This window comes from Numenius arquata, chromosome 8 (genome assembly GCF_964106895.1).
Source record: "Numenius arquata chromosome 8, bNumArq3.hap1.1, whole genome shotgun sequence".
Taxonomy (NCBI): domain Eukaryota; kingdom Metazoa; phylum Chordata; class Aves; order Charadriiformes; family Scolopacidae; genus Numenius; species Numenius arquata.
In genome coordinates this window covers 25,393,963-25,528,708 of record NC_133583.1, presented here as the reverse complement: position 1 = coordinate 25,528,708, position 134,746 = coordinate 25,393,963, and the positions used below count along the sequence as shown (strand labels likewise).

General features: G+C 56.6%; 11 protein-coding genes across 14 annotated transcripts; 4 read left to right on the top strand and 7 right to left on the bottom strand.

Moving 5' to 3' along the window:
• Window positions 1–7,282: 7,282 nt before the first annotated feature.
• TPPP3 (tubulin polymerization promoting protein family member 3) lies at window positions 7,283–11,059 on the bottom strand. Its single transcript, XM_074152297.1, has 4 exons — window positions 11,043–11,059; window positions 9,686–9,877; window positions 8,432–8,585; window positions 7,283–8,199 (listed from the first exon to the last, which is right to left on the bottom strand). The coding sequence occupies exons 2-4, from the start codon at window positions 9,871–9,873 to the stop codon at window positions 8,011–8,013; spliced, it is 531 nt and encodes a 176-aa protein (XP_074008398.1). The 5' UTR covers window positions 9,874–9,877; window positions 11,043–11,059; the 3' UTR covers window positions 7,283–8,010.
• Window positions 11,060–18,839: 7,780 nt separating this feature from the next.
• ZDHHC1 (zDHHC palmitoyltransferase 1) lies at window positions 18,840–36,484 on the bottom strand. The gene is made up of 10 exons (XM_074152373.1): window positions 36,266–36,484; window positions 33,357–33,532; window positions 32,658–32,759; window positions 31,708–31,832; window positions 30,551–30,709; window positions 27,038–27,150; window positions 21,319–21,404; window positions 20,596–20,689; window positions 19,897–20,005; window positions 18,840–19,561 (listed from the first exon to the last, which is right to left on the bottom strand). Exons 1-10 carry the CDS (start codon window positions 36,482–36,484, stop codon window positions 19,032–19,034), a joined length of 1,713 nt encoding a protein of 570 aa, XP_074008474.1. The 3' UTR covers window positions 18,840–19,031.
• Window positions 36,485–41,567: 5,083 nt separating this feature from the next.
• Window positions 41,568–44,747, bottom strand: LOC141467258 (fibulin-7-like). Its single transcript, XM_074151722.1, has 8 exons — window positions 44,679–44,747; window positions 44,194–44,350; window positions 43,882–44,052; window positions 43,583–43,708; window positions 43,317–43,439; window positions 43,082–43,219; window positions 42,843–42,981; window positions 41,568–41,928 (listed from the first exon to the last, which is right to left on the bottom strand). The coding sequence occupies exons 1-8, from the start codon at window positions 44,745–44,747 to the stop codon at window positions 41,568–41,570; spliced, it is 1,284 nt and encodes a 427-aa protein (XP_074007823.1).
• A 1,939-nt stretch (window positions 44,748–46,686) lies between these two features.
• Window positions 46,687–51,003, top strand: LOC141467257 (C-type lectin domain family 18 member A-like). Its single transcript, XM_074151721.1, has 12 exons — window positions 46,687–46,786; window positions 47,446–47,537; window positions 48,471–48,695; window positions 48,773–48,870; window positions 49,362–49,483; window positions 49,573–49,680; window positions 49,877–49,969; window positions 50,095–50,201; window positions 50,332–50,461; window positions 50,539–50,635; window positions 50,737–50,828; window positions 50,978–51,003. The coding sequence occupies exons 1-12, from the start codon at window positions 46,687–46,689 to the stop codon at window positions 51,001–51,003; spliced, it is 1,290 nt and encodes a 429-aa protein (XP_074007822.1).
• Window positions 51,004–52,978: 1,975 nt separating this feature from the next.
• On the top strand, window positions 52,979–58,970 carry LOC141467896 (RNA-binding Raly-like protein). Its single transcript, XM_074152600.1, has 7 exons — window positions 52,979–53,015; window positions 55,028–55,106; window positions 56,962–57,012; window positions 57,332–57,480; window positions 58,011–58,124; window positions 58,369–58,550; window positions 58,932–58,970. The coding sequence occupies exons 1-7, from the start codon at window positions 52,979–52,981 to the stop codon at window positions 58,968–58,970; spliced, it is 651 nt and encodes a 216-aa protein (XP_074008701.1).
• Window positions 58,971–60,898: 1,928 nt separating this feature from the next.
• On the bottom strand, window positions 60,899–61,717 carry EXOSC6 (exosome component 6). Its single transcript, XM_074151748.1, has one exon. It carries the CDS (start codon window positions 61,715–61,717, stop codon window positions 60,899–60,901), a length of 819 nt encoding a protein of 272 aa, XP_074007849.1.
• Window positions 61,718–61,856: 139 nt separating this feature from the next.
• On the bottom strand, window positions 61,857–81,112 carry AARS1 (alanyl-tRNA synthetase 1). The gene is made up of 21 exons (XM_074151299.1): window positions 81,068–81,112; window positions 79,791–80,001; window positions 78,086–78,274; window positions 77,293–77,438; window positions 76,242–76,433; window positions 75,236–75,380; window positions 73,833–73,978; window positions 72,693–72,801; window positions 72,445–72,595; window positions 71,957–72,081; window positions 70,374–70,518; window positions 69,542–69,720; window positions 68,928–69,041; window positions 68,009–68,215; window positions 67,117–67,301; window positions 66,573–66,681; window positions 65,784–65,897; window positions 65,434–65,553; window positions 64,859–64,945; window positions 62,636–62,749; window positions 61,857–62,162 (listed from the first exon to the last, which is right to left on the bottom strand). The coding sequence occupies exons 2-21, from the start codon at window positions 79,932–79,934 to the stop codon at window positions 61,977–61,979; spliced, it is 2,907 nt and encodes a 968-aa protein (XP_074007400.1). The 5' UTR covers window positions 79,935–80,001; window positions 81,068–81,112; the 3' UTR covers window positions 61,857–61,976.
• Window positions 81,113–84,033: 2,921 nt separating this feature from the next.
• Window positions 84,034–90,271, top strand: LOC141467548 (C-signal-like). The gene is made up of 6 exons (XM_074152150.1): window positions 84,034–84,295; window positions 84,710–84,761; window positions 88,660–88,847; window positions 89,267–89,425; window positions 89,729–89,839; window positions 90,158–90,271. The coding sequence occupies exons 1-6, from the start codon at window positions 84,152–84,154 to the stop codon at window positions 90,269–90,271; spliced, it is 768 nt and encodes a 255-aa protein (XP_074008251.1). The 5' UTR covers window positions 84,034–84,151.
• Window positions 90,272–92,522: 2,251 nt separating this feature from the next.
• Window positions 92,523–96,142, bottom strand: LOC141467392 (C-signal-like). 4 transcript variants are annotated; one of them, XM_074151891.1, is made up of 7 exons: window positions 95,998–96,142; window positions 95,791–95,877; window positions 94,067–94,118; window positions 93,674–93,861; window positions 93,253–93,411; window positions 93,009–93,128; window positions 92,523–92,727 (listed from the first exon to the last, which is right to left on the bottom strand). In XM_074151891.1, the coding sequence occupies exons 4-7, from the start codon at window positions 93,764–93,766 to the stop codon at window positions 92,614–92,616; spliced, it is 486 nt and encodes a 161-aa protein (XP_074007992.1). In that variant the 5' UTR covers window positions 93,767–93,861; window positions 94,067–94,118; window positions 95,791–95,877; window positions 95,998–96,142; the 3' UTR covers window positions 92,523–92,613. The 4 variants fall into 4 exon arrangements, with proteins under 4 accessions (XP_074007992.1, XP_074007991.1, XP_074007990.1 ...); XM_074151890.1 differs by having other exon boundaries at window positions 92,523–93,128; window positions 95,998–96,131; XM_074151889.1 differs by lacking the exons at window positions 95,791–95,877; window positions 95,998–96,142 and adding an exon at window positions 94,490–94,950 and having other exon boundaries at window positions 92,524–92,727.
• A 546-nt stretch (window positions 96,143–96,688) lies between these two features.
• ACD (ACD shelterin complex subunit and telomerase recruitment factor) lies at window positions 96,689–107,016 on the top strand. Its single transcript, XM_074152556.1, has 14 exons — window positions 96,689–96,768; window positions 98,025–98,154; window positions 100,725–100,849; window positions 101,390–101,486; window positions 102,117–102,214; window positions 102,419–102,463; window positions 103,160–103,194; window positions 103,555–103,721; window positions 103,903–103,990; window positions 104,145–104,225; window positions 104,835–104,933; window positions 105,138–105,850; window positions 106,272–106,348; window positions 106,441–107,016. The coding sequence occupies exons 1-14, from the start codon at window positions 96,689–96,691 to the stop codon at window positions 106,502–106,504; spliced, it is 1,899 nt and encodes a 632-aa protein (XP_074008657.1). The 3' UTR covers window positions 106,505–107,016.
• Window positions 107,017–107,637: 621 nt separating this feature from the next.
• Window positions 107,638–131,352, bottom strand: CARMIL2 (capping protein regulator and myosin 1 linker 2). Its single transcript, XM_074152235.1, is given in 40 exon segments — window positions 107,638–107,813; window positions 107,928–108,038; window positions 108,326–108,433; window positions 108,581–108,874; window positions 109,159–109,227; window positions 109,413–109,449; window positions 109,776–109,895; window positions 110,131–110,536; window positions 110,981–111,084; window positions 112,843–113,354; window positions 114,571–114,637; window positions 115,121–115,237; window positions 115,662–115,749; window positions 115,911–116,086; window positions 116,229–116,342; window positions 117,275–117,406; window positions 117,854–117,949; window positions 118,039–118,132; window positions 118,789–118,857; window positions 119,549–119,721; window positions 120,245–120,302; window positions 121,040–121,136; window positions 122,665–122,746; window positions 122,943–123,012; window positions 123,249–123,353; window positions 123,462–123,538; window positions 123,870–123,947; window positions 124,325–124,434; window positions 124,658–124,744; window positions 124,900–124,994; window positions 125,358–125,446; window positions 125,526–125,601; window positions 126,386–126,459; window positions 127,047–127,117; window positions 127,714–127,811; window positions 128,075–128,196; window positions 129,450–129,509; window positions 129,791–129,841; window positions 129,973–130,064; window positions 131,313–131,352. Coding segments are annotated over 40 exon segments (4,695 nt in total).
• Window positions 131,353–134,746: the final 3,394 nt, after the last annotated feature.

Genomic DNA, 134,746 nt, shown 5'->3' with positions numbered 1-134,746 from the left:
AGGTTTGGGGTTTTTTTGGTTTTTGCACACCTATGCAGGAATGCTTTGAAAATGTCTGTTTTCTTTAGAAGCGTTTTTCAAACAGATACTTCAAAGCAGTGACATAAGGGCTCGCCAAATCTCACACCACGATACACTCATTGTCGTTTATCCCTCTCCAGGGGGCTCAGCAGCCTCCTCGGAAAAGCTCCTGGGGACTTACCAGGCACCCGCAAAACTGTAGAAAATCGATTCATTTCTCTTTACATTTGTGACCTTTCGTGATTTGGGGGGATCATTATTTTTTTTTTCTTCTTGTTGTTTTCTTTTGCCTTGTCTCATCACAAAGGGATTGTCGGATGCAGGAGCTGGAGGAGAGCCCTGCGTCAGCACCCGCGTTACGAGAGATGGACGGGGCTGCTGCTCCTAGGCGTTGGACGCAGAGAAACTAAACACCCGCCTGCGGCAGGGCAAAAGGGCAGGAGTCTTTGATAGCCTCCTGGGCTACCGTGCGTCAAGCAATGGGTGGCCAGTGTGGCTTCATTAAGGCTCACGAAACGGATGCTAGGGAACCACACACGCACTGTGCCGGGACCAGCTGTGCCACGTATGGCTTTTCTGGGAGCTTTGGTTCACTGGGCGAGAAGAACAAGATTTCTGCAATGTAATAAGGAGACAGTAACCTCATGGGCTGGATCCCTGCACTCCTGAAGGGCCAGAACAAGCTTTCCCACAAACTGAATGTGATTATCAGCTATTTTCAGTCTCTCCTTGCCCTCAGACAGACAAATTGGTCCAGACCTGCATCCCCGGCACACTTCAAATGGTCAGAGCTTCTGTGCAATCTGAGAGAGCCAACTCACAGGTTTGGTGGCCAAGGAGGTTCGAGCATCTCCTCTGCTGTGCCCCGGGAGCAGAGGCCACACGGGTCTGTGCCCTGAGGGTAAGAAAGGTGACACTGAACTGCGGGATGGGATTTAGCCGCTCCTACAGCCCTGAGTTTTAAAGACTTTGGGTAACAAAGAATGTCCCACAGCCCCTCACAGGATGCTCTGGGAGGTTTTGCTGAGCATAACTTCCACCCTCTGGAGCCCACAGTCCCGCTGTGTCTCTCAGAACAGCCCTGCCTGGTAGAAAGATTCATCAATGACCTGGATGAAGGGATGGAATGTACCCTCAGCAAGTTTGTTGACGATACAAAACTGGGAGGGGTGGCTGACACACCAGAAGGCTGTGCTGCCATCCAGTGAGACCTGGACAGGCTGGAGAGCTGGGCAGAGAGAAACTTGATGAACTTCAACAAAGGCAAGTGTAGGGTGCTGCACCTGGGGAGGAATAACCCCCTGCACCAGGACAGGTTGGGGGCTGACCTGCTGGAGAGCAGCTCTGAGGAAAAAGACCCGGGAGTCCTGGTGGACAACAGGATGAGCCAGCAATGTGACCTTGTGGCCAAGAAGGCCACAAGGGGCCTTCTGGGGCCCCTCCTGGTGTGTATCAGGAAGAGTGTGACCAACAGGTCAAGAGAGGTCATCCTGCGCCTCTGCTCTGCCCTGGGGAGGGCCCATCTGGAGCACTGGGTCCAGTTCTGGGATCCCCAGTTCAAGAAGGACAGGGAACTGCTGGAGAGGCGACAGCAGAGGGCTACAAAGATGATGAGGGGCCTGGAGCATCTCCCTTATGAGGAGAGGCTGAGGGACTTGGGTCTTTTTAGTCTGGAGAAGAGAAGGCTGAGGGGGGATCTGATCAATGCTTATAAATACTTCAAGGGAGGGTGTCAGGAGGATGGGTCCGGTCTTTTTTCAGTGGTGCCCGGGGACAGGACAAGAGGAAATGGGCACAAACTTGAATATAAGATGTTCCACCGAAACATGAGGAGGAACTTCTTTCCTGTGAGGGTGTCAGAGCCCTGGAACAGGCTGCCCATGGAGGTGGTGGAATCTCCTTCTCTGGAGACATTCCAAACCCGCCTGGACATGTTCCTGTGCAACCTGCTCTGGGTGGACCTGCTCTGGCAGGGGGTTGGACTAGATGATCTCCAGAGGTCCCTTCCAACCCTGTGTGATTCTGTGACAGATGCTCGGTACAGCAGCATCTGTAAGCTCAGCCTTCTCCCTGTGTTTCCGTTAGAGGATTTGCTTTGGAAAAATGACCGGCCGAGTTCCCAGACGGAATTTCTAAGACTGGAAGTGAAACAACTTACCAGGCTTCAGGAGACCGGGCTCTTCCAGGCAGGACAGCCAGAGGTATGGGCCAGTCTCAGGGAGGGCACACCGCTTGGCTGTCATGGCCGGAGGGGGTACCCTGTCCCCCACCTCGTGTATATTCCTTGTAACACGCCTGCGTTGGTGGCAAAAGGGTGAATTCAGGGTTTTGACACATGAATGGGCTGGTTTGGTGATCGTTGCATGCTTCAGGAGGCTGGAACTGATTACAGACTTTTAAGCCAAGATATGAAAATGCCAGTTCGGTGAGCGGAAAGTCAGGAATATTCTGGGTCTGATGAAATGGCTTCTTTTAGAAAAAGCGTCTTGGGTCAAAAGGAGAGAGAGGAGACTTTGCCTTTTGCAACCAGAGCACTCCACTGATGTGCTTCCAGCTGCCTCAGCACATGCTATCAATCGCCTTGAGTGGCTTCTATCAGTTACTGCAAAACAGCTACGTTCGAAATCTTAAAATGAATCATAGCTGTAGTCATCGCGAAATACAGAGCTCTGAGCTACAAACTCAGACCTCTAAGTCCAAATTTTTCTTTAATGCGATTTTTAATGAATGGAAATCAGTGTATTGGGTTTAGAAAAGAAATCTCTATAATTATAGCAAGTTCACGCTACTGCTCACGGTTCAAATTTTTTTTCTGCAACAATCTTTCCCAGGTCTTCAGTGTCCACAAACTCTCCTGTGGCAGCAGTTGACTAAAAAGAGCAGCCACGCTGTTCACAAAAATCCCTTTTCCAGCTGAAAAATGCACCAGTCGTGAGACATCGTCCCCATTCGTAAGAGCTGCATCAGGATCATCAGCACGGGGCTCTGCTCAGCACTGCTGTTCAGAGCGATCACGCAATTACCCACCGTCCAGGGAGCAAAACAGACATTAAATATGGACTGTGTTCAGTTTTACCTTGTACAAAACCTCATGCTATATTTAATGCTTGTGAAGCTCATCCTTGCTTTTTAAAATTTATTTATTTCTCAGCATCTTCCTGCTCCTCTCTTCCCCTGCATTCTTACCCTTCTGCCGCAGTCATTACATTAACAAAAAGTGGGGATGACTCCTGTATAATAAAATCTTATCTGAAACGATGACGTCCTGGGAAGATGGTAATTTAGTTAATTGAATTCCCTCTAAAATGGCACCGAATCAATATTGCAGCGCAGCGCTGGCAGCACATAGCTGGCGGTGAAGTCTTGTATGTAACATTCCCAGTCAAACCAGTATCCCAGGGCGCTGGCTGCAAGGGTTTGGAATCCTCGTCCCAGGTTTAGAGGTAAAGCGCTGAGAAGGTGCCTGACCCATTGGGGTATCAGCTGCTCTCTGAATCTCCTCTGGATGGGATTTACAGCCTAGTCTGTGTGGTTTGGAAACAGTTGTCCATCAGACTAGGAGTGAAATGGAAAATTGCGGAAGACGGCAGCGCAGGTACAGCTCGACAGGGAAGCTCTTTGCCCTGGTGTGGGACCAAGGATCTGTGCTGCACCGGCGTGAGGTACCCCATGGAGATACGGTCCCTGAGGGAGCAGCTTTATGGACCAGTAACGTCTCTGAGCTTTTCCTGGTGCTCCTACATAGGGACAGAAGGATAAAATCCTGCTGGGCTTTTAGAACAGTTTGGGTTGGAAGGGACCTTAAAGACCACCCAGTGCCACCCCCTGCACTGGGCAGGGACACCTCCCACCAGACCAGGTTGCTCCAAGCCCCCTCCAACCTGGCCTTGAACCCCTCCAGGGATGGGGCAGCCACAGCTTCTCTGGGCAACCTGGGCCAGGCTCTCACCACCCTCACAGCAAAGAAGTTCTTCCCCACATCTCATCTCCATCTCCCCTCTTTCAGTGTCAAACCCTTCCCCCTTGTCCTATGGCTCCCCTCCCTCATCCAGAGTCCCTCCCCAGCTTTCCTGGAGCCCCTTGAGGGACTGGAAGGGGCTCTAAGGTCTCCCCAGAGCCTTCTGTTCTCCAGGATGAAGATGTAGATGCTCTGCTCCAGCATCCATTGCCTCACTCTTCTAGGAATGTATCTACGTCCTTGAGGAACAGAGTGATCAGTCCTCATCATTATCTCTGGCCAAACCACTGATCCCAGAGGAAAATGACCTCTCAGAGGAGCCAGATCCCTAGTCCCAGGCACACAACTTGTTGTCAAAGCATGAAGCACTTCATTCAGTACAGACTTGACCCCAGGATGATTTCAGAAACTTTCTAGGGAAGTGACCTTGGGGGCAGAGAACCCATTTGACAGCTACATTCATCATAACCACTCAGCTGAGCCTTCTGGGCTGCACGTCCCTCTGGCACACTGGGAGATCAGCCTGTAAGAGGGTCTGGGTTTGTCCAAAATGGTGGAGTGTTTGTGGTGGCAGGGTTGGGTGTGAGGTCTGGAAGGCTCCTCCACTGCGGGAGTGGGACCGGAGAGTGGCCAAAGGGATGAAACAAATGGAAAGGAGTTAAAAAAAAAGCTTTGTGTCCGGGGCTTGGATCAATGTGAACAACATAAATACTGGCCGAGACACCTTCCGCCCGCCAGCTCCTCTGCTGTGAGGGAATTACACGCTGGCTGCAAAACGTCTTTCTTGAGCTGGTGTGGAGCCAACCTCAGAGCAAAGGCTTGGCCAGAGCAAACCCATTAGTGCAGGGGAAATGGCTGCATGCCCTTTTGTTTGAGCCCTGTCACTTCTCATCACACAAAGTAGCTCTGCAACTAATATTTGAAGGTCTCTGCTGTTTCAGCAGCCCGTGGCACCACTTCAAACTTCACCGGGAAAACAGCTGGAGCTGCTGGTCCCATGGAAATTCCTTCAGGTTATGGTCTTCTCAAGGGCTGAGCACTCCAACTTGGCCTCTTCTAGTCCATCCTGTGCTCCAGTGCCAACCGTCCTGGGGACCTCCACTTCCCGGTCCTCATTAGTCCTGAAGACTGATGTTTAAAGGCTGTATTCCTTGCACTGGCCTCCCCATGAGGCCGTGTCTCCACCTGGCTTCAGCCATGCACAGGGGCTGTGTGATGTGTCCCTAACACAGATCACAGCTGAGGTTCCTCACATGCTTTTTCTAAAGGGCCTTCAGACCCTTCTGGAAAATGACCAGGGCAAGCCTTGTACGCACACACATAGCCCACACCTTCCCAGGACATCACTACACTGGTATTTAGAAAGTTTTCTGGGTTTGGTGAAGACCCAAATCAACGTCCTGCTGGTCCCAGGGAGCTGTTCCCATCACTTCAGCAGAAGTGACTTCTGTTCAGGTTGATCTTTGGCACTTTGGAGCCTTTAGACGCTGTTGGGTCTTTACCTGCACTAATTATCCTGTGGATGGTTTGGTAGGACCGAGATACCAGACTAGAAGATGCCAACCAGCCTGGCCAGAGTGGTCTGGCCATTGCTGCCCTCTCCACCCAGCCCAGCCCCCATGCAGAGGGCAGCGTACGATAGAGCTGCCTCCTTGGGGACAAGATGAAGGTCTGAGGGGGAAAATCCTGTGTAAGCTGTGGAGCGAGTGATGGAGAACTTGAAGAGGAGCTGGAGACAGTAAGGCGCACCTTGAGGCTGGGTGGTTTGGCAGTGTGTGGGAACTGGTAGCCACCGCCTGACCTCCACCATGGCTTCACAGGCTGCAAAGAAGCTGCTTCTCTTCAGGATACAGAGCGGGATGCAACCCACCAATGGCAAGGCTTGGCCGAGCTGGCTGTCCGAGGGGACATCCTGCAGCCCCTGCCCTGGCCGCTCCATCACCTGAGCAGCAGCAGCTCAGCTCTCCTTGCTTGCGGATGAACTTAGGGTGGTAACTCCAAGCAAGGACCCATCCACCCTCCTTGCAGGCTCACAAACCATGGGTGTTCAGCAGCAGCTGAGCTGCTGAGGCCCCCAGCCCCAGGGGATGCCAGAGCTGCTGCTCTTCCCACACACAAGCTTAAAACCAGGCAGAAATCCCCTTCCCAGGCTCCATTTCCCAGTATCAAAAGCACATCAGGACCCACAACTCCCCTTCAGAGCTGCCCCCACACAGGTACCTCCCTTTGCTCCACCACCAAGTCCTCACCAGGGCCACAGACAGGCAGGGGGATGAGTCCCATGGGGCCTGGCCTGCTCACCTCTCCACAAAATGTTCTTCCTTCACAAAGTACACAAGGACATGGCTGTGGATGGCACCTCCATGGACTACAGGGCAGCCTTGCCCTGGGAATTCGGCACCTCATTTTTGCAGCCAGGCAACGGAGTCAGCGAAGGGTTAAAGCCCCTTTCCCCCAGCAGTAACTTTTTGACAGGAGGAACATTTGATCTCCAGAAGAGCATTCAGAGGCACAGCCAGCCACAAACTCCCACTGACCTGCCCAGAAGAGGGCTAACACCAACCAAGGTGGGATAATGCACCCCAGGCCCTCACCCCAGCCTGCCACTGGTGGGCACATACTGGTGTACACTTACTGGTGGACCCTTGCTGAGGCTGAAACCAGCCCAGAAGAAGACGACCTCTTCCTTCTGTATTTTAAAAAGCAGGTGGTGAGGATGCAGAAGGTGCAGGGTTGTGCGTTGGCAGAGAGCGAGCCCACCCAAGCCACATGCGTGTCCCCAGCATGTCCCTCCTGGCATGGGCAGTGCCGGTGCTGCGGCCAAGTAATCCCTGTGGGTTATCTGGGGAGCTCAGCTCTGAAGAGATGGCCACGGAGGTGGGTATCTGGCCGGAAAGCCTGGCACTGCCACCCAGGCACCGCTGCAGCGGCTGGGATGGGGGTGGTGGCACCTGCACCCAGCCTTGTGCACCCCAGCACCCGCAGCAGCAGCCGTCACCCTGTCCCAGAGCCGCCGTCCCATCCCGCCGCCCGGCCTGTTCCCAGGGATGGTTACCAGGAGCTCGTGTGTTTGGTTGCAAACAGAGCTGGAGCGGGAGCCAGGCCCTTGTGTTTGTGTGCCTGTGGTTGCTCAGGCAACTCGGGGCCAGACAGGAGCTGCCAAAACCACCCTCGGCCAGCGCTGAGCCCACGGCACCAGCCCCTGGGGCGGCACGGCCAGCCCGGCCTCCCACTGCCCGGCCGGGCGAGCGGGCAAAGGGGCTCTCGCTGCTCGGACCCGCTGAACACAACCAGACCGGGGGCGTCAGTGCGGAGGGGGCTTTATTGCAGAGCCGGGTTACAGCGCGGGTCTGCAGCATCCTTTGGTTTGGGCTTCACGAAGGCAGCGGCAGGTTCAGGTGGGAGAACCTTCGTCAACGGCCAGGCAACACCAAGCTTTCCCGGGATACATCCCGGGACTGGGCTGGGAGCATCCCGGCAGCACCGGCACTAACGGCACTGGCAGGGTCTGAGCGTTCCGTGGCAAAGCCGGACAGTCCCACGGCGAGGGCACCGGTGGGGAAGGAAGGAGGCGGCCATGGTGGAACTGGTGGGGGGGGGTTAAGGCAGGTCCCCAGGAGGTCTAGGGGAAGAGGGGATGTGGTTCCTGGTGGGACTGGTGGGGAGGGTGCCCCAAAAGCCAGGGCTGAGGTAGGGAAGGTCTGGGTGCCAGCGGGAGCCCTGAGGAGCAGTGCTGTTAGTACGGCGGGTGCTGCCGGTGGCGGGGGGCGGTGCGGGGGATAGCACAGGAGGGACAGGAGGGGTGACAGCACGGGGGGGACACACAGACATAGCGCTGGGACAGAGCACGTGGCTCGGCGACTTCCCAATCACATCAGCGCTGGGCGGGCGACATCCCGCCAGCCCGGGGCTGGCCCCAGCGCAGCCTCCCGGGCCCCACGTCACACGGGCATGTCCCAAGGCTGACGTGAGCGCCGGCCCCACGGCCGACGCGCAGGGACCGGGGCGGTGGGCGCCACAGGCACCCCTCCCTACTTTTTCACTTTGGCGTCATAGGTGCCCGCGTTCTTGTAGGCACTGACGTAGCCGCTGGTGTCCACGATGTTCTCCCGCCCGCTCTTGCCCTTGCCCTTGCCACTCTCGTCGAAGCGCTCCTTGTGGGAGCCCGTGTACTTGGAGGTGTCTGTCAGCCTCTCCACGGCCCCCACCGTCTTGGCTTTCTGCGGTGGGGAGACAGGCAACGGGAGTCAAGAACATGCCCCATCCCCTTACTCCCTTGACCCACGCAAGCCCCTGACACCCACTGAGGACCCATCCGTGCCCCCAGGACCTGCGCAATCCCCAGCACACCATGGGGGTCCCCCGGGGAAGCATTTGCGCTGCAGGCAGAGCTCCATCCTCCTCTCCCGACCATCCCTCCTGCTCCTAGCGGCCGAGGGGCTCTTCACTCACCGTGACGCCCACATTAATGGGCTCCTTCCCTGCCACCAGCTGGCAGATGGCTTCGTACGCCTCTTCTTTGCTCTTGTCCTTAAATCTCTTGGGGGCCAGCTCCTCCAGCGCCTTCTTGAACTCCTCGTAGTTGATGACACGGGCTGTCTTCCCCCTGTGAGCACAAAATGCAGGCTGCGGAAAGCACGTCCTCGGGTTGTGCCTCCAAACAGGGCTGCAGCAGGATGAGCAGCATCAGGGAGACCCTGGCTTTGTCCTTCACCAGCCTCGGGCCCCTCGCCCACCTCCGAAACGCAGCTATGGCCAGGGCAATGCCAGCGGAATGGGTCAGGCTGGCGCAGCCGGGGCTGAGCCCCAGGAGGTTTTCAGCCACATGCTGTTAAAGTCCCTGATTGCTAAAAACCTCCGCCCTGCATGGAAGTGCTCTCGAACTTGGGTGCTGATGGCACAAAGGGACATGATTCCCGCTGCTCCCAGCCTGCCTGGGATGCCCAGCACTCTGTCCCATGGCAGGCTCCAGTCTTTCTCTGGTAAAATTTGGAAGGACATGCACAGAGCATCTCTCCCACGAGTGCCTGATCCTTGTCTGCAAGGCACCACATCAACCCACCCTCTTACACACCAAAAGCCTCTTGGTGCTCAGTCCCTCCTGGCCCCACCAGGAAACAAGGGGATGCTGGGACAGAGGGTGCAGAGGGAGCAGGCTCCCCATCCATCCTTGCTCCTGCACCCTGGTGTCAGCGTGGCCTCAGGGACACCAAAGGTGCCTTTAGCCCTTCAGCTGCCCCTGCGACCTCTGAGGAGCAAAGACCAGAGTCCATGCCAAGCTCAGGTGTGGGCTGGCCAGGGGATGGGCTGTACCACGTCACGCAGGATACCCCTGAGCACCCTCCTCTCCTCCCTGAGGTACCTTCTTGCTAGATGAGAACCTGGCAGAACCCGTCCAGGCCCACCTCGATGCCTGGGAGCAGGGGAACAGCCTCTGCACCAAAATTTGAGCCTCCCACACCCCAATTTTGGATTAATTTATTATCAGGTCTTGCAAAAGCAGCCACACAAACTCCCTGAAGGCAGGACGCCGCAGGGCAGCACCCCCTGCTCCATGATGGAGAGACCATGGATGGCCTGGGCATGCAGCTGGGGTACCACACCTCCCTGGGGACCACCGCACCCAAGCACTGCCACCCTGCCCACACCACAAGAACATCCCCAACCTCTGAGCGGCTGGAGGCCCCAAAAAGCCTTGTCACTTACTTCACCTTGGAGAAGACAATGTCCACATCGGTGCTGGTGACGCTTTTGCCGTCGGTGACTTTGCAGTCTTTGCACAGCTTGGCCCAGTTCTTCCCATTCATTTCTTGCCCCGTAGCCTTGGTGTCGCCGTAGATGGCAAATTTGCGGAAGCTCTCTTCCAGGGACGCCATCTCCTCGCTCCCGGCCATGGGGCTGCAGGATGGGGGGGGCAGAAGGGCCCGTTACCGCCCAGGCTCTGTCTGGCAGCACCGGCAGAGCTCAGCCGCTCTGCTCTCAGGTCTGTGAGGGCAGGAGCAGGAGGAGGAGGAGGGCTGGTGAGGGCAGAGGGACCGTGGCAGCGCCCACACGCGTGGAGTGAGGGCTGGTGGCACCCTCGGACAAGCCCTGAGGCCAACAACCAAGAGGTGTTTGTGGGGCTGGAGGCTCCCGATGGAGAGCTGTCAGCAGCCAGGCTGCCGGCTCCAGTGGTTGGTGAGGAGTGAGCGCATCGGCCCATCCCCACGGGAGCACTCTCCGGGAATGACGCAATGCGGCCGCCTTCCTCCTCCTGCTCGCCCATGATGAGAAATGGCACCGCTGCCTGCCTCCAGCCCCACCTCTCCATCGCCCACTGGCTCTGCCAGCGCCCACATACCCCCCTGCGTGGAGCTGGGCCAAACACGGTCCCCTGCAGCCAGCAGCGCTGGGGGGCCCAAGTCACAGAGGGGCCTCTGCAGCCCTGCAGAGTGCTGTGGCCACTGTCACATCGCAGGTGGCTGTCACCTGGCCAGCCTCGCCTTACGAGCCCAGCATCCCTTGCCATGCACTGAGCGCCCACAGCATCTCAGCCAGGATGGGGCACGGTGGTAGCTGTGCACCCCGAGGTGCACAGCAGGTACCTCGCCCAGTGGCCAGGCCGGGGCGGGGGGTACGGGGATGGGCCCCCCCGAGGCCTTGGCGACAGGCGGAGAGCGGGGACGAAGGAGCAGCGGGCTGGGATGCTGCGCCGCCGGCCTTCGCGTTGCCTGGCGACCGTCGCTAGGGAGGAGCGGCGTTGCCTGGCGACCGTCGCTAGGGAGGAGCGGCGGGGCGGGGAAGCTGCCGGTCCCCGCCTGTCCCCGGGCTCTCCCGGGGCACCCCCGGAGCCCCCCGCACGGAGCCCGCCCGGGGGTCGCCGCCGGTGGCTGGGGGATGCCGGGGCAGCGCGCAGCCCCTCGGTTTCCCCCCTCCGCGCCTCCCCCTTGCACCGGCTCCGCGACGGGCAGCGGCCGGAGCCGGGGGTCCGGGGGAAGGGTCCCGCTGCCGCCGCACCCCGGGCAGTGGCGGGGGGTGGGGGGTGTCCCGGTTCCGCCGCGGCCGCGCTCGGTCGGACACTCACCTCCCGGCGCCGCGTTCTAAGGCGGGGCGGGACGGCCGCCGCCGCCTGTTTAAGGCGCCGCCATGGGGACGGGAGGGGCCGCCGGCCGCGCCCGCACGGGGCTCCGGGCCGCCCCCTCCCGCCTCCCCCGGGCGGCGGCACGGACGGGGAGCGCTCGGGGCGGGGAGACGGAGCCCGGGCAGCGGCACGGAGGGCGCTGGGACACCCTCCGCCACCCCACGAAGCCCCTCCGCCACCCCACAAGGCCCCTCCGCCACCCCACGAAGCCCCTCCATCACCCCACGAGGCCCCTCCATCACCCCACGAGGCCCTACCGGCACCCAATAAAGTCACTCCACCACCAGGAAGGCTCACCATCATCCCATGAAGCCCCTTCATCACCCCACAAGGCCCCCTCCAGCACCCCATGAAGACTCTCCACCACCTCACAAAGCCTCTCCATCAGCCCATGAGGCCCTACCAGCACACCACAAGGTCTCTCCATCACCCCACGAGGCCCCACCATCTACCCACAAGGTATTTCCTCCACCCCACATGGCCCCTCCATCACCCCACGAGGTTCTTCCCCCACCCTGCCACCGCAGGCTCCTCCCTGCCAACCACTGTGCTCTGCCCCACAGCCCTGTCCCCTGCCCGACATGGTCAGTGTGACCCTCCATAGAGGAACTCCACTCTCTGGGTGGCTAACACTATGGACCTAAGGCCACTGCCCAGGCTGTGGGAACGAATGCCAACCATCCTGGCATGATAGGCACCCTTGGAGCAGCCCTGGGACCAGCCAGCCAGATGCCAGCGCTGCCCATTGTGGCTACTGGCTTCCCTCACCTGGAGCCCAACCACATGTGGGGCTCTCGGTGGGTGCTGCAAGCTGAAGCAATGCCCAAATATTGTGGTTGTCATGGAGTCCCGTCACAACCCACATCACTTACTCACGGCCCCACCTCAGCTCTTTGCCCAGCGCCTGCTCCAGACTCGGTGCTCCCCTGGCACTCCCTGTCCTCCTGCATGGCCAGCCCCACCATCACCAGGAGGTGCTGGCACCGAGGGGACGCAGCGTGGGGGTTTGCTGCTGCCACACCGGGTCCTGAAGGTAAATCAGCAGCTTGGGGAGCTGGGCAGCAGCTCGAACACCTTTGGCACCCTACAGTCTCTGTCTGCCTGGGGCAAGGACGAACACGGGTGTCCCCATGGCTGAGCTGCTGCAGGGGTATCAGTTCTGCTCTTGCACCCAGAGCCCTTTTGCTTTGGGGGGGGGGGGGGGGGGGGGGAGGGGGGAAGGGAGGGATGCAGCCCCCGTGACAATCTCCCCTTCTTAGCTGTTCTCTGCTGAGACCTCGTTTCCAACTCTTGACTGGACAAAGCCCTGAGCAACCCGCTCATACTGATCCTGGCTTGCAGCAGGGTCCGGAGACCTCCAGAGGTGACCACCAATCAACGCTGCAAGATTTGGGATCCCCACCTTTGACTCCCACCTCAGAGATGAGTGCCGGGGGCTGGTGTCAGAGGACACAGGTGTGCCACAGCACCTGGCCGCTTTGGGTGGCCCCAGATGCTCACAGCCACATGAAGGATCCCACTTCGTCATGTGCCCCAACCAGCCCTGCGACCCCCCCATCAGCAGGAGTGGCTGTTTCACGGCCAGAGGCAGGGTGACAAACCATGGCTCCCAGGTGACAAGGACGTTCTGGAGGGGACAGCCAAGGGTGGGCAGGACAGGTGTGAAGGCTCATCAGATGTGGACCAGACTGATGCCAGAGTCCAGGCAGACCTCACCAACGAGTGTTTCTCCTCCATCTGGCTTGTCCAGAGCTCAGACACAGCCAGGGAGCCCAGGCACTGCATGGAGGAGGTGGCACCAGGAGGACTCTGTCCTGAACACATGTGCTTCCAGCTCTTCATTAAATATAAAAGCAGGTCCCAAAGCACAGAGGCTCAGAGGTCACAGTGGGAATTTAAACCAGCCTCCACGCAGGCCAGCAAGGACCTAGGGCTGTCGTCCCACCCCACATAAAGTGGGGGAGATCTGCTCGCCTGCTCTCTGCTTGAAGGAGAGGGCAATCATCGGGGCTGCCGTATCGAGGAGGGTGGTTAAGTCTTGCTGAAGATACAGCCTTGTCCTTTGCTTGCCCAGGTAACGCTGGCTAGAGCATCCAGCCCGCAGCAGCTCCAGCAGAGCTTGGCAGCAGCAGGCAGGGACTTGAGCCGGAGCTGGGCACGTCGGCAGCTCTTCTGCTGGAGCTCCAGCCCATCCAACCCCATCTCTTGGGGCTGCAGAGCCCCAAGAGTCAAGAGGCGGCACAGGGGGAGAGCCGGGCGAGTGGCGGGCACCAAGCCAGGGCTGGCGAGTTGCCCCACAGGGTCGGGTTGAGCAGGTCAGGTTTTGGTTCCTAAGGGCTGGGGTTTGTTGTGCATTTGTTGTCACCATGACAGCCCTGTTGGGATGGAGCACCGTCCTTGGCCGGCTCCTGCTGTTCCTCATGCGGCCCGGAAAAGGAAGCCCAGGAGGAAGCTGTGACTTGGTCAGGAGCCCGTGCCACAGGCAGGAGCCGAGGGCGAGATTGCACAGGTCCTGTGATGTGGTGGACGTGGAGCGTGGATGTGGCTCAGCACTCAGCTCCCCAGGGGATTTTTCCCTTCTTGCAATTTCCAATAAAGGTCAGGACGTTCCCAGGCTGTCTCCTGCCCTGGGGAGTTCAACGAGCTCCATAACTCCAGTGGCTCACCCGGGACACACTGAGGCTCACAGCTCAGTGTCACCGGGACATGGCTTCGGATGCTGGGCTCGTCCCTGCTAGGACCATGTTGGTCTCCCTAAATTCACAGGGAGTGCTGTGACTGCTCCAGGGTGCAGCTCAGAGCTTGCCCAAGAGCACACGCACAGCCCGCAGCGCCCTCTGCACTCACCCTCCGTCCTCTTTGCCTCTTGCCTCCCCCGGGGTTAGGCACCACAGGCTCCCCGGAGTCGTCTTGTTTCAGGAATGAGTGGCTGGCTCGGCCGGGTCTGGGGTGGGATGAGGTTATGAGGGAAAGCTGCTTCTCCAGCGCGAGTTGCTACAAAACAGAGGGAAGTGTTTCGGAGGTTGTGCAATATGTATACTGTAACCCCAGCAACAGCGCGTCCACAGGGCATTAACGGGGCTTAACCGCAGCTGATGAGCGGTGCAATCCCGGCCCGCGAAGGGAGATGGGCCGCTTGAGCTGTGGTCCTGGGTGCAACGGGCAGAGAGGAGGGACAAAACGCACCCTCCTTCCCCCCCCCTCCCCGCCAGGCAGCCCCTTGAGATGCTCTCAGGACGTGATCGAAAGCAGCGCCCAGGAACAAGACTCATCAAAAAAAAAAAAAAAAAAAAAAAAAAATCATTTCCCCAAGGAAGGTCCCCTTGACTTCAAAGAGAAAAGCAAGAAACTTGAGTCACAGGGCGTGCGTCCCACGCCACGGCTGAGACAGGAACGGGCTGCGAGGCCTGGCACAGCCGCTGGCGACTGGCCAGGGACCGGGATTTATGATTTCAGAGGACTTCGTAAAGCTGTCACCATCCTGCAAATGCTTTGCTTGTTCCTGATAAAAAAAAAAACCCTCAGCGGCTCGTGGTGGGAACGGCCAGTCCAGGGCGCTGCCTCCTGCTGATGCGAGCGTTCGTGCCTTGGCAAAACCCCCCCTTTTATTTAGTGCTGGAGAAGGTGCTCGGGGACGCCAGACCTCGATGTTTCTGCAGCGATGGGGAGCTGAAGGCATCAGGACATTCTGCTGTCACCTCACCCAGCTCTCCGATGGCCTTGGGCTGTTGTTCGTGGTCATTGCAGTCCTCTGGTGTGGTGGCCGGGACCACTCTGCCCACACGCTGGCCTCTGCAGCGGTCCCATAATGTGACTCCTCAGCTCGTGAACCAGCAGGGTATCAGCATTCGAGTCCCAAAAGGACAGAACCGAGGTGGGGAAGGAGTGAGCCTGGGCTGTGACCATCCTGCTCCCTCCCATGGAAAACTTCCATGACTTTGTGGGATACCACACACATCACTCAAAGGTCCCGAGGGCAGGTGTGTATTGCAAATCAGCATCTGCAGAAGGTCCTCCTGGCATGTACTAGCTCAGCCGAGATGCTCGACTGCACTTGCAAAGGTTCATCCTTGCTGGGAACTGATCTGGGGCAGAGAGTTCTCCCAGGAGCTCCATCTCCATCTCAGTCTCACCCTTGCATGCCCAATATGTGTTTTCAACAGTCCCCCTTTAATGCGACTGTGGTGAAAACACAAAACCCAGCCAAAATCAACCACCATGCTGCATGCTCCATCCTGTCTGCCGCCCGTGAGGTTCAGGAGATCAGAGTCCAAGACTGGCAGCAGTGGGAGCCCATCCTGCTGGGGCCTGGCTCTCCTAAGGCACGGACAAGGCGTTGCATGTTTTGCAGCCTTGATTTATTCTGCCTCCTCCAGCACTTCATGTAGTGGAAAAAACGTCCCGTGTCTCAGCTGAAGACAGCAGAAGGATGTCTTCCCTGCCTCCCAAGTCAGGGTCCTGAGGGCACCCTGGACATGCCGAACATCCCGGACATCCAGGAGATCCAACAAAAGGCGTGGGCTCCCGCTCCTTGTGGGGCACTCTGCAGGGCAGAACAGAACCAGTACAGCCCAGCAGTATACAGGGCTCTGCACTGGTTGTACTGGACTCTGGGAGCAGAGACCCTTCTCGGGTGGGTGTCTGTGTGTGTGGCAGGGGAATCGGGGGCTTAGTAGGACAACAGGCAAGTGAGCACAGAACAGGTAGGGAGGACAACACAAAGTGAAACTGAGGGTGAGCCCTGGAGCTCCTGGAGAGGGTCATGTCCCAGCAAACCGTAGGACACTCCTTTCCTTCCCAGCTTGTGCTCAGAACCTGCCACCTCTGGACATGCTGGATCTTTTTTTCCCCATGGACGTACACGATAGACCAGAAAAAACAGTTCCACTCGCCTCAAAGCTTTCCTGCAGCCTCTTCCCTGTGGAGGTCACTCTGCCGCAGCACAGAAACCAGGTTGGAGTTACACACCTCCTGGAGAAAGTGGTCTGCTCCCTGCCCTCAGGGAAGGCAGTCCCATCCATCATCCACAGAGACCTACAGGGAGGGGATCACTGTCACCCCCGCATGGGTCAACATGCTAAACCCAGCTGGGACCAGGGAAAAGCATGGGGACCATCAACTGGGCAGATAAATTAATGACTGCAAAAGAGGAGGAAACTATTTAGCAAAGGGCATAGAAAATTTTATTGTGGACAGAGCTACTAAAGAGCTCCATACATGACTTTGGGACTGGTTCTGCATGGACAGAGGGTAAGAAAACACGTGAAGTCTGCTCAAGGGCACCTGCTGGTGAGAAATAACCAATGACTTTTGAGTGGAGGGGCAGCTGGCCTTTGAAAACCCTGAGCCCAGCATTACTGCAGGGTGTAGTTCTCTTGGATGACAGCAGACGTGAGGAGAAACATCTGGGAGGGTTTTGTTTAACCAGGCTCCATCAGTCAGCAGATGCCCTGGTCTCTGCAGACAAGCCAGTGCCATGTCTGCTGGTCCACAAAGGTTGGTCCCACACATGCCTGCTTTTCCAAAGGGTCACACCACCTTGCTACAGCTGAAAGGAGCGTGGCCACAGGTAAACCCTTCCTACAAATGTAGACATAATGACTTCAACAGCTACACGAGACTTCAATTTTGCTGATCATAGAATCATAGAATCACAGAATGGTTAGAGTTGGAAGGGACCTTAAAGATCATCAAGTTCCAACCCCCCTGCCATGGGCAGGGACACCTCCACTAGAGCAGGTTGCTCAAAGCCCCATCCAGCCTGGCCTTAAACACTTCCAGGGATGGGGCATCCACAACTTCCCTGGGCAACCTGTTCCAGTGCTTCACTACCCTGACAGTAAAGAATTTCCTCCTAATATCTAATCTAAATCTCCCCTCTTCCAATTTAAAACCATTACCCCTTGTCCTGTCACTACATCTCCTGACAAAGAGCCCCTCTCCGGCTCTCAATGATGTAATTCGACGAAGAGTCAAGGCTCCTCACCCAAGCTCTTTCAGGAGTCAAAAATGAGACAACAGAGAAGGATGGTAAGACACCCTTTGAAGAAGCCTGGGGGTCTGTATCTACTCTGCCTTGCCAGAATTTCCCAAGGACTGTCCCAGGGAGTGCCTCTGAGCCAATACTTACCCCATAAACCCTTCAGCAAAGGGAAGACTCCACTGCTCCAGCTTCAGCTCCGCATGGACCTTGTGTTTCCAGGAGTAGCTACAGCACTTTTTTCTTTTTTTCAAGCACTACTTGAAATGTCCACCACACAGCATGGTGTTGGCCAGGTGATGGTGCTGGGGTGATTCCTGAGGGAGCTGGGCAGGCCGTTGGCATTCAGGGGTGCTCCTGGAACAGGCTGAGGCTTTCAACATACAGCAGGTACCTCCCTGCCTCTCTCTGCTGGTGAACTCTCCAGAAGGAAAACTGTCTGGGCCTAAAGCTCCAGGGGAGGTTGACTTTGTGTGGACCTCAGAGCACAGAAACCAGTGCGAGCACCGGGATGACAGACAACAGCCGGGCTGGGAAGTGTGTACCTTAAAGCTGGGAGTCCAACCCGCCTGTCCCATGCTGGCTGTGCCCAAAGAGCATTTGTACCCAAATATCCTGTCCTGCTCTGAACCATTTCTGATGAATTCTCACAAGACTGAGCTAGGCAAGGGGAGGAACAGCTTAGCTCGACTCACAGAGCACCCCACTTTGTATTGTCCTTCCCTGCACCCACCGTAGTCTGGAGAAAGGTTGGTTGTGGTTTCCATGCATCAAAATACCTGGTAGGGTGATAAAGACTTCCTAGCCTTCCTCTTCTCTACTGGGCCTGTCCAGAAACGGTGCAACTGGCCAAGCCAGCTGCTCGAGGCGCCAGCCGTGCTGGGGTGACAGGGGCCGTGCAGGTGACAAATTGTGTCAGGCACATCCACACTGGTGGCAAGGCTCATAGAGATGCCAAGGGGGCAGGGAAAGCCGAGGCACTGTAGCTTGGCAGCCCAGACCACACTCTGCTTCTCAGCACCAGCACAGGGTGCCGTGACTCAAGGTGCTGGTGACATGCCCCGGTATCTGCTGCGGGATTTTTCTGCAATACAGAGACTCAAGGCCTGGCTGTGGACTCATGTGGATGTGACAGCCCGTGAAATGGAAAGGTTTCAGGACCTGCTGTGTCTCTGATGGGAGTTTCTGATGGAAAAGCTGAGCTGTGGGACACCCCATGCTGCTGAGAAGGTGGAGCAGGTCAAACTACACTGCCTTACAGAGTATGTGCTGGTGGACTCGGCTTGAGGGCGCACGGTGGAAGGCAGTTATAGGGACAGGGCAATCCTGAAGCTACTCCCTGAGCACCTGCTGAAGCCCCTGCGCATGATCCACAGGCTGACAGGGTGTAGGCAGATGGGAAATTTAGTTTTCAGGGTGCAGGGAACATCAAAGATGCAGCCTTGTTCCTCCCAGAGAGTTACTGCAGTACTAGCATGCGGAGGGTATGGCCAGGAGGGGGAAAGCACTCGAGTTCTCTCTAGCAACATGCCTACCTCAGGGTTGGCCACCTGATTGCCTCTTGCCTTTGGTTGGGCATGAGAAACGTCTCACTGCAGTCGGATGGCAAGCACAGAGTGCAGGGCTGAGTCTCTCAGCACTCTACAGAGCGCTAACGGTACTTAACCAGTCGCAGCCCTGGGCACATCCCTATCAGGGGAGACTTTTCCCCCTTGTCAAGGTAAGCAATCTTGGCTTAGGAAGAGGCAGCAGCCAGAAATGATGATGCAGCGGGGGTTTTACTGCCTCTCAGCTCCTTCTGCTGGAAGATGGACAGCATCAGGTAAACGGACGCTGCTACCTCCAGGGAAAAAGACGAGTCACTGGAGTGAAGATCTTTCAACAGCAACATACAAATAGAAGGAGAACCTCTTGCCTTGTCCCCAAAGGCTATGGCTTTGGAAAGCGGGTAACTAGGCCACTGTGGTGTTTGTCCTTATGTCCCCAAAGCACGGATCACGTCTGCCCACGTGCTGCTTGCTGGTGCATTTTCTGTGGTGTGGTTCGGATGTGTTCTCACTGGGCTGGGGCTGGGAGACATGAGGTTCTCCGCTGCTCTTACTTACAAACACAGCAGGAATCTTCGAAAAAAGTTCCAGGTCTCGTTCCACGTGTCTGTCTTGCTGGCAGCTTTTCCTTTTTACCTTGTGCCCAGAATACAGATTCTTCTTCCTGTCACCTCTGGGATTGCCTGCAGGCAAGTGTTGAGAGTTGCTGGAGTTATTCTTAGGAGGCCTGTGAAGGGCTGTGCTCCCAAGGCGAGTCTGAGCCACAGGAATCTCATCCATGGACTCAGCAGACTCTGAGTGATAATCAGCTGGGGGTCCCGCTGCCTGGACGAGGCCTGTGCTGCTCGGGAGCATAGCAGCTCTCAGAGGAAAAGCTGGCACTAAGAGGCGATGGCTGTGGGAAGATGAGGTGGCAACAGCCGTGGCTGGGAGCTCTAGAGATGGAAAGAAAGGGAGAAGAAAGCTTAAGAGGAGAGAGAGAGCGAGCTCCACGAAGATGTCAACAAGCCCAGGAACTCTGATATGGCTGATGCACTGGTGTTAAAGAAAATCATACATACATTTATGCAAAATTAGATATGAAAATGTACAGGATTCTACACAAGTCTGATCATTTTAGAGTATCTCCAAGCAATCAGAAGCACTCATTTTCCCTTCTTAGGCAAGTAACTTTCTGCCAGCGGTGGGCTGTCATGACTCACTTCATTTCTGTGTGCTAGCAACGAGAAATCCAGTGCAGAAGAAGAGAAGCTGACTGGTGCACTCTCACCTGACTGGGGATCTGGGAAAGAGGGCCAAGGTCTGGCGTGTGTTTTAGTTCTGCCGTCTATTGATGAGGAAGAAGCTTTATGTGTCTTCTTTCTTCTGTTTTTCTGTTGCTGTGAAAGCAAGAGGTCCAAGAGAAGGGAAGAGAAAAGAAGTCAAAGTAATGAGACACTAATTTTTTTAAATTCCTACCGCTTTTTAATTCCTCATATTTTTAATCATGAACATTAAGTATGACAAAAGACCAAGAATATTTTATAGTTTAAGACTGACTTACTATAAAGCAATGATAGTGAACAGGTATTTAATGAACACAATATTATCTGCATACAGCAATTCTCTGTGTGTAGGTACCTTTAAGCTGTTGTCTCTGGAGGATGATGTATAAGAGATTGATAGTGAAACGAGAAGAGGGGACCAAAAGTCATATAGCACAGGACATCCCAAGGGAAAGACAGCTCTTCTCCAAAATACAAGTACAGTTGAAAAGGCATTTTTCTGATGACAAGACTTTGACTAATAAGCTTGGAGGAAAGGGGGAGAGCACGACCGCCTGCCACTTGAGGAAGGAGGGAGAGCATCTTGACGTAGGTACTTGAATATCAAGAGGGCAGAGGTAACCAGTCTGCACTGGAGTGAGCGTGCACCCACACAACTCGGTGAAGCAGCAGAGGTGATGGGATCTAGCGTTTCTCCCGCTTACCTGAGAAGGGACTGCAAAGTGAAGAGATGCGCGGTCAGGAGAGGAGCTCTGCTCGGGGTGAGCTTCATCATTGTGGACATAGAGCTTTGACAAGCTAAAAAACACATGGCAAATACACAAGATGCTTCCCTTAGACATGACTTAACTCTGATGCCCCCTTTGCTTGCACATACTGGTCCAGTACACATACACATCAGGCTGACTGGAACATCCCTCGCCTGGCACAGCATTCCCAGCAAAACCACAGGGCAACTTTTCCTGCCCAACTGTGCAAAATATCAAGGATTTCCTCTCCCTTCCCCAGGGCATGAGTTAATAGGCAGGGACTAATTATGAGACAAGGATGATGTTCTCCCATGAGTGCTTCCCTGCGTTATCAATTTTGCTGTTGTGATTCATCTCGTGACAACCTGAGATCTTATAACTACAATGAACTCAATACAGGAATTACAGGACAAATCAGGCAGCTTTAAAGTAATTTTAATATAGAAGAGCCTAAAGAGAGTATTCTAGGAAAGATATCTTCCCCGGAGAGGTGATGGAAGTACTCCTGCAGGTATTTGCCCTCCTGAAACTCAAAGATTTCACCATGCCTTGGTCAAAACATTGGCCCTCCCTATTCTCCCAAGTACTTTTTGTCTTAGGGTCCACCAGTGACTTTGGTGACAATCACCCAGTCACCGTACACGCTGCTGAGGGACTCCTATCTACAGCTTTACTCACCTTTTTTCTGAAGCTACTGTTGAGAATTCCTCTACTTGAATAGCAGGGTCTGTATAGCCAGGGTTACCTGAAAGTAAGTCTGCCTCCTGAAAAACAGTAATAATAATAAAAAAGAATCAACATTTTCAGATCAATAAGGACACAGAATGGAGAAGAGGGATTTTCACTATGGAGATGTCTTCTTCCTCCTTCCTCAGCCACAAGCCAAACATTTTCTGTTCTTACAGCTAGCCCTGACAAAACTCAGCAGGAGTCTGCTGCTTAAGGAGATGGAAAGCCAAGATTGAGACAATTAGAAGTCCCTGATTCATTCGATTAGTCCAGCCAGTATTTCATGTGACTCAAAATCAAATCAGAGCATGCTTACGGAGACCAGCTTAATCATTTCTTGGGACCAGGTTCAAAATATCACTTAAAGCCTCCATTAGTTACACAACTCAATCATAGGAGTTAAGCAGCGAATGTAAAAAACTTCTTTTAAATTCAAAATGGGGGTGATGAAAATGAAAGCATGCAACACACAGGAAAAACATAAAGTATTTTCTGCTTCTTGTGCAAAGCCTGTATGGCTAATAACTGTTGGTTTTTAAAAAGAATGTGATATATTGCTCATTTGCCTCAGGAATAGATGAATTCAAAGTAATGCCATCCTGAACTTTAAAATAGCACATTTTCATAACCATATAAGAAAACCCAACTAATAATCCATGCATCTGCATTGCAGAAAAGGGCTCCCAGTTCTCCCTCCAAAAGACCCAGTTGAGATGCTCAGAGTTACCAAGTGAGGGAGGGTGTGAAGCCCCGTTGTCCTAAAGGATGAACTGTGCTCAGGAGAACCTTGAAGTGACTTTTCAGCTGTTCTTAAACTTGAATGATTAGCAAGACCACTTCCTCTTAAACATTTTAGTGTGCAGTGACTATAAAGACACACATATATTTTAAGGCAACTTTTAGGTGGTAAAGACAGAGGGATTTTAAAAATCAAAAAAAAGCTTAAGCAGACTCATGAAGACCCATTTTTCTGAACAGCCTGACCTGCAAACTTGAGAAAATGAAGTCAAAGTTGGACATCCCACAAACGGGTTCCTGGGAGACCCAGGGCCTCTGCACTTCACCAAATTCATAAACAACCGACAAAAGAGTAGAAGAGTGAGACGAAGTCTGGGGATGATACTCCCTTATGTCAGGCCATAAAAATGAACGCCAACCGCAACGAGTTGCAGAAGATTCTTGTAATATTGGATTATGGGTTGATAAAATGGCACATGAAAATCAAAATTGCTAGATGTAAAAATGTGAAGTGATGCTCATGGGAAAAGTAGTGTCAACTTTACATACAAAGCAGTGGTCTCTGAGCCAGAATTCATGGAGCTGCACACTCAGTGGCAGCCAAGAAATTGTTTCAGCTGCCAGAAATGAAAAAGAAAAAAGAGAAAATAGTTTCATGTTACTGAATACATTCATCGACAGCCTGGACACTGGATTCTCTATAGTGTTCCAGCATCTTCCCCTGCAGAAGACCTGGAAGAAGGTACGGAGAAGAGTGACAGGACCAGTGAAAGGCAGTTTCTTGTACAAGGAACAGCCAATGGGCCAGGGCTCTTCAGTCAGGAGAGGAAATATTCAGGGCAGATATGAGTGGAGAAAGCAAATGGGGCACCTCTCTAATGCAACATTTAGGGAGCAACAAATCAAAAAAATTTAGTAGTGGTTTCTTTTGAAGAAGAAAGGCTGCATTTTTGGCACATCATGGAAATAAGCTGTAGCACTGACTGCCATAGGATGCTAAAGGTGCTGAGTGTTACATGGATTCAAGAAGAAAGAAGAATAGTTTGTGTGAGAAACCAGCAAATACAAAGCCATTTGAAGCTCCAGAAGCCCGTAACACGTATTGTCGAGTGCTGGGAGAGGGTACTGGGGACTACAGCTCCCTGTGCTCTCTCTCAGCATCCACAACTGGCCAGCGTCAGAGCTAGCACACTGGTCCGATCGACTCTGGCCAGCCTCCTTTACACGTCAGAAGAGATACTTCCCAAATTACAAGTTGCTTTTGAACATCTTGCCATCAATGTCTAGAGCCTCAGCACTTGTGTAATTGTTAGATAAGAGAGTTGCCAAACTGGAAAGACTTCAGGCTTGTTGCCTTTTGTAACAGGCTCTTAGTTTAATTGGTCTTGTAAAGGAAAAAAAAAAAAAAAAAAAAAAGGTGGAGAAGAATTTGCAGCCGTTTTATAGGTGGTAACACCAATTTTGAAGGGAATTGGTTTAGCAACCCCAAACATTACAACTTTCTGATTTGAGAATTATACTACTTGGAGCTATTATAGGCAGAGTTTAGTCAAATGCAGGATTAATAATCTGCAGAAATTGAGCACATCTGTTTCAGATAGAATTTGTAACTCAAGTCAGATCACTGCTCATCATCGACCGAGCACCAAGTGTATATAAATGTTTCCTTGAATCTCCTTGGGGACCAAATTCTTAATGTTGACATTCAAGCCTCATGCACCTGAGTCACAAACGAAGGAGACCAGACAGAATCTCGTGTCCCTGTAAAGGCAGGGGCAGGGAGATGCAGGTGTTTGCAGAGGAAAGCTCGCCGTGGTTGAAATGCACTGCAGCAGGAAACATCCTCGTAGGACTGCACACAGTAACTGCAAACCATCAGCGTTCACTGTCCACAGCACAGAAACAGGACCGCGGGACTGGCATTTCAAAGGAGATTAATAAAGGAAGCATCTTGAGAATATCACATAGAACTCTTTCCAAACAGGGAACGAGAGAGCTTTTTAAAATCCATTTTGTTCATTTCAGCCTTCTATAAATTATGTATAACCAAAGCAGCCACAAAAAAAGAAAGAAAACCATTAGAGCTGACTAGCAGAAGCAAATTGAAGATGATCAGTAGAAAATACAACGTTCTCTCTCCTACAACCACAGAGGAGAGAGTCCCAGCCTCCCTCCGCTCCCACAGTCATTAGGGTAACAGCCAGCATCCTCCAACCGTGACAGCAAGACAGATCTACCCTTTCCACTTGGATTGTTAGGATTCAGCTTTTACTCTTGCTGAAAAAAGACCACTAAATGGACAGACTGCCCAAGTTCATTGCTACCTTACAGACGCTGGCCATGCTCAGACCTCCTCGAGAGGCTGAATATCAGCTGCGTCCACCCCAAGTTGCTGCTTCAGGATGAATTCAGCTCTCTTGTCCGCTGCAGCTGCTCTTACCATCCTCTTCAGCGCCCTGAAATGCTGTCTGGCTGGAGGGGAGGCAGAACCGAACAGGAAAAAATGGGTCTTGTCCCAGGAAAAGTGGGTCTGTTACAAGTATTGAGCCTGAGCGTGAAGACTGGGTTCATCTTAACCAGGCAGAGAGAAACAGTACTGAAAATGTGAGGGAAGCTGAGTAAAATCTGTGTTTATTTTTTAAAATCAAAGCTCACCAACCTGAATCAGTGTCCAAAGCAAGTTCAAAGCTTTAGGAATGAGAAAAATATCACATCCCAGCTGGCCTCGCTATGAAAGCCAGCTCCCTGGTATGAATGCAATTATGCACTTGGTTAAGTTTATATTTCTTTGGACTGCTAGGCAGCTGCCTACAGAAAAAACTGTTACTTGCACATCCTGTGTTGGGTATAGTAATAGAGGTAAAGGCTGCATATGTCCAACTGTGTTGCACTTTTTGTGACATTTGAACCACTTAAGTGTGCAAAATTAGGGCTTTTACTTTGTGCGTGTTCTGAGAAGGATTCTACAAGCACATAAAAATCCTTTAACCTGAACAAGGATCCTTTAACCTGAACAAGGATCCTTTAACCTGAACATAGCTGAAGACTTAACTACAGACAAACATGGAAAACTGAAGCCAAAATCAATACCCGAGCTTCAATAAGGTTCAAACCCAACGATTAAAGGGGAAATGCATGTTTCTTCTAAAATGAATGAACAGTTAAGACAAAAGTGGGAAGAGGATGATTTCCATTTTATGCTTGCAACGTCTTGGATCGATTACAAAGGATTTCTGTGTTCAAGCTAAAGAAGGGCTGTAGTCAACAGCTTACAAAAGGCCAGTCACTTGGTGTGCTCCTACTCCAATCTATTTGTTTGTGTTTATCTCTGGTTGCTATGTAAGAAACAAGGAAAATCTGGTGGGTTAACATTTTTCTGAACAATGTTACTGGGCATCATCCAGTCTTTCTTGTTCCCCAAGGTACTAACTGCAGTCCTGAAACACAGAACTCCTTTTCACCCTGCTTCTTCTAGGCTTGCTGCTTCAAATTAATAACCGTATTCACACTTATCTAGATAAGCCCCAGCGCAGGCAGGAGAACATAATTGAATGGCTACATCCCAAATGTGCACACATACAGAGTCCCCCCCTGTTCAGATATATTTTCAGTATGAACTAAAATTCAGTAACTAGGAAATGATCAGAGCTAGTGCTTTGTTATTGTTTTAATTTTCATAGTAAGCAAAGCTCTATGAGACAAAGTGCCAAATATTTTTGTTGTTATGGAAACCTGTGTTTAAACTAAAAGTTCTACTTTTCCAGGACAGTAAAAAAAAAAAAAATATGAAAAGCTGGGGTCACCATATTATACAAAAGGGAATTAGCTCACTTTCCCCTTTGCTTTGATAGGGAAAAACTATAAATGAGTCCAGAGAGATCCCAGTGTCTCTACACAGAATACTTAGATGAAGCTTGGATTTAATTAATTTCTTATGAAATATAAAACTGGTTGTACAGTAGGTAACTTATTTGCATAAAACTAAAAGTTACACAGGATGGCAGAATTGCAGGATAATTTAGACTAGGAGGAACTTCTGGAAGTTTCTAGTCCAACCTCACTGCTAAGGCCAGTACAGAATTTCTCCAGTCAAATTTTGAGTAATTCCAGGGATAGAGCTGCCTTGCAAAAAAATAAATTACACTGAACCTCTGAGTTCATAGCAGAATATATACACCACTGCAGAGTATAAGAGCATTAAAATATTTGTAGAAATCTTTTTACAGAGATACAGATCAACATCACAGTCATCAAAAGGACCCTATGTAGACTCAATTCAAAGAAACGTGGATATCTAGATCATTTCTGAACATGATTGGTATCCTTTTCCTTTTCAAGATGATTAAACTATGGGTATTATTAGCTGCTTGATGATTAGCACCAGTTTCTCCAGCCTCAGAACCTGTCTCATCATGATGACCTGCGATACCCCTCACAGAAGCCAGCAAGATGTGCACTGCCACCCAAACAGAGGGTCCCATCCTCTTCATCACCCTCTTTTGTGCTGACACAGGCATTTATGTGACTGCTTGGTGAACCGAATGGGAGGGAGCTGGGCCAGCTAAACACGAGCTCAACTATTTTTTTTAAAAATAAAGTTTATTCTTACCCAGATGAGTTCCCCCACCCTGTTCACTGCATGACTGTAATGAACAGCTGCGCTGGCAGAAAAGAATAGATAGTGCAGGGCCCAAAACAAGTGGTGGAGGAAGAAAGTGGGTGGGATCGATTCCTTTGAAAGCAGTTCTTGCTTATGCCTCAAGTGTTCATCGAATTACAGACCTTACACTCTCAACTCCACCAAAATACCTCTAAAGTCTCATCTCTAGCAACTGCTTCTAAAATTTGGAGCTAGCAAAAATGAAGCAAACTTTGCACTACGGACAAGCCAGGGTGATTTTGAGAACCGGACTGAAAATACAACGAGTACCTGACTGGGTCTCTCCTGGGAGGGACAAGACTCCTGTTGCTTGTCTACCTCTTTCGCCTCATGCTGGGGACGCTGCTGCAGGATGTACTCATACGTAGTTAATTTGTTCCACACTGGGAGGAAAAAGAGAGAGCTGTCAGTGCAGAAAATGCCACTCCCTGATTACACAAACGGTCTAAATAACTATACAATCAAATAGTAACTATAAACATGAAAAGACTGACACGCTAAGCCAAAAGTACCTTTACACTGTATATCTTATTATATCCTTTATTGTCATCATCACACTTTCTCATAGTCCCACTGTTCTAAGTGTACATGGTACAGCCTTCTATACTGTAGTAATTTGGTCAGCTCATTGTAGAGTGGAATAATGAATAATGAATCCATTATTCATACCCAATAAGGGTAAGATCTGCATCATACAGAAAGCTCAGTGAGTACTCAGAATGTATGGGATGCTAAATGGAGAAAAGAAATTCAGCATGTTATTGCATCCCATAGAGGAGATTGAGACACTTAATATCCAGAACTTAATAACCAAGCATTAAATGCTCAACCTGTCTGGTGCCAAATAGACATGATCAGAATTTCTATGTGCCCGTGTTTATGCACTCTTAAGGACTCCCACAAACACATCCGCTTCCATGAGTGACCAAACGCATGTGACATTTCCGAGCACCTTGGTTTCTTCATGAGACCCAAAACATCACAGGGATCCAAAAGTCAGACATTCCTCCCATAATGACCCTGTATGGTAAGTATTTTTAGTGCACAAAACCCAGAAATGGACACTGAAGGTTTTCAGTGCACAGGCTGGTAGTCATCCTTCCTTTCTACAGAAGCATAGTAGCTAAAGCAGATGCTGAGGATGTGGGACATCCAGAATAAAACCCTTCCTCTGCCTGAAGACATTCGTATCGGTAATATCTTACCTCTCAAAACCATGCCATAAGCAGAGGAGAGGGTACCCCTCCTGTTACACCAATGAACTTATGAAGAAATAAGAATTCAAGATCCATTTGGCCAGGAAGATGGAGCATAAAAATGAAGCGAGTCTGCAGCCAAGTGATGAGCACTTAACAGGGACAGCGGAGGGTGCTGGCAAATGCACCCAGAAGTGTACCGTATGCTTTATTTGAGACACAGAATATTGCTTCATAAGCAAAGGGCTATAAAACATTTGTAGTTTAGAGTTCATTGGTTTCTGAATACTTAACGGTGCAACTTTTCAAATATTTTAATAGAGCTATTTAATTTAGCATTTGTCTATCCAGGTAACATTGCAGCACATACTGTGAAACACATAGCTTGTCAAGAGCCCCTTATTCTTTTCTATATTCCTTTCCTATATTTCCTGTTCATTTTTTTCTTTTTATTATGCTCTACTATTGGCCTCTGAGTATTGAAGGGAAAAAATGAATCCTCCCTCCAAGCTTCTGAAGTGCCACTCTTCACTGAATGCCTCTAGAACTGAGGCTCAATCAAGACCGGTAATTTTGATCACATGGACCTACTATTTTGAGAATACTTCCTTCCTTTTGAGTGACAGCAGTGAGTAATTAAAATCAGGACAGTAATTCTGAAAGTTTCACCGTGCTTGTAACAAAACTAGATTCTAAAATGTTCATAGCCATACCTGACTTAAGCCAGTTTTTATTTACGTGAAACTTAAAGGCAATACCACTCACGGGGGTGCTGTTTTCTTTCTGTGATTTAATTATTTTTTTTTTTTAAAAAAAAGGTTTATGAAGAAATACTCATGAACGGTAACTATGTTTTAATTGGTCAATTGTATTTCTAGTCCCAAAAGAGGTTAGACAGTTCATTCCAACACTGTCTACCTTAAAGCATTCAGATGAGACTATTGACAATTACATGTGTGAAATAAGAGGAACTTAAACCAGACATGCTTTGCCTTATCTCCCTGAATCCCAGTTGTAAGGGTAATACATACTCATATGTAATGCACAATGTAGGCTTCAATGTGGTAACATCGCTCCTTTTAAACAAGGACTTGCACACTGCACTTCTGTACAGCTGGAACCAGTTTCAATAGGGCAGCAGATTTTAATGTCATCAAACGTTAACAAAAATTAGCAATAATTAAATTGTTTCCATGTAAGTCATAAAGATATAAAATTGGGTCAGAAAAAAAAAAAAGTTAATTTGGCTCATAATTTATTCTGAAAGAGGAAAAAAATCACCCCAAGACAACAGCAACAAGAAAAACCCAAACCCAGAGTAGAACTCGTGTAATACATGCTTTTCTGTTCTTGTCTTTATCTCAAGGAGGGAGCACCCTCTTGTGGAAGCTGTACACAAAGACAGGATAAATACTGCTCAGCACTAAATCAAATAATCCTTTCTTTTTCATCCAAAGGAAATCTTACTGGAGTGGCTCCAGCTTTGTTATGCTTTTAGTCTTTCTACACCCCTAGATCAACCTTTGATACCTCCAGGCACCACCATCAACCCAGCAAAGTCAACTTTCAGTTCCACCAAGAAAGCAAAACTGCAGCGTGACCAAATTTAAGTTATGCTCAAAGAGGCTGTAAAAGCAAAAGGACAGTAAATGATCTCACTAATGCCAGCTGAGGAACACACACCCATCAAATGCTATGCTTCAGCAGCGTAACTGTTTTGCTCCTGGAACTGCACTGGTTTGTGCTAACCTAGTTTGTGTTGGCGTCTGCATCGCTGTTAACTGACTCCCTAAAAATCCATCCAATGATCCTCTGTAACTTCTGTCCTCATTTCTCTTCGACCGCATCCCTTCTTCCCTGGGTTTGGCACCACCAACTACTGTAAGTGTAAGATCTTTTCTCATCGTGAGTTATGTCAGGCAGCCAAACAGCATTGGCTTCATTGTAGATGATGGCTGAATAAAGGGTTTTGATGCCCATCTGTACATAAACTTGTTGACAGAGCAACAAGTAGGAGATCTAATGAGGAACCTTTCTGAAAACCCCTACTCTGAATTCCACCGGTCGTTCAGTGCTGATACAGTACAACTTCCATAAAGGGACCTGGACATCAGGCCTCTATTAGAAATCTAGATCAATACCATCCACATTTCTCTGGGGTAATGGAGAAACAGGCTCTCTTGCATGACCGAAATTCTGGGGAGGACAGCGAAAAGACTCACAAAAACCCATATGTGGAGCCACTCAGAATCTACCATCACTGGCACTGAGCTAGAATTAAGCAGGTAATTAACCTGGCCTCTCTGCTGCTCTCCCACATGCTTCCACTTCCGAGATAACACAGCTTAGACACAGGAATGCACAAGCCCAATGCAAGTCCCATATCGCACATGCACTGATAAGCCTACCTGGTACTGGAGGAAAATTAGCAGTGTAACGTTAAACCCAGATTTTCTACCTTTTCAATGGCAATTTTGTACAACGTGTGTAGTTGTGAAACGGGTGAACACACAGCGACTGCAGAATGTGTAGAAGAAGCTAGGCAGAGAGGAAACTGGGATGCAGAGGACAGGAACATGATACTTACTGAGATAGATGTGAAAAATCAAGAGGTGGCCCAGCAGGATCACGGTCAGTAGGCCCAGAAGAATAAAAATCCCAGCCATGATCAAAATGGCAGACGCCCGAGTCTCAACAGGAGCTGCAGGAAGAAACACAAACCAGCGGTGCGTGTGGTTCTTCAGAGCTAGAAAACAAAAACAGTTGGAGGTAAATGAATTGTTTGGGTATTAAATATCTCAAACTAAACCTTACAGTTGGAAATATTGTTACTCAAAAGTAGCTGCAGACCCATTGGAGGCCTATCCTGGTTTGAGCAACAAAGGACTAATTTCTCTTCTAATGCTTGGAAAAACTGCACTTTTAGAAGACTTCAGTATCTGAATTTGTGAAAATATTTAATTTATAGCCAGCTATGATATGTGGAATTCAAGATCTCAGTGATTTTGAGCTCACCAGGTGTGGGCACAAGGAGGAGTGAGATGCGGGCACATGACCCAAGCTGCCAACAGGGTTATTTCATACCATCAACGTCACATTCAATAGAAATTACAAAGCTTGCTGAGGAGCTTCTCTCTCTCTCTCTCTCTCCCCCTTGATGGCTGCCATCCTCAGAACTTCTTGCCCCAGTGCTGGAGCTCTGAGCCCTTCCCTTCCTCCTGAAGCCGCAGCGCTCGCAGTGTCCCGCACTGGCTGTCCCTGCGGGGAGTGCACGGCTTCCTGCTGATATAATTGGCTGAGTACAATTCTTGTATATTTTATACTAGTATCAGGATCAATAGTGGTTCTTTAGTATTATTCATGTTAATTATTTAGCCTTATCCTATTAAATCTATTTGTATTTCAACCCTCATGTTTCCTTGTTTTCCCCGATTTCCTTTCCCGGGTGGGGAGGGCTCATCGGGTGATAGAATAATTGTCTAAACAACAATAAATCATTACGGGTTTCTCAAACCATAACAAAGCCTAAGGAATCTTGTGTCTGCAAGGCCTTTAGGAAGAGCAGTTAGCTCTGGGTGGAAAGACATTCCATCCAGCTGAGCAGAGAGACTCTTGCAGAAATATAAAACTGAAAGAGTAAAGGGGTGGGCGTTCCTCCTCAGCGGGAAGGCCCACAGAATCCAATCCCATATCAAGACATGTTTGGCTGATTCACAGGAGGCTCAGCTGAAGCACTGCTGGTACCATCAAAGTGCGGGTCGGAGCGAAGCATCACGGGGTCCACGAAGAACTGCACGAAGACGTAGCAAGCGACAAGGAGCAGAAGGCCGAGGCCCAGGATGGCAGACAGCACGCTATTCACAAAGAGCCTGCCGAGAAGGTAGGAAGTCTGAGTGGCTTCAACAACATCACACATACAATTCAAACCCCCAACCTCTAATGAAGAGGGAGATATAGACAGCCCTCCCAAATTGCTTATGCTTATGATAGATACTGGTTAACAGTCTTCTGATTTGTTACCCTGAGGGACGAACTGTGACCCTATAGAGCAACCATGGTTACAAAACAGTCAAGTTTTGTAGGACAGACAAAGAGCTCCCTGCACAAAAACCTAAGGCAGTGTAACGTGGCACCCTGCAGTAACAACTCTCTGCTTTCCATGTGGTTTTAGTGCAGGAAACCAAGAAGGAATAATCAGTGATCGCCTTCTTATTCTTTAGCTTAAACCTGGCAGAGATCAGAGGTGCCTACATGCTGCTGTAACTCCTGCCAACTGGCAAATCTCACAGGGAAGCATGCGATCTGGATGCAGGTTGTTTCAGTCAGGAGCAGCACAATCGTGGTTCTATTCCCACTCCAGTGCTCAGAAGCGTTAAGGACACCCAATTAATATCCCATAAGCTTTTCCTAATACCAAATAATAAGATTATGTTCTCTGTTTTTACTCATAGATGTTCAGCTTCAAAATTCTAAGTATTGGAGTTTTATCCCTGGTTATTTGAGTGTCATAATAACGCTTGCTTTTGCCATCTAGTTTTCTCATGACTGATTTTATTCAGCTGGGACCTGAGAGAAAAGTGGTTCTGTGGGACGGAGTACAGCCTGGACTGAGATGCAGGAGAACCTCAGGAAGAGAAGGGCGGCCAACATTATTGCTGCAGGCTTGTGTTCCTGTCACAAAGCCAGGCTCTTACCAGTAATTCCTCTCTCCCACGCAGTTGTTGAGCCATTTGCAGTGGTGATCAAAGCCACACACACACTTGTTGCAAGTTCCACAGTGCTTTGACGTGGCACTCCTGCCAAAGAAAGGTGGCGTTAGCATGGCAGCACCAGCTCATTGCCCTGACTTTCCAGTGGCACAAATACAGTGGGAGAGAGAGCAGCAGAGATCCCAGTAATAGTGAGAAAGCTTTCTACATCAGCGATACGTCAATGCCCAAACGTATCGGCCATGGTTGGACCACATCCCAAACACTGCAAAATTTGCCTTTTCAAAGCACTGCGTGATTTCTAATTTGGAGATCACTGATTTCTTATTTGAAACCCTTCAGCAATTCTACAAAGCTTGATCTTAATGCCTGCCCTCCAAGCCTTTCCTGCTACCGCATTAGCATCCAGCCAGATACAAGCACACGCTACACGTTGTTAGGTCAAACACTGACATCCGGATAACACGGAACACAACAGTCCTCTCCACGCAACATGTGAGCAAGTAAATAAAACACAGAACCATCTGACAGTGGGCACCTGAACCCTGCCACAGGATGAAGTTTAACTTGTGCTATAAAGCTTCAGGGGCTCAATTTCCATCTTACAGTCTAACATTCAAGACTAACGGTGAAGCGTAATGGTGAAAAAGACAGAGTAGTAGAAGAAAAGGAGAAAATACTTACACATCTACATCACAGACATTGCAATGATGGTTTTCAATGACATGTGGGTGCTGATTACGATTGAAGGTGGCCAGAGGCCCTAGATATTTTTTTTCTCTCACATTTGCATCCGCAGGATCAATGGAGACTGCAGTAAGATGAACAACTAAATGGTAGATAAAGCACGCTCCTGGACACTGAAGTACACAGTTAAGGATTGTATGAGTGATTTAATACATGTATTTTTACCCTTAATACACAAAGCCCACACAGATGAGAAAAATATGGTGATGGCATAGAATTAGAAATCCCTATATAACTGGTTGGAGCATGTTAATCTGAGCTTTATTAACAGAGATGTTTGCACTGTAAAAAATATCCTCTGAAAAAAGATAACTAAATCTATAGGAACAACCCTACTTATTATGTACTACCCTGCCTCACAGAAACGTCCTTCCTAGCGCGGGAGTTTTTAAAAATGACCTTTACTTACCAGAATCTGACCCCAGGTGCAGACTGCAGGTATAGGTCCACATTTCTTAGTCCATACAGACTCCTTGGAAAGGAAGAGTCAGTTAAGGCCATGCACACGCCCCGTCACAAGATCAAATTTCCAAGAAAGGAAATAAAAAAGTCACATCAAGGATCTAGCAGTGATCACCTTGCTTTCCTTTTCCTTAGTCAGAATCCCAAGGAAGAGGATTTAAAGTAGGATTCTACACAATTTACAGACAGGCAGTATCCAGGATTTCTCATTGTTGCTTGAAATATTACCCGTTTGGATTTTTACTTCTTGCAAGTCAGAGCAAATACGAAGAGCAGTAGTTTCGATCAGACATCTGAAGCAATTGCTGATATTTGGAATGAATAACAAATATGTATAGAATATACAAATAGAAAGCAGCACCCCTGCATGCCTGGAGTACCACTGTGCTCGAGAGTTTGCTTCTCAATATACTGCAATTAAATGAGCACGTGTGCAAAAATTAACCTTCTGGTTTATTTGTTATAGACCCAGATATGCACATTGTTGATCATACTAACGTCTATGGAAAACAGAGCGGTGTAGTAAGGAAAAAAAGGTCTTTGAGAGGTCTAGCTGACTGGAGCTCTAATGACCAGTGTAGCAGAATGGGAAGGGATTTGCCTTTGACACAAAAGAGACATTAGACATTACCCACTAGTAAAACTTTGGGATACATGAATCTGTTGAATAGAGTGACTTTAGATTGAATTATGAAGGTATTTAGTAGACAAATTCACAAGGTTTGAACCATGATAATACCAAGGATTTGGGTAAGATAGATAAATTAAGAGCCCTGTGAGCTAATGAAAAGCCTAAATCACACAGGTGTAACTAAAACAATGATAAGCAAAAGCATCCCAAACATATCCAAGGCTCCATGGACATACGTAAATCCGAAGCGGAAATGGTGTAAGTGCATATCCCATCTCTTCAGAACTTTTCCCAGGAGTCTCTCTCTAATATTTCTTGGCTATCCGATTCTGCTACGAAAGCACTAAGCACTAAGTGGCACTAAGCTACTTACTCAATTTTTTTTTTCCCACCAGGAAGATGTTACTGGAGCGATGACAAAAGCAAACGCCCACAAATTATGAATCTTCCCCAGCTTGGTAAGTACTAAATTCAAATTTTGGGATACCCTCTTCCTCTGTCACACGGCAGACCTCTCCTCTGTGGTTCACTGAATTTCACTGAATTTTTTAGAGTTGGAAGGGACCATAGAGATTCATAGATTCATAGATTGGTCCAGGCCGGAACGGACCTCCAAAGGTCATCTAGTCCAACCTCCCCACAGTCAGCAGGGACACCCCCAACTAGACCAGGTTGCCCAGGGCCTCGTCGAGCTTCACCTTGAATATCTCAAGGGAAGGGGCCTCAACCACCTCCCTGGGCAACCTGTTCCAGTGTTCCACCACCCTCATGGTAAAGAACTTTTTCCTAATATCCAATCTAAATCTCCCCTTCTCCAACTTAAAACCATTTCCCCTCGTCCTGTCACTGCAGGCCTTTGTAAACAGACCCTCCCCAGCCTTCCTGTAGGCCCCCCTACTAGAGATCATCTAGTTCAACTCCCCTGCTGAAGCAGGATTGCCTAGAGCATGTTAGAGCATGTTACTCAGGACTGCATCCAGGCAGGTCTTGAAAATCTCCAGAGAAGGGGACTCCACAACCTCCCTGGGCAGCCTGTTCCAGTGCTCTGTCACCCTCACCGTGAAGAAGTTTTTTCTCATATTTGAGTGGAACCTCCTATGTTCCAACTTGCGCCCGTTGCCCCTCGTCCTCTCACTGGCAACCACTGAAAAGAGTCTGGCTCCCTCCTCCTTCAACCCACCCTTTAGATACTTATAAGCATTGACACCACACCACCTCATCTTTCACTCACAGATTTTCTAGAGGGGACAGGAGAGGGCCCTGGGACAAGATCAACTCCCAAGCAACTGCACCGTAGAATCATAAACATATAAAGCTGCGTTTCAAGACTCATTCAGTCAGCACAGGGAGGTGTGACTGCCCATCATGGCAAAGGTCTTTCAGGAGGGGCTTTTTTTAGTATGACTTCCCTCAAAGCCTGCAGCACACTTGGAGAAGAGTAATATAGAGCAAAGGAGCATAGGCAGAAGGAGACAGCAGAAGAGCTTCAGAGGCAAAGATAGAAACCTTAGCAGAGAGCAATGAAGGAGACAAGCAGAACATTAGTGACCTACCTAAAGTGGAAGGGCAGAGAGGATCTCAAAACAACTGGTTTTTATAGGCAGGAGAAGATCAAGATTATGTTTATATTTCAGAAAAAGATTCTGGCTCAGCTGCTTTCTCCTATGCTTTCTGTGCTACCTAACAACTATTTTAAAAAAAATCCCACCGATAGTTTATTACAGTCCACGTTCTCCTTTTGACCAAAGGATACGATATAGCCAGCAGGCAGCCAGTGGCGGGGCAGGAGAGGAACCAGGATTCCAAAGCCAACCAGTGCAAAGAAGAGGTACAGCCACCAGGCAATAATCTGGAAAATGTGCAGAGGCAAGCTCCAGCCATTCCTTCGAGCGCGTTGGACCTGCACCTCAGGAACAGCTTCACCCAAGTTCTCTGGAGCTGTCTTATTAGGAGGTTTATTGCAGATATTCATCTATAGAAATCAAAAATGGAAACCAAAAAAATACATGATACAAAAATATTGTGAGGGATCCCATTCCTGGAGATCTGCACCACCGTGGACAAAAAACTGGAGAGACAAAAACGACGACACATCTGAGGTGACTCTTCTCTCCGCACAGGGAATTTGTGACTGATAGTAACAAAAGGGGAGAAAGAATTACAGACTTTAAAAGCAAGTGCTGATGTCTGCATGAAATCTGCATGAAACAATACCTCAGACTTCCAGTTAGGGGAAACTTGCAGGTTTTGTCAGTCTCCGAATGGATCTAGACCTAAATTGAGTAAAAAGAGCAAAGGGGGTATTTCAGTGGCAGTATGGATACGTATCATACTCAGATGGAGTATGATGTGCTGTGGTTCTGGGGATGTGTTCATGTCAGAAATGGATGACGGCAGAACAAACACTTTCACCTGTCTCAGATATGCCACGTTTTCCTTCCATCTAGTGCAGAGAAATGTAGTGAGAGCGGGTAGCCCCAATGCAGCATGTGGTCTGGAACCGCAACTTAGCACTGCACAGCATCCAAGAAAACAGAGACTCCTTTGTTAGCAACAAAGGAAGTGGAAAGACTAGAAACCGAAAAAGTGAACTGATAATTTAAGGACAAAAAGGGGGAAAGAAGTAGGAGTTACTCCACATCACAAGTATAAAGCAGACTGTTGCTAGAACAAAAAACAAAGTTACGTATGCAGGCCATCCATGAGGGAAGCAGCTTGATTATTCAGCTGTCCTACAGTGTCTGGACTCCTGGCAGGGTAAAGAAAGATTTAACTGCAAAGATGAGTTACAAACCATAACTTGGAAAGTTCTTGATGTTTATGATTTCTGTTTGCACAACAGCTACAAGCTCAGAAGTGATTTCTCCTTTTTATTTCAATTTGTGTTGGATTATTAGTTGTTGCTTTTTGCTTGCCACGGAGCAAGGGTGAGTTTTAACACCAGAGGGTTAACACCAGCGAGCAGAACGACGCAGATCTTGGTACAGCAATGGTCCTGCATCAGGCCTAAGCAAAGGGCTGGAAAAGTCTTTTGTGGTCAACTGGTAGAGAAGCAGCGGGTAAGAATATAAAAGAATGTAATTTATGTCCATCAGCACAGGGTTAGCAACAAGCAGGTTGGAAAAAAACACCTTAAAATGCTAACTTCGCTCTTTGAAGAAATTAGCAGTATCTACCTGCATTCAAAGTTCCAGTTGCTACGTGGCAACTGGTTCATCATGATGAGAAATAGTTACTAATCATGTGATATTTTTCTCACTAGGTTGTTGAAAATTTGCTTGTGCATCACTTTGAGCTATGCATTACAAAAACCGCTCAGATTATTTGAAGAAACTCCCTTCTCCTAATAAAAGCCTGGCCCGGGGAGCCAGGCCCACCCAGACCCTGGAAATCTCTGTTTTGCTGCAAGACTTTGCTGTTTTATAACACCACATGTTTTGAAGGTTATGTTATTTAATGTCAAAAGTTTTGTACAATGTAATAGAATTTTTTTACGTGGCAAATTGGGACTAAAGCTACCTCCTGGCTGAACTACCCCTGAGGCTGCCACCATCCCCCAGCAGTGTCTGCCTGCTAACAGACCCTCAAGAAAGAAGAAAGCTGCATGTCACGCTTCGTCTGGCCCATTCCAGAAGCGAATTTCCTCTTGCCTTTCCCTTATGACTCGAGGGCTTCTCTTGTAGCTGACACACTGATTACCTACCAGTACTGATGAAAAACAAAGCTAGATGTGAAGAAACTCGAGGATACAGCATCTCCCCTTCCCAGCGGGGTACTGTGGGTATAGAATCATAGAATGGTTTGGGTTGGAAGGAACCTTAAAGACCATCCAGTTCCAAACCCCCTGCCACAGGGGGGTTGGGGTGGGGGCAGGGCATGAACCCCTCCAGGGATGGGGCAGCCACAGCTTCTCTGGACAACCTGGGCCAGGCTCTCACCACCCTCACAGCAAAGAAGTTCTTCCTGAAATCTAGTCTAAATCTCCCCTCTATCAGTGTCAAACCCTCCCCCCTCCTCCTATGGCTCCCCTCCCTCATCCAGAGTCCCTCCCCATCTTTCCTGGAGCCCCTTGAGGGACTGGAAGGGGCTCTAAGGTCTCCCCGGAGCCTTCTCTTCTCCAGGCTGAAAACACCCCCAACTCTCTCAGCCTGTCCTCACAGGAGCCATGTATGTCCAGCACTCCTTCCTACCCAGCTACAGAAAACACTAAAAAAAGCAAGGTATGAAGTCACCATCAGGGCTTACTCGGTCACCGCAGACTGTGGAGAGGTAACCGAGCTGACGCTGGTTGTTAACTATACTAGTTAACGGTAAGTCAGCCGGCAGTTATCAGACTGGCCCCTTCGGATGTTCAGCCAAGGGCTGGATAGGGGGAGGGAGCGACCAGCACAACCCGGGGCCCAACGGGCCGGCACCGGGGGCCAGGACTCCGGGCAGCCCCTTCCCTCGGCTCCCCCATCGCCTTTTCCTCACCTTCACCCCGCGGAGGCGGTTGAGAGCGGCCCCGTCCCCGCCTCATGCCCCGGCGGGTAACGGGGCCTCCAGCTGAGGCCGAAACGGCAGCTCCCGGCGCCTCCGGCCGCTGGGCCCGTCGCCATGGAAACGGCCGGGGCTACGGCGGGGCGAAGGGGACAAAATACCCCCGGGCGCGAAATGGCGGCTGAACGGCGGACACGGGGCCGGGGCCTGCGGGCCCAGCGAGGCCCCCACACTCGGGGGGAGCCTAGCGACAAGAACGCCGAAAAAGTATCATTGCTTTGCAGAGCTTTACCGTGGTGGGCTGGGAGTTAGGGATTAGTCAAATTCATAGAATCACAGAATGGTTTGGGCTGGAAGGGACCTTAAGGTCCACCCACTGCCACCCCCTGCCCTGGGCAGGGACACCTCCCACCAGAACAGGTTGCTCCAAGCCCCCTCCAACCTGGCCTTGAAGCCCTCCAGGGATGGGGCAGCCACAGCTTCTCTGGGCAACCTGGGCCAGGCTCTCACCACCCTCACAGCAAAGAAGTTCTTCCCCACATCTCATCTCCATCTCCCCTCTTTCAGTGTCAAACCCTTCCCCCTCCTCCTATGGCTCCCCTCCCTGATCCAGAGTCCCTCCCCAGCTTTCCTGGAGCCCCTTGAGGGACTGGAAGGGGCTCTAAGGTCTCCCCGGAGCCTTCTCTTCTCCAGGCTGAACCCCCCCAACTCTCTCAGCCTGTCCTCCCAGCAGAGGGGCTCCAGCCCTCCCAGCATCTCCGTGGCCTCCTCTGGCCCCGCTCCAACAGGTCCATGTCCTTCTGCTGTTGGTGGCCCCAGAGCTGGAGGCAGCACTGGGGGTGTCTCCCCAGAGCGGAGCAGAGGGACAGAATCCCCCCCACTTTCCCTGCTGGCCATGCTGGTGGGGATGCAGCCCAGGATGTGGGGGGGCTTTCTGGGCTGCCAGTGCACTTCTCCAGGGTGTGTGGAGCTTCTCCTCCACCCCTCCACCCCAAGTCCTTCTCCTCAGGGCTGCCCTCCAGCTATTCTCTGTCCAGCCTGGATTTGTGCTTGGGATTGCCCTGACCCAGTGCAGGACCTTGCACTTGGCCTGGTTGAACCTCATGAGGTTGGCACAGGCCCACCTCTCCAGCCTGTCCAGGTCCCTCTGGATGGCATCTCTCCCCTCCAGTGTGTCAACCACTCCACACCCCTTAGTGTCGGTGGCAAACTCCCTGAGGGTGCCCTCCATCCTGCTGCGTGCTGTATATGAACGTTTGAAGGGCATAAGAACCCCGTGCAAACCCACATTCGGGGTGCCCGGTCGAGCTGGCACGCCTGAAGCGCAGGAACAAATATTTACCCTTGTAATTCTCCACTTTGTGTCCCAGCCTCTCCCCTTCGGTGGGTGCCGGCCAGCTGTGGATTTTCCTGACGCAGCACGGCCATCCCCGCCAGCCCCGGGATGTCCCCCTCCTCCCAGCCCCGGCCGTGCCGGCGGTGGGCACACAAGGAGGTCTTTATGAGCCGCCTGCGGTCCGTGCACAGCGGCTGCTTTGTGCGAGGGGCACCGGCACTCACCTAAAGAAGGCTTCTGTGTCTGGAGGGAAGGCTATCCCAGGGCAGCGTGTCCTTCGCTGGCTGTCCCCAAAGGCCCTTGTCACCTTTTCAACTCTCCCTGCACGGGGGTCTGGCTGTGCTGGCGATGGCAGGGGATGTCCAAGAAGCTGGGGGGGGGGGGGGGCATTATGCACCTCTCCTGTCCTCGCTGCCCACCCTCCTTGAGTCGGGAGCCGGGAAACATCGCTGCCGGGAATGCTCAGTGAGCTGCGGAGCTGCAGCTTTGTCTATCTCCTGCCAGGCCATTGCAGAGGGAAGTTTCCTGGCTGCAAGGAATCATGGCCTCCAGTCGCCGTCCCCCGCTTGCCTGGTGCCAGGGAGCACCCCTACCCCTTCCTGGCACCTGCCAAAGGGATGAGGACAAACCTTGGACGTGCAGCCCATCTCCCAGTACTGCGCGGTGGGGATGTTCATCGTGGTCCCTGGGATTAGTGGTGCTGGGAGGGACACGGGCACTGTGTGATACTGGGTGGGCTTGATGGCTCCACTGGCACCCTGAGCTCCGCAGGGGGACCCTGCTGTCACCACAGCCTACAGCTGTTCCCAGGAGCATTGCCCCATGACCACGGAGCTGCTCCCATGCAGCAGGCACGGAGCAAGGAGGACACCCTTCTTGCAGCCATTTTTCTTTTATTGGAGGTTACAAGATACAAGGAGCCAGACCTGGGTGCCACATGCCGTCGGCTCGCTCTGCCGTGCCCCTCTGTGTGCTCTGCAGGCAGAGAGGTGGGGGGCTGGCAGAGACAGGCACCCCTGGGCTGGTTCCCCTGCCTGCAGAGCAATGCAAGGTACATCCCTTTGGGTTTTCCTTGCGGCCTTTGCGGCAGGCACCCTTTCTGCTGCGGTGGCTTCACCCCACCAGCCATGAGCAAGCATTGTGGGAGAGGGATGTCCCCAGTGGGACAAGGACTGGGGCTACTGAGTTGCACCCGCTCTATCGCTCCCCCGGAGAGACCCACATCCACCTTCAAAGGGGATCAAAACTCATATGGGGACACAAAGGCTGTGACCTTGAAGATGTGCTTGCCCAGGAGGACCTTGCGGGAGAACTCGCTCATCTCCAGCTCCACCTCCAGCGTGGCTGGCCCCACCACAGGGTTGGTGAGCACCAGCTCTCCTGTCTGCCGGTCAGAGCGCCGCACAGTGAAGACCCCCTGGCCCCGGCCCCCCATGATGGCAAAGCGCAGGCTGTCGCCCACGAAGCGGGTGGTGGACATCTTGAAGAGGACGTGGGGCACAGTGCGGTTGGCTTGGAGCGGCAGGTAGTGGAAGGAGATGGAGGTGGCGGCCAGGCTGCAGGCTCGGCTCTCCATGGGGCAGGGGTTCCTCTCACACTGGCTGCCAGGAGGGAAGGGGTGGCACCACTCAGCGCCGTGGTTTGGCTCTTGAGGAGATGCCTGCATCTTTGCAAACAAGCCTGGCCCGTGCCGCAGGCAGTATCTCCAGCCCCAATGCCACTGTGGCATCCCAAAGCAGCCACATTCGAGCCTGCCTGGCCTTGGATCTCTGTCCCATCCCTGCCTCTGCCAAGCAAACTCCGTGCCTTGCAAGGACACAGCTCTCAGTCATGCTTTGAGGCTGGGACCACAGTCCACAGTCCACAGTCCTGGCTGGAGGATGGAGCCAGGCTCAGATGCTCCTCCCGCAGAGTAACATCCCTTGGCCAGGGCAGGGATGCTCCTCCTCATAAAATCATTTAGGTTGGAAGAGTCCTTTAAGATCATCGAATCCAACCGTTAACCCAGCACTGTCAAGTCTACCACTAACCCATGTCCCTCAGCACCACATCTACCTGTCTACCTCCAGGGATGGTGACTCAACCCCTTCCCTGGGCAGCCTGTTCCGATACTTGACAACCCTTTTGGTGAAGAATTTTTTCCTTATATCCTTATCTCTTGGGTCACTTCTGGTTGGCCATAAAGCAGCTCTGTCTCATGAGCAGGACCAGGGCGTTTTGCCTGTAGGATGGTACCTGATGGCACCATGTGGATGTGCAGCAGAGGGAAAATGGCGCCTTTCCCCCCAGGCTGGAGCTCTGGGAGACCTGGGTCCTGGATAAAGCCACCATGTATTGGGATGCCACCAGCATCCTGACCTTTGGCAAGGGGCATTGGGGAGCGTGCCAAGCACACCCCACGTGGCAATTTGGCTGGCACTTTCCCTGCTGACACGATACGGTCGCTGGGGCACATGTAGGACCCATGGCCTGGGGGAGAGGGCACGATGCAGCCCGAGCCACCCGCTGTACTCACAAGGCGGAGGTCTTGACATAGCTGGTGTTGTGACGCGGTGGGGGGCACCTGGGGCGCACGCAGCGGTGGCCCCCGAAGGTGTTGATGCAGATGTCACCCTGGCTGCAGTTGTGCTGCTTCCTGGCGCACTCATCGACGTCTGCAGCGGGGACACCGGGTGAGCAGGGCCGGCCCCTGCCGCTCCCCACTGCATCCCTGGTCCCATGGGATGCTCCCTGCCCTGCTCCCACCACTCTTACCCTCACAGGTGTTGCGGTCAGCGTGGAGCAGGTAGCCGGGGGGACAGAGGCAGCGGTAGGAGCCGGGAAGGTTGAGGCAGTCGTGGAGGCAGATCCGGGTCTGGGGGCTGGACTGGAAGAGCTGGCACTCGTCCACATCTTGGGGGGGGGACAGAGCAGGACATGGCTGGAGCTCCCGCCGATGCCGAGCCTCAGTTTCCCCCTCCCCAGTCCACCATCCTCACTCTCCTTTTACCGTGGCACATGCCGCCGGCCCGCATCTGGAAGCCGGTGTCGCAGCTGCAGCGCCGGGCGCCCGGGCGGCCCTCAGCACAGCGGGGCTGGCGGCTGAAGGAGGCGTTGTTCAGTGTCACCCAGTCTGCGGGGAGGAGCAGGGGTCACTGTCGGGGTGGGGGGGGACGAGGAGATAGGGGAGGGCTGAGATTGCGGGGGACCACAGGGAGATGGGTGCAGCGTGGCCGGGTGATGTCCCCGTGAGCATCCCCAAACCTGGGCACCTACAGGCATAGATGGGGCTCTGGCAGCTGGGGCCTGACCAGCCCCGGTGGCAGAGGCAGGTGTAGCTCTGGTTGCCATCCACGCAAGTCCCACCATTGGCACATGGGTTGCTGGAGCAGTCATTGATACCTGGGGAGAAGGAGCTGATGAACACGGGCCGGAGAAGCCCCTCCTCACCTCATGGGTCCCATTGTTGCAGCCCCTGGGCTGCTCTCCCTGCAGCCAGGGGAGCAGAGCGATGGGACCCAGCATCTTGAGGTGACAGGGGAGCCCCCCGGCACCCCGACCCCGCTCCACTTCACTTCTGCAGAAGGGCTGGGTGCCGCTCCAGGTGCGGTCCTGCCGGCAGGCGCGCGTCTCCGAGCCCACCAGCCGAAAGCCGGCATCGCAGACGAAGTGAACATCGTGGCCCACCCGCAGGCTCCGGCCCAGCATCCGTCCATTCAGGGGCACCGCCGGCTGCGGACAGGTCTCTGCGGACAGACGGACACGGGTGATGACGGACACTGCCAGGATGGAGTCGACGCCACAGCCCCCGGCAAGGAGCTGGGGGTGCCTTGCCCATGCTGCTCGCCAGCTGGCCCCAAGGGGATGTCACCCCGGGCCGGGGTTACCGTTGCGTTTGGTGGCCTGTCTCTGGAGGCGGCTCTGGAGGAGGCTGAGCTGCTGCCGGAGCCCACGCGTGCCCCGCAGCTGAGCAGCCTCCTGCGCCGCCAGCAGCTTCTGCATCTGCCGCACCGCCTCGAGCGCCTGCTGCTGGCTCAGGCACTCCTGGGGGGACACAAGGACACCCCCGTCACCCGCCGGGCTCCCCCACCACCCACCCTCCCAAGCAGACAGCGGATTTGGGGTTTGTTTGGATGCCCTGCCCCTGCCTCCGGATCTGCTCCAGCCTCAGCCCCTCTGCCTGGTCCTGCCCTGGCACTTGGATGCCCCGGGTGGGGTTAGCATCTTCTCGCTGCTGCAGGGGAAAAGCCCCACCACCACCTCCCCTGGCCCTGGGCAGCCCCGTGGCCATGCTGTACCCCCCACCCTGGGGTGGTGACACAGTGCTGAGGGATCTGCAAGGGAGCAGAAGAGGGGACGCGAGGGTCCTTACCTGGGGGCTGCCGAGGGGCAGCTGCAGGATGCCCAGGGCCAGCCAGGCTGGCAGCGGGACGAGGAGCATTGCGGGGACGAGGAGCATTGCGCCAGGGCCGGCTCCGGCTGTGCAGGCTGCAGGGACGAGATGCTGGCGCTCCGCTGCTGCCAGCCTCCCTTGCAGCCGTGCTCCTGTGCTCGCCGGGATTTATCCGCGGCCCATGCCCCTCTGTTTGTTGGTTTTTCCCTTGGCCGAGGCCGAGGCGTAGGAAAGTTTCCCCTTGGCACTGGCGCCAGCCCTTCCCTTCTCTCTCCGCACATCAGAGGCTTTGGGGGCCTTTCATGTCACAGGGCCAGCAGATGCTGGGGCCAGGCGGTGGCTGTCACGGCACCCCCCACGGCACCAGCGGTACCGGGCTCCCCCCACGGCCAGCCATGGCTCCGGGGCTCCCTAGCACGCGGGGGTGCAGGATGAGGATAATCCCATGCGTTTGCTAAGTGTGGGAAAGTCTCCTGGGAGAAGGGGTGGATTTGGAGTCGGCGCAGGGTCTGGTTCTCTGGTGGGGCTGGGGGTGCCGAGGAGGGCAGCCCAGCAGTGCCACAGACCTGCCAGCCTCGGCACGGCTTTGCTGGGGTGAGTCAGTCCCGGCTGGAGCTTACAGGGGGACCCCAGGGCTCCACGGCAGCCTGGAGTTGGGGTGCAGGATGGCATGAGGGTCAGCATTAACATTAGGGTTAGGGTTAATGTTAGTGCTGGGGTTGGGATTAAGGTTGAGATTGGGTTTGGGTTGGGGCTGGAGTTGGAGTTAGGGTTGGGGTTGGGGTTATGATTGGGGTTGAGGTTTGGGTTGGGCTTGGGGTTATGGTTGGGCTTGAGGCTGGGACTGGATTTGGGGTTGATGTGGGGGTTGGGGTTGAGGTTTGGGTTGGGGTTGATTTTGGGGTTGGGATTTGGGTTGGGCTTGGGGTTATGGTTGGGCTTGAGGCTGGGACTGGATTTGGGGTTGAGGTTTGGGTTGAGTTTATGGTTGGGTTTGGGGTTGGTAGGACCAGTGGCAAGGGTTCAGGTCTATATGAACAGGAGGATTTGGATGAGGGTTGGGGTTGGCATTAGCATTAGGGTCAGCGTTCAGGTCAGGGTTAGACTCAGGGTGAGGGAACTAAGGCATTCGGAGCTGTATTTCTGCTGCTGAGGTGGGGGGGGATGCTCCCAGTCCCACCCGCCTGTGACAGCCCAGAGGAAGGGACATGGCAGCGCGTTCCTGTCCCCAGCCACCCCTGGGCAGCGATGTCTGAAGCCCAGGCATCTGTCCTGTGCCAGGGGAGCCCCTCCAGCCCCCCGGCATGGGAGCTGGGAGCCCTGCGCTGGAGCAGAGCTATCAGGGTGCTACTGAGCTGACCCCGAGCACTTGCTGGGACGTGTCCCCCTCCCCAAGCCCAGCATCTCTCCCACCGCCGGCCCCCCAGCCCTCCACATCCTCCCACCCCGTAACCATGCTGCCCAGCTTTCCGGAGCGGGTATTTGGCTTCTTGCCCACGGCGGTGTGTGTTACCTCCCCGGCATGTTTAATTCATGGGGCAGGAGGAAAGCTGGCAGAGGGGGCCCCCCGTTAGCCCCCAGCCTCCTCGGTATCCAATCTCCTGGCACCCCAAAGGTGGGGATCCCCGCTCCTGCCTGCCTTTCCATCCCGACCCCGGCTCGGCAGTGGGGCTGGGGCAGACCTCGGGGGGCCGACCCCGCTGCGGGGCATCCCGGGAGTTGTCTGCCCCCAAGTTCTCGCCAGCGAGCAACTGTTTTGACAGAGCTTATTACTCACCCGTCAGGCTTTTGTTCGAGCTGACCAGCGGTGCCTGTCTGGAGTCCTGAATAGGATCAAATCCTGCAACCAGACACACACACAAGCACGCACCGAGCACACAGGAGCGCGCGGCCGAGCTCGCCCCAACTCATTTCTCCCCCAAATCCTCCCTCCGGAGCTGTGGGGATCTGGTTTTCCATCCCCTCTCCCCAAACCCCAGCCACCTGCATGAAGCTCTTGGTGCTGCTGGTTTGCAACCTCCTGGCGTGGAGGGGAGGCGAGATGGGGTCGGATGCTCCAGAGAAGTTGTCCGCGCTGGCACCAGGAGGTAACTGGAAGAGGGGCTTGGTGGGGTGTCTGCTGCCAGCAACAGGGCTAGGGGGGGCTGCTTGTTTGGGTGGGTGCACTCTGAGCACCATCCCCTAGGGCTAGGCCAGGTAGGCAGGGGACTGGGGAGGGAGGTGGGCACCCAGGGATGGCAACGGGGCTCTTGGGTGATGGGGGCTGGCGATGGGATGGAGCTGGGGGGGTGCTGAGGCTGGTGATCGGCTGGGGCTGGTGATGCGATGGGGCTGGGGGGGACATCCTGGGGCTGATGATAGGATTGGGGCTGGTGGGGGGGGGGTCCTGGTGCTGGTGATGGGGGTTAGTGATGGGTCCAGCTCGGTGGGGTCTGGGTGCTGGGGTGGGTGGGGGTGGGTACATTCCTGACAGTCTCAGCCTACCCGTGCGAGACAGGGGCTCAGCAGGCTGGACCCCCCCCGGCCCCTGTCCCTTTTGTGCTCCCAGCCCAAAAGCGCTTTCTTCTCTCCCCTCGAGTCTCCATGGAGACCCGGGTGCCTTCCCCATATCCCCGGCTGCGGCCGGACCCTTCGGGGGGGCATGAGGCCCAGCCAGGGATACGGGGAAGGCACTTGCACCCCACAGCCCCCTTGGCCGCATCCCCAGCCCCTGCTGTCGTGTTCAACACCCCCCCCCCCCCCCCAGCTCTCAGCATGAAGGAGACCTTCCTGGTGCTCTCGCTGCACAACAAGCTGAGGAGCAAAGTGCAGCCCCCTGCCGCCAACATGCAGAAGCTGGTGAGCACTCCCCCGGGTCCCCCCCCAGCCTTGGATGTCCCCCACCCCATGCCCAGGGAGAGGGGCAGCCCATGGGTGCTACACAGTAGTTCATTAGCAAATTAACGAAGCAGAAGAGCTGGCTGGTGTGGGGCCCCCAGGGAAGGACGTGCCACCAGCACTGTCAGACCCAGCGCACGCCAAAGGCAGGGCTGGTCCCTTGCGGTTCCTTGTGGGGTCCCCCATGCCCTTCTGATGTCCCCTGATCATTCCATACCTGCACACACCAAGGGCAGGGATGGTCCCTTGGGGACAGACCTCTGTGGGGACCCCCATGTCCTGTGATGGCCCTCAGTGTCCCTCAATCATCCTGCACCAGTGCACACTGAGGGCAGCGCTGGTCTCTTGGGGTCCCCTCTGGGGTACCCCATCCCATGATGGCCCCAACCACCCCACACCTGTGCACACCAAGGGCAGGGCTAGTTCCTTGGGGTCTCCCACGTCCCATGATGTCCCTCTGATGCCCCTCAACCACCCCACACCTGCACACCACAAGGGCCGGGCTGGTCACTTGGGGTCCCCACTGTGGGGTCCCCCATGTCCCATGGTGGCCCTCGATGGCCCTCAATCACCCCACACCTGCACACACCAAGGGCAGGGCTGGTCCCCTGTGGGGTCTCCCCCACGTCCCCTGATGGTCCCCTGTGGGGTCTCCCCCACGTCCCCTGATGGTCCCCCGATCACTGCATCCCTGCACACACAAGGGTAGGGCTGGTCCCTGGGGTCCCTTGCAGCATCCCTCATGTCAACCCTCCAATGCCCCCAGTCATCCCCTGGACTGACCCCCCCTTGGTGGTCCCCAAACTTCCACCTGGGCACTTCCTTGCTCTCCCCAAGCATCCCCTCCCCTGGGGCTGTCCTGGAGACCCAGGGTGGCTCATGGCACCCCTGCAGGAGTGGAGTGAGGAGCTGGGGCGGCTGGCAGGGGTGCGGGTGGCCAGCTGCCTGGAGGGTCCTGCTCCCCCGCCAGCCCCACAGCTGGGCTGGAGCGAGTCCCTGCTGCCGGCGGGCACCGGGGGCTTCATGGCCGTGCTGGAGCGCTGGTTCGCCCAGGGCCGACACTACGACTACAGGACAGGGCGCTGCGCCAGGAATGCCACCTGCCGCCATTACACCCAGGTGGGCAGGGGGAGCTCGGGACCGGGGGAGGGGGCTCTGGGGGCGCGGGAACAGGGATGACACATGCTCTCTCGCAGTTGGTGTGGGCCACAGCGGGGCGGCTGGGCTGCGGGCGGCACCTCTGCACCGGCGGCCATGGCCCCAGCGAGGCCTTCGCCTGCGCCTACTCCCCAGGGTAAGGGGCTGGGGGCGGGGCCTGAGGGAGGGGGCGGGGCTGAACGCGGGGGGCGGGACCTTGGCGGGAGAGGGTGGACTGCGTGGGTGGGGTGTCAAAGGGGACTGGGGTGGGCGGGGTCTCCGCAGGGGGTGTGTCCAGGTGGCCTATGGGGGTGTGTGGTGAGGGGTGTGGGCAGGGCCTGGCTATGGCAGTGGGCGGGGGCTGGCACTGTGGGTGGAGCTGTGCTCTGGGAGTGGGCGGCTCTGGGTGGAGTGGGCGGGGTTGTGGTGGGGAAATGGGCGGGGCTGGGAGGTGTGGGCGGTGCTATGTTGTGCAGGCGTGGTCTAACCCCGGGAGGGGGGGCGTGGTTTTGGTGTGTGGGCGTGGTCTAAACCCAGAAGGAGGCGTGGCTTGTGGATATGGGCGGGGAGGTGTTCAGGAGGGGGCGGGGCCTGTGTGTGTGGGCGGGGCCTGGCTGGGCAGCCCCTTCCCGCTGCCTGCGGCCACAGGGGCAACTGGGAGGTGGCGGGGACCCCCGTCCTGCCCTACAAGCAGGGGCCCTGGTGCTCCCTCTGCACCGCCGGCCTCTCCGGCTGCTTCAAGTCCTGGGACCACAGCGGCGGGCTCTGCGGTGAGTCCCCATCATCCCCGCCCCCCATGGCTCCCCTCTCTGCCCCGGCCACGCTGCGGCCCTTGACGCTGCCCCTCTGCTGTGCCCAGAGGTGCCCAGGAACCCCTGTCGCATGAGCTGCAGGAACGGTGGGCGCCTCGACATGAGCAGCTGCCAGTGCGCCTGTCCCCCCGGCTACACCGGCAGGTACTGCCAAGGTGAGAGGGGTGCAGCGCTCACGGTCTGCTTGCTGCACGCCGTGGTGCCACCACCGTGTCAGCTCGGTGCCCACGTGTGCGCGGCCGGCGTGGCATGGGCACTTTGCCGCAGTGCCCTGGGGTGCGGCACACTCTGCCCCTGGGGCGGGCAGGGGCTGCCAACCACCCCCCAGCTCAGGCAGCCCCTTGCCCGCAGTGAGGTGCAGCGGGCAGTGCATCCATGGAAAGTTCAGGAAGGAGGAGTGCTCCTGCCTCTGCGACATGGGCTACGGCGGCGCCGAGTGCGGCAGTGAGTTTGTGCTGGGGGCACGGCAGGGACCCACAGGCAGGGACCCCCAGAGCAGGGCTATGGGTCTCCCGGTGGGGCCGGCTCTGCCGGGACAGGGACCCACCCGTGCCTGCCTGTGCCCCCAGCGAAGATTCAGTTCCCTTTCCACGCCTGCGACGTGCAGATCGATGGCAACTGCTTCATGGTGTCCCCCGAGGCCGACACCTACTACGGGGCGAAAATCAAGTGCCAGGTGAGCCCCGGGATGCTCCAGGCATCCCTTTGCAGCTGCAAAAATGCCACCCGGGGCTCGCAGCATCTCCCTGCTGCCTGCCATGGGTCTGGGCCACATGTTTGGGGCTGACTCGCTCCCTTCCCTGCAGGACAAAGGGGCGATGCTGGCCCAGATCGGGAACCAGAAGGTCCAGGACATCCTGGCTTTCTACCTCAGCCGCTTGGAGACCGGTAACAGGGTGACAGACACCGATTTTGAGACTGGGAACTTCTGGATTGGTGAGTGACGGTGGCAGGCAGGGTGCGCTGTCCTTGGGGTGTGGGTGGCTGTGACACCCCACCTCCCGCTCCCCCAGGTCTCACCTACAAGACGTCCAAGGCTTCCTTCCGCTGGGACATGGGCGAGCCGTCCTCCTTCACCAGCTTTGCTTTCGGGCAGCCGGACAACCAGGGGTAAGTGACCGCTAGGTCCAGAGGACACCCCACCTCTGTGACGGTGTCACCCACCGTGCCACCACGCTGGCCGTCCTCACCGCCCTCCCACCGGGGCACAGGTTTGGGAACTGCGTGGAGATGCAGGCAGCTGCTGCCTTCAACTGGAACGACCAGCGCTGCAAGACACGAAACCGGTACATCTGCCAGTTTGGTAAGACCCTCCCGAACCTTCCCAGGGGTGCCAGGCCCCAGCGGTGCCGGCCACCACCTCTGCCGGGTCTGTGCCCCGCTGCCAGCCCTGCCCAGACCCCTGGGTCCTCCCCGGGGTGGGGGACGCTGACTCTCCACATCCCATCACAGCCCAGGAGCACATCTCCCGGTGGTAGTGGCACCCCTGAGCCCGCAGCCCTGGGCACCGGCCAGCGCTGGCTGCTGTGCCGAGCCTATGACCCAGGAGGACCACGGTGCTGTGCCAACAAGCCCAGACCATGGCTGAGGAGGACCCCATTGCCATGCCAAGCCCAGACCATGGCTCAGGAGGACTCCCCCATGGCTCCCCTACGTAGGGGACAGGAGTCTGAGGGGACCCATGGCACTGGGACCTGGCAAGAAGGTGCACACTCTACACCAGCATCCCAAAACCAGCATCTTCTTCTGCCCCTCACCTTCCTCTGTTACTATCACACTGTGACAGCCCCCAGGGCAGGGAGATGCCCCCGCAACAGCTATGTCCACGAGCATCCACTTCCTAAATTGGCAGCCGGGCCGTGTCTGGACTGTGGTCACGATGTGATGAGGGCCCAAAGGGGGCTTCTGTGGGGCACAGACATCAGCACAGGTCAGGGTGAGGGCTCCAAGCCATTGTCCCATCCTGCTCAAGAGCCCCCAGCCTGGCACTGCAGGTTCCTCACCACCACCTGGTCCTTCCTCATCACCTGGTTCCTCACCATCTGTCAGGTGGTTAATAAAGACCCTTGCTCCCTTGGGAAGAGCCATTTGTTTCCTTTTCCTCCCCCAGACCCACCAGACTCTACCACTAGCTGTGGCCCACATCCTGCCCACGCTGGGTGGTATCTCCAGCTCCATCCCTGGTGCTGGGGTTGGAGGAGGTGGGACCAGCCTGGCTCCTGCCCTAGCTCATGTCCTCATGGGGGTGTTTTGGTTAGCCAAGAGCCCAGGGGCCACTGAGGCCAGGAAGGCAGGGTCCAACAGGTTGGAGGGGATTGAGATGGGGGAGAGAGATGGGGGAGAGGAGATGGGGGAAAGAGTCCAGGGAGGATGAAGATGTGGCTGAGGATGGGGAAAATGAAGGGGATGGAGATGGGGCTGGAGGATGAGGATAGAGAATGGGGATGAAGGATGGGGATGGGAGTGGGGATGGAAGATGGAGGATGGAGGATGGGGATGAGGATGGAGATGGAGGATGGGAATGGAGGATGGGGATGGAGGATGGAGATGGAAGATGAAGGATGTGGATGGAGGATGGAGATCACGATGGAGGATGAGGATGGGGATGGAGGATGGGGATGGAGGATGGGGATGGGGATGAAGGATGGAGGATGGGGATGGAGGATGAAGGATGGAGGATGGGGATGGAGGATGAAGGATGGAGGATGGGGATGGGGATGAGGATGAAGGATGGAGGATGGGGATGGAGGATGGGGATGAGGGATGAAGGATGGAGGATGAAGGATGGAGGATGGGGATGAAGGATGGAGGATGAAGGATGGGGATGGAGGATGGGGATGGAGGATGAAGGATGGAGGATGGGGATGGAGGATGGGGATGGAGGATGAAGGATGGAGGATGGGGATGGAGGATGGGGATGGGGATGAAGGATGGAGGATGGGGTTGAAGGATGGAGGATGGGGATGGAGGATGGGGATGGGGATGGAGGATGAAGGATGGGGATGGAGGATGGAAGATGGGGATGGAGGATGGAGGATGGGGATGGGGATGAAGGATGGAGGATGGGGATGGGGATGGAGGATGGGGATGGGGATGGAGGATGGAGGATGGGGATGGAGGATGGGGATCACGATGGAGGATGGGGATGGGGATGGAGGATGGGGATCACGATGGAGGATGAGGATGTTCCAGCACAGCCGCGACCTCCCGGCCCCGCGCTGCCGGCAGCGTTTCCTGCAGGCAGGGACGGGCAGCGACGCCGCCATCAGGCATCTCCGCGCCCGGGGAGGGGCGTGGGCGTGGCGGGGCGTGGTCCTCCCCCCCCCACCATTCCGGGGTGGTGCGGCCCTCGGTCCCCCCCCACTCCGCCCGGCGGTGGTCGGGCCCGGTGGCGGCGCGCTCGGGCCGGGGCTGCGGGGGCTGCGGGGCCGGGGCCGCCGGGGCTGCGGGGGGATGACGCTCTTCGGCAGCGGGGACGCGGGCTGGAGATGTGAGTACCCACCCGGATCCGCCCCCCTCAAGGGTGCCCGACCGCCATCGGCCCTCTTCCCACCCCCCTCACCCCCCCCCCCACCCCCGGCAGATGCTCCGGTACCGGGATGCTTGCCGGGCAGCGGGGATGCCCGCCCGGGGTAGAGGTGCCCCCCCGCCGCCAGCCTTCCGGTGCGTGTGTACTCCCCCCGCCACGCAGCCTCCCACCGCCAGCAGGGTCGCCTCCCGGTGCCTGGATGCCTCCTGCCCGCCTTGGAGCGGTCCCTCCCCCCGGTACGGAGCTGCCTCCCGCCCCCCATCCCGGTATCGGTCCCTCCCCAGGGCTGGTATGTCCTCCCGGTACTGGGATGCCTGGTCCCCCCCATGCCATTACCTCCCCACCCCCAGGACAGGGATGTCCTTCCAGCACCAGGATGCCTCCCATACCGTTACCCCCCCATTCTGTTTCTCCCCCGCACCATTACACCCCCAGAACCGGGATGTTCTCCCAGTACTGGGCTGCCCCCGCTGCCGAGGAGGGAGAAGGGAGCCCAGACGCAGGGCTGATGGCCCCGAGGTGATAGAGCCCTGCTGGCCCGGGTCCCCTGCCCCAACAGGACGGTCCCCTCGCTGCAGGTGACCTGTGACGGGGTACCTGGCCATGGCTGGGCTCCCTGGCTGGGGTGATGAGGTCTCCATCCCACTGGCAGGGAGAGGAGTGGGTGACTCTGCCAGCTGGGAGTGATGGGCTGAGGAGAGGGATGCCAACGGTGGGCTCTCATCCCTGGGGTTCTCGGCCGTCCCTGGGGATGCTGGCTGCACCCACAGAAAATGGGTGCCAGCGCTACCTGGCACCATTCCCCAGCTCGCGAGGTCAGAGCCAACCCGCAGACTTCGTCACACAAGGTGACAGCCTGGAAAGCAAACAAGTGCCTGTTTCCTTCCGCTCGGATCTTGCTCAGAAGCCCTCTCCTCTTCAGGGATGGGGGGGACCTTGCTCTGTTGGATGCAGGGGCTGGAGGGGACCTGTGGCCAGCGTCCACGCTCCTGCTGCGGAGGTCTAGACCTCTCTGAGGAGCTGGTGTGTTCCCAGAGGACTCAGGAAGCTTCAGGTCAGGGTTCTCCGGTGCGTTGGCATCCACAATGTCACCTGTGGGACAGCTGGTCACGCTTACCATGGCCAACGGGGAGCATGCAACAAGGAGACCTCAACATCTCAGCCACCGGCTCCTACTCCAGGAGCCAGAGAGGTTTTGGAGCCCCCCAGAATTACAAAATTAAATATATGGAGATGTTAGCAAAGCTTTGCATTGGTGGATCTCAAATGTGTGCTCGGAAAATAGAGTCAAGATGGCTTTTATACGGACGTTGGCTGCGAAATCCTAAAGAAGGGGTGAAGATCATCACCAGGGAGGGTGACGTGGCATCACCGAGCCGTGCGTCTGGAGACATCTCCACCCCACCTCTCGGCATCGCATGTGTCTCAGCAGCCTTTGGGAGTATGAAGCGGTGGTGTGCAGGGCTTCCCCCATCCCTGGCGCCCGTCCGTGGTGGGCAACACACGACAGCATCCCACTGGCCCAGGACTCCCTGAAAAGTGGCCCGACTACCAGCAGGAGTGATAGCCAAGGCGGATTCACTGTGGTGGTGGGAAATGTCTGTGACGGTTAATTACCCTCATCATCAGAGGTGCTTTCTGCCACCCTAATTGGAGCCTGCCTGGTCTCGGCTGGGCACAGGCTCCTGGGGATGGGGCACCGCGGGAAGGAGCTGCTGCAGGGACAGCAGGAGCCACTCCATGTCCTGGCACAACCCTGGGCTGCTCCTGTCCTTCCCCCAAAACTTAAATCTGGAGAGAGCAGCCAGCCTTGGGCTCAGCCTGCGGATGCTCTAGAGTGGGACATCTCCAGCTGGGTGAGGAGCATGGCCAGGAGCCTTTGGGAAGCCAGTGCCAGAGACACCTCTGCGTGGGGTGGAAAAGCCCTTCCCCTTTTCTTCCCAGTGCTCATTCCCCTCCTCTCTCTCCCTCAGATTTGGACATGGCCAGGGAACCCAAGCCGAGCCGGGCCAGGCTGGGCCAGAAGCGGCAGCACGGCAGCAGCCTGTACCAGTGAGTGCTGCTCGTGGGGCAGGGGCTGCGCCAGGGTGGGGGGACAGTTTGGGCTGGGGGCTGTCCCATGCCTGGCTCTTCTTCCTCCCCCTGCTCTCCATTGCTCACTCCTCAGGCTATTCTGGGTGCCTGCCCAGGGTGGTGGACGTGGGTCGGTGGGATGTCCCTGTCCCATCACCATGGGGCTCTCTGAGCATCACCCGGCCGCACTGGTGGCAACTGGACGCCTCACTGGGTTCCACTGGGGTGGTGATGGTCCCGGTGATGGTCACGGTGGCACTGATGGTAGCAGAAGAGCAGGTTCCCATCCCTGCGTGCTTTTGGCTTCCCGGCTCGGCAGGCGTGAGGCAAGGAGGGCACCGGAGCCGGGCTCCCATCTGTCTCGTTAGAGAGCTTTTTGCGAACACCCTGATTGAACTAATTGCTCTGCCCGTTGCCATGGCGCCAGAGGGATGCAGCACTGGCAGGGCAGGGACCGCCGGCCCCATCGGGCTGCTGGAGCGTGGCAGCAGCCGCTTTGGCTCTTCCCGGGGGATGCTCTGAGCAAAGAGCTGAGCCGGGAAAACCCTTGCCGTGTCCCCAGCTGGGTGCCAGACCCCGAGACCGAGTCTTCTGCAAAGCCACCAGTGGTCCCATGGCAGGAGGTGGCCTGGGACATCCCCATCCATCTCGGCAGTGGCTCTGGGCAGCAGCAGCCACCAGAGCTGGCTCCTTCCCTGTGCCCCATGTGAGGGTTGGGACTCCTCTCTGGCTGCTCGTTTCCCAAGGCAGGTTGTGACCTTCCTCCCAGGGAGGTGGGGATGCGAAGGACTCGCCGTCCCCATCACAGCGATGGAAACTTAGGAGGTAGCAGGACCGAAAGCTCCCAAAATATCCCCAAGGGGCAAAGAACAGGAGCAGGGGAGTCCTGGCACCCGGGGGCTCCAGGAGGGCTTTCCTTTTCCTCTTTCCAGGAGGGCTGGTGCTCACAGGCTGTCCCCCATGCAGATTATTCTTGAGTAAGGCAGGGTGGCAGCAGGGCTGGGGTTGCCTTTGCCCCGTGACAGGTTCCGAGCTGTCTTCTGGGCTGGGCAAGCCTGGCTCAGGCTCGGTAGCCCCAAGAAGAGCAGCCCAGGTTGCCCGTTAGCCCCGTCCCAGTAGACTTTCATCTCACCCCAAGCTCCAGCATCAGTCCTGCAGCAAAAGGGTCATCCGCAGCAAAATCTGGAGCCCTGGAGGACCTTGTCCTGCCCCCCGCCCCGTTCCCAGCAGCGTGGCTGGGAAGGCTCCCTGCTCCCAGCGACGCTCTGAGCGCGGCTTTGTCTCCCCTCGGGTTAGGCTTAATCCTACGCTCCCTGACTTCGCAAGAGCTGAAGCAGCAAAATGAGCTTCAGCATCTTTCCTCCTCCTCCTCCTGCTTCTTCCCTCCCCCCCCCCCCGGCTCCTGGTCCACAGCACATGATTTATTACGGGCACGTCAGCTGCCCGCATTGGAGGTGATCCGTTGACAGATCACTTCTTAATTTGGAGCCAGGCGAGCCAATGGCGTGTGCGCGGAGCCAGGGACTGTGAAATTTCACATCAGGGAGCTCTAAATGCACCTTTCCTGAGAGCAGAACCTGCTGGTGCTGCCCTGGGGGGGGGTCTCTCCATTGTCCCCAAAACCTTTGTTTGCCCCTGCCAGAGCACAGCCACCCCCTTGGTCCGTGCTGCAGCCCAGGCAGCTCGTGTGGTACCCTCTGGGATGCCTCCTGCTCCCTGGGGATGGGGGTGGAGGTTGGTGGGTGCCCTGCCCTGGCTGCTTCATGGCATCAGTGGCCATGGGTGGCTGTGGCAGAGCAGGTGACTCGTTCTCCTCTCCTCTCCTCTCCTGCAGCAGTAACTGTGACCTGGACTATGATCTCTACAGGGATGACTTCCCGTACCGGTGAGCGCGGCGTCCCAGGAGCGGGGTGGGCTGAGCGCGCCTCTGCCCGAGGCAAAAAATGGGGTGACCCTGGGCATCCATCCCCTCACCTCTGGGAGAGGCTCGATGGTGTCGCCCCCTTCAAGGGGCACAAATGCCGCAGCTTGCCGCTTGCCCAGGCTGGGGGGCCTTGGGAAGGGGGTACATGGGGCAGGAGCAGTGTGTGGGCTGGGCAATGCCCAGGCTGGGGGTCCCAGGGACCCCCAAGAGATGCTCTCCTGGCTGGCAGGAGCTGCTGCTGCACCTCCGAGGTTGTGCTCATGCTGCTGTGTCTTTGCAGGGTGTATGAGTACCAGAAGATCCCCCCCCTCATTAACCGCATCCCGGTCAAGGCCAGACGAACTCACATGGGGGCAGGAAGCAAAAGCAGCCTGAGCCCCCAGCCCGGGGCGAGGAGCAGCACCAGCTCCACGGCGGGACGGACAAAGCGTAAGTGCCATGGGGCTGGGAGGAAGAGGATGCCCTTGCGTCTCGCTGTGTTAGAGCTGTGCTGGTGCCCAAAGGTCCCGCTTGGTGCTGGCCCTGCGGCTGAGTCCTCAGCTCCAGCAGACACAGCCTGGACCGCAACGGGCTGGTGCCTATCCCCCGGACCCGTCCCTCTGCCCTGAGGATGCTCTGGAGGGAGGGGATGGTCCAGAGGGGAGGGGGCTCTGGAAGGAGGATGCTCCAGAGAGGATAATGCTCTGGAGGAGAGGTTGCTGCAATGGGGAGGATGCTCTCAAAGGGAAGATGCTCTGGAAGAGAGGATGCTGCCATGGGAAGGATGCTCTGGAGGGCAGGATGCTCTGGAGTGAGGATGTTCTGGAGGGGAGGATGCTCCAACAGGGAGGATGCTCTGGAGTGAGGATGTTCTGGAAGGGAGGATGCTCCAACGGGGAGGATGCCCAGGACGGCATGTTCCCCCAGCTCCGGGCAGGCCATAGGGCTGGGTGGGATCCTAACAGCTCCTCTCCCTGCAGTGCGAGCCGAAGAGCTGCACTCCATCAAGGGGGAGCTGAGCCAGATCAAGGCGCAGGTGGACAGTCTGCTGGAGAGCCTGGACCGCATGGACCAGCGGAGAGAGCGTCTCGCGGGTGAGGGGACAGACCATAGACCCTCCGACACCTGCATGTCCGTGCCTGTGGGTGCATGTGAGCCTGGCCCCCGATCCGGCTGTGAGGGATCCCTCCCCGCATGCCCAGGACATCCAGAGCGGGCATCCAGAGCCAACTGGGCAAATTCCCTGCCTCCTCCCCTTTCCCCAAGCTGGCACAAGGGGACCCTGTGAGGACAGGGCTGATGTTTGCACAGGTACCCCAAATTTCTCTGTCCTTGCAGGGTCGAAGGAGAGTGAGAAGAAGAGGGCAGAGATGGGGGCAGAGTCACCGTCCCCAGCAGGAGAGGGGTCACGGGAGGCCCGGGGGAAGGAGGTGATGGGAGCTGACGGGCACAGCGACCTGCGCAACATCGACAGCGCCGAGGAGGAGGAGGAGGAGGAGAGCACAGACACAGAGGAGACGGTAAGAGGAGGGCCAGATCCTGCACCAGCCTCCCTGCTTTCCTAATTCATCCCTGCTTGCTGCCCGTGTGGGTGCTGGTGGGGATGCCCGGAGCAGGGGAGATGCTCCATCAGTGTCCCCTAAGCCGTCCCAGCTGTGTGACAGGGCCACAACTGCCCACGCCTCGGGGTCAGCCCCCAGCACCCTCCACCAAACCCCTGGGCGTGCGTTATTCCCGCAGCAGAGGCTGAAAGAAACCCACCTCTTTGGAGCAGAAATACCTTTTAGCATCCCCCAGCTGGGTGTGGGACCCTGGGGGAGGTGTTGGGGGGGGGGGGGGGGAGTTGATCCTGCTCCCCAGGCGCATCAGAGGAGCGTCACGCCGTGCGTTTCTCCTTGCAGATGAAAACCCACATGTCGAACCCCGAGGGGAGCCAGTAGACGGAAGGGGGGTGCCGGGGCCAGCCCTTTCCCGTCTTGTGTTGGTTATTTCTTTCCGAGGCTCCCGGCTGGCGCCACACGGTTGCTGCGAGGTGCCCGCTCTCCGCACGGGCATCCCCTGCCGCCGGCAGCCCCGCGTCCCACCAGCCCTGGAGAGAGAAGCCTTTGTGTTCCAGTGCGCTTGTTTTCTTTTTTTTTTTTCCTCCTCCTGTTTTCAGCCCTAGGGATAAGCTGCAAAAAAAAAAAAAAAAAAAAAAAAGGATCAGATCCCAAAGGACCATCCCAAATCTTGGCTGCTTTAAGAGCTGGCACCCCCACCACCCCCACCATAGGGTGCTGTGGGGGGTGGAGAAAGCACCCCAACCCCTAGGGCACGGGCCACATCCCAACCTCCCCTGCCCTGCGAGCCCACCCCGCTGCCTCCCCGCTTCAGAATCCCCCCAGGAATGGGATCAGCAGGCACGGGTGCAGCCCAGGAAGGTTTTCGGAGCCACTTGGCATCCCACCGTGACGCCGCAGGAAGGAGGGACCACCCCGAGACAGCTCCGAGGGGATTTTGTGGGATTTTGGGATGATGCCGAGCCCAGCTCTGATGCCAGCAGCAAGGCAGCACAAACCCAGTTGCTCCCAGTCATCCCTGCTCCCAAATGGGTTTTCCTTACTGGTTCTCGGCCGCAGACGGTGTCTGTGGCCAGCAGGACTCTGCCAGGGCTCCCGTGCCCGAGGAAGTTGTGGTGTGTGTCCCTTCCATGCTCCCCAGCATCACATCTCGGTTTGGTGTCCCCCATTTCTAGGTCGCCCTACTCTCGCTGGTAGGAACTTGTTCTGTACTTCTGATTTGCTCTGGTAAAAGAGTGTTTTGTGTTGGAAAGAAAAATAATTTCTATTTCTTTTCTCTGGTTATTCCGACTCCGATGCAGTTTTTAACAGCGGGAAGCGCGCGTGTGATTTTTGAACCCAATTTTGTGCGCTGCCGGGCACAAGCCCCCGGCTCGAGGCGGGGGGGGGGGGCTTTCTAGGACGCTGCCTCCCCCGCAGCTCAACCCGGAGGCAGGAGGAGCCCCCCGGCTCCCAACGGAAACATTAATCACCGCGTTTAACCAGAATGCTCCCCGCCAGGAGCAGCTCCAGGGATAACCGGACCCCAGGGCAGTGCCCAGCTCCCTCCGCACCCCTCGAGGAAAGACGATGGGAGCACAGCGGGGTCACCCCGACGCCTGGCAGCACCACGAGAGCATCCGTGGCTGGCAAAGACCCCAGCAGAGCCACGCAGGCAGAAAACTCACCAGAAACAACTCATTTATTATAAAAAAAAAAACAAACCTAACAGAACACATCCCTGCCCCCACGAAGCGCTGCCTGGGTCAAGGTCCAAGGGATGGGCAGTCTGCCCCAGCGTGGTTCCTGCCCGGTGCTGGAAGGAAGGGTCCAGGGGTCTCCAAGAACATGAAGTGTGGATCAGGCAGGCTCTGGGGGTCTCCAGGAGCACAACGTATGGATCAGACAGGCTCCAGGGGGTCTCCAGGAGCACAACGTATGGATCAGGCAAGCTCTGGGGGTCTCCAGGAGCACAACGTATGGATCAGACAGGCTCCAGGGGGTCTCCAGGAGCACAACGTATGGATCAGGCAAGCTCTGGGGGTCTCCAGGAGCACAACGTATGGATCAGACAGGCTCCAGGGGGTCTCCAGGAGCACAACATATGGATCAGGCAAGCTCTGGGGGTCTCCAGGAGCACAACGTATAGATCAGGCTGGCTCCAGGGGGTCTCCACGAACATGAAGTGTGGATCAGGCTGGCTCCAGGGGTTCTCCAGGAGGATGATGATGTGTGGATAAGGCAAGCTCTGGGGGTCTCAGCCCCACCAAGGACATCTTTTAGGAGACAACCCCATCCCCAGACAAGTGCCACCCGGACACCCTCAGCGCTCAGGCAGTGGTGGTGGCAGTAGCGGCACCGCAACGGCGGGCTGCCCGCAGCAGGCTCTGCCGCAGCACAGGGTAGAGGCGGTGGCAGCCGTCGATGGCGAGTCGCAGGGCCTGCGCCCAGGCCTCGGGGGGGCTGCCCTGCCCACCCCCCAGCACCGCCGACACCTGATTGAGAGCGGGCAGCAGGGCCACCGTCAGCCGGGCCACGGCACGCCGTTCCTCGGGTTCTCCTGGCTGGAGCATCCATGGAGCAGAGGGACCCGGGGAGCGGCACAAGGCGCATCCCACTGCCAGGTCGTACATCTCCACCCCGGCGTCGGCCAGGGCCATGGCGGCGGCGCTGATGGTGGCCGCCAAGGCCGAGCCACCGTCCTGCAGCAGCAGAGCGCTGACGGCCAGGCGAGCCCGCGGGTAACGGGACAACCGCACCGCCGGTTCCAAGGCTTCCCGCAGAGCCGCCGCCGCTTCCCGTTCCGCTTCCCGTTCCGCCGCCGTGCCCGGCCGCCAGCGAGCCCCGCGGCTGGCGAAGGGAGCCCGGCGGAACTCGCAGAGGAGTTGGCCACCGCCTGTCCCCCCGGCCTCGCCAGCTTCCCGCGGGCCCCATGCGGCACAGAGGACCTTGGTTCCACCGCTCAGCTCCAGGTAGGCCGAGCCCTCCGCCTGGCTCAGTAGCCCGGCCCGGGCGAAGAGTGGCCGCAGGGCGCAGGGGTCCCTCGGGGCTTCATCTTCCACATCCTCCTCATCTTTCCTGCCCGTCCCCCAAAGCTCCGGAGGCTGCGACTCCTCCGGTCCCCGCACCCGGCGGTGATCCAGCGGCATGTTCGGCCGGGAAAAGGGACAGGAGGAGGAAGGGGAGGAGGAAGAGGAGGAGGAAGGGGAGGAGGAGGAGGAGGAAGAGGAGGAGCCCAGCCCGGCCCGCCCCCGCGAGCCCAGCCCAGGCGGCACCGCGCAGGACAAGCGGCGTTTAATTCCCTTTATTTCTAGGAAAAGCCGGGTGGTGGCTCAGCAGCAGGCAGGGGACGAGCAGGAGGGGACAGGGGGACACCGGTCACCCCCCTCCCCTCCCCAGGGAAAGGGGTCAGTTCTTCAGCTCCCCCAGCCGTAGCTGGGCAAAGTCCGTGGCCAGTTTCAGGGCCTCCTGCAGACACCCCACGTTCTTGCCCGTGGCTTGTGCGGAGATGTCCTTCCCACCGCCTTTGCCGTCCATCAAGCCGGACACCTCCTGCACCCACTGACTGGCCTTCAGCCCCTTGTTTGCAGTCTCCTGGGAAGGAAAAGAAACCCAAAAACCAGAGTCAGCTCGACCTCAGCCAAGCCAGCGGTGAGGGAATCACAGAAGGGTGGGGGGTGGAAGGGACCTCTGGAGAACATCTAGTCCAACCCCCCCACCACCACAGCAGGTTCACCCAGAGCAGGTTGCGCCGGATGGTGTCCAGGTGGGTTTTGAGAACATCCAGAGCGTGGGCCCACAGGACAAAGCTCTCCCAGGTGCATCTCCTGGGCCAGCAGACCAGGACCAGAGTGTCTACCTCCACGCCTACAACCACACCAAGTCCTGGCTCTTCCCCTTTGCAGAGAGTAACGCCTTTCCCCCCTCTGCAGCCTGAGATAACCCAAAGCACAAGGCTCTTGCCAACCCAAACGAGTTTTGGCCGTGTAGCGTTAGATAATTACTGCTTGGAGACTGCAGATCCCCCACCGGGGCGCAGAGAAAGGCAGACACAGGCTCGGCCTTACCTGGGGAACTTGGCACAGGCAGGTGATCCTGCCAGCTTCGGTATCGACAGCGAAGAGCATGGCAGCAGTCTGCGGGGAGTGGGTCTTGAAGAGCTTCAGGGACTCGTTCAGGGCCTGGAGGAGGAGGGAATCATGGCAGCTCACCTTCCCCGCGCTCGCAACAGCCCCGTGGGGATCTGGACTTGCATTAAACCAGGCAGAAGCACCGTTCCTTCTCCCAAACACAAGCCACTGTCACATCCCTGGCTTGCAGAAGCCTCACAGGGGCCACCAGCCCTGGCTGTGTCCCCTCAAGGCTGCAAGGAGGCAGGAGTGAGGACAGGCTTTTAATTTCCCCATGTTCAGTTATCTGGGAACTGGCAGAATTAGCCTCAAAGCAAGCAAACCTTTGCCCAAGCGTGCTGGCTGGAGGGGAAAATGCTCTGCCCAGCCACGTGAGCTCCCAGCAGGAGAGAGCAGCTGCTCTGCAGTGAGTCGGGAGGACTCAAATTCAGCGTGAAGGAGCTGCAAGGGTTATCCAACACAGCTGGAAAAAACCAGGGAGACTGCCAGGCATCTCATTATTCCCAAGGAGACCATCATCCTTTGCTTGCATAGACAGTACTCTCAGACCTCCGCGAGCAGGCTCTCTGGCGAGCAAAGTGGTGCTGCTCTGGTTGGAAAGGGAAACAACATCCCCTGGGATGAATCATAGAATGGTTTGGGTTGGAAGGAACCTTAAAGCCCACCCAGTGCCACCCCCTGCCCTGGGCAGGAACACCTCCCACCAGACCAGGTTGCTCCAAGCCCCCTCCAACCTGGCCTTGAAGCCCTCCAGGGATGGGGCAGCCACAGCTTCTCTGGGCAACCTGGGCCAGGCTCTCACCACCCTCACAGCAAAGAAGTTCTTCCCCACATCTCATCTCCATCTCCCCTCTTTCAGTGTCAAACCCTTCCCCCTCCTCCTATGGCTCCCCTCCCTCATCCAGAGTCCCTCCCCAGCTTTCCTGGAGCCCCTTGAGGGACTGGAAGGGGCTCCAAGGTCTCCCCGGAGCCTTCTCTTCTCCAGGCTGAACCCCCCCAACTCTCTGAGCCTGTCCTCACAGCAGAGGGGCTCCAGCCCTCCCAGCATCTCCGTGGCCTCCTCTGGCCCTGCTCCAACAGGTCCATGCCCTTCTGATGTTGGTGGTCCCAGAGGTGGAGGCAGCACTGGGGGGGGGGTGTCTCCCCAGAGCAGAGCAGAGGGAGAGAATCCCCCCCTTACCCTGCTGGCGATGCAGCCCAGGGTGCGGGGGGTTTTCTGGGCTGCCAGCACAGATTGCCAGGGCACGTGGAGCTTCTCGTCCACCAACACCCCCAAGTCCTTCTCCTCAAGGCTGCTCTCCAGCCATTCTCTGCTCAACCTGTCATTTGTGCTTGGAATTGTCCTGACCCAGGGGTAGAACCTTGCACTTGGCCTGGCTGAATTTATATCAGGGCTGCAGGGCACCTCCAGGGCGAGCAGGAGCGCTGGCATTGAGGGGATGGGGACAGCCACAGAGAGCGAGCAGGTGTTTGTCAGCAGGATCAGCTCCGAGACTCCCAGAACGAAAATTTAAATAGGGCATTAAAAACCTGAGTGATCCCAACTTCAGGGCACCATTGGCTCCCGCTGCCTGGCGCCCGCTGGGCTCAGCCTGCACAAGGGAGCTTTTACTCACACCACAGATTGCTCAAAAAGAAATTTAACTTGTGCCTGGAGGAGGGAAGGAGCAGTTTCAGCCTTGGCCAGAGGAGAATTTGAACCCTCCTGCAGCAGACAGTGCCCAGGAGGCGGGGAGCAGCTCTTTGGCCCGGCCCTGTCCACACACGCAGCCCAGGACACCCTTCCCAGAGCTGGTCTGTGGTGGCCACAAGCATCAGGACTTCCGCGGTTTGGCAGAGTTCCTTCAGCCTGCATTTTAGCATTGTGACTGCTCCTGGATGAGTCTTACCTGGGACACAATGCCATTTCTATCGCGGTCCCTATCCACCACCGGGTCTGGAAGTGCAGCAAATGGTCAAGAGCCCACCCCACCCCAGCAAACCAACGTGTTAGTCCAGGAGGTGGGATGCAGAGAGTATCCCAGTGGTCCTCTCCCTCTTCACTAGCCACTGCTCGGGGCTAGCAGGTGGCAAGAGACAGCTCTGTAACATGCCCAAGTCACCAGAGACCACCCAACTGCTCCTGAGGAAGGTAGTGGAGGAGACCAGGCCTTCCCATACCTTTGCTGAGGCTCCATGTTCCATTTCCATGATGACCAAGGGCTGGTTGGGGTGACTCTCAATAACTTGCTTGGTCTTCTCCAGCACCTGGGGACAGCAGCAGTCAGATGCTAGAGCACATACATCGTGTATGGACCCAAGAACCACCTCAGTAGAGCTTCCCTGCAGGTACAGAGGCCCCCAAGGAGCCCCTAAACACCCACAGCCCAGCCCAGAGCAGCCCCACACTCTGCAGCCAGGAACCAAACCGTGTTGGCAGGCAGGTCTGCAGCCTGCAAGGCAGCAGCAGCGCTGCATGTGATTCCTCCTTCAGGAAAATCCAATGGGATTCAGGAGTAAGAACCACATACCACCCATACCCTGCACCCAGGGGCAACCTTAGGGCAGGACAACCCCAACTTCCAAGACATGCTGCACCTCAGGGATCAGGCGTGGAGGTGGCCAAGCCGTGGGAGGGAGCAGGAGAGGCGGAACGGTGCAAGGGGCATCCCCACAGCTCAGCTCCCTTCCACACTGGACACGAGTGGAGCCCCCCGCAGCCCTCACAGTGTCCTTTATTCCCACCCAGCGCTCACTCGTTTCTGGATGTCAGCTTTGCTTGCTCGGTCCAGGTCATCCATAACTTTCTTCAGTGCTTTAACAGCCTCTCTCAGTTCATCTTTCTGCCACTGAGGGATAACAGCGGTGGCCAGTGTCTGCAAAACAGGAGCAGGTTAGAGGTACCAGTGGCCATGTCAGGGGATGCTGCACTCCACTCCTCTCCCACTGCCCCACAGCTTGGGCTGCAGCACCCACAGGACACGGGGCTGGGACCTCTGCTCAGGCATGAGCAGGAAGCTGAACTTGTGATTTATTAAAACCACCCAGTGCTGGCAATCAAGGCCCCATTCACTTTGAGAACAGAAAGCGCTGCAACTATCCTCACCTCACTGAGATCCGTGATCTCCTTCTGCACATCCTTGTTGGGAGCTGTCTGGACCTTCACCTTGGCCTCCAGGGCTGACAAGAGTTTCCTGAGGCTGTCGACTTTCCGGAGGGCCTAGCAGAATACAATCCCAGTTAAGCCAGGCAGGGAGTTTTAGCAAGGTGGGCTCTTGGCCACCACCAGGAGAAAGGAAAATCTCTTCACTGAAAGGGTTATCGATCATTGGAACAGGCGGCCCAGGGAAGTGGTGGAGCCCCAATTCCTGGAGGAATTTAAAAGCCAGGCAGACGGGGTGCTGAGGGACATGGGTTAGTGGTGGGTTTGGCAGTGTTGACGCCTGGACTCAATGATCTGAAAGGTCCCTTCCAACCCAGACAATTCTATGATTCTTAGGGGTGAAGAATACACTGCAGCCCCAGGATGGGGTTCAGTTACCCCTTTGGAAGCAGTAGAACCAAAGCAGGCAGCACTTAACCAGAACCAGGGTATGATGCTGGCTCCCAGGACCCACCCCAGGCCCTTCTAATGCAACAGCTACAGCCAAGACTTTCCCTCACTTTCCCCCCCAGCTCTCTCCTCTGGCTGTAGCATAGCCAGGGACCTCAAGCACAGCATTTGCCAACAGCATCCTTCTCTGCGCTGCGTTGGTGGAATCCAAGCCACAAATCCCTCAGGCAAACGTAAATGAGAAGGACCTTGGCACAGGGTTAATATCTATGCATGCACGTGCCAGTGGTTTCCCCACAGGACATGGATTTCTCCTGCAGGATCTCTCCTGCCTCCCCTTACCTTCCGAGCTTCAGCCCCGGTGACTGCAACTATCCTCCGGATGCCTTTAGCAATTGCTTCTTCTGAAACAATCACAAAGGGGCCAGCGTGGCTGGAGTTCTGCAAGTGCCTTTGGAAAGAACCCAGAAAGACCCGCAACAAGAGAGAGTTAGAAGTTCATCTCTCATCTTGGCAGGAATCAGCATGGGAACAAGAAATCCACCCTGCCAGGGAGAGGCAGCAAGCGTGGGGACAGGCAAAACCCCCAACCCAACTGCTAAAAGCAAACGAGTGAGGAAAGGGTGGCAAGGGATATGTTCCCAGCGCCGTCAGAGACCATGCATGTGGGCAGGGACAGCAATTTCCCCGCCTGTGAAGGCTGATTTTAAATGCAGTTTGACTCTGGACTGGGAACACAAAGGCACATCATCACCACCACCTCCAGCTCTGCCCTGGCTGTGCCCAGGATACACCCACAGCGCTCACAAAACAGCTTGAGCTCCCCAGGGACTCCTTTTCAGCCCCCCTGTCCCCACTGCCTTCCCCAGCCTCTCCGGACACTCACGTTCCTCCGCAGAACTCGATAGAGGTGATGGAGCCTGCAGGGCCGGAGGGGTCAGCCAGCAGTTCCTCCACAGGGATGCCAATGGAGACCACACGGACAGGATCGGGGTAGGTCTCGTCAAAAACCGCCCGCAGTCCCTGGATAGCTTTGGCTGCAGCGAGAGGGCAGTCCTTGGCGTACACCGTCTGCAGAAGACAGGAAAGATGGACTAGAGGATCTCCAGAGGTCCCTTCCAACCCCTATTATTCTGTGATTCTGTGAAAGGGACACAGGTAAGAACCAGTCCTGTCAGCTGTGTGCCCACATTCCTAGGGAATCCTGACTTCCTCCGAAAGATCCTAAAATGGAAGTTCCATGCCTTGCCTGAGCCAGGGTTTCCTGAGTTCCAGGGTTCCCAAAGTCATTGACAGATGTCTCATCTTCAAAATTCCTGACACCATTGTCTGCTCAGACCCCCTGTGCTCCTGTACAGTCATTTCTAACCACAGACTCCTGAGCAAAGCACAGGGTTCTCCTGGGTCTGTTCTGACACAGGGCTGGCACCAGACAGAAGAATGTTGAGGACACATCACTGAGGGGTCTGGTGTACACTGTCCAGCCAGGCCTGCAAAACTGCTCTGCCAAACTTCTTGGCCCTTGTAGCTAATGTGACACCAGAGTAGGCACGGAAACACTCCAGCTCTAGAGAGGGCTCAGTACCAATAAACGGAACAATCTACATGGAGTTTTCCCACTCAAAAATCCTCTGAGGTTATGCCAATCTGTGCATAGGACTGCATCAGCAGCTCAGAAGACTCTAGCTGGGCCAAATTCCCAGTATCCCAGATCATCCAAAAGCTCGATTCAAGGCATTTTTTTCCTGAGTACATCCAACCCAAGCAGCCATACCCACCTTTGCCTCCTCAATCATCTGGTTGGCGATGCCTTCAACTTTCTTGATTTCCTGGGTAGACAAGGCTCCTTTGGCAGTGAAGTCGAACCGCAGCCGGTCTGGTGCGACCAGTGACCCTCTCTGGTCGGCTTCCCCCAAGACGGAACGCAGGGCGAAGTTGAGGATGTGGGTTGCTGTGTGGTTGCTCATGACTGGCCTTCGCCTCGTCTGATGGAGGAAGCTACTGTTAGACAGGGTCCCACAATGCGGAGCCAAGACCACCTCTAGCAGCAGAAGTAGAGGTTCTAACTAGGTCAGGAGACCAGAAACAACTGCTCATGCTCGCTGGCTTGAAGCCTCTGCTAAGGGAGCAGAACATTCCCCACCAAACTGGTGCATGGCTTCTCCCTGACAGTCCCCTTGTTGGGCCTGTCTGGAGACAGACCAGGTCACAGATGCTAATCTCTGCTCCTCAGAAGGAAAAAGCACAAGATGGAAGCCTTCCTTCTTGCTCCAAAGGTGCTGTCTCTATACAGAAGGGAATTTTGCAGCACCCACTGAGCAGGCTGAGCCCACAGGAGCCATGTCTGGAGCGGGGCAGACATCCCAGGCTCTCCACTGTCATCCACAATGCAGTGGAGCTCCACACCTGCTCCGCCTCCCAGCCACCATCCAAAACATGTTTCTGCTGCTGGTCAGCAAAGCCTAAAGAGCATGGCTTTGAGCCAGCTGGGTGTTATCTGCCTCGTGGTAGGAGAAAACCAGGTGCCAGGCCTTGAGTCAGCCAGACTGGAAGAGCCACATTGCTTCCCTGCATTGTGTGCCACAGGGAGAGCAGGCCCCAAAAGTCCAGGCCACTGAAGTGGCACCAATGAAAACAAAGACAAAATCCAGAGAAAAAAATAGATGAGGCGCTGTGTTATGCCATGCCTTAACTCACCTCATCGATAGACAGGTGGACCTGATCTCCTACTTTCAAGCTTCCATACAGAGTTCCTATGTGAAGCACGTAGCCTCCTCGGACCTGCACGTTCTTCACCGTGAATTCTGTTTTCTGTACAAAGAGGGAAATGCACCCAGTGAGTGGGGTGAGAGGCCAAGGGGAGACAGAAAGACCAGCCAGAACTCTGAGCTGCAACTGGAAAGGTCTCAGCTGAGAGCCAGACTGGTGTGTGCAACAGGAGAAAGCTGAGTGTCCCCAGGCACAGCACACAGGGCTGCAAAGCAGAGAAAAGAACTGGGGCACAGTAACAGGGCACAGCGGAGCTGAAAGAGCTCCCTGTCACAGCTCGAAAGCACTGTCCTTCTGCACAGCAATCCCAGCACCACCATCACCAGCACCCACGTTCTAAGTTCAGCTCCCCAAGAAGCAAGGTGAACAAAACTCCAGCATGTCTGCACCCCCAAAAAGGAAACCTGTGCAACTCCTGACACCTGCCAGGGACAGGGCATCGCTGGAGCTTGCTTGACCCCTGCTCCTTCTCTGCAGACACCTACACAGGCCCCAGCTCAGGCTGAGTTTAGCTTTGGCTAAAAAAGGAAAGGCCCACTCACATCCTCCCTGCTGTCGTCGTCCTTGACCATGTAGCCCTCGTCATAGATCTGCCCACCCTGCTCGGCGTAGAAGCAGGTCCGGTCCAGCACTATCCCACACTCCTGACCAGTGGATACCTCCTCCACGAACTTCTTCTCCCTGCGGATGGCTTTCACTGTGGCCACGAGGCTCCCAAAATCTGTCACCGGGACGACAGGCAGTGTCAGTAAAACAGGAAAACCTTGTAGACACCACACAGGAGCAGAACTTCATAGCAACAACTCCCACCCATTGCAGGAGCTCATGGCAGCTACATTTGCAGGTGGCAAGGAGAAAGAACCAGGGCAACAGTTAGTTGGATAAAAGGAAATTTCATTCCACACTCTCCAAGGCTGACAGTTCCTTCCATGCCTATGCAGTAAAAGTCAGCCACATGTGCTCCTACAAGCCTGGGGCCTCCCAAATCTCCATCAAATCAAAGAATTAGGAGCGAGAGACAGAGCAAGTGGGCTGAGACCAAGCAGAAACTGCAGCCTCCTGTGCCACTGGCTGAAGGACAGTTGGGAAGCACAAACAGAGGAGTGTGGAGACACAAAGCTGCAGGGAACAGGAATCCCCTTAAGACTCGCTGATCAGGCTGGCAACACTGGAGCTGAACAGAAGGGCAGCCCTTGAACAGTCTGCCCTCCTCTTCCCCTGCTCCCTTTGTTTCAAGCAGGCTATTCACCTGCAAACATTTCCACTCCCACCTCCACGTCCCAGGAAAGGTGAGCCCAGAGGGGATCTTGTTGAAGTACACGCCAGGAAAGGTTTGGCAGCAGAGGATGATTTTGAGAAGTTTTTTTTTCATACCATAGGCACCGCTCTGATCTGAAGCGTAGTTGTATTTTGGCGAGTCGTCGGTCACCTCCAGCCCTCGGGCCCTTAGCTCTTCGATGGCGTAGATGTCCAGCATAAGGAGGTCCTCCCCTCCAGCACCCTTCCCTTGAGATTTGAGCTGCCAACGACAAGCACCAGAGTTTGAGAAAACCCACCTCAGCACTGGCCCTTGCACGCCAGCCTAGTTGCACCCTTTACTCGCGTCCCTGAGACCTCCATGCAGCTAAAGTGGGCCTGAGCCCAGCCAGGGCAAGGCAAGTAGTGGCCTTGATGCCACTCTCTGCTCCTGCAGCAAACTGTTGGGAGAGGCACCCAAGCTGCAGACCTCTCTGGAGACTGGTCCTGGGACAGGGAAGTCCAGAACTTCCCTATCCAGAACAGGAAAGTGGGAAGGTGCTCCCAGCAATCCACCAGCTCCGTGTGAAGGCTGTTCAATATACTCATCAGTGACCTGGATGAGGGGACAGGGTGTACCCTCAGCATGTTTGCTGGTGACACAAAGCTGGGAGGGGTGGCTGACACACCAGAAGGCTGCACTGCCATACACTCAGACCGGGAGTTGGGCAGAGAGAAACTTTACGAAATTCAACAAGGGCAAGTGTAAGGTCCTGCACCTGGGGAGGAATAACCCCCCACATTGGTACAGGTTGGGGGAGACCTGCTGGAGAGCAGCTCTGTGGAAAAAGACCTGGGAGTCCTGGTGGACAAGTCGCCCATGAGCCAGCCATGTTCCCTTGTGGCCAAGAAGGCCAACAGTCTCCTGGGGTGCATCAAGAACAACGCGGCCAGCAGATGGAGGGAGGTCATCCTCCCCCTCTGCTCTGCTCTGCCCTGGCGAGCCCACATCTGGAGCCCTGGGTCCAGTTCTGGGATCCCCAGTTCAAGAAGGACAGGGAACTGCTGGAGAGGGTACAGCAAAGGGCTAAAAAGATGATGAGGGGACTAGAACATCTCTCTGATGAGGAAAATCTGAGGGACTTGGGTCTTTTTAGTCTGGAGAAGAGAAGACTGAGGGGGGATCTGATCAATGCTTATAAATACTTAGAAGGTGGGTGTCAGGAGGATGGGGCCAGTCTTTTTTCAGTGGTGCCCAGTGACAGGACAAGGGGCAACAGGCACAAACTGGAACATAGGAAGTTCCACCTAAACACGAGGAGGAAATTCTTTCCTTTGAGGGTGCCAGAGCCCTGGAACAGGCTGCCCAGAGAGGTGGTGGCGTCTCCTTCTCTGGAGACATTCAAAACCCACCTGGACGTGTTCCTGTGCAACCTGCTGTAGGTGGACCTGCTCTGGCAGGGGGGTTGGACTAGATGATCTCCAGAGGTCCCTTCCAACCCTGACCATTCTGTGATTCTGCTCAAGGCCCTGGGCCTCACAGTGAGCAAACCCATCCCCAGCTGCAGAGAAAAGACATCCCATAACAACTGCCTGCACCGGGGCACTCAGGGTGCAAGCAGACCTGGTAAGAAATGAGCAGAGACTCATGACAGCAAACTAAAAGGAAGAGAATCCTCCCTGCCCGCTCACAGACCAGCTCCCCTGGAGCTGTTACCTACCTGCGCGTTTTTCCGCTCTTCTTCAAAGCCCTCCATGTCCACCACAAGGCCCTTCTCCTCTGCAATCAGCCCAGTGAGATCAGCAGGAAAACCGTAGGTGTCATACAGCAGCCAGGCAGTATCGCCTGCAGAAAAAAACAGAGCAGTCAGCACCCCTGTGTCACGAGACACTGCTCCCTTCCCACGTCTCCGACTGGCTCTGCGCTATGGCAGGGAACAGGTCTGGTGAACACGAACAACTAGAAGTCTCCTCTCTAACAGCACAGAGATCACACTATCACATTGTGTCACGGCCGCTTAGAAACTTGACCAAGTGAACACAGGCCAGAGGAGAAATGAGTCGCCCAGCTCTGAGAGATGTTCTTTTGACTCCAATTCCGCCCCCCCCCACCTTCCACCAACTCTCAGTTCCCAGCCCAATTGAGCCCTAACTTGGTCCCAGATAATAAATGTCTTTTGGTGCATCCAGACCGAAGCCATGGCCTTACCAGGGATGGTTTTACTGTCCCCCAGGCTCTGGATCTTCCTGTCCAGGATGCGACGTCCTCTGCTGAGTGTTTTCAAGAATTGATCCTCTTCTTCATTGATAATGTCTTTCACCATATCTGGGTCCTTCTTCAGCTCAGGAAAAGCATCGCCCTGCAGATCCAAGAGGATTAGTCCTTCAGCATGGAGATCCGCACACCTCAGCAGAGAAGTCTTCAGCAGATCCAGTGGAGGGGGGGGAAGAACTCACCAGTGACTCCACCACCACGTCAACCAGAGTGGCAAAGAAACCCTTGGGGGCATTGAGCTTCTCATGGGAGTAGCGCACAGCCCGTCGGAGAATCCGCCTCAGCACGTACCTAGGGAACAGCAAAGCCCCTTGTGCAAACCATACACCTCTAAGCTGTGCTCAGGGGATCCACCAACACCCACCCACTGGCACCCCTTCCCACAAGCAAAAGCACAAGGTTCTGTCCCCACATTTTCTCTCAAGTAGCTGCTCACACCAGCAGCAAGCCAGAGGTAAGGTGCCAGGCCCCAGTTCTGTAACCCAGACACACTGTGTGCTTAAGTCACCGAATCACAGAATGTTCAGGGTTGGAAGGGACCTCTGGAGATCATCTAGTCCAACCCCCTGCCAGAGCAGGTCCACCTACAGCAGGTTGCACAGGAACACGTCCAGGTGGGTTTTGAATGTCTCCAGAGAAGGAGACGCCACCACCTCTCTGGGCAGCCTGTTCCAGTACTGCTCTGCCACCCTCAAAGGAAAGAATTTCCTCCTCATGTTTAGATGGAACTTCCTACGTTCCAGTTTGTGCCTGTTGCCCCTTGTCCTGTCACTGGGCACCACTGAAAAAAGACTGGCCCCATCCTCCTGACACCCACCCTCTAAGTATTTATAAGCATTGATCATATCCCCCCTCAGTCTTCTCTTCTCCAGACTAAAAAGACCCAAGTCCCTCAGATTTTCCTCATCAGAGAGATGTTCTAGTCCCCTCATCATCTTTTTAGCCCTTTGCTGTACCCTCTCCAGCAGTTCCTTGTCCTTCTTGACTCTGTTCTGTGAGTCCAGCGGCACCCACAGCACAGCCCCCAAGACCAAACTTCATTGTTTTTCTTGACAACATCACTGCACCAAGCAGGGGTTTGTGCCTGTCTGCCCACAGAGATGCTTTCTGGGGGCTGACACAGCACAAGAACCCTCAGACATCTCTGTCTTGGCCTTTTGGGCGGACCTTGCTCCAGGGATTCGAGTGTCAAACGTACTGAGCAAACGCCCTGCAATGATGAATTCAGAGACATCCTGGAGACACAGGAGATCCCAGATCCCTCGGGGAAGATGTGCTGAACAAGAATAGGAATGGCAGCATGGTGGTAGCTCCTTTCTTACCCTCTGCCAGTGTTGTCGGGTCTGCCGCCATCGGAAAGGGCCAGCGTGATGGTCCGTGCGTGGTCAGCCAGCACGCGGTAGGCCATGTCTATGCCGTCAGCGTCCTCAGCACCAACCTGCCCCATGTAGGGCCTGGCACCCGTGCCCTGTGCAGAGAGGAGAAGGCAGTGGGCACAGGGAACAATTATGGGCCATTAGTGGGGACCAATATCACAGCAGAACAACAGGAAAGCGCCTCAGAAGTCAGCCCTGTCCCACTGCCCACAGCCACAGAGGTGGCACACTCCTCTTGGAAGAGGTGACACAGTGACGCACAGTAACGCCAGGGAAGACGGAGAGCTGCATGGTGCCACAGCCTGTATTTCCAGGGCCAAAGGATCACCAAGACCAGAGGGAAGAAAAGCCAATTTATCCCAACATTAAGAGCCCAGTACAGGAGAGAGAGGGAGAGGGACAGAGTGCTGGGAAATCATCTGGTTTACAGACTGGCTCAAGAACTCCAGCCTGGCAGAAGCTGTCCAGCCAAGGAACTTCTCAAATTCTGTCACATGGGAAAAGGTCCCAGCTTCCCTCTTTTACGGTGTTTTTATCTATACCCAAGGGAAAGACACTGCGATAACAAAGCAGCGTTCACGCCACAGGCACAGTCTCTACAGCCTGGCACGCTGCAGAAAGGCAGACAAGGACACGTGGGCTGTGTCTAGCCAGTGGGAAGACATCTAGGCAGCCCTCTAATTCCAACTCTGAAGCTCCACACCTCATCCTCACGAGAGGTCTGAGCCTGGGCTCTTCTCCCCGTGTTTCTTCCAGCATGATCTGCAGCCAGGAAGCTTTGCTGCTTCCACAGAGCCATAAAAAAAAAAAAAAAAAAAAAAAAAAAAGGCTTGGACTTGCACACAAGAGTTCCTAGCACTGGTAATGTGGCCCCTACCCAGGAAGAGGCAGCAACAGCATGCTGGTTCTGCAAGCAACTGTCATGGTTTATGGCAAAGACCTTCTCTCTCATGGGATTTTCTACAGATCAGCATATTCCAGGTGGGAGACTGAAGGACAAGCTCTGATTCTGGGTCAGCAGCACCATGTGCTCTCTACCACAGGCCAAAAAGATGGCCCTGGGCCATATGGGACCACAGAGCGTCTCCCCCCTGGAGAAGACCAAGGAGTGCACAAGCTGGAGAGTCCACAGGAAACATCTGGGAAAGCTGCACCACTCATTGTCCGTGTTTTACCCTGGAAACATGCCCCAGGCAGCAATTACTGTGCCAGCCTGCGTTCCTACCCTCAGCAAAGTACAAACACTGGGAGAGCAGAGACCCCAGCTGACCAGCCCCACACATCTCCACGGGGCTGCAGGGAATGGACACAGCTGGGCCAGGCTCAGACTCAGACTCCCCAGTTTTTACCTTCTGGATGGCTTCAAAGTAAGGAAGGAAAAGGTCGGTGTCGTAGTTGGACATCTTGTTCTGCAGCACAGAGACCAGCCTCTCCAGGCCCATTCCAGTATCAATACTTTTCTTAGGAAGAGGTTTCAGCGTCCCATCAGCTTCCCTGCCCAGCCACAGAAAGAAAGATGAGCTGTTTTGGATGGAGGGTCTGCAAGGGCAACCCCATCTTTCCCCTCATCTCCATGAGTTTTGTTCCATCAGATTTATGACATGGTCCCTCACACAAGGCAACTGTGAAATAATAAGACCTTCAGTGACAACTTAGACGCCAAGCAGGATGGCACTTATTCCTTATTGAGCTCCTGACAGATGAATGAGGAAACACTTCCCCATCTGTCCCCAAAGCCAGTGTAACCAACTTCTTCTGTACAGGTGGGTCAGGGGACAGAGCATTACAAAATGCACAGCTCCTGGACAAGAGGGAACAATGAGCAAGCCAGGGGCAGGTAAACCAGTGTGAGGTCTGAGCAAGCCCGTACGCTGAGCTGGAGCAGCCTGGGGAAGGAGCAGGTCTCATAGAATGGCAGGGGTTGGAAATGACCTCTGGAGACCATCCAGTCCAACCCCCTGCCAGAGCAGGTCCACCCAGAGCAGCTTGCACAGGAACGTGTCCAGGCAGGTTTTGAATGTCTCCAGAGACGGAGACTCCACCACCTCTCTGGGCAGTCTGTTCCAGGGCTCTGGCACGCTCAGAGGAAAGAAGTTCCTCCTCATGTTTAGATGGAATTTCCCACGTTCCTATGTTGCCCCTTGTCCTGTCACTGGGCACCACTGAAAAAAGACTGGCCCCATCCTCCTGACACCCACCCTCTAAGTATTTATAAGCATTGGTCAGATCCCCCCTCAGTCTTCTCTTCTCCAGACTAAAAAGACCCAAGTCACTCAGCCCTTCCTCATAAGAGAGATGTTCTAGTCCCCTCATCATCTTTGTAGCCCTAATCATCTTCATAGCCCCCTCACTCACCTGTTGAACTGTATGAACACCAGGTTCCAGATCTCCAGGACGTTGGGGTCATCCTGATTGACCAGGTGGGAAGCATCTCTGCCCCCAATCCGGTCATAGTGGATCTCGCTGCAAGGGCCACAGGGGCCTGTGTCTCCCATTTCCCAGAAGTTATCCTTCATATTGCCAGGCAGAATCCTCCCCTCAGCCAGCCTGCAATGACAAACTTATGGAGCAAAAGAGACCAGCAGTAAGGCAAGAATTCCCCAAACTAAGGGCTGCACTAGAGAAATCTCAGCTCACTGATTCCCTGGACGAGCAGATGAGTTGTTAAGAGTCTTGAGACAGCTCTCAGGATCCCTGCTGAGGAGGATCAAGTGAACGCTGGCGCCTGACACTTGTTCCAGGTGGAGTCAGTGGCCTACACAACACCTCAGCAAAGCCGTCAGCAAGAAGGCAGGTGGATCTCCAGCTTTAATCCACACGAGGCAGGTTTGGCCCCACAGTGTAGAGGTGTGTCATGGTGTCAGTGGCACGTTTCAGAGGGGACTGCAGCCACAAGACCAAAGGCATCATTTCACCACTGCATCAAGCTTTGGTCTACCCACGGTTTGAGTGAAGTTTTTGCTTCCTCATCTCAAGGAGGGTGAGGTAAAAGCAGCAAATATATAGAGGAGGCAACTAAAAGTACCTAGGGGTGGAAGAGCTGCCTTAGGAAGAGAGTATAGAAGAGAGCAATTGTCCTCTTCAATTTGGAGAGGACAAGGCAGGGTGGGAGACTATGACTGAGATTTAGAAAAGTTCCAACAGGTTCAAAACAGAATCAGACACACTCTTACGTTCTTAAGCTTAAACCAGAGATTCTAAAATGAAAGCTCTCGGTTTTTCTGTCTAATACCAGTGCTTCCCTTTGGCTTTGTAGCTCTGCCACCCTGTAAATGTTATTTGTGACACTTCAATTATGTTAAAACCTCTAATTATACGTGCCCTGCCACAAAGACGACACATGCCATCTTTCTCTGAATGACTATCGCTCATCAAAACATGCACCTTCTTCAGTTAAAGGCCTTACCCCAAATTCAACCATATCTGCTTGCACTCCAGGTCAGGCTGCAGCCCTGCAGCTTCATTTCCACCAAAGTAAGTGACGTAGAGTCTTTCAGCAGGGATGCCGAACTCCTTGGTGAGAAGGTCCAGGGCCAGCTTACAAGCAAGTTCCTGCAGAAGGAAAGATGAGGTCAGCAAGTGAATGCAAAGAGTTTCTCTTCAACACGCAGAGAACTGGCTAGTGTAGGTATTAGCAGCTAAACAACAAAAACTTTCAGACTTCTGACAGTAGAAAGAGGCAAATTAATATATGCAGCAAACAGGGCACAAGAAACATCTCATATTGCTTTCTAGATGCAGCCAAGTTAACTCCTAGTATGTTCACTGCCCCCAAACAGCCTTTTAATTCTGCTGTTAGTCTGTGTGTTTAACATTCTCTTTCTAACTTTGAACACTATGCTATCAAGAAGCTTGGGAAAGGATGTCATTATGTTATAATCACTCCTGTCGGGAGATCCATCATAGTCGCACAGCACATGGAACTCCTCACAGCTCCATGACAGTCACTAAAACCTCTGCCTGAAGACTCCAGACTGGCAGAGTTCACATAATCAGCTTTGTAAACCTTAAGTAATTAATCTCAAAACATTCTACAGGGTCTACAGCTTCCAAGCTCATTTATTCCAAAGGAGCCGCATGCACCTTAGGAACCACCCTGTGCCAAGGTATTCTCCTTCCTCTTGGTAAATGCTCTGCTGAGTTCATAGAGACGGGTACCTTTGTGCAAGAGATTCAGAGCTGCATTTAGCCTATTTTACCTTGAAATAATCCCCAAAGGACCAGGACCCCAACATCTCAAAGAAAGTGTGGTGGTAGACGTCTTTCCCAACGTCATCCAGGTCATTGTGCTTGCCCCCTGCTCGGATGCACTTCTGAGTGTTGGTGGCTCTGTTCAGTTTAGCCAGTGGGTGCGAGGGGTCAATAGTATTGAGGAAGATGGGTTTGAACTGAGAGGAAAGAAAACAGGGCAATCAAGACAAGGGCTAAGAGTCTGTTTTCAAACATTGCAAGTGACAGCAAGGCAGTAAGCGTCATCTATGTCAAGATACCACTAGCCTGGATTTACCTGAGGCAGCTTTCAGAAAGAAGCCTGCTCTCTCCTGTGTGCAAGGAGAAGGCAGCACTGCCTATAAAGTATCTTTTACCCCCACACATTCGTGTTCCTGGAGCCCACCAAACCCCAGGACTTCCAAAGGGACTGAAAGTAGCCAAATTCCCAGCCGACCAGAAAAAAAAAAGGCGGCGAAAATGGTACACTGCTCTCCAGCAGAGCCCTTTCAGCAGCCCAGCCCCAACCAGTCTTTAAAGATATCTTGGATATTTCCCTGCAAAGAGAGACCAGTCTCACTGGCCAGGGTTCCATGGCACACTGGCTGTATGCAGTGATCCAGGGCAGAATGACCCGCACTACTACATGAAAACAGAACATCTTTTAAATATAGGTTTCTTTAAAATCAATAAATATTTCTTGATTCTTAAGATCATCTATGAACCATAGAGCAGGAAGGTTTGCAAGGGTTAGAGGAAAGAATCTTGGACTAAGACTCCTAGTTACATAACCCTAAAGAAATAGGATTCCTAGTATTTACAGTTACATTTCAAAAGCAGAGATTATGAATTCAGCATCATCACAGCTGCTGCGTGCAGGCTGGCCAACAGTCAACATTGGTAAACTCGGCACGGCCGAGAATCAATACACTCTGGAAGGAAGTGTGGAAAGCACTTCTGTAGCTTCATTCCTGCTTATCAGCCAGCGTAACAGCAGCCTCGCACAAAACGAATGTAAAGGCCGAGAGAGCTGGGACTCTTTAGCCTGGAGAAGAGAAGGCTGAGGGGAGACCTTAATAATGCTTACAAGTATCTAAAGGGTGGGTTGAAGGAGGAGGGAGCCAGACTCTTTTCAGTGGTTGCCAGTGAGAGGACGAGGGGCAACGGGCACAAGCTGGAACATGGGAAGTTCCATTCAAATCTGAGGAAAAACTTCTTTCCGGTGAGGGTGGCAGAGCCCTGGAACAGGCTGCCCAGGGAGGGTGTGGAGTCCCCTTCTCTGGAGATCTTCAAGACCCGCCTGGATGCCGTCCTGAGTGATGTGCTCTGGGCAACCCTGCTTTAGCAGGGGAGTTGGACTAGATGATCTCTATAGGTCCCTTCCAACTCTGACAATTCTGTGATTCCGTTAAGATGCCGTTAGTCACTTGTGCCAGGACTAGCCGTGGTCCTTGAGCCTAAGGGTGACGGGCAGTGCTCCCATTGCTGCCCAGTCAGCCCAGCAGACACAGGAACATCTCCCAGTGCTCCTGCTAATTTTGTAAGAGCACAGAGGACGCACCAACCACCTCTTTGTGATCAGAAGGAAGATGGGAGAAAACAACAATAATTTTCCACTCCAACAGCCCTGCAAACAGCTTCATGGGTTTCATCTACCACAGGATACGTTCATAAGGCCCACAGTGGGAATCCTACCTGGTTCATACCAGCATTGGCAAAGAGCAGCGTGGGGTCATCCAGGGGGATTGTGGAAGACGAGTGCACATAGGTATGTTTGTTTGCTTTGAAGAAGTCAATAAACCGTTGCCGAATCTGGCTAGCTGTTAGCGTAGCTTCCATCTTGAAGCTGCAAAGTCACAGCTGCCCAAAGCAAGCGGAAGGGAAAGTGGCAAGGCCTTGGTGCAGTCTGAAGAAACAACAAAAAACAAGGCTCTGACACGGTGTCAGCTGAAGCAGTAACACCAGGATCACTGCTTCCATCTCCCGAAAGGGCCTCCCCACGTCAATAACCAGTCTCACCGACTCCTCAATTTTACCATCAGTCTGCCCCAAATGGTGCAGACCCAAACCCAAATTCTTCTCCCCAGACTCCCCAATTTCTAGAGCTGTAGCTCAGGTTTCCTTTCTTGGACAACATGCATTTTTAAAATACCAAGTTCACTTGGATCCTGAACTTAGTAAGAGGTTGTGTCTGCCTTGCCAGGGACACAGGGGAGGGGGAGGATTGCTAATGCCTAAAATCATCCAGGGTAATTAAATCATAGGATGGCTGCATTTGGAAATGACCTCTGAGTATCACCTCATCCACCCTCCCTGCTCAAAGTAGGGTCAGTTCCAGGGATGTCTGGAAACCCTCCCAGCGAGGAATCGCATCACTGTACAGATGACGGTTTGGAGGTGAGCACCTCCGCTATATCCTAACGGGGACATAATTGTCCTTTGCTGATGGAGAGCGCAATGCGGTTCTCCAGAGGGCCAAGCTCCCAGCATCCTGCCCCGGCACAGAGGGACCATAATTCCTCATAGGAATAAGGCCAGTGAGTCGTTGGAGGAAGGAAGGAAGGAGCCCAGGAGGGCAAGGAGGGAGCTGAGGAGGGAGCCCAGGCGGGCAGGACTTGGCGCAGCGGCGGCTCCCGGGCAGAGCAGGGCCTCTGCCCAGACATCCACCCGGTCCACAAGCGCCCAAGGAGAGACGAGGGCGCAGCGGGTGCCCGGCAGCCCTGCGGAGAGCCGCCGCAGAGCCGGCTGACAGGTCACCCCACGCCGCGGCCCCGCCTGAAGAGACCCGGGCACCGCCATCCTCCTGCCCCCTCACCGCCGCCCGCCCCGGCCCCCTGCCCTGTCAGGCCGCCTCCCCTCGGACGGGGCGGGCAGAGGAGGCGGCCGGCCCGCGGAGACACACACTCCCCTTCCCCCCGCCTCCCCGAAACCCGGCAACCCCGCAGCCCCCGCCGAAGCCGCGCAACCCCTACCTCTGGGCCGCCACCGCCGCCCCTCACCTCACACCGCCCGGCCCCGCCGCAGCGCCCGCCCCGCCCCGCCGCAGCGCCGCATGCCGGCTTCCGATTGGTTGCCGGGGCCGTCGCTCTGGGTCAGCCCCACCCCCTTTCTTTCGCCCGGCCGGCTGATGCAATGAGGGGAAACGGCGGCCACGTGACGCGGGCGGGCTGAAGCCGGGCAGGGAGCCGCCATTTTAGGAGTTAGCAGTATGGCGGGGCTGGGGTGGGAGGTTTGGTCCGGGGCAGGGGACACCGAAGGGACTGGGACCGTCAGGGCCCTTCAACCTCTTCTCGTCGCCACGACACTGCATTACTATGAGGTCTTGGCTCACCCGGCCCAGCCCCATGGCTGGCAGGTGGGCCTGAGGCCTGGGTGGCTGGTGTGGCGAGAGCAAGGGGCTGCAAAAGGCTGAGGCCAAGAAGGGGATGTGGGGGAGAGGGAGCTGGCAGGGGATGGTGGGCGAGGGGTGGTGACCAAAGCCCCTGCAGGCTTGCTTGTTGGTGGATGTCATGGCTACAAGACATTTGCGTGGGTCTCAAGGGACAAGGGTATGGCTAAGAGGTGTGTGTGGGGGCGGTTCAGTACATGGCAAACATGCTCTGGTCATGCAGTTGGGGAGTTGACAGGCTGAGGGGGATGTCTAAAGACAAAAGGTTTATCGAGAAGTTTGGGTTGACACATCACAGAAGGTGCTCGAACTTAAATAGGGTGTGAAACGAAAACTGTGTCCTTTGTGTTCTTTTACAGTTGCTGACTTAGGCATAAGATGGCAACAAATAAAACTTCTGGACCAAATTTGAGCCAAAAGTGCATCCCACAGTAACCTTGGGCAATTACAATGCTAAAATACACACCTCTTTGTGAATAATGAGCATGCTAATCAGATAACCTCCCTAAATGTCTCAGATGTGAGCTTAGATGCATATGTATAGTTAGGAGTGGTGAATGAATCATTATTGACCAATCGGCTGTATTGTTATAAATATTGGGTGGTTTGAAAGGTGAGGTGCTGCCGGCTGTTGTTAAATGCCCGGCACCCGATTCTGCAGAATTGAAATAAAAACACATCTCTCGGCTCAGAGTGTCGATTGGCTCTCGCACACCTGGTGAAGATTTAGGGACAACGAAGGCATGAAATCCAAGGCCAAGAGGGACTGCATGTGCACAGGGGAGGTGTTGCATTGACAAAAAATTAACTGTGAGGACAAGCAATCACCGAAATGGGAGTCCAGGGGTCCCTGGAGGTTTTTGAGGTCTAGTTCAAGCCCTGGGCAACCTGATCTGAAGTCATCACTGACCCTGCTTCTCCCGACGGGGCTTGGACTAGAGCCCATCCAGGTCTTCTCCAAACTGAAGAAGCTGGTTTAGGTTGGAAGAGACCTTAAAGACCACTCAGTGCCACCCCCTGCCCTGGGCAGGGACACCTCCCACCACACCAGGTTGCTCCAAGCCCCCTCCAACCTGGCCTTGAACCCCTCCAGGGATGGGGCAGCCACAGCTTCTCTGGGCAACCTGGGCCAGGCTCTCACCACCCTCACAGCAAAGAAGTTCTTCCCCAGATCTCATCTCCATCTCTCCTCTTTCAGTTTGAAGCCATTACCCCTCGTCCTAGGGCTCCCCTACCTGATCCAGAGTCCCTCCCCAGCTTTCCTGGAGCCCCTTGAGGGACTGGAAGGGGCTCTAAGGTCTCCCCGGAGCCTTATCCAGGCTGAACCCCCCCAACTCTCTCAGGCTGTTCTCACAGGAGAGGGTCTCCAGCCCTCCCAGCATCTCCGTGGCCTCCTCTGGGCATGCTCCAACAGGTCCATGCCCTTCTGATGCTGGTGACCCCAGAGCTGGAGGTGGCCATTCCTGGTTCCTGGTCCTGCAGTCCTTTTCACTTGTGTCCCTTCTCTCCTTCCCAAGGAGCCTGGAAGGAAAAGAGGAAACTCCAGTCTTGTTGGTTCTTAATAGGAGCTCTGCTCCCATGGGGTGCTGCTCACAGATAGCAGCAGGAGCGGGCAAGTCCGTGCAGTGCAAGTGCTTGCACAGGTGCTTTCACCTTCCATGATGCCACCTACAGCAGGTCAGAGCCTCCAAATCCACACCCAGCACCCTCACCTCTCGTGGGGGCCATGCTCTGCCCGCCAAGATGGAAGGAAACGTTACTCCATGCTTTGTGTCACCTGAAACAGATCTTCCAGACTTGGAGTCCCTCCACCGTCTCCCAGCTGCTGGCCCAAGTGTTTCTTTGGTGGTCGCCAAACCTGGAGCCACTTGGGGAACAGTTAGGTCTGTCCCCTCCACCAGGCTGAGAGATGTGTCCCTTTGGGCACATCCAGATGTGACCGACCCATCCCTGCTACTTTTCTCTTCTTATTTCCTCCCCCACCTTCAATTCGGGTTGACCCAATTCTTCTGGTTCAGCGGAGGCTTCTCACGTGGTGGTTCTTTGTTTCTTTTAGCACCTCACTCACTTCTGCCTCCTAAAAATTCATGTCCCCAGGCTGGTCTGGGCTGAAGGAGCTTTGGCTTTGCAGGCACCTCTTGGGCTGATGAGCATCCAGTGTTGTCCTCCAGCAAGGAGAAGGGTGGTGGCCATGAGCTTGCAGCCCCAGCAGGGGGTGGACAGAGCTGCAGGGACCTGGGAGTCGTCTTCTCTGTTGGCTCCTGAGTGAAAACATGGGCATGGATTGAGCTTGCAGTCCCTGCGCTTCCCAGACTGGGCTTTGGAGGAGCATCACTGGATTCAGCCATCCCAAACTCATCCCCTAAACTGAGAGATTGTTGCCCACAGCCAGATTTGGACCTGTTTTTCTTCTCCTGGTGGTGTTTCCAAGCTCCTGGTGGAGGTCACCCATCTCTATCAGTTATGAGGACTCTGGGAGCTGGGGCTTTAGAGGAGATGAGTGGTGGGGAACTGGGTAATGTAGAAGACACATGGTCCCGTGTGCTGGTGCTGGCACCGTCCCCGTGGGCGCCCGCAGCCACACCCTGGGCCGTGCCCAGCTCCTCTTCCAACGCCAAACAGGCAGCAAGCCTGCCCTGTGTCACCGCCCGGTGCGGAGGCCGCCAAGATGGCTGTGCTGGCTCGGAGCGTCCTGGTGACGGGGTCCAACCGAGGCATCGGGCTGGAGCTTGTGAGGCAGCTGGCCGCCAGCCCCCAGCCACCCCACCACATCTTTGCCACTTGCCGCCACCCCGAGGGTCCGAGAGGGAAGGTCAGTGTGGGCACAGGGGACAGGGATGGTCCTGGGCCAGCTGGGACAAGGGAACTGGTGGCTCCAGCAGCTCTGCTGGATCTGGGTGGGATGACCCAGCTGGGTGGGATGAGGTTGGAGGGACAGACGTGGTCCTCAGCACTCACTCCTGACCACCCTAATGGTTGGCCAACCCCTTCTCCATGCTGGGATCACCCAGGACATGGAGCCCAGTGGCGCCCATTCTCTTGCCAGCCATGGGGATACCACCATGCCCCATCCACTGGGGGGGGGACCACTGCATGGTCTCCCCAGCAAAATCAAAGCCAGCCTGGCCCATCTCCAGCTGGGGTGACCTGGGAACAGGGGTGGGAGACCCGGCCATGCTGCTGGTGACATCTAACCTCCTCCCTTGCTCCATCGCTTTGTTTCCAGGCGCTGCGAGACTTAGCTGCCCAGCACCCCAGCATCAAACTGGTCCAGCTAGGTATGGAACAACCTCCCACCCCACATGGCTTTTAGCCCTCTGCTGGCTTCCAGGAGGGGACCGGGGACAATTTTGACGGGCAGCCAGGGAGCTCCAGCCCTGCCAGGCGTGGATGGGAGGGATGGATGCACACCTGGGCAGGATGGGCACACGTCTGGGCAGGCTTCCCCCACCAAGCCGAGCTGGCCTCTGTCTGGAAGCAGTCAAACTGGCTTCGGAGCCAGATAGAGGTGGGTCTGGACACCTCAGCTGAGCAAGTTTCATGGGTTATTAAGGTTTGAGAAAATCCCTAACAATTTATTGTCATTTAGACAATTATTCTCTCACCCCATGATCCCTCCCCACCCAGGAAGGGGAATCGGGGAAAACAAGGAAAACTGAGGGTTGAAATATAAACAGATTTAATAGGATAAGGCTAAATAATTAACATTAATAACACTAAAGAACCAGTATTGGTCCTGACACCAGTATAAAACACACGAGGACTGTCCCCAGCCCGTCCCATCCCAGGGAGCCGTGCCCTCCCCGCAGGGACAGCCAATGTGGGACACTGCGAGCGCTGCGGCTTCGGGAGGAAGGGAAGGGCTCAGGGCTCCAGCACCGGGGCAAGGAGTTCTCAGGGAGGCAGCCACCAAGGGAGAGAGAGAGAGAGAGGACTCCTCAGCAAAGTTTCTAATTTCTACGGAATGTGACGTTCATGGTATGAAATAACCCTGTTACCATCTTGGGGCAAGTGCCCGGGTCTCGCTCCTCCTCGTCCCCGCACCTGGTGAGCTCGAAAACACCGAGACCTTGAGACTCGCACCCCCGAGCTGGCCGTAAAGGAAATATTGTCACCAATTCAGAAACCGGAGCCTTCTAAAAGTGGGCTTCTCCCAAGCATTAGAAGTGAAGTTAGTCCCGTGTTGCTCAAACCAGTACAGGCAAACTTTCCGGCTGCTTCCTGAGTGGGAGGGTTGGTTTGGGGTCTGGAGGTGGCCGTGGTCAGCGTTTCCTTTGCTGCTGGTAACAAAAAAGGGAGAAAAGAAATTGGCTAAAAGGATGCACATGAGAAATCTGGCCTTGTGGTGGTATCCCAGGTTGATGCTCAGACCCAGGGGTTCGGGATGCCCATCCACACCCCGGACTGGGGAGATGTCCTTTTCCTGCTTCCATGGAGGCAGCCGGATTGGGTGGCCTTTGTCAGCAGCACCAGGGAGCAGCAGGAAAAGGTGGCAAATGGACCTGGACAGCACAGGGACTTGGGGGAGAAGAGGGAGAGCATCCAGGGCAGCCCCTGGTGTTGCCAAAATTGGGATATTTGCAGGCAGGAGGCTTCTTCCAGGGTGCTGGGCAGGGATGGGGGCTCGCTGGGGAGGACAGCATTGGAGGGAAGCATGGGGAGATGAGGAGCACCAGGTTGAGGAACATGGTTTCCTGCAGATGTGTCTCAAGGAGGCAGACAGAGGTGTCTGAGGGAGCAGGGGCTGCTCGCAGCCACTTTGTTTTTAAGAAGAGTTGGTTAAAAAAAAACCCATCCAAACCCAAAAGAAGCTTTTTAGGGAAGTGTTTGCATCAGAGTTGCCATCTCTGTAATAAGTGAGGTGGGAAACAGCCAGGCCTTCTAAATACTTCTGAGTATTTCCTTAGAACTAATAATAAGAAAACTGGCAATCAAGAATCAAGGCAATAATAAGAAAACTGAATCAAGGCAACGCAAACACCATATCAGTCTCAACCAACCTATTTATTTGTCTAAAAACACCTGAAAAGTTCAAGTAAATTTTAGCTTTTCTTAGCAAAGAAAGGATTCCCAAAGGCAAGCTTTTCTAAAAAGAGGCAGCAAATCTCCCTCTTATTATTAAATAGATTATCAAAGCAGAATATGTTCTTTGTAGTAAAAAATAGCATCTTTAAAATTACCCGCGAGCACCAACCATCAGTACGTGATGGGAAGAGCATGTTTACTTTGCTCACCAAAGCATGGCCAACATAAAAGGGGCTGACCACTGAATAAACAACTTTTACTAAAGCACATACCTCCCAAAAACCAGACTTATTTCTTCCAAGGAGACAAGAGTTTGCTCCTTCAGCCAATGTGGCTGGCCCCAGCACTAGAAACATGCTGGTCCCACCCGCCTGGTCCCTTGGAGCAGTGACTCGGGATGTCCAAACAGCGCAATTAATCATTCACCAAAGCGACTGAAAGATCCCTCATGTGGTGGGGTGATGGAGCCTTGAACTCCGTTCGATCGTTTTCCAAAGAGAAGTCACTAAAGAGCACCCTGTGACACGTCCTGCAGCCGGCCACACGTGTCCCCTCAAATCCTAAGGCTCCATCCTCTCATGTATGGCAGCCCCACAGCAGATTATTTTATCAAATTCCCCCCCAAATATTTTCATGTGACCTCTACAAAGGTCCATGCTGCACAAGGCAAGGTGGTACAAGTCCTGGGCCACTCGCATTCTTGCTTCCCACCATAAAGCCACCGGGCTAGTTAAAAATGCCAGAAAACTGGATTGTTCTGCCGCTCATCAGTGTACAAAATACTCCAATAAGGGAATATTCAGCCTGGCAAACTTTTGCTATGTAGGTCTTGTCTAAGCATGAGAACGGAAACACAGCTCGGGGGCCAAAGTGTTGCAAAAAAGAAATCTAGTTCTTCAATCCCCCCCCGCAACCCCTCCCAGCAGGCTTATCAGATTAGCACCGGCCAAAAAATGTGGGCAAAAATGTGCGCGGGGGGTAAAGGCACACCCCAACATGCCCGTTCACTTGAATATTCATGGTTCTTAAGGGCTTGGGGGTGCTCTTGGGATAGTAAAAGGCAATATAATAAAGTTTAACGTCGGCCTAACGTTCCAGATCCCGAAGGTGGTGAGGTGACCCCTTTTAAATCAACAGTGGCCGCTTCAGTGGGGCGAGCACCCGGTCAGGGACGCGCATCCCAATGAGCAAACCCAAAACGCTGACCGTAAATTTCAAAAAATACCACGCCTGCTGCTTCAGCCAAAAAAAAAGCCGGCAATTAAAGCATGGCAGATTTTCAAAGCGATACCAGTAATTAAGTGGAGAAAAAGGCTCTGGAAGTGCTTACCTCTGTCAGCACAATTGCAGGGAGGTCGGTTGTTTCTGGTTTCTTGAGCCCACAAACAAATAGTGCGGGTTATATCCCAAATCTTTTATTACTTGTACTCGCCTCGGCTCATCCGTCAGTTCCAAATCCTCCTCGGTAACAATGTGAAGCAAAAAAAAAAAAAAAAAAAAATCTAAATAAAAGAAAAAAGGAAGGATTTTTGCATACAAACGGGTGCAAAGCCATGGGAAGTCGTGCTGTGGAAGATCAATTTAAGCACAAATTGTTAAAAAAGGCAAAGATAGCTCTAAATGATCAGTCAGAACAGATATCAACCAAGATCTTCATGTAATTAAGAATAAAATGAAAGTGTCCGTCCCCCCCCCCAATTTCACAGCCTCCATGGCTGTGGTGCAATACCGAAGGACTCAAAGGGTGTAGTCAGGTTGTTTCCCCAAAGATGGTGTCTCCTTAAAATGTGCTTATCCGACTGTGTTGGCTCCTGGTAGAAATAGAACCGGGACCCTCAGAGCGTGAGCACCAAGCATCCCTTGTGCAATCATAAATTCTTGAATATGGAAAGCAAACACCGCCAAGTTCTCCTTAGCAGTAGCTTCCATAGGACCAAAAAGGAGCTGAATCAAGATTTAATTCAGGCTGGGGAACCATGAGGTGAGGACAAGCTGCTGCTCATTTCACTGTTCTTAACACCTTCACCTGCTAAACCTGGTCCTTTCTTTCTGGATAATGCCTAAAGAGAACCATTCCAGCCACAGCACATTTCCAGCGGAGGCTGTGTGACCTGCTGGAGCCCTCCTCCCCTTTGCTTTTTGCCCCGGCAGACACGGTGAACGTGCCCAGCATCCAAGGGGCTGTGCAGGCTGTGGAATCTCATCTGAAGGACCAGGGGTTGAACCTGCTCATCAACAACGCGGGTGTCAGCTCCCACGCCACGCTGCACTCCCTGGACTCGCAGGAGATGCTCTCCGTGTTTGCCACCAATGTGGTGGGGACACTCCAGGTTACCAAGGTATGTGTGGAGCTTTTAGGTTTCTCCTGCCTGGGGAGATGTTCCCCATGGTGTCACCTCAGCTGGGTGGGTTCTGGCTCTCTGGAATGAGACAGACTGATGGGAGCAAGAGCAAGACCGTGGGTCTCCTCTGCCCACCCAGAGGAGCAGGGAGGCCGAGAGGCAGCTCAGCTCTGCCCCAGCATCTCCCATCCTGGAGCTCCTGCCCGCCCAAGGCTGGCCGTGTTGGCTCCCTCCTTCCCTGAGGAAGGGAAAATCTGGAGCCTGGACAGTCCTTGGGGCATCCTCCCCTTCCCCTGCCCTTCTGCCAGGGGTGTCTGTCCAGCTGCTCATCCACGCTCTGGGACAGAGACCTCCAGGGCGCTCCTCAGGCTCCGGGTTTGTCACGGATTAACTGAGCGTGGGTGTCTTTGTGCCAGGAATTTCTGCCGCTGCTGGAGAAGGCAGCGAAGGGCGCGGGGAAGGAGGGGCTGAGCTGCAGCAGGGCCGCCGTCATCAACGTCTCCACCAAACTGGGCTCCATCGGGCTGTGCCTCGGGGTGCTGCAGGCCCCCATGTACCCGTACCGTGCCAGCAAGGTGAGGTGCCAGGGGAGGTGCTGGGGATGCTCTGCTGTGTAACGTGCCCGTGGGGAGAAGCCCACAGGGGCACCCACCTGCCCCAGGCCACTCACCCCCTGCTTGGTCCTCCCAAGCGCAAGCACCGAGATGGAGACAGCAGCACCCGGGACTGAGCCCTTCAGGCGGGTGGTGCCGATGCTTCACCCCAGCCATTTCCCACCTCCATAACCATTTTCTGGCTGGGAAACATCCCCTCTCCTGCCCACCTGTGCCCTGGGTGGTGCTGGCATGGTGGTGCTGGCATGGTGGTGCCTCTTCCAGGCTGCCCAGAACATGGTGACAAGGTGCCTGGCTGCGGAGCTGCAAGAGAAGGGGATCTTGTGCGCGGCCATCCATCCTGGCTGGGTGAAGACCGACATGGGGACGGAGGAGGTACTGGGCTGTGCAGGGAAGGGTCAGCAGGATCCCGGCTGTACCCTCCAGCTCTTGGGGGAGAGCAGGGGCACTTGGGGCTGGGGATGTGTGATGCTCTCGCTGCCAGGACCATCTCCTGGGGTGGAGCAGGCAGGGAACCGGCAGCGAGCTGACTCATACCAAGAGCATGCCCAGCATGGAGAGCAAGGGGGTGGCAGTCAGGAAAAATCCCCCATGATCATGACGGGTGCTGCACCCTCTGGTTGGCTCCAGCCCATGCTTTCCGTGCCGGTGGCAGCCCATGGCAACAACGCTGCACCATGTCCTCTTCTGCAGGCACCCCTGATGGTGGAGCACAGCGTGCGGGGCATCCTGACCGTGCTGGCCAGCCTCTCCCAGGACACCTCCGGCACCTTCCTTGACTGGGAAGGGAACAGCCTGCCCTGGTGACAGACAGACGGACGGACAGATGATGGTGCTTCTTGCCTCCCACTCTCTGGCACTTCCCTCTGCTCGCCCTCCACCCACCCTGGGCTGCCAGGGAGAAGGGAAGGGCACGGGGAGCAGCTTCTCTCCCGTTCCCTACCCCACGCAGGGCCCTGCAGCCCCCCCCGTACTCCCCAGATCTGTAAACGCCGGGAGCTGATGCCTCTGTGCTCCATCTCCACACCCGCAACCTCATTCCCCGACCGAGCCTGGCACCTGCTGCCCGAGCACCGTCTGTCCGTCTGTCCCCCTGCGATCCAGTGTCCCCCAGCTGAGGGGAGAGGGCAGCCAGTCCCTGTGACCCCCAGCCCCTCGGGCATCCTGTCCGAGTGGTGTCTGCATGGCCCCGGGGGTCCCACTGCCAGGACGTCCCGAGTCCCTGGGGCAGCCCCACTGCCAGGAGAGGGGCTGTGCCTCATCTGCGGTGCCTCCTGGAGGGGACACCCCCAGACGGCGGCCACAGGGGTGTCACTTGTGGCGACCCCCGCGGCAGCCGTGGGACCACACAGCAGAGCCAGGGGCTCTTCGGCAGGGCTTTATTGAGGCTTTAGGTGATCACCAGGACGGAGCAGATGTGAAGCCCTGCCATGTCGCTTCTCCTCCCGCTGCTCTGGCTGGTGTTTGCTCAGCTCCTAATGCTTCTTTATAGCATGTTCCGCGGCCACCCCACCCACTCGGGGCTCGAACAAACCCTTGGCTCCAGGAACAACTTCTCCAGCTCTTCGAACTCTAGGACAGAGTTCCTGGCTGGGAGCCAGCCCTTGTTACCAAAGGGCAAAAATCACTTGGGTTTTCAGGCCACCTCAGCTGACCTTGTGAAACCTGGCCCCGTAACCCAGGAGCTACCAGGCAGCCTGTCCAGGAGAAGCTGTGGTGGATGAGGAGGGCGGGAGAAGCGTGTGGGAGGGATGTGGGATGTCAAGCTCTGGTGGGCTTGACAGCTTCACAAGATGGTCTTTCCACGTCGTCCCCATATAGCACTGGAAACAGGTTGGGCTCATCCACCTCCCCTGGGTCCCATGAACCTGGTCATGCCTCAGATGGCCACGAGAAGACCTTCTCTGCCTTGCTCTTGCCTCCTCCAAGCCAATGCCCATTCACTGATTGTCCCATGAAAGACCCATGGAGTGGAGCAAGCCCAGCCCTGCCAGCACCGGGCCCAGGAAAGCATGGAGGAGAACATCACAGCAGCCGGGGGATGTGTCAGCATGGGGACAGGCCTCCTGAGCCCCAGGCTGTCCCCATGGGGAGTGCAGTCACCCAGACGGGCGTCACATCCCCACACACCCCCAGCCCCAATGGCTGGTGGCCGCTCCACCCAGGGCTGGGCCAGGAGCCCTTCCCCTCCCTCCCCATGGTGGTGCCAGCCATGTTGGGCCAGTGCCGGCCCCTCTCCAGAGGCCACTGCTTTCCCACCAGAGCTCCCCGACCTGCCCAGGGGGCCGGGGCCAAATCCAGAGCTGGGGTTCCTCCAGGCCTCGGGGGTCACTCCCCGGCAGCCCCGTCCTGGGCGAGGTGGGCTGAGGAGAGAGTGGGAGGGGACGGGACAGCCTGCCATGACAGGCAGGCCCTGGCCGAGCCTGGCACCCACTGCCCAGGTGCTGCCCGAGCACCGTGTGTCCGTCTGTCCTCCTGCGACCCAGTGACCCCCAGCTGAGGGGAGAGGGCACCCTGTCCCTGCGACCCCCGGCCCCTGGGGCACCCTGTCCCTGCGACCCCCGGCCCCTCGGGCACCCTGTCCCTGCGACCCCCAGCTCCTGGGACACCCTGTCCCTGCGACCCCCGGCCCCTCGGGCACCCTGTCCCTGCGACCCCCGGCCCCTCGGGCACCCTGTACCTGTGAACCCCAGACCCTCAGGCACCCTGTCCCTGCGACCCCCGGCCCCTGGGGCACCCTGTCCCTGCGACCCCCGGCCCCTGGGGCACCCTGTCCCTGTGACCCCCAGACCCTGGGGCACCCTGTCCGAGTGGTGTCTGCATGGCTCCGGGGGTCCCACCGCCGCGACGCCCCAAGTCCCTGGGGCAGCCCCACTGCCAGGAGAGGGGCTGTGCCCCATCTGCGGTGCCTCCTGGAGGGGACGCCCCCAGAGGGCGGCCACGGTGCCACAGCACCCGGGGGGTGTCACTGGTGGGGACCCCCGCGGCAGCCGTGGGGCGGGCGGGTGGCTGCGGGCACGGCCGCAGCCCGGGATAAGGAGCGGGGCCGCAGAGCAGAGCCGGGGGCTCTCGGGTAGGGCTTTATTGAGGCTGGGGGCTGGCGGGAGCACCGGCACCGGGCCCCGCTGCCAGGAGGCCGGGCGGGCGCCTCACCAGGGCACCACCTTCCCTTCCCAGTCCAGGAAGGCGCCGGTGTCCTTCTCGCCGAGGGAGGAGAGCACCTTCAGCATCCCTCGCACGCTGGCCTCCACCGTCACGGGGGGCTGCGGGAGAGGGGGGAGAGGCAGCCCCTGGCCCAGGCCGGGCTCAGGGCTGCCCTGGAGCAGCCGGGCCGGGGTGAGGAGCCGCCGGAGGGCGAGGGGAAAGGCGGCAGCCCCGGGCCGAGCAGGGAGCCGAGGGGATAGGGGCAGCCGGGGCTGAGGCAGCCGCCCGGGCAGGGATGGAGGAGGCAGGGAGGGGGTGGTCGGGGGCTGCGGGCAGCGACTCCCTCCCGGGGGCAATCAGCAGAGGGGCTGTGAGGGACCCGCCGGGGGGAAACTCCTACCGTGTGTCCAGCTGAGCTCCCCATGTCTGTTTGCACCCAGCCAGGGTGGAGAGCGGTGCAGAGGATGCCGTGCTCCCGGTAGCCCAGGGACTGGCACTTGGTCAGCATGTTGAGAGCGGCCTGCGGGGAGAGAGGGTGGGATGGCGGTGGGAGGGGAAGGGTGGCTGCGAGGGGACGCGGCCAGACCCCGCGGCTGGGACAGGGCAGGGGAAGCAAACCTGTCCCCAGCACGGCATGGCTGTACCTTGCTGCAGCGGTACGAGACAACCTGCATCAGATCCCAACCAGTGGGAGAAGCAAGGGAGCCCCCGATGCTGGACATGTTGATGATGGCTGCCTTGCTGCAGCTCAGCGCTGAGCCCGGGTTTCCCTGGGCAGCCTTCTTCAGCAAGGGCAGGAACGCCTGTGAGGAGGAAGAGGAGACAGGGGCACACATGGAGGTGGGACAGGGGAGAGGACCAGCTCCTGTCACAGCGGGCAACATTGGCACCAGGACCGGAGCATCCTCCCGCCTCTTCCCACTGCCACAGCCCACCAGGCTCCAGCTCCTGAGCTCCAGACAGAGGCTCCATGAGCTTTGTGTCAGGCAAGAGCCCATCGGCACTGGAGCAGAGGCTGGACCCCATCATCTCCCTGGGGACAGCACTGATGGGTGAGGGTCTCACCTGGCCCATCAGCAGGGGCCCAGCCGTGTTGGTGGTGTAAACCTGGGTCATGTTCTCCAGCGTCTCGATGTCAAGTGTGTTGCATATCAGCATCCCAGCGTTGTTGATGAGGAGGTTTAGCCCCGAGCCCCCCAGCTGCTCCCCGACTCTGGCTGCAGCTGCCTTGATGCTGGCGGGGTCGCTGACTTCTGCAGGGCCAACACAGGGGAAATGAGCATCCCCATGGTGGATTGGGGTCCCCTGTGTCCCCCCAGGGATGGCAGCACCCGGTGTCCCCGCAGGCACCAGCCCGTGGGCACGGCTCCCTCCCGGCACGGGGCTCCCAGGGTGTGTGCAGCGCCCGGGCACACGCCAGGGCAACCGGGGCGAGGGACCCCACCTCGGGGCACCTACCGAGCAGGACGATGACCAGGTTGGGGTGCTTGGAAGCCAAATTCTGTAACTCCTGCAAGAGAGGGGCCGCCTGGGCACGGAGGGGCAGGAGGGGTTGCCCCTGCAGAGGCTCAGCCTTTCCCGGGCAAAGCCCGTCTGGCTCTGGCTCCGTCCCTGCCCGCCCTCACACCCAGCACCCTGCTCCAACTGCCCCGCTCCCCTGGCACGGGGCTCCCTGCCTCCCCCACAGGCCATGGGCCACTGTCCCCTCCGCACACGCCAGCCACAGCTGGTCCCAGGGCTGTCCCAGCCTGGCTCCCTGTGCCGCGCGTGCCCGGCTGCAGCCCCAGCCCTTGGCAGACCCCCTCCCTGCTCCGACCCGCTGCCCCGGCACCCAGCGCTCCCATCCCCAGCACAACCCGCTGCCTCCCAGCCCGGCCTCACCTGCGCTCGCTGTCCCTTGGGGTCCCGGCAACCCGCAAAGACCCACGTGGGTGGCTTTGGCATCTCCAGGAAATGCTGGATCAGCCCCAGGCCAATGCCCCGGTTGGCCCCCGTCACCAGGACGGAGCGTACCCGAAGCCCTGCCATGTTGCTTCTCCGTCCACTGCTGCACTGCTCTCACCCCTAACTCTGCAGGTGCCTTTTGCTACTCAGTTATCTCGCATTTTCCCGCGAGGGCTTGCATCAGGCTCTAGGAAATTCTCTGCCCGTGCCCCAGTCTCCTGGCCTTGGTCCATGCCCACGATCCACCTTTCCCGGCGGCCGAAGAATGACGCAAGGGGAACCGGGTGTCCTGCCCAGGCAGGGAATACCTTGGGCTCGATGTCTGGAGACCTGCTCTTTGTACCTTCCCTCCTCCACCAAACCTGAGCTGCTCAGTTTTCTGGGCCAACGTTACCCCTGTTCCTGCACCGAGATGTCCCCTCCCACCGCCACTGTCCCTTGTGGGACACCAGGCCATGTCCCTCCCCTCGCCCAAGGTCAGGCAGGCAATGGTGAACTCACTGACCCTGCGCAGCACAGTTTCCTGCCCTTAATTTGTGCAACATCAAAGGCAGGGTCAGGGATGGAGCATCTGGGACAGGCGAGTGTCCCTTGGCCACCACAATGGCCTGAAAAGCCTAGAAACCCTCCAGGAGTGCTTGGAAACCCTCCAGAGCTGCCCAGAGGAACCCCTTCCTCAGGGTCTGCTCTAACAACAGCTGTAGTATTTAAGTTGTAAGTGGGATGGAAGGATAAAATTCAGTTTTTCCTCCTGAGTGGTGTGGCTGGGAATCAGGACTGTGTCCAGGCACACACCCGACACACGATGGACATCCAGTCCCAGGGTGGTACAGGTACTGCCCAGCTCATTCCTGCAGCAGTGAGGCACCAGACCAACCCTTGTGGAAGTGATGGACGAAACTCCAAGGAAAACCTCTGACTTGTGGATACAGGAGCCTTGGGACAGGCCTGAAGACCCCCCAGGAGCTCCTACTGTGCTTTAAGTCAATGGAGAAGCACCAACTGTGTGTCTCCATGGGCTAGTGAAGGACCTGCAGGGAGCATCTGGGCATCCCATGGCCTCCCCAGGGGGTTCCTGCTGCAGCGTTGCCCAAACGGCACACTGATGGGTTGTAATAGCAGAAGATACACAGAAGATAGTTAGGAGATGTTTTGTAGGTAGTTTAAGATAATTAATAACAATAGATGAGGCAGGTGACCATGCAGGACCGGGTGGGTGTAAGCCAGGGGTGTCTCACCTGTTCCAGCTGGAGATGCTGCTACCAAGACCTTTCCAGTAACCAGCCATCCTGTTCAAGAGGTTTGATCCTCCGTGCGTGTGCTACCTAATGCAAAGATCCCAATAAATTAGCTTTTTTTTTCTTTAAAAAAAAAAACCCAAGCCCTGCTGTCCACTCTTCTGTGCAGCACTAATCCGCCTTGTCCTGGCATTTCACCACGCTCACTCAAGCCCATGGATGCAGCCACCGCCTCCGGAGCCTGGGGATGGAAAAAGACGCCGACCGAACCCGAGCCACGACTTAGGTGGCCCGATTCCAGCCCACCCCGAGGCGTTTGCCGTCCCTTCAGCATGTGCCTCAAGGTTTCCGGGTTCGTTTGCCGGGTTTGAGCAGCTAATTTAATGCCTCAAGAGGAGGAGTTTAATTTTAAGAGGAGGAGAATCTAATGCCTCAAGTGTGCGCAAGCCCGTTGTGGGAGGGATGATGCTTCTCCCTGGGGAGAACCTGGGGCTGCTTGGAGCTGTTGGGAGCCAAACCCAGAAGACACAATGCGAAACCCTCCAGTGATGGTTTGTCACCACGTGTGACCCACTGAACGGGAAGCGGTAACACAGAGCTGGCCAAATGACACGGAAAGGGGGTGTCTTCCTGGGAAAAGCCTGGAGGAGAGCGGGGAGCTCGGTGAGGACCGGGGATGGGAAAGGGGATGCAAATGGGGACGGGGATGCAGACAGGGATGGAGTCAGGGATGGGGCTGGGGACGCGGTTGGGGGCTGGGGCCGGGGCCGGGGATGGGATTACAGATGGGGCCGGGCCCGGGCGGCCTCCTCCACCCGCTCCGCCCCGGATCCTGGGCAGCCCGGCCCCGTTTCCTCTTCCTGGGTCGCGATCCCGTCTGGCCTGGCTGCCCGGGCCTATGGCGGCGGCGGCGGCGGCTTCTCCCGGCGGGGTGGGCGTCGGGGAGCAGCCGGGGCGGCGGCAGGCGCTAGGACCCAGGTGAGGCGGAGGGGCCGAGGCGGATGGGGACGGCAGCCCTGCCTGTCCCCAGCCCTTCCGTGTCCCCAACCCCTGCCTGTCCCCCTGCCTGTCCCCAACCCCTGCCTGTCCCCAACCTCTGCCTGTCCCCAGCCCCAGCCTGTCCCCGATCCTGCCTTCCCCAGCCCTTCCGTGTCCCCGATCCTGCCTGTCCCCCTGCCTGTCCCCAACCCCTGCCTGTCCCCAGCCCCAGCCTGTCCCCGATCCTGCCTGTCCCCAACCCCTGCCTGTCCCCAACCCCTGCCTGTCCCTGATCCTGCCTGTCCCCAACCCCAGCCTGTCCCCCTGCCTGTCCCCAACCCCTGCCTGTCCCCGATCCTGCCTGTCCCCAACTCCTGCCTGTCCCCAACCCCAGCCTGTCCCCCAGCCTGTCCTCAACCCCTGCCTGTCCCCAACCCCTGCCTGTCCCCAACTCCTGCCTGTCCCCCTGCCTGTCCCCAGCCCCAGCCTGTCCCCGATCCTGCCTGTCCCCAACCCCTGCCTGTCCCCAACCCCTGCCTGTCCCTGATCCTGCCTGTCCCCAACCCCAGCCTGTCCCCCTGCCTGTCCCCAACCCCTGCCTGTCCCCGATCCTGCCTGTCCCCAACTCCTGCCTGTCCCCAACCCCAGCCTGTCCCCCAGCCTGTCCTCAACCCCTGCCTGTCCCCAACCCCTGCCTGTCCCCAACCCCAGCCTGTCCCCGATCCTGCCTTCCCTAGCCCTTCCGTGTCCCCAGACTCTGCCTGTCCCCAACCTCTGGCTGTCCCCAAATCCCTGCCTGTCCCCAAACCCCTGCTTTGTCCCCAACCCCTACCTGTCCCCAGTCCTGCTGCAGGGTCCTTGACCAGCAAAGAGAGACCCCTTCCCCCTTTCGCAGTTAGGAGAGTGATGGGGTTAAATCCCCGGTACAGATAAACAATTATCTGTAGTGGAGGGTAATAACCAACATGGGAAGAGATGGAAAAAAAGCATCCTGACCTGGATGAGAGATTTGGAAAGGGCCTGCCCCGTCCTGCACGCAGCTCCAGAGCCTGCTGATGACCCTGGCATGAGTGGGATGCTGCAGGACCTGCCTGTCCCCAGCAGCTCATCTTCCTTGGCACAGCTCCCTTGGGATGGGTGTCTCTGCGGAAATGCGGGTGGATTTGGGCTGGGTTTGGGGTGTAAAACTGTTCCTGGGGTGCCAGAGCTTTGCCACATCCCACTCATGGTTTGGTGCCTCATCTCTTCTCCCATAGGTTTGTGTATGAGCACAAGAATATGTCTTCTCCTAAAGTTTATGTTCTACAGCCTTGGATTACCAACCTCTTGGTGAATTACGAGCAGCTGGATGCCAGTGAGAATCTCCTGGCCGGGCAGGTCCTGCGGGTAGGTACCGAGGGGGACTGTCCTAAAGTGCTCCAACAGTGTTTGAAATCCAAATTCCTGGATGTGTACAGCGGTTCCCAACTCAGTGGCTGTGGGTGGGCAAACCTTCCTCAAAGTCCCCGATTCTTGGAGCTTTTTTTGAGGTGGAGGACCTTTGTCTTGCCTGTTTCTGGTGGCCTTTGCTGACTTTTGCACCCCTGGTAGGTGTGCCCTGCTCTCATCCCAAGAGTTTTCAACCTCCAAAGTCATCTTCTTTCCCAGCCTTGTACTTGCAGGCTGCCTTGCCTTCATCCTCCTCCTCCTCTCTGTGTCCTGTCTTTCCTCGTACCGTGTAGTTTGATGGGTTTTCCTTGACAGTGAGTAGCACGAGGCAGAAGCAGGACCTGCTGAGGTGTCTGGTGTGATGATGAAGTGTCTGGTGTGATGATGAAGACATCTGTGTGAGATGTCTTCCTGTCTGGTGGTGAGCATTGGTGGGACCATGACTTTGTCCTCCCATGAATGCTGGCTCTTCTGGTAGAGCCTCTGGCACAGTGATTCAGGGCATGGGGTCCCCAGGCACAAAACCTGCTCCTGTGTCATTCCTGGAGAGCTTTTCATGCAGCGCTGGTGATGTCTTTGACGTTTGATCTATCCTGTGTGGCAGGAGAGAGCTTTAGTCAGAGGACTTTTCCCTGTTTGAGGCCTGATGGGCAGTCAGAAGGAAGCAGGAGGAGAACAACTGAGTGGGGTCAGTGCTGCTGATCATGGAGGGATTGGGTGAAGGTGTTGTGAGACAACCGGGTGCACAAGCAGACGTGAGACCCTCATGGGCAGGGCGAGCAGTCCCTCCCTCATGATGGGTTGTGGTCATGACCTGGATGCTGGAGAGACCCAGCTCCAGTGCTCTGGTTTGCTGTTTGCTCGCAGCCTTTGGGTGCTTGTAGTCACATCCCACCATGGACAACGTTAGTGTTAGCAATCTCCTAACGTCTTCGGGAGATGAGATGTTTGAGGCAAATCAGGTGCCTCCTTACTAACAGGAGGAAGGATAAAGATAGATGTTGTGATTTAAATGGAAGGAGAGGTGAGATGGGGATTAAAAATAATGACAGCAGGAGAGAGAAGACCCTGTGGTCCTGTTCCCCATCCCGTCTGAAGACATGGAGGTGGTGAAATCACTGATTCCCTACTTCTTGTCTCAGACCCTGCTCCCAGGCAGATGTGTTGCTCCTGGGCTGATGAAGACCCAGCAGCAAATGAATGGGTCCCCTCTAGGGCTCGAGGGATTAACAGGGAGAGGTGCCTCCATGTAACCACCCTCCAACCTGCACCCGCCCCAGTCCTCCACATTTAATGAAGGTTGGGAGTGCATCTTGTGCAGCAGAGCCTTTCTCCGGCTTGCTCTGGTCTCCAGCTCTGCCTGCCACTTTCTCTAGCTCTTTCAGATCTACAATTTCCAAACCCACCCTCTTTCTTCATCTTGTTTTTTTACCCAGTCCTGTGAGCAGCCCTGCCTTCTCCTGGTACCGGTGCTCTCTTGCGGCTAAGCCTCTCTGCCTCCCCTGGGTATGAAGAGTTGCCCATAGTGAGTGAGCACACAGTGGGACTGGCCACCTGCACGCTGGGCTTCTCCCACCGGGGTGAGGGGACATAGCCAGCGGGGACTGCCAGGGGGCTGAGCTGAGATACCTACAGGAGCAGGATCCTGGTGGCACAGGCATCCTTTAGCCCAGCAGCAAGCTTTGTTGGCTTGGACAGGGAGTTTATGCAGTGGGAATGGCAGCTCTTCTTGTCAGAAGGTCTCAGTTGATGGTGACTGGTCTTTTTAATGTGGTGAGCACCTATTAAAGGCCATAATGCACACCCCTTGTCAAATGGTGGTGGCTTTCATGCGTGATGGGACATGCTTTTTCACGGACCCTCTTCTGGTATCGTGTCCCAACGTCACCGGGCAGGTGAATGATGTACACGACATATGTGACCAAATGGAGGAGCTCAGGGCTGTAGGGGTGGGGGCAGGCCAGGACTGATCTGCAGCTCCCAGCCCATGGAGCAGGTGGGTACGAGACTGGGAGGAGCAGTTTATTGCATCCTTCAGGCGTTGTTTTGACCCAGCATGGTCATGGCTTAGTAGAAGCTCAGGGCTGCTACACCAGGAACTTCATTCAGAAGAAGGGAAGGGCTGTAGTGGTCCTGCTGGCTACTGATGTTCTCCATCTCCCTCTGCTTGCAGAGGAGCATGTGTCCCAAGCTGCCCAGCCCCCTTTTGCCTGGATTCCTGCTACTGGTTTGGGTAAAAAAATGCCTGGTTGTGGCTCCTCTCCCACCTTGCCTTCAATTGCTCTCTCGCACAATGTGACGTGTCCCTTACTCTGTCTTGGTGTGGAGCTTGCGTGGTCCAGCCAGGAGGCACGAGCACATACCAGACCCTTTGGCCATGGGGTAAGCATTGCCTTCTGGCTTCATGGTGAATGGCGACCTTCTCTTCTAAGAGTCCAGGCTCTCAGTCAGGCCTGGTGTCCGGTCCTTGTTCATGGGGAAGTCTGAAAATGAGATTTCTTCCCCCCCTTCCCCCAATCTCTTGGTAGGTTTTGAGTGACTCAACTGCTCCAGCTCAACCTGAGGTCCCCCAAGATGCTGTCCTGCAGGTCTCAGATGGCTCCTACTACATCCGTGTGGTCGTTACGTCCGAAGCTCTGCAGGCGGAAGAAAAGTGGGTTCCACCGTGACTTGGCTGTGGCTGGGACAGCGGTTCTCCCCAGCTGCTAGTGGGGTTCCTGCCTGGTCTTGGTTCAGGTTGTGTTAAGCTAAAGCCATCACAGGGTGGGAATTCTGTGTGAAAGAGCTAAAAGAAGAAAACCAGAAAGCCGGTTCTCCAGTTTTGACTGGCTAGGATGGGCAGGAGTCGACGGCAGAAGCTGCGATGCCATGTAAATGTCATTAGAAAGCTCCTAAAGAGCCCGTGGGCTTTGTGAGAGGAACCAGAGCATTAACCGTGGGCTGCTCCCTCAGTGCTTTCCTCAGTTTCCCCATTTGGACACCCCCAGATTGGTGGGATGGTGGTAGCAGAGCTGAGGATGAGCAGCAGGAATAAATTTCAGGAGCCCTTGATCCCTGATGCCCCTGCTGAGACACGTGCCAACATGCCCTGATGTGGTTGGCGTAGCTTTTGGGGGAGCCCTACTGTGTGTTTGGGTGGTCCAGCTCCATTCTTCACCTCACCGAGACGTTCCTGCTATGCTCTTTTTTCTAGTGCCCACATGCAGCTCAGGCTTTCCAGCCTTATTTGCAGGATTATCGTCTTGCAGAAGTACACGGTGTGTTTCCGGGATGAGGCCAGGCTGGTAAGTGCTCTGATGAGCAGAAACAACTCATTCCTTGACCTTGCTGTGCTTCCTGCATCCTTCCCTGCTTTGAGCTGCTCCCAGAATCTGGAGGCAGATGAGGGGTGGCCTTTCTTGGGGAACATGGTGTAGGGGAGAACTTTGTGGAGTAGGGTTGATGGTTGGACTCGATGATCCCAAGGGTCTTTTCCAACCTGAATGATTCTATGATTCTTCTTCCATGTGCAGCTACTGGGAGGTTCTGTGGCAATGACAGTGACTTGGCCTGGGTGCTGGGGCGGGGGATGACATAAGCCCTTCATGGAGATGTGGTGCATCACCCCCAGGGCCACCTGGTTGTTACCTCCTCCAGGTAGCTACAGGAGGCCTATGTGGACCACTGGTGGCAGAGCTGCCTGCTGTTCCCTTTCAGGAGTGTCCCTGTGGCCTTGGGCTGGCCCAGCCTGGCCTGTAGTTCTTGGAGAGCCATCGGCTAATGGGGTTTGGTGGTACAAACCTACCATTGAAGGGTGTTCTCCTTTGTGGTGTGGCTTCACCTTGGTTGGAGGGTTGGTGACAGAGCTGGGGCGGGTGCTGGGTGCTCGCTGGCCCCAGGGGAGGTGGGAGGGGAGGTGGGATGGCAGATGTGCCTTACAGGCTCTGTTTTCCCCACAGGAGGACTGTGAGTTTTACCTCACGGCCCAGCGGTTCATGGTGCTGCCCATGGAGAGGCAGAGGTTGGAGTCATCCGATGGGTATGGCCCACGGGGCGGGCAGGGGGCTTGGCTCTGGGGGGGCTTCCTCATCTCCCCAGGGAAGCGCTTACCCTGGGAGCTCTGATGGGAGCTGGTTGTGGTGGAGACTTTTTGCTCTTTGAAAGAGGAATTGTCTCCATTGGAAGCTCTGAAGTAAGGTGGGGATGCAGAGGGAATCAGTAACTGGCTTCTCTCTCGCTGCAGGAACCAGGAGCCCTCTGTGATGCAGAAGATCAAGGAGCTCTGGCTGTAAGTGGGGGACTGGTCATTTCTGGGGAATGTGGAAGTGTTCAAGACATGGCTTTGAGGAACCTGGTCTAGTGGGAGGTGTCCCCACGCAGGGCAGGGGCTTGGAACTGGATGATCTTTAAGGTTCCTTCCAACCCAAACCATTCCATGATTCTATGATAACATATCCGGACACCGTGATGAGAACACACAGGCTCTGAGTGGGACTAGAACAGGCTGGCAGGGGCAGGCACACCTTATGGCAGCTCCTGGCTAACCTGTGGGACTCCCTGCAGGACGTGACAGAGCTGAATAGGCTATGCAGAATGAAATCTGAGTGATGCAGAGGGCTCTTTGATCCAGCCTTTCCCCCTAAACTGGGAGGAAACACCCCTGGAGAACTTGCTTCTTCCAGCCACGGGCAGGATGGCCGGGTGGGTGAGACCTGCACAGCTTATTCTTCACTCCACGCTTGGAGCCCCAACTCTGGAAGATCCTCAGGGGTCTCCACGAGTCCATCTCCAGGAACGGGGCTCCCTGATGGGCATTCCTGGGATACTGAGCAGAGGCTGATGGCCAGACCCAGCATCCAGACCCAGAATCCACTACTTCCACGAGCCGCTTTTTTCCAAGCCAGGATGATCGATCTGAAAAGGGCTGCTGGCCTGCGTGTGTCCCAGCCCTAACCTGCCTTTGTCTTCTCCTTGGTCATTGCAGGAAGAGTCTTGCGCTGAAGAACGCTCCCAGCTCAGGTAAAGGGTTGTCGGGGGACACGCGGTGCTCTGGCTGCCTGGTGGGGGGCCCCTGGCTCTCCTCAGCTTGGGCTGGGTTAGGCAGAGGTAGCACAAACCTGACCAGATCTCACGAGGAATCGTTGCTAAGCCCAAAGCAGGAGAAGGTGGTGCTGACAGCTAAAGCGTGGGCCATCGTACACCCGTGCTTATGGTGGAGAAAGGAAAGATAGTTTCTAGAAGCAGAGGAAATGCAGACTTGTGTGTTTCCACAGGTTTCAGTGGACGTGACAGTCATGCAGCAGAGTAGAAGCATTTGCAAGTGAGGCTTGCCTGAATTAAGGTGTATTCTCCACTGATGTTCACGTGTTCTTGCTCCAGAGCCATCCATCTCTCAGCTGATTGATGCCATGGGCCAGGACCAGCTGGAGGTTTTGAAGGAAAATGCTGAGAAATGCTTGGATTTACAGATATCCAAGGAGAGCCCTCCAGCGATGGTGAAGGATGAGGTTCCCATCACCCAGTGGGAGGCAGAGCGCAAGAAGGAGGTCAGTCCTGCTGCTGTGACAGGTCATGGTGGGGACCCTGCTCTGGAGGGGTGGGAGAAGGACAGGGAAGAGTAGTGGACAGAGCTGGAGGTTTGGTGTTCAGCTGCCCAGATTGTAAGTGGGCTCTTTCATCTCAGGTGGGAGTCCCCAGTGAAAAACCACTTAATTTGTCTCACCTCAGCAGGGTGAGGATGTCTTCATGGTCCCAGCCAACATCCTGGTGATCCCTCCTGAGGAGGAGGCAGTTGCTTGCGATGCTTCCAAGGCAGGTCAGTGTGGTGGCTTCATCTAGGGTTTAGGCAAGTGGGCAGTTCAGCGTCCAAGCCTATGAAATAAAGGTCTCCCTGGGGTGGGGAGAAGACTTCCTCTGCTCTGGCTGTGCACCGTGCTGGGATGGGACCAGCAGTGCCCCTTTTGTTGCAGACACGTGCAAAGCAGCTCCTGGGAAGAGCGGCGATGAGAGGACAGTGCCAGGTGACCCAAGTGTCATATCCCAAGCCAGCCGTGAGTAGTGGGACCTCCAGATCCCATCCAGCCTCGTAGTAGTTTCTTCTGAAGTTGGTTCAGCCCATCTTCTCCTTAGATTGAGCATGGCCAGATTTTTAGGAGACCAGGACTTGCAGCCCTGCCTTAAGCAGACAGGGAATAGTCCCATTTCTGCAGCCTCCTGAAGCTGAGCAGCTTCGGTTTGTTGTGCTGGGAGTGGTTTTTGTCCCTTTGATGCCATCACAGAGCCTGAGTCACCTGCCACACTTGTGTCACCTCACTGGGCTTCATGTCAACCAAGCTTTGCTGCAGAAGTACCTGCAGGAGTTCCATGTAGCGGAGGAGGTGAAGGGAGCTGCTCTCCCGGACAGTGCAGGGTGTTGGAGAAGGTCTTCCTCCCACCTGCCTGCTCTGTGGGCAGCATCTTCCTCTCTGCTGCCTGACACAGGGCCTGGGGGAGGTCATAGAAAGGGTCTGGCTGGAGGACACCCCTGTTTTGGTTGGAGAGGGCTCTCAGAGGACTCCCCTCAAGTGCTGTCTCTGTCCAAGAGCCTTTGTAGCCGCTGCAGGGTTGGGAGCTGGCAGCCACTTTGCCAAAATCAACCCCTCCCGACTCGATCTTTGCAGCTGCCGAATCAACAGCCTTGTCCGAGAGCTCAGAGGGATCCCTGGACAACCCCTGGAATGGGCTCCCCCAGATATCTTTGACCCTGAACTCTTCAGACGGTGAGTCCCCATGCCCCTGGGTGTCCAGCCTGCCTCACCAGCAGGAGACAACGCCCTCTCCTCTCACTGGGTGACCACGTAGCTCCTGTGGATGCATCGTTCCAGCTCCCATGCTTCTCCTGCCCAACCCGATGTGCTGGGGCAGGTCCCACCACCAGCCACCTTGGCCCCTGCCCAAGCTGACTGTGTGTTTCCTCTTAGCAGAGAAGACCTCTCAACATGACATTCCACCGAAGACCCAGCAAGACGTGGCTGCTGACAGCAACACCCCAGACTTGCTGGAACAGTGTAGCCAGGACTCTGCCGAGGGCTTGCCACCAGGAGAGCCGGTGCAGGCTTCTTCTCCCTCCCTGCTCTGCTCCTACAACAACATCAGCCCGGTGGAGACCGGCACCACCCAGGCACCAGCAGCTGCGGAGGCAGCCAGCGATGCCCCCTGCCCTCCTCGAAGCCTGGAGGTATTGGTGGACTCTCCGGCCACCCCGTCATCTCTTTCTTCAGCTTTTTCCATCACGCCCAGCAGCCGCTTGCAGCCCCTGCCCGAAGGGGCACCGCACAGGGAGCAGGCAGACTCCAGCGGCACGGCTTTCCCTCCGGATACATTGAAGCATGGTCCGGCTGGTGCCAGGACCCGGGGAGGAGGTGCCCTGGGTGCCAAGAGGAAGCTGCTGGCGGGAGATGATGGCCAGGCGCTGCCAGGCATCGGTAGGCAGCAGCACCCCCGAGGTTCCCCGTGGGGCAGGGGGAGAGAGACAGGCAAGAGGCTGGAGCTCATGAGCACACGGCGCACAAAGAAGAGCAGAAAGGAGGAGACGGGGCTGCAGCATGGAAAGGAGCTTGAGGAAGAGGAGGAAGAGCAAGCAACCCCATTGAGTGGCCCCAGCTCCAGGCCGGAGCAGCGCAGAGCTCTGCAGCCGGTAAAGATGAAGCAGCTGGTGGTTTCTCCTGGAGGGTGGTCCCCAGGGATGTTCTGTGTGTCCCCCCACTACTGGTGTAGCCTCCCCAAGGGCTTTCCTCACCTGGCTGATGGAGATGGGTCACTAGAAGACAGGTATCGACACAGATGGTGACCCCAACCCTCCCAAAGGATGGTCTGGGGCACTGGGTGAAGATGTCGTTGAGCCCATGGCCTCATTGGGTGGGAACCAACACTTGCTGGAGTGTTCATCTTCCAGTTCTCTGTGTAAAATGAGATTGGAAGAGCAGGAAACGATTAGGGGAGAGACCCCAGAGTTTTCCTAGCTGAGGTGGGGGGGGTCTTGGCCTAGGTGGTGGGGCTGTGCTGTGGGCTTTGGGGCTGGGACAGACCAGCCTCACCCTCCCCTTTCGCTCCTGCAGTATGTGAAGGAGAAGCGGGTCCAGTACAGATATGAGGCACCGAGCCCTGAGCTCTGCGAGCGGATACGATCCGTCAGGTCAGTACAGCCATAGCCTTGGACAGCTGTCCCTTGTGCCCCCATGGCACGTCCCCAGCCGGGTCCCTTCTAACCCTGGTCTGGTTTTGCAGGATCTCCAAGGCGATGCTGAAGTGGGCGTGCTGGATACTCACGGACAGGGAGGTGGACTCCTGAACCCAGCCTGTCCTTTGTTTCTTCACCAGTTCAGCAAAAAATAACTTAAAACTGCCTGAGGAGTTGGGGGAGGAAAGGGGGGGGACACCAGGACCCCTGTCACCAAGGGGACTGATGAATAGGGTGGCCTGGCTGCAGAGACCCTGGCTCCAGAGATGCTGGGGACATGACCTGTTTGAGGCCAGCACCCTTAGTGCCGAGAGGGGAAAGAGCTGTTCAGGGATGCCCGCGTGTGAGCCGGCATCTCTCTCCCACCTCTCCTTCCCCATCCCTTCCAAACGCCCTGACCCGGGGAGCAGGGACAAGAGGTGACCTGATGCCACCTGTAGCAGGGGTGGCAGCGGCCCCACAACCTGATCCCCGCTACGAAGGCAGCGCAAGAGTTTGGAGGTTTTATTGATGACGGTTAGGTAGGGTCCTGCACTCTTTGTTAGAAAAAATATCCCGCAGGGTTATGTTGTAGAAATTAAAAATAAAAATTGTATATTTTTTAAATACACAGCTCTTGTATTAAAAAAAAAAAAAAGGGAGAGAAAAAAAAAAAAGAAAAGCGTGTTGCTGCTTTGTCGTAAACATCCGTGTAAGGAATGCGTTTGGTCCAGAGCAGAGGTCGAGATGGGAGAAAGCCGTTGGGGTGACGCTGGTGGCACCGGGAGAGCTGCAGGGGTGGCGAGGCTGCAGAGCTGAAATGCCATGGGTCGTGGTCCTGTTGATGGAAGCCTGCGTCTTGGGGGGGGGGGGGGGGGGGGGGGCTGGAGAGCACGGTACCCCATGGGGTGAGGAGCTGGAGGAGTGAAAAGGCCCTGGTGACACCTTCTGAGGACGTCCGGCTGCCAGCACCACTGCTGCCTGCCCAGCTCCTGCCTAAAGCCACCTGTTTCCCCCCGCAGGGGCCCTCCAGGGAAGATGCTGCTGCTCAGTGCATCCCGAGGGCTCCAGCAGGATCCCGGGGACCTGGCGGGCAATGCTGGTGGCCGTCCCCACAGCGAAAGGTGGCCGATGCCATCGGAAGCCGGCGCCACAGCCCTGTGCCCCGTTTCTGCTCTCTGCACCCCGGCTGGCAACCACCCCGGCACCGTGCGCTCGCTTGCAGGGTTTTATTGGGGACAGTGGCCCAAAGGCATGCAGGGGCTTCACTGGCCCGGGGCTGGCTCCCCCCAGCCCAGCACCGGGCGTCTTTGGTCTACGGCTGCTGAGTCCTGTGCATTCGCAACAGTTTGTGCCGGGGCTTGTGGCCACTCGCCTTCGGTGCCCACTCCAGCCTGTGGCTCCTCCAGCCCAGCATGGGGACAGTCCTGTGGCGTGGCACCTAGAGAGGTGACAGGGGGTGGTGTGAGCGGGGGGTGGGGGGAGGATGACACCCTCCGTACCCCAACACCCGCATCAGCAGGGGTGCAGGAATGGGGGGGACATCACATTTTACCTGCAGCATCCGAGGATGGTCTGGGCTCGCCCTCCGGCTCTGGGAGGGAGTCGTGCTTGGTCCTCCGTTTGAAGACAGGCGACCGCCGCAGGCGCAGGGGGATGGTGCCCGCTGGGGGAAACACAAACCAGCCCCACGTTATGGTGAGGCGCAGCCGCTTGGCTCCTGCCCCCTTTCTGCCTGCGAGCCCGGGCAGCCCAGCTACTGCCAGAGCTGATCCCAGTGCCAAGCGCCCCCCTGGGATCCTCCAGATGTGGTGATGCCATCATCCACCACTGCAGGTGGCCACCCGTCAGCACCACCATGTACTGTGGAATGCCACCATGCCACCGCCTGCCTCCTTTGGCATGGGGTGCAAGGGCGGGTTTGGGAGGGTCCCATTCCAGCCCCCCACTTACTTCCCAGCTCTGCCGGGCTCTCAGGCTCCCTGAGCTGCTCCTCGTGGACGGACACAGCTCGGCGGCCGGTCCCCCACAGCACTGCCAGCCGCGGTGTCAGCCTGTTGTCTGGAAAAGCAGTTGGGAGATGCCATCGCTGGGGGCCCGCAGCCCCCCAAACGTCCTGGCAGCCCCCCATCGGCACCCACCCTCCATTCCCAAGGGGGTCTGGGGACACCCCAGCAGCGGAATGGGGGACCCCATCGGCATCCCTACCTTCGGTGTCGGGCGGTGCGGGCAGGGTAGGCAGGGGGCTGACAGCACCCACCTCCCCACCATGGCTGACCCTCCGTGGCAGCGCGGCCGGTGCGGTCCTCCCTGGCCGTGGCAAGCTGCTGCTCCAGCCCTCCCGGCCCCCAGGCTCCGGTAGCCCACTGGGCTCGGCCAGGAGGAAGGAGCGCCGGGGCTGGTGGGAGCTGGTGGCCTGTGGCTCAACCGTCAGCTGCCTCCCCAGGGCTTTCCAGGCTGGCCGGGGCTCCATGGTGGCCGCAGGGCTACGGAAGGGTGCGTCTGTGGGGAAGGCAGGGCGGAGCTGTGGGTACCTGGCAGTGATGTCCCCAAGGGATAGCTCTCGGTTCTGGGACCTGCAGCCACCCCAGGGACTGGGCGAGGGGCTGGGTTAACATCAGCCATTGCCAGGGTTGGGCACCCATGGGTGCAAAGGACCCTGCCGGTGGCCACCAGTATCTGTTGGCTCCGGTCCCCATGTAGAGGTGCTTGGTGCCAGCAAAGGGGACAGAGCCCTCTGCCCCGGGGGCTGGTGTCAGCACCCCTGGCACCCACTGGTGACCCACCTGTGGACACAGAGTGCGTGCGGGCCTTCAGGGAGGGGGGGGAGTCCGCAGAGCTGTCCACGATGTCCCCTGCAAGCACAAGCCACCAGCCATGAGCACACTGGGGTCCACCCAGTGTCACCAGCACTCAGAGAGAGGGAGGGATGTGGTGGTGGTGGGTCCCACAGCTGGGAACCCAAGGGGGCCTGCCTGTGCCCATCCCATGGGTGCCCAAGCTGGGTGGGGGTCAGGGTGGGGAGGATGCAGCCCCTCACCGTCTGAGCCGGCTTTCTTGATCTCGCTGTCTTTGCTCTGCAAGGGGAAAGAAACCTGGTGAGGTGAGGGGGGCTGTCAGGGTGGCGGCACCCTCAGGGACCATGGGTGGTGGAGGGCAGGGTGCTGTCAGGCTGCAGGGGATGAGTGATTGCCAGGGAAGGAGAGACAGACAGACACCACGCAGCGCCTAGGAGCCCACATATTGGTCTCCTTGCAGAGGGTTAAGTGACAGGACTGAGGCCATGGGCAGTGGCAGGGTGCTGTCAGTGCCAGCCAAGGGAACCCCATCCCATAGACCCCCCCCCCACCTCCGCCCGCCCTTTGGGTGCAGGATCCATCCTGAAAGAGGAGCCCCTCCCCACCTGCTGCTTCTTGCCCTCGGCAGCTGGACCCTTGGTGACACCGATGCGATGGAGCATAACCTGCACACGCTGCTCGAAGGAGCCAGGCAGCTCCCCCTCGCTCTTCTCCAGGTGCCTCTTCTGTGGGACAGACACAGCCCTGCCAGGGACACAGCACCCACAGGGGGGCCACCCATGTCCACAACCCCAGCCGTGCCCCCAGGAGACCAAGGCATGGCCACCACCCAGCGGGGTCATACCCAGCATCGCTCTGGTGTCCCCCACATCCCCCTCCAGTGCCCACCACCAGCACCCTTGGGTGGGAGCATCACCCATCAAGCAGAGCCAGCGCTGGTGGCCCGGTGACAGCGCTTACCTTGTCCTGCCTGACCCCCAGCGCATCCTCGTCCTCCCCGGGCAGAAGGATGAGCGACTGGGATTTGCCCTCCCGCGAGTACTTGGGTCGGATCCTGCGGGCTGAGTCGGGGGTCTGGCAGTGCTCGGGCTCTGCCCGGGGCTCTGCAGCGAGCCCCCCCTCCTCCGATTTACTCAGCGGCTTGCCCGCCTCGCCTGCCTTGCTGGGGGCCCGTAAAATGTCACTGAGCATTGAGCGCCTGCTCCTGGGGGCGGCGGGGCCACCCTCGGGCTCCTTCTCACACCTCGAGCCCAGCCTGGATTTGGGTTTTTTGAAGGCAAAAAAATTCCCGATTTTCTTCTTGAGGGTGCGGGAGCCAGAGGGAGCCAGGGGAGCTGATCCTGGGCAGGTCTCCGGAGCCGTGGGACTGGGAAGAGATGAAACATTGGGAAATGTGAACTCTGGGCCACTGAGGAGCTGGAGAACATTTCCCCCTCCTGCCCACCCCAAAGGGATGGATCCACACCCCAGACACCCCACCTGAGATGATGCCGTCCCACAAGGGCAAGCTGTTCCCAGCGTGAGACCCCCGTGGATGTTGCCCCATTGACTGCCTGCTGTGGGACAGACCCCACAGCTCCTCCCTGAGCTTGTGGAAGCGGGGTGCTGGCCCCATCCTGCACCCCATAGCTGCATCCCACCCCTCTCCCACCATGCTTGCCCTTGGTGATGCCCAAGCTGGGTGCCTGCCCTAAGAAGGGATGTTTTCCCCAGCATCCCTTCAGCACTGGGACCAGCAGCGTTTAATGGTGAAATCCTGGAGAGGGGGTGCAGGGTGCTGGGTGGGTGCAGGGGACCCCCCCGGGCTTACGGCTGCTCCTCTGTGATGAGCCTCTTGGCAAAGAAGTCCTCCAGCCCCTCGTCCACGCGGGTGATGCTCCTGTCCTCGCTGTTCTCGCAGGCCACAGGCTGCACCTGTGAGCAAGCATGGCCATCAGCTCGGTGTGGGGCAAAGATACCCCCCCACTCACAAACGTGTGCCACCTACAAGTGGGCGCCTGTGCAGGAATGGCGCTGGCACCCTCCATCTCACTGTGCAACCAGCACAAAAGCCAAACCGTGGATTTATCAGCTCCAGCTCAGCTCGGATCCTGCCACATCCCTGGGGCATCAGGAGCTCCAGCGTGCCCTGGGCTCCTACTAGCCCCCTGCATCTCTCTGGTTGCCACATCTGGGGTGCTGGTGGCTCCCCAGCACAGTGGCTGAGGTATGCCATCCATACACACTCAGGCACCCGAGTGTTACACGCAGGTAAGGTGCCCCTGACCCTCTTTGGTGACACAGGATAGCAAATCCTGCTAAAAGCCCTCCTAGAGCTGGGCCAGGTCTCCAACCCCACTATCCCCACAGGAGAAGCCTTTTGGCAGGGACAATTCCTCCATCTGAGCCCCAAGGAAGGGTCACCCACGCTGCTGGTGGGTGACGGAGTGGGTGCTCCATGTGGATCCACATCTGCATCCTTCAGGTTGGTGCCCATCCTCAAGTCCAACCTTGGAGTGCCACCACAGCCCAGAAGGCCACCCATGGCAAAGCGGTCCATGCCACAGCCAAGCCTTCCTCCACGGCACCTTCCTCACCCTGACACATGGCACCACATCGGTGGCTTCCTATCGATGAGAGGGAGGCGCTCCCCATCGGTGGCATTTCAATCCATAATGACTTTTCATTACGGCTGGATTGATGCCGCTCAGGAGCCGCTCCAGCCAGCCGAGATCCGCTCTTCCCTGTCACATCACATCCATCAAAGCCCATCCTCGCTCAAGTCTTGGCCAACCCTGGGTGCCCACCCCACTGCGGAGAGATGTGCCAAGGTGATGGTCCCCAGGCCCTGCCTGGCCCCTGCCAGCGTCCAGTGGCTCCTGCCTCTCCTCCTCACAGGTCCCACCATGGTGCAAGGGCAAGCACCGCTGTGGCTGTGCAAGCCAGGGCTTTCTGGCAGGTGGAAGGATCCAGCTGCATCACGGTGGCGTGGGGACAAGGTGATGCCAGCAGGATCTGGCCCTGGGGACGGTGACAGAGCCGGATTCTCCACCCAAAAGTTAGTTTTCCTTTGGGAAGGGGGCTGCAAAGGCAGGATCCCCAGGTGCTCACCCTATGGGGGGGGGGAGGGGGGAAGGTAAAACCCACCCCACTGCAGCCAGTAGATCCCCACCAGCATCACCAGGAGCCACCACAGCCGCCGGACCTTCGGGGCTGATGGGTTTTGGATGAGGGGGAGCAAATTGGATGCCGGAGGAGAGAGGCAGCCGGAGGCATTGCCGAAAGCGACAGCCCTCTGCGCCCAAACTCTGCGGGTGTTTCCCCCCCCCGCCCCCCCCATTCCCCCTCCTTGCCTCCCTGCCGGCTCCCACCGCTCGGCATCTCCCAACAAGCAGCAGGAAAAGGGGATGGATGATTTCCCTGTGCTCTCCCCCCCACCCCCGCCCCGAGCCCCCTCTACCCATCCTTTAAGGGCTTCCCCCACCCCCCCACCCCCCCCTCCAAGGGGGGCTTTGGCTGAAACGCAGGATAATAAACCCAGCCACGGCTCTGCGCATCTCATTCTCCTGCATACGTGCAATAATTCAGAAATTGAGGGAGGGGAAAAAAAAAAAAGGAAAAACCAACCCAAATCAACCCCCCCACACACACCCCTTGCCAATCCCCCTGCCATCCCACCCCCCCCCACCTTACATTGGGTTTGCTGGGCGGCTGCTTGTGGCGGCGGTTGGGCCGGGGCCTGGCTTTGGTGCAATGCTCCAGCTTCTCGCCGGCGGTCGGCAGGTCCATGAGGGATCCGGCGGTGGCAGCGGCGGTGGCAGGCTGCGTGGCAGGGACCCAGCCGCTCGCAGGCTCAGCATCCTTTGTGGAGGCAGGGCGTGCCGGCGGCGCGGCGTGGAGGCTGAGTGACGGCGGCGCCCGGTGAGCCCCGAGCCCGTTGGCCTCCCTTCCCGCCGCCGGCTCCAGCTCCAAGACACCTACGAGGGGTGAGAGGCCCCCGCTTGGCAACCAGCCTCACCAGGCCTCCCCATCATCATCATCATCGCCGTCACCTTCGCCCACGCGCTGCTGTGCCACGCCGCAGGGAGGAGAGCGTGGCCGTGTGGCCACCGAGAGCTTGCGCGGTGGCCACCGGGGCAGCGGCTTTGCAGCGTGGCTGGGGACAGATCCTGCTGCGGTCCCTGGAGGTTTGCGTGCATGGGATGCTGCGGGGGGGAGGGGGGAGGAGGAGGGGCACGGTTTGGGATGCTCAGACAGGGAGCCAGCCAACCCCCACAGCAAGCCCCGAGACCTGTGGCAAATAGCAACTCTACAGCACCGGCCCGGCAAGTGGCACCCACAAACACACCCCATTTTGCTCTGCGGGCAGCTCCTCACCCCCCCGCCCCGGTTGCCCACTGGGTGGGGGGTCGGGGTGCTGCTGGGCTCAGGGACATCGAGGTCACCTGGGGACACCTGGCTGCCGGGGGCTGGGGTGCAGCGAGACCTGTGGCTAGTAGCAACTATATAGCACAAGCCCTGCTAGCACTGGGCACCCACAAATGCACCCCATTTTGCTCTGTGGGCAGCTCCTCACCCCCCCCCCCCCCCCATAGTTACCCACCAGGTGCTGGGCTCGAGGACATCAGGGGTCTGCCGGGGACACCTGGCTGCCGGGGGCTGGGGTGCAGCGAGACCTGTGGCTAGTAGCAACTACACAGCACAAGCCCTGCTAGCACTGGGCACCCACAAATGCACCCCATTTTGCTCTGTGGGCAGCTCCTCACCCCCCCGGTTACCTGCTGGGTGGGGGTGGGGGTGCTGCTGGGCTCAAGGACATCAGGGGTCCCCCTGGGGACACCTGGCTGCCAGGGGCTGGGGTCTGGTGCGAACTCTGCTTCAGCCAAAGCCAAGCACAAGCTACAGCCGAAACCCCAGAAAGCAGAATTTGTCCACCAGCTGCTCGGTGCTGGTGACCCCCCCCCCCCGAGCCCCCGGATAGACAGGGCTCCATGGGGTGACACCGGTGGCAGAGAAAGCCGGGAGAGCTCAGCACCAGCAGCAGGAGCACTCGTGGGCAACGTCCCCTCCCCTGTGCCAGGTCCCCAGGGGTGCTGGGTGGTGGTCCCTGGGAATGGCAGGGGGAGATGCCGCAGCATCCAGAGTCACAATCAAACCTCCCACCCCCTGCCTGGCTACGGTAGGAGGGAAACCTCGGGGCGTTTGCCCCACCGCCCGCGGGCGCTGAGCGGGCTGACCTCTCCAAAACCAGCACAAGAGCCAGCTCAAGGTGAGCTTTGCCCTCCAAAGGGGCCAGATCCACGCCAGGCTCTTGTCCCCAGCCCGTGCCATCTTCACTGATGGCTCTGCCCATCAGCCCCACCACCACCGTGCCCCCCCGGGCACGCACTGAGCCACGGCAAAGCCGCGCGGTGACCTCACTTCTCACGGTTGGCGTGGGCCGAATGCTTCTGAAATGCTTGTTTTTCCTCCGCAGGGCCATCTTGTACTGCAGGGAGAGAGGGACGGTGGTGGCTCTGGCGTGGACGAGCTGGCCGTGGCGAGGGGCATCCCCGTGGCAGCTGGAGCCAGCCAGGCTTGACCCGGTGATAGGTGCGATCACCCCCAGACCCCCAGGGCTGCACCCCCTTCTCTTGGTCCGGCACCAAAACCACCCACAATGCTGGATGGGATGTTCTCCCAGCTTGGACCCCTGGATCCCAGGTCCTGAAGCAATGGCTGGCCAGAGGGGCTGCATGTGGCCGAGACCACCACAAGGACACCCTCCCGGTGCCAGCAGAGCAAGCAGCATGGCCGGGCAGGCTAATGGTTCTATTTCCCAACGCTAATTGCCTTAGCGCTGCCCTGGGGGGGTGCCGGGGGTGCGGGCACCCAGCAAGGCAGCGTGGTTAAGCCCAGCGTCATCCAGTAAGACGGATCAAAGGCGGTTATAGCGCAGGCATCACGCGGCGGCAGCGGGGTCGGACCCTACCTCCTCTGCAGCGAAGTCTGAAGGATTCCTGCCCCTCTCCGGTGCGGCGGCATCGTCCTCAGCCGGCTCCGGCAGCAGCGCTGGGAGGTCGAGCCCCAGCCTGGGGAGGCTCTCTGCCTAAAACCATTAGGAAGTGCTTAAATTATCCCCGGGGGCCAAAGCGCGCCCTGCATGCGCCGCGTCCCTTCCTCTGCCTACCCGCGGCCGGGATTTGCGAGGGGATTTAGGGCTGATTAGCTGGCTGCCTGGCCCCAGCGCAGCTGCCCCACGCCTGCCCCACGGGGCACCAGCAGCCGGTGCCTGGCTTCACCCCAGCACCCCCCAGACCCTGCTTGGGACGTTAATACCGTGGTGACCGCAGCAGGAGGGGATTACCTGGGAGGAAAACCCAGCCCGAGTGGGAATCGTCCTGCTTCCCAGCCAGCAGATCTGTGGTGGCTGCGGTGGCCAAGCAGCCGGGCGATGCCAGGGTAGTCCCATCCTGCCTCCCAGTCCCGCATCCCTATCCCGCAGGGGCTGGCAGCTCCCCTCCAGCGCTCACCAGCTTGCACTGGGCAACGGTCAGGTCTCCCAGCACGGCATCCACGATGCAGTCGGCCACGGCGGCTGTGACAGACAGCTTGATTTCACTGGGAGCAGAGAGAGAGGGGGTGTGAGGGCCAGCACCCACCGCCCCTGCTAGCCATAGGGCCGGCCCCCACAGGGGGAGCCTTGCCAGGGAGTTGGTTGCTTGGCTGGGGCACCCAAAGGAGCACCCAGGACATTCCCAGAAGAACGGCACGTCACCCACTTCAGCTTGCTGAAGACGTCAGTGACCATCTGGTCCAGGACGGTGCTGAGGTTGAGGTGGTCCTGGAGGTAGATCCGCTCTGACATGGCGTTGACCAGCTGGTCCCTGACCCCGCTCTTCTGCACCACGGCTGGGCAGAGGCTGTGTGCTGTGTCCAGCACTGCCTGCATGATCGCCTGAAGTTTGGGGAGGAAACGGGAGGTTTGGGGGTCTCTTCTATCAGCATTCACATGGTTTCCAGGAGACATCATGTCCCTCATCCTCAGACTGAGACTAATGAGCATCCCATGCTGCTGGTAGCTCACTATGGGTGCCCACCTGGATCTCCCGGCCACAGGTCTGCGACGCTTCCTCCGTGAGACACTCCAGCTTGTGCTGCAGCTTGCCATTCTGGTACGGGGTGTTTCCCGCTTCGTACAAGAGGGGCAGGATCTGCCATGCGAAGAGAAACGACGTGGATCATCCCATGGCACTTCACCCTTGCTTTCCACCCTTCCACGTGCAGCCTGCATCTGTGGCTGCCCCATGAGAGACCATCCGCTGGGGAGACCCAGTGACCTTCTGGCTTTGCTGGGCCAGGCTTGAGCATGCTGGACCCCTCGTGGTCCCTGTGTCCCCCCCCGCTGGACCCTCAACTGCTCTCCACCATCCACTGGCCCTCCTTCCCCCCCTGCACCCAGCCATGCTGCTGCCCACATCGGAAGAGATCCTTTCCCATCCCTCTCACCAGCTTTCCACCATCACCACTGTCCTCTGAAATCCTATCTCCACCAGATTAAGTACCTGAGGTGGTGTCAAGAGAGTTGGGAAAAAGGAAAAGGAGGTGGTTTGAAGAGAAGTAGAGGAGGAGGAAAAGGTGCCATGGGAAGAGAGAAGTGGGACCAGGAGGATCAAACCAGAGCTGACAGGACCAGGAGCTGCCCAGCCAACGTGGTGGCCTTCGTCATGGGCTGATGGTTCATCTTCATCTCTGGGCTGCGTTCAGCTGGGGTGGGATGAGGGTGCCCCAAGGAAGAACCTTCCAGGCACGCAGGGAGTGTTTCTCACCAGCATGGGCATCCGTGGGCTGCAGATGTGCCCAAAACTGGAGCACCCACCTCCCCCAAGGAGGGGGGCATGGCAGAGGGTGTCCTTACTGAGGAGGGGGATTAAGAACATTTTGGGACTTGTTCTAGAAGGGGATTCATAAATTCACAGCTGTTCTTTAACATTTTGCAAGAGCTTGGTGATGTGCATCTGTTGCACTGGCGGTTCTGCTGTTCCCCAACTGCTGGTTAATTATGTCATTAACTAATCAATAACCCGCTTCGATCCCGAATTGAAGCCAGGCAGGTTGGAGGGGTTTCCCCGCGGGGCTGACTCACGCTGATGGAGAGGTTGGCGTTCCTGATGGCCTCCTCCGCGCAGAGGATGTCCGCCTCCACCTCCCTGCCCGAGCAGGATGCGCTGAGGATGTCGACGTGCTTCTGCACGCTCAGGCAGATCTCGTTCACCATCTGGAGCACAGAGAGGCTGCGTCACGCACCCAACTGCCGGTTCCCCTCCTTGCCCTGACTTTGATGGAGAAGGATGCGCTGGCCTGATGGGGCAAGCAGGGGGCACAGGCAGGTTACAGAACCCCCCCCGGAGCATCCCCGCCGAATAACTGGGGATGCCACACAGCAGGGGTTTGCTTGCGAGCGTGCACAGGGAGCCGGGAACACACTGCGTGGGGAAGCGCAGCAGTGAGACATCCCAGCATTGCATATGCGTGAAACGCATGGATGCAACCAGGAGGGTTCCTCAGGGACATCCTTTCTGCCTGGTCCCCCTCTCATCCCTCCGGACTGCTCTGCCCTCCCCTCAGGAAAGGTGAAAAGGGGTTTGTGCTGCTTGTGAGAGCTCACATGGGGGAGCCGGGGGCTTGGTTGGGGCAGGGGAGGGCAGTGATTTGGCCGGCAAACCTGTTCAGAAGAGGTGGTGAGGATGCCCTGCTGGAGTCGGAACGTCTGGGTGGGCAGCGTGCGCCGCAGCTGGTTCCTTGTCAGGCAGGACTGGAGCTGCACAGCAGGCAGGAAGCCATGGGTTGGGTGTCAGTGGCATCCAGACCCATGTTGGTGGCACCCAGACCCCTGTATGCCCCCTCTACCTTGTGGACGGCCTCCTCCGTTCTCTCGGGGCTGCTGCGGTACGCCTGTGCCACGTCGCTCATCGGCAAGGGCATCGACTTGAGGGTGTAATTCCTGCGAGGCAACGTGGGGGTGAGGATGCTGGTGGACAGCTGAAGATGCTGCCTCCCCAGGGCTCACCCCACCCAGCAGTTCCACACGGGCATAGCATTGGCCCAGAGGCCACCCAACATCAGCCTGGATGCTGCCCCAAGGTCCAGCCTTGGAGATTGGGATGGACAAACTCCAGCCAGCACCAAACCCCAATGGGGCAGCAGCAACCACTCGCCCAGGCTCACCATCCACCCCTCTTTCTTCACACCTCTGTAGAACCTGCATGGCCAAACACCAGACCTAATGGGCATGTGGACAACTTCTACCCATCTTTCATGTGGAGAAAGAAGAGCATTGCATCTCCATCAACAGCAGATCCCTCTCCTGGGCTTGCTGGAGATGCTGTGGGTGATGTGGGGCTATGCTGAGTTGGGAGGAAGAGCTCAGGGGACACCCTGAGGTCGTCAATAAGGTGCCATCACCAAACGGGTGGCAGGTTCCTTTGTTGGCTGCAAGACCCAAGCCACAGACCAACTCCCTTGGGACCTGTACACAACTGTGTGATGCACTTGCTGCTTCAAGGGGACAAGAGGCCCCGGGGACAGTGACATCCTGATGCTAGAGGCTCTTTTGCATGGCGGTAGCAAGCCAGGAGGACCAAGCTGCTCCCTCCTCACCTCTCCAAAGCTTGAGCCACCTCCAGGAGCCCATGGGCGGTTGTGTTGTTCCTGTCCCAAACCACGGTCCTGCAAACAGAAGGACACGAGTGAGCCCACCCACGCAGCCCCCAGGTGGGTGCCGACCCCCCAGGCCAGGAAGAGTGAGCCCAAAGCTGAACCCCCAGGCACCAGAAAGTATTAAAAAATACTTTTTAAAGGGTTAAAAATCTGAATCTCAATATTCAAAATCCTAAACTTGGGCTTTGCTAGGAGCTGTAAAGCAGGTGGCTGCCTGGAGGGAGGGAAGGAAAGGGCAGGGGGGACACGGCCAGGCAGACACGATCCTGCTGGCAGTGGGTGACATCCCCCAAAGCAACAGCCCTGGCTGGGAGACCCTTCCCCATTCCCTGTGGCCATCCCTACCTTGCCTTTGTGGGCACAATGGGGTCAAAAAAATGGCATTTTAGGAACTGATGGCAGAGCACGGGGTGAGGGCAGTGACCACAAAGGTCCGGCTGCAGCATCCCAGGCTGTGCAGGAGCCCGGCAAAGAGCTGTCAAGTGCCAGGGCAGGGACTGAGCTGCTCTCCTGCCCTTCACGATACAGTCACAGCATCCGACCACGCACCAGGAACAGTTCATGGCTGCATCCGTGGCCACCAGGAGCCATGATAAGCCTCCTCTGATGGCCTCACAGCATCACAACCAGGACCACCGTATCGGGGGTACCCGACACGAGGTGGGAAGGGCACCCACAGGGTGACATGGGCTGCTGCTACCTGAGCTTCGTGTTGATCTGCAGGGCCTTGGCTAGCATCTTGGCCCCTGTATCCCCCATGGCGTTGCCGCTGATGTCCAGAGTGACGAGGCTGGTGTTACTGCCCAGTGCGCTCAGCAGGACGTTGGTTCCCAGCTTGAGGCGCGATTCGGCCACAGACAGGGACTGGAGAGGCTGGAAAGGGGATAAGGATGGGGAGAGGTGGCCGGGACACATATCAGGATGCGTGTCACCACTGCAGACACAGCCTCCATCCCTGGTTGGCAGACGCTGGGCTGGTGGAGTGACTTCAGGGAGCCCAAGTCATGCTGAACCCCAGAAAGAGGAGGGCAACGGGTGCTTAGGCGGCACCCTGGATTTAGCTCCGGAGCCTGGCAGGCAATGAGGAGGAAAGAGGGTTTTTTTGGGAAGCTGGGCTGCAGCCAGGTTACACCAGGCATCTCCTCTGTGCCTGTAGCCAGACACAGGCTCCCGCTTTTCCCAGATGAACGGGAACAGCTCCCGCTTCTCTGTCTGAGCAGCTGCTTCAGACCAGGGAAAATAAGAGCAGAAGGATTTGAATGGCAGGAGGAGGGAGGGAGGGAGGGAGATTTGTTCCCAGACTGTGCTGCGAGGGATTTGGATGGCACCCCGGCAGGGTGGTGGCGGAGGGCGACCAAGGGCATGGGTGGGATGGTTGAGGACAAGTTGGACTTACGCAGTCGTCCTCCTGGATGAGCTGGACGATGCGATGCAGGACGTCCAACAGCCCTTCCCTGCAGGAGAGGTGAGGAGGGTCACACGATCATCCTCCACGCATGCCCTGAGAGCCCCATCCTCCCTTCCTGCTCTTGCCCGAAGCTGTGCCCTCTCCCTGCAGCCCCTGTGGTCCCATAGAAACTGTGCCAGGATGGTCCCCCCATGGGTCCCCACACAATCACAGAATTGTAGGGGTTGGAAGGGACCTCTGGAGATCATCTGGTCCAACCCCCTACCAGAGCAGGGTCACCCAGAGCAGGTCTGATAGGAATGCATCCAGGCAGGGCTGGAATATCTCCAGAGGAGACTCCACACCCTCTCTGGGCAGCCTGTTCCAGGGCTCTGGCACCCTCACAGGAAAGAAGATTTTCCCTCATGTTCAGATGGAATTTCCCATGTTCCAGTTTGTGCCCGTTGCCCCTTGTCCTGTCACTGGGCACAGAAAAGAGTTTGGCCCCATCCTCTGGACACCCGCCCTTTAGCTATTGCTCAGCATCAATGAGATCCCCTCTCGGTCTGCTCTTCTCCAGCTGAACAGCCTCAGTCTCTCAGCCTTTCCCCAGCAGAGAGCTGCTCCAGTCCCTGAACATCCTCATAGCCTCCGCTGGACTCTATCCAGCAGTTTTCTGTCCTTCTTGACTTTCCCTTCTTGGCATTCCCGACCAGCCCATGGGCTCAGATGGGACAAGAGAGGCGAGGTGGGTACACGGTGCCGGGACGGCTCCTGGCCCAGACCCTGTGACTTTGCACGTACTTGGATTTGATGTTGAAGTTTTTCCCCAGAGAGACATGTCTGATGGACTTGCTTCTGCCAATGGAGAGCACCAGTGTCACCATGTCAGGGTCGAAGCCTGAAAGAGACAGAAGACACCCACCGGATTGCTCCAAGCAGTCCGGAGCACGGCATCAAGGTGGCAGGGTGGTCCCTCAAGGGTGGCCTGCAGAGCCACCAAACTGCCACTGTGGGACGGTGTAGAGATGACCAGGGCAACTCCTGAACATCTTCCTCCTTTTCATGGCTCCCCCAAGGAGACTGAAGAGCTGTGCAGAGCCAGGGTCCCTGGAATGACCCCAGGGAAGAAGCACTCACTCTAGGGACCCCTGCTATTTGGGGGGTGCCAAGGCTGTGCTGAGCCACAGGGAGCCCTTATGGAGCTTTCTTTCTGCCATCCCCCAGGGATGTCCCCTCCATCACCCTGGACAACACAGGAGGGGTTCTCCCAGCTTGCAGGCAGCTGCCTGCCCTCCCATCCTCACATCCCCAGGGTAACCCAGCAAGGTGACATCCTTCCCCCTGGGCAGAGACACGGGCAGGGACCTGCTCGCCCAGCTGCTCTGCCAGCCAAAGGCAAAAGACACCAAGACCCACCTGCGGGACTGTCCCTCCTGCACAGAGCTGCTCTACTGAGAAAACCAAAAATAGAAGTGCATTTTGACAAAGTTTGGCCATAGATTTTGAGTAAGAGAGTGAGCTCTTGGAGCACTGGTGGCCCAAACAGGTTTTTGAATGATTTCAAACCATGTCAGGTTTCCCAGAGCCATCTGGCTGTTGAGGCGCTGCGTGGTCTGCTGTGAGAGCTTAGCAAGGCTCCTTTAAGGTTTGGGGCCTTTTAGGTGACATTAAGAGCTGGCAAAGGTGACGTTTGTGATAATTAGGGCTGCCCACCCATGGCTGCGGGGGCCACAGCAGGACTGTGAACTTCTGCAGAGAGGTGTGAAGAGTTTCAGCCCAGGGAGACCTTTTCAATGCTTCAAACCCCGAGTTCAGAACATGAGACCACCTTGGATTCAGTGGGGTGAAGAAGCTGGTACCAAGAAAGATGTGAAATGAGAATTTATGGCAGGAGGGGATGAAGGAATTGCCCCATGCTCCTTGCTGAATTCTCTCTCTGAATGAGGGGAGAGGCAAGGGCCACCACCACTGTCCACCACAGATTGCAGCACTGGAAGGTGATGGAAGAGTCCTGGAGAGGTTGGAAAGGACATCAGCAGAGGGAGAGGAGCACTTTTAAGGACTGCCCGCCTTGGGGAAGATGGAGAGGTGGTTGGTTTTGGGTGTAAAAATCCATAAAGCATGCCAAGGTGGTAATTTCTCAGGCAGGAATCCACTGCTGGCCGTTGGGTGCCTTCACCCCCATGAGACACAGCCCAGGAGGCTGCAGCTGCTGCTGCTGCTGAAGGACATTTACAGGTGACAAGTGCAGCTTAACATTGCGTTATCGAGAGGCAGGCAAGCGCAGCAGACCTGACCCATCTCCCTGGGGACTCCTACAAGCTCACAAGATGCTGGGGCTGAGGTGGCCTCTGCCAAGCAGCCTGTGGTGGCTGGACCTGCAGATGGAGGAGACGCTCGCCTACGTGGGGAAAAAAGCAACCTACCATTGTCAGACAAGTCCAGGTGGCTGATGGAGCTGGCATCGGGGATGAGATCCTGGATGACTTGAGCCCCCATTGATCTCAGCTTGGAAGAAACAGCAAGACATCAGTACAAGGGGAGGCACCAAGCCCTGCAACCGAGATCCTGCCATCGGGAAGGTCACCCCCGCCCCACAGCGGACAGGGCATGGACCTTGCCACACAGGGATTGAGCCCCCCATTGCACCTCGACTGCCACAATGAGACCCCCTGGCTGGCACCCTTGGGTGCTGGCCCCTCACCTCACAGTTGCTAAGATCCAGGCGCAGGTCACTGATGTGACTGTTGTCTGCCAGCCCTTGCAGCAGCGCCCTGGAAAAGTCATCAAAGCCACCCCTTGGTGTGAGCAACCAGCACATAACGTGGGGCACCCCCAACGGTCTGGGCAGTGGGAGTGGGGTGCTGGAGAAGACATCCTTCCCAGAGCTCTGCCTCTCACAGCCCCATCCATCCTCCCCACCAGCCCTCTCAACGTGCAGAAGCCTGGGCGAGGTCCGCTCCCCGGACCATGCTCACCCCAACTCCATGGACTCACAGTCCCACCTCACCTTACAGCATCTGCTGGCAGCTTGGTACCCGCCAGGGAGACGTGCCTGAGGGCACAGGCCTGGCTGAAAAACGCCTTGATGTCAGGGGAGATGTTTTTCACTCTCCTGAAAAGGATGGGAACAATGTGGCATCACCTACTGCCCACCGTCAGCCGCCTGTCTGGGTACCACGATCCCCTGCCCACCCCCCCACCCCACCCCAGGCGGGCTTACTTGTTGGAGTACACGTTTTTGGAGAGATCCAGATGGACAAGGCTGGTGTGGCATCCGTGGACCAGGGCTCCGAAGAGCTGCATGGTGGATGTGAGCCATGTCGAAGAGGACCCAGCTGGTCCCGAGGCCCCTCGCCCAGCCCAGGGAGGGATGGGTGACGGGATGGATGAGCTGTGGGAGGTGCTGAGGGGGTCTGCCCTGTGCTGGGGGTCCTTAATTCCTTCTGCTAAACCCCAGCCCACCCACGGGAGGGTGCACAGAGCAGGGCATTGCTGGGCTGGCTGCCCACCACACCACATATGCCCTGTTCTCCACAGCCCCATGCCAGTTGGGATGGGGTGGCAGAGTTTGGCGGGGGGGGGGGGGGGGGGGGGCGGGGCTTGCTGCCAGGACCCCCTGGGTACTTACAGCATCCAAGGGGCAGTCGGTGCCGGCCAGGCTGAGGTGGGACAGCGAGTGGCACTGTCGGAGGAGGTTCTGCAGGTTCTGTGGGTGGAGGGAGCTCAGCAGCTTTGCTCAGGACCCTGACACCCTCCCCCCACCACCGACCACCCTGCAGCCTGGGAATCCCAGCTTCAGCCTGTCTCCTCCCTCCTGCTGAGCACAGATAAATCCCACACAGAGGGACCCAGCTCCATGCTGGTCACTCCTGGGATTGCCTCCTTGCCTCAGGTGGCATCTCCCACCCTCCTAAGGAGGAGATGCAGGGGGATGTCCCCATTGCATCCCCCAACTGCCCCTGGGTAGGCAGGGAGGTGTCTCAACTGTGACTTCCCTGTCCCTGGGGTGCTGCAAGGCAGGGTGGGGATGCCAGGGGACCAAAGCCCTTGCAGGGGACACTCCATGGCATCCCAGGCACTCACGCTGATGTCGTCCCCAGCCAGGGTGCCGGGGTTTCCAGAGAGGTCCAAGTTCCGGAGTGAGGATCCGATGGCTTTGTTATCTGCGAGGGCTTTGCATAACGTGCTCATCCCTGCTCGGGGAGATGGGGAGAGATGGATGCCCATGGGTCCCCTGCACCAGGGAGAGCCACAGAGCAGAGGAAGGGACATTTTCCTACAGCTGGGGCAGCAGGACATCACATCCTTGAAGATGAAGCCCCTCCAGCCAGCCCTTTGGTGCCAGCTTGTCCCCAAGCACCATCGTGCCCAGCCTCCCACTGGTTTCTGGGCAGGGAGTGGGACGCCAGGCTGTACCTTTGGCACCGAGCATCGTCCTGGCCAAGCTGAGGCTCTGCAGGCCCTTGGGATTCTTCTCCACATGCCGGCTGAAGGCAATGATCCCTGATAAAAGAGCGGAGAGCCCTGAGTGGTCATGCCAGTGCAGGCGGGTGTCCATCCCACCCCAAGCTACAGCCAGGGGGCAGCTGCCGGTGGGATCCAGAGCTGAACATCAGTTTTCATGGGTGGAAACTCATCCCGGCCCAGAAGTTGGGTACCTCTGTCTTCCAGCTGGTTGCCAGCAAGGTTGATGGTGTGCAGGACAGAGTCAGGGTGGTTGCTGAGTGCCTGAGCCATCCTCTGCGCAAAGTCACTGCAGGGAGAAGGGCCACCCATCTGAGCAAGTTATGGCCACCTCCAGGAGACATGGCCACCAACCCCATAGCCTTACAGGGAAGTGCCACCAGCTCCTGCCTGCATGGCAGAGCTCCATCTGAGGAGCCAACAGGAGAAAGCAGAACATCTCCAAGGGTAGGTGATGCTTGTTGGCCTCCAGGCTATGGGGGATGGTGTCTCTGCTCCCGGTGAGCTTCATGCTGTGGAGGGGATGGGGCACCAACAACCCCCTGGCTCACAGGTCCATGGATGACCCAGCTCCATCCACATGAAGGGATGAGAATCAGGCTGCCAAACCCTGCTCATCACCATGCCAGGGCCCTGCAACGCCATTGCTTACGCTTTCAACCCGCTGTTTTCCAGCACCAGCTCCTCCAGCGTCACCGATTTGCTGAGCATGTAGAGCAGCTGCTCCGAAATCTCCTGGTTCTGGCAGGGAAGAAGAAAGCCTTTTTGGAAACCCAACCATTATCTCCAGTATACCTCACGCCGTGGCACCGGCACTCACCAGCCTGAAGTCCTTGCAGGAGAGCTTGGTGAACCACAGGTTGAAGGACAAGGCGGCGACGCTCAGGGCCACGTCTCTGCAAGGTGACAAGGAGGAGGGAGTCAGGCTGAGCCAAGCCTGGTCCCAAATGGGTGCCCCAAGACACCCAACCCCAGGGTAACCCAACATCGTGTTCAACATGGGATCCCTGAGTTCAAAGCATCCCACAAACACAGCTCAGCTTCCCCAGATTATTCCCTCAGGGAAAAATAAAATTAATCAAAATATTTCCATGTTTCTGTCAAAACCTTGGCGGGGGGGGATGTTCCTTTTTAATTCGGAGCTCTCGTGCAAAGAACAACGCAGGTTTTTCTCAACTGGGAACAAGTTTCAGCTGAACCCTTGCTCCATCTCTCTCGGGATGAAGATGTGACTGAGCCCCACGGGGATGAACCCAGGCACAGCCAGAGCTCACGGCCCTGCTGTGAGGTTATAACCCCGTAACAGCTATTTCTGTACGTGTGAGGGGGAGCAGCAGCGGCTGCTTTGCATAGGGAAACACCTGACAGCCACGAGCTGCCAGAAGCCGCCGTGATGTTCACGTTTCACCTCCATGAGCAGCTCTCAGGCTTATTTAAAGTGTTAAAAATGCACGAGGGGGGCTGCCTGGCCGCTGGGGCTGTCACCCCATGGGACAGAGCTCGTTGTGTTGAGTGCAGGGGAGCGTCCACCAGCAGATGTGGCGTCCTTGGAGCGTGTAAAGCGATAAAAGCTTCTAACATGACCAGAGGAGTGTGTTGGGCCACATCTGCCATGGACAGGGAGGATGGGGACTAGTGCATGGCATGAGGCACCACAGGTGGCACGGCCGGGGGACTCACCGGCTCTCCAGGTGGCTGAAGTCCAGCAGGTTGAACTCCCGGCAGTCCTGGCTGTGGTAGATGTTGTCCACGTCCTGTCCAAATGGATGGACACACGGGTCAGGCTCAGCACCTGGTCCTGGGGAGGACTCAGGCAACCCGGTGCTGCTGGACGGAGCTGAGCCCTCAGGGACCCTCCCCTGGGGAGTTCCTTGTCTAAACCCTGAGCCTAAAACCTCCCCAGCACTGCGGCTGACAGGGCACACGCCCCAAACTGGTGGGACAGCTTGGTGGATCTTGGTCCCCTTCTACAGGGACCAGAAGGCGGCAACACACCCCCAGGCTGGTGGGAACGAGGGTGTTGGGAGAGGTGGACTGGAGCCGGTGTCCCTGAGGAAGAGGGGGAGAGTTGGTCCTGCTGTGGCTGGGTCCCAGTGGGGTTCTCCTCCTCTAGGGCCACCCGGTAAGGTCACAGATTTCCAGTATGGGAAACCACCTGGTCCAAGGCATCTCATCCCAAGGAGCAAGGGTCACTCAAGCCAGGCAAAACTGCAGTTCCCTGCTCTGGGATATCACTGGTTCCCAAGATGTCCCTGGGATGTTCCCAGCCCCAGCAGCCCTGTGAGCATCCTGATGGCAGTACACTGCCATTGTCGCTTCTCCATTGGACAGACCAGCTTACCCACTGGATCTCCTCACGAAAGGCAAAGCCATTGTAATCACATAAAGCAGCGTAGGTCTCCGAAAAGCCCCCTGCAAAGAGAAGGCAATCTTGGTGGCAGACCTTCCCACAGGAACATGGCGAAGACCTTTGGGGAGGGCAAAAAGCAGGAGAAGGGTGATGGGGGCTCTCCCTTCTCTCCTCAAAGGGGCCAGAGTGTTCTGCTTGGTCTACTGCCAGCCCAAAGATGATCACGCAACTCCAGGGGCTGCAGCTGGCTTTGCTTGATCCCTATAGATACCAGGCAAGGTGCATTGGGTGATGAGAATGGAGGTATCTTACTCCAACCCAGGCTACAGGAAAAGCCCCTGGCTCTGTGGCGATGATGGATGAGGTGAATGGAAGCATCCGTGGAAGCGTCCATGGCTGCACATTCTCACAGGTGGACACTAAGTGTCCTGCTCCTTTCTGTGGAGCTGCGTCCCCTCAAACCTGCTCCTGCCCCATGGGATGGGGTGGGCTGGTGGAGAGCAGACCCCACCAGCAGGGCTCCTTCTGATCTAAGCCACCATGGGTGCCCAGCCAGCAGAGCTGGTGTTGAGGCTGTGATGGTCCCCAGGGTGCTCCAACCCTCCTGGCCCATCCTGGGGGAGATGTTGTGGCGGGGGGGGAGAGGGAAAGGGCTTACCACAGGGCCCAGGGCTGCTCTGCAGCATTTCCTCCAGCGAGTCTGTGACCTGCCGGATCCTCTCGTACAGGTTGGGGGGGGAGTTCTTGAGCAGTGTCCTGGGGAAGGACCAGAGGGGTGCATGGTGGGCCGGGAGAAGAGCATCCCCACCACTTTATGCTTAACTACAGCCCCTGTGTGGGAGAGTGGCCAAAAATATCCTTCCCAACGCAATTGGGGAGCAGGGTCTGGCCTCCATCAGTGTGGTTTTCTCCTGTTAGAAGGCACTAATTGTGAACACACCCCGTATTTGGGGCTTTCGTGAGCCAAGAGTTTGCTCTGGTACCTACACAACTACCCCTGAGGAGCAGAAGACCCTTACCCAGGGGATGAGTCTGGAAAGACCTTCTTAAGTGACATGGTGACATGGATGACAACTTGCTCCAAATCATCAAAGCACATGAACCGGAAGGCATAAGATGCTGCATCCGTTTCTATGACAACCTGCGGGGTCCAAAGGATGGGAGATGCCTGAGTGAGCTGGCAGCACGCAGCGTCCTCAAGCCCCCAGACACGAGGGTGACAGCCGTCAGCTCCTCGCTGCAAGCACCCAGCCGCTGCTCATAAACCCAGCCAGAGCGCTGGGAGCACCAGGGAAGGCTGCAAGCAGCAGGAATTTAAGAAAAAAACACATTAAGGAGATCGCGATGGGCCAGAATAAAGCATAAACCTCCCCAAAATTCAAGCAAAGCTAATGCAGAGGCAGCCCAAAGCGGTGGGGGTGAGAGCAGCCTTGACTCTGCCTGCAGCAGCCGCAGCTGGAGGATGGAGTTTTCCCTCCCTGAATTTATCTAATCGGGTTTTGAGGCTTTTTTAGCTTTCGGTTCCTACCAGAGGGAAAAAAAAAAAAAAAAAAAAAAGAAAAATCCCATGGCAACACGCTCCCTGATTTAATTACAGGCTGATTGAGGCGTGGGAGCGAGATGACAATTATCTGCTGGCAGCGCGCGCGAGGACGGTGCTTCTGCCAGCGGCCGGGGCTCGGTCCTGCCTAGACCCTGCCTGATCCATCCATAGCCCCCCGGGCTTCCCGGATCCCAACCAGACCTCTCGCCCACTCTCCACCCTGGGGTTCCAGCCCCCAGTGCCCCTTGCTTTCTGCTCTGCTCCTCTTTATTTCTCTCCTGGAGCTCTGCCCGAGCAGCAGGAACCCTGTTTAGAGGCTGGGGCTGCCTTCGCTGATGATGTTTTAATGAGCAGAAGAGGTTAATGAGGACCGCAGCCCTGGTTGTGCTGATGCATCCGAGCCAGGGCACCCCGTTCCTCTCCTCTTGGGCTCCCGCTGGCTGTGTCTGCCCTGCGAGCCCGCCTCTCGCTAAGAGGATTAACAGGGTTTAAAACACCCTCCTGCTAAATTTGGCTTCTCCTGGGTAAGCCAGCAGCCGTTTGTCACCTTGTCCCCGCCGAGCGGGAGGTGCCACAGCCAGGTGCTGCCACCCAGGCACCTCCCCAGCTCCCCCAGCCCTGAGGGGGATACCCCCCGGGAGAGGACACGAGAGGATTTCTTTAGAGGTGACAAAGGTACAAATACCTCGTAGAGCTCTCACAGGTCATCAGCAGTGACCTTCAATATGCAACGGAGGGGACAGGACACCCCCAGACCCTGTGGTGGGCTCTGAGCTTGCCATGGGGGGAGGTGGGCACAAGGTGGGGTGGGTGCCTGGGCTGGGTTTGCCCTGGGCGGTGGTGCCACTCACCAAGCTGGGCTCTCGCACTGTCATCTCCCTCACCTCCAGGAAGCTGAAGCTGCTGTGAACCTGGGGGTGAGAGGAGCAGGGTCAGCCCCCAGCGTTGATGGAGAAGGGGGACCCAGGGGTGCCCCCAAGTCCCAACCACCCTCCAAGCTTCCTGATTCCAAACCCCCTCCCCCTTCACCCCATCCTCATCATCCTGGTGGCCCCAAGCGACCCACGGGACACCCACCCCGGTGGCCAAGCGACCCATGGGACGGACACCCACCCTGGTGGCCCAAGCAGCTGAGCGGCACCCTCCCAGCAGCCACAGGGCTCTGCCACGGCTCAGGGTCCCTGGCACTTACCCTCACCGGCAGCATCACCGGCAGCACGTAGGCTCGCCAGGGTGTCAGCACCTAAGCAGGGGGACACTGGTGTGACAGGGGACTGGGGTGACACAGGAACCACCCCTGTCCCTCACTGTGGCCACGAAACGGCCACTTGGGGAACCCAGGAAAGCATGACCTGGGCTGGACCCTGCACATACCAGGATATAGTCATCGTACTTGGATTTCACCTGCAGCTGGATGCTCATCACCAGGAGGATCTTCTTCGTCCCCAGGAAGGCAGTGATGCCCTCTGAAAAGACCAATGTCCCCATGAAGTGATGCAGCTGAAGCCACCCCTGGTCCTCTCCCACATGCCCTGCTGCCCTTGGGGACAGTGTCCCCTATGTCCCTGCCTGAATCAACCATCCACACCCAATGGTCAGACCCTGGTTGCTCTCTCAGCCAAGCCACGCGCTTCTTCACCAGCTTTGGGACTTGTTTGCTGCTTAGGTGATAAATCCATCTCCTCATCGGCTTCTGCAGCCCCCATCAAGCACAGGGCTTCGAGGTGGCCAATTTATACTGCACGAGCTTCAGCCCAGCCTTGCTCCCTGGGACCCTGGGTTGAGCAACCACCCAACCCCAGTTTCTCTTCCTTCCTTCCCAGATTTTCCACTGGAGAGCAACTGGGCACCCAAGCCTCATCTCCCTACGCTGCAGCCAGGGGTGCATTCTGCTTTCGCAATTTTTCAGCGGTTCTCTCGGCCGTGACGTGCACCGGTGGTTGTACAAGCACACCCACCTCCCCGCCTTTGCAAACCAGTCACTCCCACAGTCACCACGGACCGGGGCTGAGCATCACTCCTGCCTTGAGCATCACCTTCCCGCCTGGAGGAACAGGAGGAGAACCACAACCGCCCATCGTCCGGCGAAGCAAACCAAGCTTTTGCCACGACACCGCTTGCCCCGGCCCTTGCTGAGGCCGTCGAGAAGCCCCCCAGGTCCGGTGACTTCAGCCACACGTTCCCAGAAACCCATCCTGGGATGAGGTGACCCATCTCCTTCCCACCCCGCTGCAAGCCTCGGTGGGGCTGGGGAGGCTGCGGGACCCTGAGACCTCTGGGGTCTTTTGCTTCTTCAGTTAAATGAGGGAAGGCTGCGGTACTCCACACCGGTGGGGAGCCGGGGCAGGGCTGCGGGCCGTGACTCCCTGGGGACACCCAGCTGGCCAGGGGACCCCAAGCCCACAGGAGTGAGCAGCACCAGGTTGCACCCACAAACCGGGCAGCAGAAGCCACGGAGAAACGCATCCTTGAGGATGCAGCCTGTTGTCTGGGGATACTTTTGGTCCGAGCAGCATCCTCAGGCACACGAGTTTTGGGGGCAAGAGCAACCCTCGCGCCCCAGCCCCTGCTCAGGCCCCCCTGACCCACAGCTGATGATGATGATGAAGCTGAAAGCAGCTCTGCCAACTCCGGGATGGCAAAGCGGGGCCGAGCAGGCCCCACACCGGCGCTTTCCATGTGGCATCGGTGCCCCGGCAGCGGGCGATGCTTACCTTGGAGCTCAGCGGGGATCCCTGTGGGGGACGCAGCCATGGTTGGGACCAGGGTTGGGGGGTTACCTTCTGGGGGGGATGCGGGTGTCAGGGCAGCATCTCCGGGCGCCGCGGGAAAGGCACCCTGCTGAGAGGAAGCGCTGAGGTTACCAACCGGCAGCGCCGGCGCCTCCTCCCCCTCCCTGGCGCTCGGTGCCTCTTCCTGCCCCGTCAGGCCCGATTTACCGCCTGAGCAAGAGAAGAGAAATGAAAGCGACGGTGCCTGCGGCCCACCGGCCCCCCGTCGGGAGGACAGAACATCCCCTGCCCAGCTCTTCTCCTCCCGCATGGCTTCACCTGGGCGAGCAGGACACCCCAGCGGTGCCTCCCAGCCAGGAGCAGCAGCAGCATCTCCCCATGGCTCCAACCTTCAGGAGTTGAGGGTGCATGACCTCCTTCCTGCCCTGCAGCCCCCCCGAGGTGGTTCGTGGGGACATATTTCTGCCTGAAGATGGCCGGTGAGCGTGAAAAGAGCAGCTCCACCCTTCCTGGCACAGGGAGGTCAGCCCAGAACCCATCACCCCGCAGCGCGCATCTGCAAGGGGAGTTAATGGGGATGGGCACCTGGTGCTCACCTCAAGGTCCTTCTCCAGAGGGTGGGGGCTTCTCCAGAGGATGGGCACCCAGTGCCACTGCAGGGTGCCGCAGGCAGGGCCTCTCCAGAGCAGAAATGCCCCAGGTGTCATGCCAAAATGACAAAAACGCTGCCCCAAAGCAAGGACGAGAGGCAGAGGTTAGGTGGCCTTCTTGGAGCAACAGGAGGGAGCATACCAACAACTCTGCTCCCCAGGGAAGGCTCTGGACCAGCCAAAAAGCCAGAAGTGCTCCAGGATGGAGCAGAAAGCTGTCCTGTGCCTCATGCAGTGCTGCAGGACTTCACTGGACCCAACATTTCTCAGCATTGGCTCAGCTGACCCTACTGGAGACTCAGGAGAAGGTGCTGAGGGAGCCAGCAGAGCTGGTCTCAGGCACCAGCCTGGGTTCCCATGACCAGCATCAGTTGGGATGGAGGGTGCCAGCTGCCAGCCTTTTCCCCCTAAATTGCTCTTTCTGACCGATCACCAAGTTCCAGGCTGCCTGAGCTGCAATCTGCCAACCAAAGGCTCCCAGAGGAGTTTTGCCAAAGATGGAGTAACTCAGGGGAAGCTGATCCCTGGAAGGGCTGGGTGATGTTGTTCTCCTGCTACATGAATCTGGGGCTGCAGCACTTCTGAAGCCACCTTCAGTGTGAAAGCAGAGGCAGGAAGCCGTGTCCCTGCAGGAACAGTGTCTCCATAGAGCCCAACCACAACACTCAGCAGCTCTTCTCAAGGAGGTGGCAGCTGGGGAGAATGTGGCTCACAGCAAGGACCAACCTCTGCTGAGGCACCTCCTGAGCTACGTCAGTGGGCAGATGAACACCAGGAAGAGGAAGGACCACAGGGTGTTCACCACCCAACAAAGACAGCATCCACCAGTGACAGTCCTGGCTGGATCTCTGGCTTTTCCAGGATGACAGGAGACCAGGCTACTGCTATCTGAACTTCTCAGAAAGGGCACCAGGTGCCAGCTTTGCCATGCAAGGATATTCAGGACACGAAGAGAGCAGCTGCCCCATTGCACCATCAGAAGATGGCTGCTATTGAGGCTTAGAAGCACAAAGGAGCTCCAGGTGAGCCACATCCCAAGCTTGTTCCCCAAAACACTGGGTTCCACATGTTGGAACACACTGCACATCAGTGCAGCAGAACATCTACCCCAGTAGTGGGGCAGAGGAAGACGTCCATGAGCACAAATGTCCCGATTACTGTGCAAACCCAGGCATGTCAGTATCTCCAGAGCAACCCACCTTCTCTGTAGAGGACATGGGCTAGGCATTTTCAGCTCTATCCTAGAGCGCCAAGACCTTCCCAGAAAGAGATCCTGGTGCTCCTCTCCATCCCTAGATCATCCCTGGGGAGTCGAAGCACTCCCCATGCTCTGGGGGTAATAGTAGGAGCCCTTCACACCTGGTTGCAGAACGTCACTTCATCCTTTCTTCTGCCCACAGCCCCCCTCCTAGCCCAGATGCTCCAGCATTGTGCTGACATGGCCACAGGTGCCCTCACAGTGACAACTTCTTCCATGGGTCTCGACCACTACAGACTCTTTGAGTTGGTGGTCACCTTTGGGTCCAACCCTCTGCTCTAGACTGGGCCACTTTGGCTGCTCAGGCCCAGCTGAGATTGGAACATCTCCAAGGACAGAGACCCCACAGCATCTCTGGGCACCTTTTCCAATGTTTGTCCACACTTACTGTGAGAAAAGTTTTCCTTAATTTGAGCTGGAGTTGTCCTCTGCTCCAGTTTGCCTCCATCGTCTCTTGCCCTCTCACTGTGACACCTCCTAAAAGGGTTTGGCTTAATCTTCGCAGTCTCCCACCAGCTATTTGCAGACAGCAGTAAGGTTTTCCCTCGCTTTCTCCCCTCCAGGCTGGTCCCACCAGTCTCCCATGGCCTCTCCTCAGCTCTCGTGCTGCAGTGGGAACTGTCCTGGGGGCCTCTGCCAGGCTCATACCAGCCTCTCACTAGTTCCTTGCACTGGGGAGCCACGACGGGACCAGTTGGCCCTACAAGTGGATCCCTGAGGAACATGACCAACCAGCATCAGTTAGACATTGTACTGCTGACCATGCTGAACATGGTGGCCCACGCAATAATCCTCTTCTCCAGACTCCATGTCTTCAATTCTGCTGTAAGAGGGCTACAGGAGGCCATGTCGAAGGCCTTGCTAAAGTCCGGATGAACATCCACTGCTCTCCCCTTGTCCACACAGCCAGCCACCTCCTTGGAGAATGCAATGGGGTAGTTCCCCAGATCTTCCTTCTCACCCTTGAAGATGGGTGGGACATTTGCCTTTTTCCAGGCGTCAGGAACCTTCCCAGATCAAAGATGAGAGAGCGTGATGACATTGGCTGGTTTCCCTTTCAGATGTTTCCCTCACTCTGCCATTAGGCTTGGGCCCTGGGATGTCTGAAGACAGAGCTCACCAGTCAAAATCCAGGCAAAAGCAGCACTGAGTACCCTCATCTTCTCCATGTCCTTTGCGACTAAGTCCTCTGCTCCATTAAGAGCGTTTTTCCAAAGCCTCCTGCTGCCGCTGAAGCCATTCTTAACACAGAAGTTGTTCTTTTTGTCCTTCACATGCTTCTCCAAGTCCAACGGCAGCTGAGCTTTGGCTCTGCCAACTCCATCCCTACACACTCAATGTCTGCTCCTCCTGGGCAGCCTGTCCCCCCCGTTCTACTTCCTCTGTGCTTCCTTTTCCCCTTCCTACTTGTCCACCTTGGCTGCCTACACCACCTGCCTGACTTCCTGCTGAAGCTGAAGACCTCCTTGGATTTTGCATGGCTCTGCCTCATGTTTCAGTCTGCTCTT

Excerpts from the sequence above, each read along its gene's own strand:
- LOC141467548 (XM_074152150.1), top strand. The coding sequence starts at position 84,152 with ATGGCTGTGCTGGCTCGGAGCGTCCTGGTGACGGGGTCCAACCGAGGC. Across the intron at positions 84,296-84,709 it reads CCGAGGGTCCGAGAGGGAAG|GCGCTGCGAGACTTAGCTGC; the intron begins GTCAGTGTGGGC and ends CTTTGTTTCCAG. Across the intron at positions 84,762-88,659 it reads CATCAAACTGGTCCAGCTAG|ACACGGTGAACGTGCCCAGC; the intron begins GTATGGAACAAC and ends TTGCCCCGGCAG.
- LOC141467896 (XM_074152600.1), top strand. The coding sequence starts at position 52,979 with ATGACGCTCTTCGGCAGCGGGGACGCGGGCTGGAGAT. Across the intron at positions 53,016-55,027 it reads CGGGGACGCGGGCTGGAGAT|ATTTGGACATGGCCAGGGAA; the intron begins GTGAGTACCCAC and ends TCTCTCCCTCAG. Across the intron at positions 58,125-58,368 it reads GCGGAGAGAGCGTCTCGCGG|GGTCGAAGGAGAGTGAGAAG; the intron begins GTGAGGGGACAG and ends CTGTCCTTGCAG.
- LOC141467392 (XM_074151888.1), bottom strand. The coding sequence starts at position 94,636 with ATGGCAGGGCTTCGGGTACGCTCCGTCCTGGTGACGGGGGCCAACCGG. Across the intron at positions 93,862-94,066 it reads CCTGGTCATCGTCCTGCTCG|AAGTCAGCGACCCCGCCAGC; the intron begins GTAGGTGCCCCG and ends TTGGCCCTGCAG. Across the intron at positions 93,412-93,673 it reads GGCCCCTGCTGATGGGCCAG|GCGTTCCTGCCCTTGCTGAA; the intron begins GTGAGACCCTCA and ends TCCTCCTCACAG.
- ACD (XM_074152556.1), top strand. The coding sequence starts at position 96,689 with ATGGCGGCGGCGGCGGCGGCTTCTCCCGGCGGGGTGGGCGTCGGGGAG. Across the intron at positions 96,769-98,024 it reads CGGCAGGCGCTAGGACCCAG|GTTTGTGTATGAGCACAAGA; the intron begins GTGAGGCGGAGG and ends CTTCTCCCATAG. Across the intron at positions 102,215-102,418 it reads AGGTTGGAGTCATCCGATGG|GAACCAGGAGCCCTCTGTGA; the intron begins GTATGGCCCACG and ends CTCTCGCTGCAG.
- ZDHHC1 (XM_074152373.1), bottom strand. The coding sequence starts at position 36,484 with ATGAATATCTGCAATAAACCTCCTAATAAGACAGCTCCAGAGAACTTG. Across the intron at positions 31,833-32,657 it reads GTGGGAGAGAGGAATTACTG|GCTCTTTGTGAATAGCGTGC; the intron begins GTAAGAGCCTGG and ends CCTTCTCGGCAG. Across the intron at positions 20,690-21,318 it reads ACAGTAGCTTCAGAAAAAAG|CTTGTCAAAGCTCTATGTCC; the intron begins GTGAGTAAAGCT and ends TGTGTTTTTTAG.
- LOC141467258 (XM_074151722.1), bottom strand. The coding sequence starts at position 44,747 with ATGCTCCTCGTCCCGCTGCCAGCCTGGCTGGCCCTGGGCATCCTGCAG. Across the intron at positions 44,351-44,678 it reads TGCCCCTCGGCAGCCCCCAG|GAGTGCCTGAGCCAGCAGCA; the intron begins GTAAGGACCCTC and ends GTGTCCCCCCAG. Across the intron at positions 43,440-43,582 it reads CCAGAGCCCCATCTATGCCT|ACTGGGTGACACTGAACAAC; the intron begins GTAGGTGCCCAG and ends TCCTCCCCGCAG.
- EXOSC6 (XM_074151748.1), bottom strand. The coding sequence starts at position 61,717 with ATGCCGCTGGATCACCGCCGGGTGCGGGGACCGGAGGAGTCGCAGCCT.
- AARS1 (XM_074151299.1), bottom strand. The coding sequence starts at position 79,934 with ATGGAAGCTACGCTAACAGCTAGCCAGATTCGGCAACGGTTTATTGAC. Across the intron at positions 68,216-68,927 it reads TCCACCTGTCTATCGATGAG|ACGAGGCGAAGGCCAGTCAT; the intron begins GTGAGTTAAGGC and ends TTCCTCCATCAG. Across the intron at positions 62,750-64,858 it reads AACATGGAGCCTCAGCAAAG|GCCCTGAACGAGTCCCTGAA; the intron begins GTATGGGAAGGC and ends CTCCTCCTCCAG.
- TPPP3 (XM_074152297.1), bottom strand. The coding sequence starts at position 9,873 with ATGGCCGGGAGCGAGGAGATGGCGTCCCTGGAAGAGAGCTTCCGCAAA. Across the intron at positions 8,586-9,685 it reads ATTGTCTTCTCCAAGGTGAA|GGGGAAGACAGCCCGTGTCA; the intron begins GTAAGTGACAAG and ends TTGTGCTCACAG. Across the intron at positions 8,200-8,431 it reads CCATTAATGTGGGCGTCACG|AAAGCCAAGACGGTGGGGGC; the intron begins GTGAGTGAAGAG and ends TCCCCACCGCAG.
- LOC141467257 (XM_074151721.1), top strand. The coding sequence starts at position 46,687 with ATGAAGCTCTTGGTGCTGCTGGTTTGCAACCTCCTGGCGTGGAGGGGA. Across the intron at positions 46,787-47,445 it reads GTCCGCGCTGGCACCAGGAG|CTCTCAGCATGAAGGAGACC; the intron begins GTAACTGGAAGA and ends CCCCCCCCCCAG. Across the intron at positions 50,636-50,736 it reads GGGCAGCCGGACAACCAGGG|GTTTGGGAACTGCGTGGAGA; the intron begins GTAAGTGACCGC and ends ACCGGGGCACAG.